The sequence below is a fragment of the Salmo salar genome, chromosome 13 (genome assembly GCF_965601325.2).
Source record: "Salmo salar chromosome 13, fSalSal1, whole genome shotgun sequence".
Taxonomy (NCBI): Eukaryota; Metazoa; Chordata; class Actinopteri; order Salmoniformes; family Salmonidae; genus Salmo; species Salmo salar.
The window spans coordinates 92,490,745-92,612,822 of record NC_138303.1 but is presented as its reverse complement, the minus strand read 5'-3'; the positions used below and the strand labels follow the sequence as shown (position 1 = coordinate 92,612,822).

The window sequence follows — 122,078 nt, the reverse complement described above, 5'->3', positions numbered from 1 at the left end:
TTTATCCTGACCATCAGTGCAAGCCTCTGGCCCCAGAGAACTTCACCACACCTACCACCTCCAATACTTCACCCTCATTCACACCATTTCTCCTCCTGTCTTCAGCTCACTGGTTACGCTTTTTTACCATTCTTCTTTAACAAACCATCTCCCTTTTTCCAGCCATTTTTAGCCGAGTCAAGTTCACCGTCTTCCTCCCTCTCGCTTCGACCTCTTCTGCCTCTCTTTTTCCCTCCAAAATCATAATAAAACACTGACAACTAAAATATGTTATTATTATTATTATTAGGGAGGATGGGTTTAAAAAACGAACCCCCAAAAGTAATTCAAAAGGTTATTCGAGGAACCATTAAAAGGGGTTCTCAGAAGAACTTATATGGGTTCCCCCCACAGTTTCAATTTGAAGAACCCCTAAAGGATACTCGAGGAACCTTTTTCTTTTTAGAGTGTATGATAATACTGAACTTCTCCTGACACAAATTGTTATTACTTTCTCAAGGGACGCTATTTAACCGGCTGTCAATCTCCGTATAATCAGCACGAACCCTTCGGGATGTAGCGTTCAACAGTGCATCCAACTTATAATGCAGCCGCTTCATCTTCATATAATTTCTTCATCAAAAGCTACCGCCACGCTTTTCAATTTCAAGCAAGAGCGCTCTTCCAACCACCATCCCCATGTCGTTCGCTCACCACATGTGATTCAGCTTGCCTTCTCTGTGAAAATGAATCCTGCTGATGAACCAACATCTTCTCGGGCTATACTCGGCCTTGTCTTAGGACGGTAAGTTGGTGGTTGGAGACATCCCTCTAGTGGTGTGGGGGCTGTGCTTTGGCAAAGTGGGTGGGGTTATATCCTGCCTGTTTGGCCCTGTCCGGGGGTATCATCGGATGGGGCCACAATGTCTTCTGATCCCTCCTGTCTCAGCCTCCAGTATTTATGCTGCAGTAGTTTATGTGTCGGGGGGCTAGGGTCAGTCTGTTACATCTGGAGTATTTCTCTTGTCTTATCCGGTGTCCTGTGTGAATTTAAATATGCTCTCTCTAATTCTCTCTTTCTCTCGGAGGACCTGAGCCCTAGGACCATGCCTCAGGACTACCTGGTATGATGACTCCTTGCTGTCCCCAGTCCACCTGGCCGTGCTGCTGCTCCAGTTTCAACTGTTCTGCCTGCGGCTATGGAACCCTGACCTGTTCACCAGACGTGCTTGTTGCACCCTCGACAACTACTATGATTATTATTATTTGACCATGCTGGTCATTTATGAACATTTTAACATTTTAACATCTTGACCATGTTCTGTTATAATATCCACCCTGCACAGCCAGAAGAGGTCTGGCCACCCCTCATAGCCTGGTTCCTCTCTAGGTTTCTTCCTAGGTTTTTGGCCTTTCTAGGGAGTTTTTCCTAGGGAGTTTTTCCTAGCCACCGTGCATCTTTCACATGCTTTGCTTGCTGTTTGGGGTTTTAGGCTGGGTTTCTGTACTTTGAGATATCAGCTGATGTACGAAGGGCTATATAAAAATAAATTTGATTTGATTTTCTGAACCACATCCACATTCCTCTGAGATACACTGTCAATTGTGGGACCTTACTGTTTATAGACAGGTGTGTGCCTTTCCAAATCATGTCCAATCAATTGAATTTACCCCAGGTGGACTCCAATCAAGTTGTAGAAACATCTCAGGGATGATCAATGGAAACAGGATGCACCTGAGCTCAATTTCGTGTTTCATAGCAAAGGGTCTGAATACCTATGTAAATAAGGTATTTCTGTTTTTTATTTTTAATACATTTGCAAACATTTCTGAAAACCTGTTTTCCTTTTGTCATAATGGGGTAGTGTTTAGATTGCTAAGGATTTTTATTTATTTAATTAATCAATTTTAGAATAAGGCTGTAAGGTAACAACATGTGGAAAAAGTCCAGGGGTCTGAGTACTTTCCGAAGGCACTGATGTCTTTTTTTGTTATATGTCGGACCCCAGCAGGGGTGGAAATCCCGGGGGGGGGGGGGGGACACGACCCCCCCATCCTGGGAAAAATATGATTTGTCCCCCCCAATATATCACTGAAACATAACTATGTAATTTAAATAATATTAATAATACGCAATGAAAGCAATTGTGCTGATTATAGACACTTAATAGCGCGTTTTTAAGTTTCAAAAGATTGCGACCCCCTTGCCCTTTGACTCACAATGGTTTGATCCACTGCCAGTTCCTTAGCTTGCTACGTAACTTCCGTGAGGTTCATCCAGTCAATCGCGCACACACACTAGCTGAATATGCAGAGCTAGTGCGCAAATATTAACTATTAAGCTAGCTAGTGCCTATTCCATTTATGTGGCGTCGTCAAAGATGGAATCAGCATGCAGATGATGTAAGTTAGTGCTTCAAAGTCCCAGTGATAAGGTTAGCGATAAACTGAAGTCCAAACTGAACAGAACTACTCTCTCTTCTACCATTGTCTTAAATATATTTAATGGTCTCGTTGCAAAAGCTAAATTGTCGCAAGGGAGCTTTTATTTATTTTATTTCACCTTTATTTAACCCGGGTAGCAAAGATTATAGCAAACACCACTGAAACTGAATTGGTGCTCGCTAGCTTTGCAAATTCAGCTATTGTTGGAAGCCAGCCAATATGAAACAAACTATTAAAATTACAAAAGGTTGCAGCATATGTTGTGTAAATGGTGAACTCATACAGCTGTCAACTCGTCATTTTAATCCGTTTCACATTTGCTAGCTACCTTTTAGATTGAAGCCCAAATAGAATGATTGAAGATGATAGAAGCCCATCACCTACTGTAAATAACCTACACACTGTGTGTGTAGCCAGCCAGCCAGCCAGGTAGAAAAATGGCAGAAAAATAAAAGACGGACATCAGAGTATTTTTCAATACACCAAAACGCATAGTAAGAACCCTAGTAGCCTAATATCTCAAAGACTAGTTGATAAAATGTTCATAGGAAAGAAATGAAATTCTAATGGAAATGTTTCACAATGATGTCATTAGGCAGAGCAGGCAACAGATGGCACACAGACAGCAGAGTTGGGGACAGATATGCAGGGACAGACTGGCAGAGACAGGGAGTCTCAGGTAAGTTTGTTGAGTCTTTGTTTGGCAACATTATGAAAGGTTCTCAATTTTTTTTTACTTGTAAAATAGGAACATAATTGGAAAATGCCATGGATATCCCCACTCTCAACTTAAACTGGTGACTGAACTAAGATTTGTTAAAGGCAATGGTATTCCTGTTGTGATTAGTTGTGTAGTTTTGGGTACCGGTAGTTAGGAGTACAGCAAACACCTTATTTCTTTGGTTCCTCAATATACATTTACCATATTACAATGTAGGCTATGTGTTACAGCACTACTTTTGGTGTCCCCCTCAGGAATTGCTCTTGAGAAAATGTCATGTAATTGTCCCCTCCAAAGTGGATATCAGATTTTCGCCCCTGGACCCCAGTAAGCCTAGCTTTCGCCATTGGCGTCGTCTAATGGAGATCCTAATGAATCCAATCAAAAACAGGGTGGTGAATGTGCAAGCTTGATGATTTCTTCCCAATAAATATCGAGGGTCTTATTCTAGTGACATGATGAAGCTTGGCTGCTGTTTGAAAAATATAAATAATATCGCTCTTAACCATTATAAATTCATAATGGGGTAGCCTACGCACTTTATCTGCGAGCTGTTGGCTAGAGCACATGTGCCAAGAAAGATTGGGCATTTTCTATAAAACAGTTTTATGACAAAACCATCAGTAGAGTTGAACATGCGATGGAAACCCATTTAACCTGTATTTTTCATTCGGTAGCCTACATGGGAATGTAACGGTAAAAGTTTTATGTGCACTAAGTCATCCAGCACTGCCATTCATCTGTAAAAAGTCAGTTTGATAGAAACATATCTCTGATGGGAAAATTTGAAATGTTTTTATGCATTTGAGAATGAGAATATTTGCATTAAAATCTGTCGCAAATTGGATGGAAACCTAGCTATGGATGCTCCCCACCAGTGCTCCCCCAATCGTAGAAATACAGATATCATGACTCCACTGCTGTAACGCCTTAGCAGGCAGCTGCTGCTTTGTTGATGTAGTAGCCGAAGCTTGTATTAGCCTAGCTTGCGTACATAACATGAACTACTAACTAGCTGACTATTATTTATCTATATTTTCTAACGGAGCTATCAAAACAAACTGAGATCGGAATGACCATTTCCTGTCAGTTTGATATGCATTTCCTGTTGCGAAATAGCTAGCTAGCGGTTCGTGTGCAGCCTGCTAGCCGTTAGCTAATTGTAGCTAGCTAGATGATGTGTTGTAGTAGGCTTGGAAATAATCATATTTGCCGAAAGACATTGAATATGGAAGGATCGTGTAACATTTGCACGTTGCACCGGGGATATATTGCAACGGACATCATTTTTGGAGGATAACCTGGATAACCTTAGCTACATGAAATGTAATAAACTAGCCGCGGAGTTGGAGGGACCCACAACCCCCTGAACAGCTGTATTGATGGAGAAATGTCCTCCAAGACGATAGCAAATATAATACTGTACAAGGTTTAGCGGAATTATTTTAGTTTGCTATCTTGTCTCTATATCTAGTCTGACAAGCAAATAGTAGACGGGTCATTCCGAGATTGCTAGCTACTTAGTCAATGATGAGGTAGCTAACTGCTGCCAGTGCTGGTGAAGAAATCACAGCTGTTTTGGCATCTGCAAACAAGACTGGCTGTGTCAGACAAACCTTCGGCCTTGTCCAGAAATACAAGATTTGTGAAACTGGCACAATACATACATTTGTGAAACTGGCACAACTGTAAACAAGGACATTTGAGCAGTCTGTATTGAAGTGAGGATAATTTATCCTGATCATCGAGATCTGACATAACTATAATGAGGAAGTTTTTTGATTCATCTCGTCGGGAGTTGGTCAGTTCTGGACCTGGGTCTGGAGGGGGTAGCAGTGGATCCAGCCATGCAGGTGGCAATTTAATTGGACGTTCATGTACTATTGGGCGGCACCAAGTCACTATTGAAGAAACAGTGACCGAAGGTGAGATGTAGGAATTGATGCGTGTCTTTTGGAAACAATGTTTTGATGTTCATGTTGACTAAGAACATGTCATGTGACATTTCAGTCAGACAGCAAACTGCAACAATGGTCAACATCAATCAGTCATTACCAATCAGGTAGCTGCTGCATGAAATATGGAATGATGGAATTAATTTATGCTCAAGCCAGAGGCAGGTCTAGGTTTTAGTTTGATATGGCTACAGTATGCCATTGGTAAAGACATACTGTTGTGTCAACTTTCCACATGATGTACTCCTATTCCTGACACTCCTACATCTGACACACCCAGCCCAATGACCATTTCACTGTAGATGGATAAGCCATCGTGCCATGTTGTTTGTAGTGTGGCTTTCATGGCATCAGTTTTGAGGATCAAGTGTGTGGCTGCTGCAAGATGTGACTTATGTCATATCAGTCAAATGACTGACAGCTCTGTCATTGTTGGAGCAGCAGCTTCATTTGGCAAATTTGTTGGCAGGAAATCCCCTTACATATTAGGCACTTAAATGGACTCAGGAACAGTCTGTTTTCGGTGTTCTATGAATTATTAAAATGAGTGACCATGGACACGAGAAGAGGCTCACTAGGAATGATAGCTACTTTTCAGGTACTGAAGAGCACTGAGAGAGATGTTTGGGGTGTCAAAGAATTTTTACTCTTAAACAAAAGTCCATTGGGCACATTAAACCTGGTATTTTTGTACTTTTGACAACCCAATACCATGCAGATCAAGTTGCTGATCGTTTGATATCACTCAGGTACTTGGTAGTGAAGTCCAAAGAATCTGAAGATAATTGTACATTTACATTTTAGTAATTTAGCAGACACTCTTATCCAGAGCGACTTACAGTAGTGAGTGCCTACATTTTCTTACTTGTCCTCCGCAAGCGCCATGCTATACCAACTGAGCCACACAGGACCATAATGCCTTGATGTGAGGAAGTGATGTGACATTAATCCCTGACTCCCTGTACAAATTGTGCAGTGGTGTAAAATCACCTCTCAAAACAGTATATTTTTCTCATTAAGCATCTGGCTTGGATTCAATTCCATGTAAACTCAGTCAAGCCTTTAAATGAATGAATTAAAGAATAGAAAAATAAATGGGCTTAGTCTTTGAAAATGGCAAATGCATAACCTAGCCTAAAGAAACACAATCATATACATACAAATAAATGCCCGACCCCAGTTCTCACATAACACTACCATTTTGTATCATACTCCTGAGTGAAAGGTAATACACCTGCCACTCTATCCCCAGGTGAGTATGTGTGTATGTTAACGTGAGCGTGTGAGAGAGTAGAATGCTGCATGCTTGGAAATTGCAGCGTACGCATTATCCTGCACTGTGGAGTAATTTGTGTGGATTGTGTTCACTGATAGGGTAATAATGTAGCCCTGACATCTTGTAAAATGAATTTACTTTGCACAACCTTAAAGACTGCACCTTTGCTCTAACAACCTCAGTTCATGATGACAATGTTTCTATCACTTTCTCACATCCAACGCTTTTGTTGACGAGTAAGGCAAATTGCATCTCATGATTTCTGCCTATTCTGTCCATCCTTTTAGAGTGCCGCTTTGCAGTGTAAACAGAGTCTGAAACATGCTGAATGGAGACAGTCTAGCCTATCCCTGCCCCGGTTTTACCTCAGAAACTCCCACTGCAATATAGTATAGATCTACACAGTACACTGCAGTTTCAACACATTGACATTCAACACCATTATGGTATAACATGTAGGCTATCAACATTGAGTTACTGTAAATCCTATGCTAAGATAGTTAGGCTAGATATACTGTAAGCTTACAGCCTACAGTTGCACTGAAAATGACTAATTAAACATGATGCCACAAAGACAGTTGGCAAAAGATGACAAATAATGCTCTTATGGATTGGTGTGTATGGAATGGTTAGGCCTATTTGATTTCTTTACTTCAATATCTTGTCTTCTAGTCATATACAGTTGAAGTCGGAAGTTTACATACACCTTAGCCAAATACATTTAAACTCAGTATTTCACAATTCCTGACATTTAATCCGAGAAAAGATTCCCTGTCTTAGGTCAGTTAGTATCACCACTTTATTTTAAGAATGTGAAATGTCAAAATAATAGTAGAGTGAATAATTTATTTCAGCTTTTATTGCTTTTATCACATTCCCAGTGGGTCAGAAGTTTACGTACACTCAATCAGTATTTGGTAGCATTGCCTTTAAATTGTTTAACTTGGGTCAAACGTTTCGGGTAGCCTTTCACAAGCTTCCCACAATAAGTTGGGTGAATTTTGGCCCATTCCTCCTGACAGAGCTGGTGTAACTGAGTCAGGTTTGTAGGCCTCCTTGCTCGCACACTCTTTTTCAGTTCTGCTCACAAATTTTTAATGGGATTGAGGTCAGGGCTTTGTGATGGCCATTCCAATACCTTGACTTTATTGTCCTTAGCCATTTTGCCACAACTTTGGAAGTATGCTTGGGGTCATTGTCCATTTGGAAGACCCATTTGTGACCAAGCTTTAACTTCCTGACTGATGTCTTGAGATGTTGCTTCAATATCTTCACATCATTTTCTCCCCTAATGATGCCATCTATTTTGTGAAGTGCACCAGTCCCTTCTGCAGCAAAGTACCCCCACAACATGATGCTGCCACCCCCGTGCTTCACGGTTGGGATTTTGTTCTTCGGCTAGCAAGCCTCCCCCTTTTTCCTCCAAACATAATGATGGTCATTATGGCCAAACAGTCCTATTTTTGTTTCATCAGACCACAGGATATTTCTCCAAAAAGTACGATCTTTGTCCCCATGTGCAGTTGCAAACCGTAGTCAGGCTTTTTTATGGCAGTTTTGAGCGGCCTTTCAGGTTATGTCGATATAGGACTCGTTTTACTGTGGATATAGATTTTTTTGTACATGTTTCCTCCAGCATCTTCACAAGGTCTTTTGCTGCTGTTCTGGGATTGATTTTAACTTCTCGCACCAAAGTACCTTCATCTCTAGGAGACAGAACGCAGGTACACCTCCGATTGGTACACCATCCACAGGTACACCTCCAATTGACTCAAATGATGTAAATTAGCCTATCAGAAGCTTCTAAAGCCATGACATAATTTTCTGGAATTTGCCAAGCTGTTTAAAGGCACAGTCAACTTAGTGTATGTAAACTTCTGACCCACTGGAATTGTGATACAGTGAATTATAAGTTAAATAATCTGTCTGTAAACAATTGTTGGAAAAATGACTTGTGTCATGCACAAAGTAGATGTCCTAACCGACTTGCCAAAACTATAGTTTGTTAACAAGAAATTTGTGGAGTGGTTGAAAAACTTGTTTTAATGACTCCAACCTAAGTGTATGTAAACTTCTGACTTCAACTGTAGTTTCATAATGAGACGGGAATCAAATCAAATGTTATTTGTTACATGCGCCGAATACAATAGGTGTAGACTTTTACAGTGAAATGCTTACTTACAAGCCCTTAACCAAATATGCAGTATCAAGAAAAATACATGTTAATTAAAAAATAAGAAATAAAAGTAATAAATAATTAAAGCGCAGCAGTAAAAGTCACCATTATAAGAGTATTTATTCAATCTTCCGCTCTTCTATCCCCATTAATTTCAATGGCGGAATGCAAGCTACAACATTCTAAACTGAAATCATCGCCACAAAAGAAAAAATCGGAATGTTCAAACTAAAGCATTTTGAGAGCTTAAAAACAAATTCTATGGATTATTGAAGCAAAAGGCAAGGTTTAGACAAACCCAAACTGCTGCAAACCAAATGGTAGCCTTGTAGCATGAGGAAATATTCTCTAGATGCTTTTTTCTAGGGGAGATTAAGTTTATAAATTGACTGTCTGGCCTGTGGGACAGTGGATGCACATTTTATAACATGTTACAGTACTGACTCTAGCCTACTATTCATTGATTGCACTTCCGTCACTCGGTTGCGTCATGCCATTGTTATGAAAGTTCTCAAAATGCCTCCGCCATATTGCTGCTCAGACATTCTGAATAGGGGCTAATAACTGTTTTGTCAAAATTAAACTATATTGGTCTGTAAATACGATGATATAGGAGTTGGCAAATAATTAGTAGGAAACAACTTTGCCATCATTATGATGTCATCAAATTTACTTTGGAGTGATGGCAAGGTTTAGAGCGATGGCAGTGTAGCCATTAGCTAGCAGTTAGTCAAAAATAGATACCAATGCTAACGTTAGCGTTCTAAAATTTCGTGCTGTCCCTTTAATCTTAGCTAGCTAGCTAACGTTATAGGCTACGACATCTAAAGTCAATCTGGCGACATCACAATAGCTAAGTTTCCAAATTTTCATGCAAATATTCAAGAATCCACATAAAACAATGCACATTTTCCCACCAGACGTGCGTGGTGACGTACACTAAGTGTACAAAACATTAAGGACACCTTCCTAATATTGAGTTGCATCCCGCCCCCCTTTTTTCCCTCCCTTTTGCCCTCATTTCTTTGGGGCATGGACTCTACAAGGTGTCGAAGCGTTCCACAGGGATGCTGGCCCATGTTGACTCCAATGCTCGCCATAGCTTTATGAAGCTTACTGGATGTCCTTTGGGTGGTGGACCATTATTGATACACACGGGAAACTGTTGAGCGTGAAAAACCCAGCAGCGTTGCACTTCTCGACACAAACCGGTGCACCGGGCACATACTACAATATCCCGTTCAAAGGCACTTAAATCTTTTGTCTTGCTCATTCACCCTCTGACAATCCATGTCTGAGTTTTCTCAAGACTTAAAAATCATTTATTAACCTGTCTCCTCCCCTTCATCTACACTGATTTGAAGTGGATTTAACAAGTGACATCAATAAGGAGGGATCATAGCTTGACACTCATTCACCTGGAAAGAGCAGGTGTCCTTAATTTTTTGTACATTCTGTGTAGTGCACAAAAAAATACCTATTGCCATTAAATTCCCATGTACCGAATAAAAAATACAAGTTAAATGGGTTTCCATCACATTTTCAAATCAACTGATGGTTTTCTCATAAATACATGTTGTGTTATATAGCGAGTGTACCCACTCTGGTGCCCACTACGCTATTTGTGCGCTGTTGGCTAGAGCGCACATATAGCCTACATCAGGGATGTGCAACAGAACTCATCATGAGGGGCTGCAGTGGCTCCTGGGTCTACATACCCACATCCATACACCTCAGCTTGCGAGCAAAACATTTTACTTTTTCTGTGCATTTTGCCATTGGGCATAGAGAAACTAGCTATTTTCTAACTAATTTCATGCAATTCTTCTCATTTTGCCATGGTCCGGAAAGAGAAATGTGCTGTTTTAAAGATCATTTCCTGCAATTCTACACATTTTGCCATAGGGTGGAGGCAAATGTTTGAAGTTTTTAATATGATAATTAATGATCAAATAGGCCCTACCCCGGTCAGTAGTTCGACCATGCTTACTAGTTTAGATAGCTGGCCGTTAGACTAACTTACCATTCTAAAAACATTTAACTGACGTGGGCTAATTGAGTGACTGCTAATTCACAACCAAATTTCAAAATTGTGTATTCGATTATTCTAACTCTCAACGGTAAGTTGAGATCCCGACTGAGTCCATTTGAATGGATTTTTATTTGGATTTCATGTAATGGACATACACAAAATAGTCCAAATTGGTGAAGTGAAATTAAAAAATTACTTTTTTCCCCAAATTAAAAAAAAAAAAAAACGGAAAAGTGGGGCGGGCGTATGTATTCAATCCCTTTGCTATGAAGCCCCTAAATAAGATCTGGTGCAAACAATTAACTTCAGAAGTCACATAATTAGTTAAATGAAGTCCACCTGTGTGCAATCTAAGTGTCACCACTCTTCCACAGGATCTTAGTATATATACACCTGTTCCAAAAGGCCCCAGACTCTGGAACACCGCTAAACAAGGGGCACCACCAAGGAAAGCGGCACCATGAAGACCAAGAAGCTCTCCAAACAGGTCAGGGACAAAGTTGTGAAGTACAGATCAGGGTTGGATTATAAAAAAAGATCCAAAACTTTGAACATCCCACGGAGCACCATTAAATCCATTATAAAAAATGGAAAGAATATGGCACCACAACAAACCTGCCAAGAGAGGGCCGCCCACCAAAACTCACGGACCAGGCAAGGAGGGTATTAATCAGAGGCAACAAAGAGACCAAAGATAACCCTGAAGGGGCTGCAAAGCTCCACAGCGGAGATTGGAGTATCTGTCCATAGGACCACTTTAAGCCAAACACTCCACAGCGCTGGGCTTTATGGAAGAGTGGCCAGAAAAAAGCCATTGCTTAAAGAAAAAAAGAAGTAAACACATTTGGTGTTCGCCAAAAGGCATGTGGGAGACTCCCAAAACATATGGAAGAAGGTACTCTGGTCAGACGAGACTAAATACAGGGAAATTCTTGAGGGAAACCTGTTTCAGTCTTCCAGAGATTTGAGACTGGGATGGAGGTTCACCTTCCAGCAGGACATTGACCCTAAGCATACTGCTAAAGCAACACTTGAGTGGTTTAAGGGGAAACATTTAAATATCTTGGAATGGCCTAGTCAAAGCCCAGACCTCAAGAATCTGTGGTATGACTTAAAGATTGCTGTACACCAGCGGAACCCATCCAACTTGAAGGAGCTGGAGCAGTTTTGCCTTGAGGAATGGGCAAAAATCACAGTGGCTACATGTGCCAAGCTTATAGAGACATACCCCAAGAGACTTGCAGCTGTAATTGCTGCAAAAAGTATTGCCTTTTGGGGCGTTATGCACGCACAAATAGTTATGCACGCTGAAGTTTTCAGTTTTTTGTCTTGTTTGTTTGTTTCACAATTAAAAATATATTGCATCTTCAAATTGGTAAGCACGTTGTGTAAATCAAATGATACAAACCCCCCCCCCCCCCCCCCCCCCACAAAATAGGAAAAATGCCAAGGGAGTGAATACTTTTGCAAGCCACTGTATATACAAGTATTCAGACCCCTTGCCTTTTTCCACATTTTGTTACGTTAAAGCCTTATTCTTGAATTTATTAAATTATCATTTTCCTCATCAATCTACACACAATAGCCCATAATGACAAACTGAAAACAGATTTATAGAAATTTGGAAAATGTATTAATAATAAAGAACAGAAATACCTGTCATTACTCTCCTGTGAGGATCCAAGGATCATGTTACAGTGGATGAGCTTTCAATAGAGCCCCCTCACCCGTGGGGGGGGGGGGGGTATGATAGCTCACGTCAATTGTAAATTGTAGGCAGCAGGCGATTCCTTTTGGTTTCTAGTTTGGGTGAATGAAATGTTTCTTTGTTACAGAAGAGTTTGCCTCCCAAAACTTCAACATCAAACAATTAACACTGGGACAATATATTTCAACATCCGAATGTTGGGAATGATAATAAGTGGAATATGGAAAATTATTGTCTATTTTGTGATGTCATTAAAATTGTCATAATGACATAACGAAACATTACAATTACATTACTTGAAGAGTTTTTACACTGTGTATATCTGGTTTACATCCTTAACGTTGTATAGAAAATATCAAGGATAAAGAGAATGTGTTTGTGACGATAAGATTGTGATTTTAGTTCTCTAACAAGATCATAGTAAATTATCATAACTTACCTCGTAACTAGCCATCCCCAGGGAGCCCAGAGAGCGTGTCAGCATGACGTAAACTCCCCTTTTTACCCGAGGGTATAAAGGGTTGTGTTAAAAATTAACATATCAGACTAAAACAGACCACAGCTGCAGCGAGGTCTACGATCGTCACGACCCCGGAACGCAACACGAGTTTGAAGAAGACAAAAGAACCTCTAACAATCCAATGCTATGGTTGAGTAGCTGTTCTAAGTACTGTATCTAAGAAGGTGAATTTAAGTAGGACCATCCGGTTATTCTCTTCAAATCATCGTTGCCTACACTCCTTTCATCACCACTCTGGGATCATCAACACGGGTGATTAGCCGTCCTCAGGAGACCACTCTTCCAGAACGAGTGTAAGTAAACAGACAACTGAGAAGAAGGACATTGTGACCTCTTGTGGACAATCAGAGAAGAAGGCCATCCGAAATAAGAAGGCCCAATCGAACCCTTCTCAATGCACGTAAATAATGCACATAAATACATGCATTACTTCTTACTCAAAAGAGCGGCCGTTCGGGGCAAGGTATTAGGGCTACTCTAAGTGTAGTTTGCAAATGTATCCAAGTGTTGCTTCTCTTACTCGCTTTCTCTCTCCAAATCTCCATCTTGTAACAAGTGTCATATTGTGTTAGTCCACTAGGGACCTGTTGTCATCGCATTAAGTTTCTAATCGATAACCTATACCGTGTGTATATCCTATGTTATAATTTCATTTCTTAATAAATAAATAATCAAATCAATTTGTGTGGTATAGAATGATCAGTAAGACTCGGGTTTCTGCAGATTCACGAAGTCTGCGATGTTCGAAATGAGACTCGTATGAGGAAATTATTAATTAGTGACTTTTGATTTATATTGTATTTTTTATTTTATTTTTTTAATTCCAGTCCCCCGTCCCCGCAGGAGAGCTTTTGCCTCTTGGTAGGCCGTCATTGTAAATAAGAATTTGTTCTTAACTGACTTGTCTAGTTAAATAAAAAAATGTTTAAAAAAATGATATCTATATATTGTTGAGTTCATTCAGGAGACGGTAACTCGTTAAACAACTTCTCCCGTGGTGCGTGTTCCTAATGAGTTAATTGTTACGTGATTCATTTAATCTAATAACAACTAAACATAGTAGGTAATTATTCGATGTATAACAGTCATCACATTAATGATAGTCATATCATGACATACCTTATTTACATAAGTATTCAGACAAGTGGTGTAGCTTCAGCCGGGGCAGCCAGTGCAGTCACACCAGGGTGAAAATCAGTAATGTATCAACATAAAAGTGGAAGGCCAAAAATGAGAAAGCAAAGGAGGTATCAAAATGCAGTTCAAGTGCAGCCATTGCTAGCACAAGCAATGTAGCGGGACCAGAAGAGGATGTAGGTTTATCGTTGCCAGCAGCAGCTTTTAGCTGGTCAAGTGAGCCAAGGCCAAGCTGTTCCATTGTGCCAGAAGAAGCAACTTTGACAGAGGAGGATACAGGTTGTCAGGTATCGGTGGATACGACCCTGAGCACAAGCCAGGCCGGACAAGCTATCCCGGGCCAGGCGGGGAGGAAGAGGAGCAGGGCGAGGCTAGAATCGTGGCGGCTGAGGAAACAGGTGGAAGTGGGACAGACAGCCTTTTTACCTATCCAACTGATGGGGCATTATGCAACAAATGTGGATGCAAAAGTTAAACGGCACGTTATTGCATTAGGCTCGTGTAAGCCTACTGGCCCATTCCCAAGAGTTGACGAAAGGCGGTATTTTTCCGAGTCGTATTACACCACTACAACCAAGGCTGGAATCAAATTACCATGTACAATGCTATGTTATTTGGTCAAGCTAGATTGCGCGTATTGTTAGCCTTGCTGCCTGATCGGAGTGCCCTTTTCTTCTCTGATGCGTGGGTGAATGGGGTGAGAGATTGGCGCCATCTTACATCCAAAATAGCATGTCATGAGACATCCCAGATTCACATGGGTGCCTGTTTGGTATATGAGTAATGAAGCTCAATGGCACTATTGACGCAGAAATGGAGAGAGGCGTGCATAATACAGCACATTTCTGGTGACAGGTGTTGGAGCTCGTAGTTAATGTAACTCTCACACTTGCATCATGTAATTTGGCGTTCAGAGGGCACCATCGAAAGCTGGGGCAGGCCAACAGTGGGAATTTTATCAGTGTAATTGAACTGCTGTCATTTTACGACCCAGTTCTGAAATAACTTTTAGAACGCCCCGCAGGATCCGTTAACTATCTCAGTCTTCAAATCCAAAAGCCGAGCGAGTGAAGTGTGACATTCAGGGAGAGATGCAGGAAGCCCCATTTTTAAAATATTATTATGGACACCACATGTATCCAAAGTAGACCAGTTAAACCAAGTTTATCGCTATGTGAGAGTGATGAGGGATGCAAATAATGTCGCCACAGATCTGACCATCACAGAGTCGTTTTGGGGATTTCTGGAGACTGCTGACACATCAGCAGCTGAGCTTCAACATAAAATCCTGGGCAGCTTTGAGGATAATGGGCCGGATATTTCAAAATGTCGTGGGCAGGGGTATGATGGAGCTGCTAACATGAGTGGAGTTTATTCGGGTGTGCCGGCCAGAATATCCGAAAAAGAGCCGCTTGCTGTTTATGTGCATTGCGCAGCGCACCATCTTAACCTGGCTCTCAACGACTCTGTCAAAAATGTGCCAGAGATTAAACAGTTTTATGATACTGTTAAACTGTTATACACCTTCGGGCGTAGAATAAGGAGGGGGTCAATGTTGAGTGGTATACTTGATTTTGCATCAGAAAAATAAAATGTAACTCTAAAACGACTGTGTCCCACCCGCTGGTCATCTAGATATGAGTCCCTTGCAGCCCTGAGATACAGATATGTGGACGTAATGAAGGCCCTCACTAAGATTGCGCCTTTAAGCGACAAGAAGGACGAGAGGGATGATGCAGCAGCACTGAAAATGTGATTTTTTTTTTGTCGTTCTGCAGACTAAGGTTTTAGAAAATCTGAACGTTGTCTACAAAATGCTACAGGCCAAAGACGCAGACCTGCACAGGGCAGTCAGCCTACTCGAGGACATGATAGAGGTCCTGTCCGGACTTTTTGAGAAGGCCAAAGTCACTGCAAGGACCCTTGCCACAAATGGGGAGCTCAGAACGCATTTGAAGACACTCGAAGAAGGAAGGCGAGGCGTCATTTTGATGAGCTATGCAAGGACAAGCGACTGTCTGATGGGAGAGTAGTTTTAGAGTCAACGTCTTTAATGCAAACCTTGACATCGTTATCCACCAGCTGTCAACCAGATTTAAAAGTCTGCGGGCAACATCGAGTCTGTTTGACTCCATCCATCCCACTACCCTGGCCAACGCAGATGATGATGCGCTCTACGAGACAGCCAGCCGGCAGACTGAACATTACAGCAAAGATAAATCAGCAAGCTTCCCTGGCCAATTACTCTCTTTCAGGGCCTGTTTTAAGAAGGAAATAACAAAGCACACTGCAGTGAGAGACCTGGCCAAGATGCTCATTGTGGATTACAATTCAGTCACTGCTACATTTGGGGAAGTAGTTACAGCGATGCTCCTTTTTATGACTCTGCCTGTAACTGTAGCCAGTGCCGATCGCTCCTTTTCCAAACTGAAAATAATTAAATCATACCTGAGGAGCAGCATGGGATAGGGGAGACTGAGGGGGTTGGCCATTCTGTCCATTGAAAACACCAGAGCCAGGACCATGGATTTGAATGCCATAGTCAACGAATTCGCAGAGCGCAAGGCCCGTCGAATGCCAATCAAATGAGTGAGTAAGCTTATATTTTTACAGGGCAGGCTACCCAGACAGCCTATATAAATCAAGCTTTATTGAGATTAATTGACATCGCTTGTCAATCTACGACTATGCTCGATCTGTCTTTGGAAACCATGTTCTGGTGCACGGCCGCTGAGCCATTTCATTGTCATCATAGCCTATATGTTTAACTAGGCTATCAGAATAATAGTAAGCACATACGTATCATATACTGTTAAAAGGCATGCTGCCATTTAAGCAATCTGTTTGAATGCTCCACTTGATTGATTTGCTGGTGTTTTTGCTATAGGCCTCTGCGGGAGGCAGATCATTTGAAATACCTACATGTCAGTTTTGCCGCCGTGCGTAACTTCAGCGAGCGTGTACTGGGTCATTAGCTGCGTTTTGGTGTTTCTGTCAAGAGATTGAGCTAAATATTTATGTTTTATAATATAGGCTATTGCCTATTATTTGCAGATAAAATAGGGTGTTTTTTGACCGCTTTGTGCTTTCCGTGGTGCTGATCGATTTATACTGGTTAATTTCTGACCGCCGTCCATGGTGCTGAATGTATTGGCTATATTGCGGCTTCTCTGGTAACAGCTTCAAATGTGCCCTCAGATTAGGTTCTGCTCTGCTGTTACAATGCTTAGTAATATTAACACACAGCCTTACCAACAAAATGATTACAATTTTAAGGGAAATATGGGTAGTTTGAAATCTGATCGTCTGGCTTCATTGCACAGACGGGTTAAAAGAGCTTAGCGGGGAAAAACAAAAGGCGGAAGAGTATGTTTCATGATCAATAACTCATGGTGTGATTGTATTGCATGGACAAAACCCTTCAGAGTTTCTGTGTTCCCCTGACCTGGAATCACAATCAAATGCAGACCTCATTATCTCCTGAAAGAATCCACAGCTGTTTGCATCACGGCTGTGTACATCCCCCTCACAGGTCGACACTACGCTGGCCCTCGGGGGGGAAATACACAGGGGACTTTGAACAAATTGGAAACAGCATATCCCAAAGCTTCGTTCGTTGTAGCCGTGGAATGTAACACGGTTATGTTATATTTCAGTCTTCTATGATGTACAGTGCCTTGCGAAAGTATTCGGCCCCCTTGAACTTTTCGACCTTTTGCCACCTTTCAGGCTTCAAACATAAAGATATAAAACTGTACTTTTTTGTGAAGAATCAACAACAAGTGGGACACAATCATGAAGTGGAACGAAATTTATTGGATATTTCAAACTTTTTTAACAAATAAAAAACTGAAAAATTGGGCGTGCAAGTGTAAAATGGTCTTCCCTGTGGCTCAGTTGGTAGAGCATGGTGTTTGCAACGCCAGGGTTGTGGGTTTGATTCCCACGGGGGGCCAGCACAAGAAATAAAATGCATGAAATGAAAATGAAATGTATGCATTCACTACTGTAAGTCGCTCTGGATAAGAGCGTCTGCTAAATGACTAAAATGTAAATGTAATGTAAATGTAATGGGTGGTGATAGGGGCCTGTAATTTATTTGGGCACCTGGGCCCGTCATGATTAAGCTACGCTACTGATTCAGACCCTTTGCTATAATAATTGAAATTGAGCTCAGGTGCATCCTGTTTCCATTGATCATCCTTGAGATGTTTTTACAACTTGATTGGAGTCCACCTGTGGTAAATTACATTGATTGTGCATGATTTGGAAAGGCACACACCTGTCTATATATAAGGCCCCACAGTTGACAGTGCATGTCAGAGCAAAAACCAAGCCATGAGGTCGAAGGAATTATCTGTAGAGCTCAGAGACAGGATTGTGTCGAGGCACAGGTCTGGGAAAGGGTACCAAAAGAATTATGCAGCGTTGAAGGTCCCCAAGAACACAGTGGCCTCCATCATTCTTAAATGGAAGAAGTTTGGAACCACAAAGACTCTTCCTCGAGCTGGCTTCCCGGCCAAACTGAGCAATCGGAGGAGAAGGTCTTTAGTCAGGGAGGTGACCAAGAACCCGATGGTCACTCCGGCAGAGCTCTGGAGTTCCTTCGTGGAGATGGGAGAACCTTCCAGAAGGACAACCATTTCTGCAGCACTCCACCAATCAGGCCTTTATGGTAGAGTGGCCAGACGGAAGCCACTCCTTAGTACAATGCACATGACAGCCCGCTTGAAGTTTTCCAAAAGGCACCTAAAGGACTTCCAGACCACGAGAAATACGATTCTCTGGTCTGATGAAACCAAGACTGAACTCTTTCGCCTGATTGTCAAGCGTCACGTCTGGAGGAAACCTGGCACCATCCCTACGGTGAAGCATGGTGGTGCCAACATCATGCTGTGGGGATGTTTTTCAGCAGCAGGGACTGGGAGACTAGTCAGGATTGAGGGAAAGATGAATGGAGCAAAGTACAGAGAGATCCTTGATGAAAACCTGCTCCAGAGCACTCAGGACCTCAGACTGGGGCGAAGGTTCACCTTCCAACAGGACAACGGCCCTAAGCACACAGCCAAGGAGTGGCTTTGGGACAAGTCTCTGAATGTCCTTGAGTGGCCTAGCCAGAACCCAATCGAACATCTCTGGAGAGACCTGAAAATGGCTGTGCAGCGATGCTCCCCATCCAATGTGACAGAGCTTGAGAGGATCTGCAGAGAAGAAGGGGAGAAACTCCCCAAACACAGGTGTTCCAATCTTGTAGCGTCATACCCGAGGATGTAATCGCTGCCAAAGGTGCTTCAACAAAGTACTGAGTAAAGGGTCTTAATACTTATGTAAATGTGATTATTTATTTTTTATAGATTTGATAAAATTTCTAAACCTGTTTTGCTTTGTCATTTTTGGGTATTGTGTGTAGATTGACTAGGGGGAAAAAACGATTTAATCTATTTTATAATAAGGCTGTAACGTAACAAAATGTGGAAAAATTAAAGCGGTCTGAATACGGTCTTATTTTGGTCATATTGGTCCGCAGGCCTATAAAATGGGGGCCACATTTTGCCCATCCTGATTTACATGATGAGATTAGTATTTTATAGACAAAGGAGCGAGATTCGTTTTATTTGTCATATGCCAGCCAAGCATCGGTTTTCATGTCACCAGAATAAGACACCTCAATATTTATTGGAAATGAGCATCAAGCTCATCACCTTGCACTTTCACCACCCTGTGAACCTCATCATAATTTGTCATCTATAGCTTAATAAACTGCATCCTTTCCTGTCATCGCATGACTCCATGTTTACTTTGATATGATGGTTATTATATCAATATTTGCACATTAGTGCTTTCACCGACAATTATCGCATAATTCATTTTACTGACACAAAAAGATCCCAACTTGTCTAGCATATTTTGTTCTGTCTACATTTTGAAAGTTTACTGAAAAATGTTCTGTTTCCATCAGGCCTGTCATGACATTTTGTATCTGATGTACTTTACTCACATAAAAAGGTTGGATTTAAACATGCTTAATGCCCCAAAAAAATCCTACAAATGATTTGCCTCCTTTTAAAGATCATCGGGTTTCCAAGCCCAAAACATTATCATGGTGTCTTTTTGTTCTAGTTTCATGAGGAATCATCAGTAAAGCCTTTTATCCCACTACTATAATTTGGTCGGCAGGTAGCCTAGTGGTTAGAGCGTTGGGCCAGTAACCGAAAGGTTGCAAGATTGAATCCCTGAGCTGACAAGGTACATATCTGTCATTCTTCCCCTGAACAAGGCAGTTAACCCACTGTTCCTAGGCCGTCATTGTAAATAAGAATTTGTTCTTAACTGACTTCCCTAGTTAAGTAAAGGTAAATAACTAGCCTCAATTGTTCAACACTAGCCTCTTACAATGTACATGTATAAACTTACAATGTACATGTCTAACATAATTATTCTACAGGAAAAATTAGCCTATCTGATATAATTTTTTTTAGCACAGAGATTTTGCCAACATTCCTAACCTCTTTTTTTAAATTTTATTGAACCTATATTTTATCAGGGAGTCATACTGAGACCAAGGTCTCTTTTACAGATGAGCCCTGAATTACATAAATTACAGTAAATACACACATCCACATAAATACAAAATGCAAGCAGATCTTGATACCTGAATACACTTGAAAGTGATTTGTTCATGACGTAGAATATCTCGTATATTCAGTTTTCTCTATTACTTCAGACTTCCAATGGTTGCTTGCCTCCAAACACTGAACATTTAATTAGGTCTCATTCACTCTATATCACAGGGGGGTTTGCCATTGTGTTCCTGGTACGAACCAGCCAGGGGCTCCGCTGTGCCCTCAAGAGGATGTATGTCAACAATGAGCACGACCTGCAGGTGTGCAAGCGAGAGATCCAGATTATGGTGAGTTGCTGTGGGATTACCCCACGGCATGCTTGAAAAGGGAGCTATTATGTCTAGTTCTCTCCTTTGCTCACATGAAAACACATGCATGACACGCATACAGGCAGCTCTACAAACTCTGCAGCACCTTATGTATCAGCAATGATGATTTGCAACCATATTTTCCTCAGGAGACAAAGTTTGAATTTGAGTGGCATGATAATGTTCACTCTGACTTTTTAATGTAATGTGGTTGTCCTTGTGCTCTCGCAGAAGGACCTGGTCGGCCATAAGAACATTGTTGGCTATCTGGACTCTAGTATCACCACTTGTGGAGGAGGAGATGTGTGGGAAGTGCTCATCCTCATGGACTACTGTAAAGGTGAGTGCTTACTGAAGGATCTGTGTTCAATCAAGTGTAGTTCAGTCCTCAAAAGTGACTATGAAAGATAGAAATAAAGGCGGGCCACTGTCACTCCACTTGTAGTCCACATGAGGGCGCTTTCTGTCTATATTCTGTCCTCCATATAGGCCTACCGCTATTGTGGTGACTTTCTTTAAATGTTGTGTTTAACCGTTCAGTTTTTCCACAAAAAATGTGAAGGTGTAGATAATGTGATTGTTTAAGTGTATCTCTAGGAAATACTGGTTTTAAATCAAAGCCCTGTTTTTTCAGGACTGTTCAGATCAAACCATTTTTTTACTTCTGTCTTTGTATCTTTGCAACTCATTTGACTTCTGTGCTGCACCAGGTTATTATCCATTGTGACATTGGGCTTTCTAGCACTCTTTCACTCCAAGGCTAACTTTACTTATCACGCTAACAGCTAGTCAAGCACGGCCAATCTGGGGTCATATATTTCATTCTTCCTTTCGTTCGCAGAATAATTTAATCTTAATAATGGAATGATAGAGCAGCCTAACCTTTTCCGCTCTATGGGAGAACTGTCACAATGAAGAGGACACTTAAGTGTTCATTGAAAGACAACACATGTCTGAAATAATTAAAAGGTTGTGAGGTTATTAATTGGCTCTTTAAGTTTTGTGTATTGGACAATTTTTTATTTAATTTTATCTCTGTGGCTCAACCTTGAAGACCATACATACTGTAGAGACAGTTTTATAAATCTATCAACATGTTGATAATACAATGTTTGATATACTGTACAGTAGATCCTACTTCTCAGACTGCATTTCCTTCAGTGAGCTTTATCCCGATTTTTATACCGTCATCCCGTTTCTGTACCATACCGGGGTGTACGATTTTACCAATTGTGCACACAAGGGGCGCTATTTCAACAAAAAACAAATAAATATATATATTTTAACTCAGCAAAAAAAGAAACGCCCCTTTTTCAGGACCCTGTTTTTCAAAGATAATTCATAAAAATCCAAATACCTTCACAGATCTTCATTGTAAAGGGTTTAAACACTGTTTCCCATGCTTGTTCAATGAACAATAAACAATTAATGAACATGCACCTGTGGAACGGTCATTAAGAAACTAACAGCTTACAGACGGTAGGTAATTAAGGTCACAGTTATGAAAACTTAGGACACTAAAGAGGCCTTTCTACTGACTCTGAAAAAGACCAAAAGAAAGATGCCCAGGGTCCCTGCTCATCTGCGTGAATGTGCCTTAGGCATGCTGCAAGGAGGCATGAGGACTACAGATGTGGCCAGGGCAATAGATTGCAATGTCCGTACTGTGAGACGCCTAAGACAGCGCTACAGGGAGACAGGACAGACAGCTAATCGTCCTCGCAGTGTAACAATACATGCACAGGATCGGTACATCCGAACATCACACCTGCGGGACAGGTACAGGATGGCAACAACAACTGCCCAAGTTACACCAGGAACGCACAATCCCTCCATCAGTGCTCAGACTGTCCGTAATGGGCTGAGAGAGGCTGGACTGATGGCTTGTAGGCCTGTTGTAAGGCAGGTCCTCACCAGACATCACCGGCAACAACGTCGCCTATGGGCACAAACCCATCGTCGCTGGACCAGACAGGACTGGCAAAAAGTGCTCTTCACTGACGAGTCGCAGTTTTGTCACATCAGGGGTGATGGTTCAGATTCACATTTATCTTTGAAGTAATGAGCGTTACACTTTTAGCCACTTAGCCAGCAAGTTAGCAAACCAAATGCATAGCTGGAGCCCCTGAGCTGGATGTAATTTATTTGACACATCTTAGATTTTTTATAGTTCTACTTAACTTATAGTTAGTTATAAGCAGTGGCGCAGCACGCACCCCAGCAGCCCACTGCGATATTGAAAATCATATTGTCGGTATTTTGAAACACCCTGGTATACGGTATATTGCCCAAGCCTAGTGAGCTTCCACATCACAGCTATATAACACCATGTGCAACCTCTGAGTAAAGGCCCCTATTGTGAAGTGGTCATTTTAGATTATCAAGAGACTGAGTGTCTGAGTGCAAGATAGGTTTGACAGAGTGTGGCTGTAAGCTCCATTCCCAGTGTGTGTTCAGTAATGAAATTGTGTGGTGTATCTTTGTAGGAGGCCAGGTGGTGAACCTGATGAACCAGCGTCTGCAGACAGGCTTCACCGAGGCAGAGGTACTGCAGATCTTCTGTGATACGTGTGAAGCCGTGTCTCGACTGCACCAGGGCAAGACACCCATCATCCACAGGGACCTTAAGGTATGGGGAGAACAGATGTCGGATCTTAAATTGATCACCCGGTTGCAGGAGAACTTTCCTGCATTGCGGGAAATGTAAAACTTATAGTGTATTTGAGGTTTAAAAAAGCTTCTGAAGTTTGTAATTTCCACTTTGATATTTCAGACATGATTTTCCCTTATGAAAAATGTATCAACCCTCCCCCAAAATTCCATTAATTATAATTCACATGAAAATTCACTGTTGCTGCAGGGTTATTTTCCTACTGTAGCAAACTGGCTCAAATTAAGATCCTACATCTGTAGGACCCCTCTCCTGTGTTTTCTCCCACCTCCCTTCTCTGCTCTTGCTCCCTCTCTCCTCATCTTCTTCTTGGCTTAGTCTTGCTGTTATATAGGCAAGCTGTTACCGGAATTTAAATATGCCATTCAGCAGACACCTTTTTTTTATCCAATTCACGTTATATATTTTTTAAATAGCAGCCATTACGTGACTCATTCTGTAGTTCTCTGGCTCTGTTTGACTCTTCTTCTCCTTTGTGTTTCTGCAGGTGGAAAACATCCTGTTACATGATAAGGGTCACTACGTGCTGTGTGACTTCGGAAGCGCCACCAATAAGTTCCAGAACCCACAGACCGAAGGAGTGCCAGTAGTCGATGAGGAAATAAAAAAGTTTGTGAACCTAGTCAGAAGTTTACATACAACTTAGCCAAATACATTTAAACTCAGTTTTTCACAATTCCTGAAATTTAATCTTAGTAAAAATTCCCTGTCTTGGGTCAGTTAGGATCACCACTTTATTTTAAGAATGTGAAATGTCAGAATAATAGTGGAGAGAATGATTTATTTCAGCTTTTATTTCTTTCATCACATTCCCAGTGGGTCAGAAGTTTACATACACTCAATTAGTATTTGGTAGAATTGCCTTTAAATTGTTTAATTTGGGTCAAGCGTTTCGGGTAGCTTTCCACAAGCTTCCCACAATAACTTGGGTGAATTTTGGCCCATTCCTCCTGACAGAGCTGGTGTAACTGAGTCAGGGTTGTAGGCCTCCTTGCTCGCACATGCTTTTTCAGTTCTGCACACAAATTTTCTATAGGATTGAGGTCAGGGCTTTGGGATGGCCACTCCAATACCTTGACTTTGTTGTCCTTAAGTCATTTTGCCACAACTTTGGAAGTATGCTCGGGGTCATTGCCCATTTGGAAGACCCATTTGCGAACTAAGCTTTAACTTCCTGACTGATGTCTTGAGATGTTGCTTCAATGTATCCACATAATTTCACTACCTCATGATGCCATCTATTTTGTGAAGTGCACCAGTCCCTCCTGCAGCAAAGCACTCCCACAACATGATGCTGCCACCCCCGTGCTTCACGGTTGGGATGGTGTTCTTCGGCTTGCAAGCCTCCCCTTTTTCCTCCAAACATAACGATGGTCATTATGGCCAAACAGTTCTATTTTTGTTTCATCAGACCAGAGGACATTTCTCTAAAAAGTACAATCTTTGTCCCCATGTGCAGTTGCAAACCATAGTCTGGCTTTTTTATGACGGTTTTGGAGCAGTGGCTTCTTCCTTGCTGAGCGAACTTTCAGGTTATGACGATATAGGACTCGTTTTACTGTGGATATAGATACTTTTGTACCTGTTTCCTCCAGCATCTTCACAAGGTCCTTTGCTGTTGTTCTTGGATTGATTTGCACTTTTCGCACCAAAGTACGTTCATCTCTAGGAGACAGAATGTGTCTCCTTTCTGAGCGGTATGACGGCTGCGTGGTCCCATGGTATTTATACTTGCGTACTATTGTTTGTACAGATGAACGTGGTACCTTCAGGCGTTTGGAAATTGCTCCCAAGGATGAACCACACTTGTGGAGGTCTACAAAATGTTTTCTGAGGTCTTGGCTCATTTCTTTTGATTTTCCCATGATGTCTAGCAACGAGGCACTGAGTTTGAAGGTAGGCCTTGAAATACATCCACAGGTACACCTCCAATTGACTCAAATGATGTCAATTAACCTATCAGAAGTTTCTAAAGCCATGGCATAATTTTCTGGAATTTTCCAAGCTGGTTAAAGGCACAGTCAACTGTGATACAGTGAATTATAAGTGAAAAAATCTGTCTGTAACTGTAGGAAAAATTACTTGTGTCATGCACAAAGTAGATGTCTTAACCGACTTGCCAAAACTATAGTTTGTTAACAAGAAATTTGTGAAGTGGTTGAAAAACGAGTTTTAGTGACTCCAACCTAAGTGTATGTAAACTTCTGACTTCAACTGTATATGCGTACCATTTCCTGCCATTTCATTACTTTTGAAAAAAACTTTTTTACAGCCATAGAAAAGTCCTTTCAAAGTCCACCTGAGCTGAGCCTTTTCGAATTTAGTGTTAGTTAGATAAAGCTTATGATGTTCTTAATCTTCCTGTTTGTGACCTTGTGCTGTTCTCTCTCAGGTACACCACTTTGTCATATCGCGCTCCTGAGATGGTAAACCTCTACAACAGCAAGATTATCACTACTAAAGCTGACATATGGGTGAGTGGACGTGGTATTTTAGATCTAGGCTTTAGTCATGGTTTCAGTGCCAGCTTCTGATTTCTATGGGGCTTTTTTACAATCAACTTTTCAGCAATTTGTCACAGAATACCCAAGAAAATGTTCTAAAATATAGATAAACTAAATGAAAACTTATAGCAAGTCTTTGGCAAGTGGCAGTGGCAAGAGGAATCTCAGGTAGTTCGTACAGTAGGACATTTGAAAAGACATAATTGTGTGGAGAAGCCTTTTCCCATGTTGTTTCTCAAGGCATTTGGATGTTTGTTCTAAATGTTATGTAACTTAATTAGTGTGTGTTGTGTGTGTGTGTGTGTGTGTGTGGAGGCAGGTAGCCTAGAGGTTAAGAGCATTGGGCCAGTAACCAAAATGTTGCTGGTTCGAATCCCAGAGCTGACTAGGTGAAAAATCTGTCGATGTGCCTTTGAGCAAGGCACTTAACCCTAATTGCTCCTGTAAGTTGCTCTGGATAACAGGGTCTGCTAAATGGTGTGTGTGTGTGTGTGTGTGTGTGTGTGCTCCCTCCAGGCAATGGGCTGTTTGCTGTATAAGCTGTGCTACTTCACTCTACCCTTCGGGGAGAGCCAGGTGGCCATCTGTGATGGCAGTTTCACCATTCCTGACAATTCCCGCTACTCCTACGACCTGCACTGCCTCATCCGTCAGTGTTCCACCACTCACTGTATCTGCTATGAAAATTAGTGTAGTTTCTATAGTGCCATTACATATTTTAGAAGTACACTATATATACAAAAGTATGTGGACACCCCTTCAAATTAGTGGATTCGGCTGTTTTAGCCACATTGGCTGACGGGTATAAAATCGAGCACACAGCCATGCAATCTCCATAGACAAACACTGGCAGTAGAATGGCCTGACTGAAGAGCTCAGTGACTTTCAACGTGGCACCGTCATAGGATGCCACCTTTCCAACAAGTCAGTTAAATGTTTGCCCTGTAAGAGCTGCCCCGGTCAACTGTAAGCGGTGTTATTGTGAAGTAGAAACGTCTAAGAGCAACAATAGCTCAGCCTTGAAGCGCTAGGCAACACAAGCTCACAGAATGGGACTGCCGACTGCTGAAGCGAGTCGTGTTTAAAAATCGTCTGTCCTCCGTTGCAACACTCACTACCGAGTTCCAAACTGTCTCTGAATGTAACATCAGCACAAAGCTGTTCGTCGGGGGCTTCAGGAAATGAGTTTCCATGGCCGAGCAGCCGCACACAAGCCTAAGATCACCATGCCCAATGCCAAGCGTCGGCTGGAGTATTGTAAAGCTCGCCGCCATTGGAGCAGTGGATGCGCATTCTCTGGAGTGATGAATTATGCTCCACCATCTGGTAGTCCAACGGACAAATCTGGGTTTGGCGATGCCAGGAGAACGCTACCTGCCCCAATGCATAGTGCCAACTGTAAAGTTTGGTGGAGGAGGAATAATGGTCTGGGGCTGTTTTTCATGGTTCGGGCTAGGCCCCTTAGTTCTAGTGAAGGGAAATCTTAACGCTACAGCATAAAATCAAATCAAATTGTATTAGTCACATGCGCCGAATACAATAGGTGTAGACCTTACAGTGAAATGCTTACTTACGAGGCCCTATCCAACAATGCAGTTTAAAAAAATACAGATAAATATAAGAAATAAAAGTAAGAAGTAATTAAAGAGCAGCAGTAAAATAACAATGGCGAGATGGGGGGGTACCGGTAGAGTCAATGTGCGGGGTCACCGGTTAGTTGAGGTAATATGTACATGTAGGTAGAGTTATTAAAGTGACTATGCATAGATGATAACAACAGAGAGTAGCAGCGGTGTAAAAGAGGGGGGGGGGGGGGGGGGCAATGCAAATAGTCTGGGTAGCCATTTAATTAACTATTTACCGGTCTTGTTAAGAATTCTCATGGCTTGGGGGTAGAAGCTGTTTAGAAGCCTCTTGGACCTAGACTTGGCGCTCCGGTACCGCTTGCTGTGCAGTAGCAGAGAGAACAGTCTCTGACTAGGGTGGCTGGAGTCTTTGACAATTTTTAGGGCCTTCCTCTGACACTGCCTGGTGTAGAGGTCCTGGGTGGCAGGGAGCTTGGCCCCGGTGATATTCTGGCCCGTTCGCACTACCCTCTGTAGTGCCTTGAGTTTGGAGGCCGAGCAGTTGCCATACCAGGAAGTGATGCAACCAGTCAGGATGCTCTCGATGGTGCAGCTGTAGAACCTTTTGAGGATCTGAGGACCCATGCCAAATCTTTTCAGTCTCCTGAGGGGGAATAGGTTTCGTCTTACCCTCTTCACGACTGTCTTGACCTTCTAGACATTTCTGGATTATTTTAGACGATTGTGTAGTTCCAACTTGGTGGCAACAGTTTGGGGAAGGCCCTTTCCTGTTTCAGCATGACAATGCCCCCGTGCACAAAGCAAGGTCTATACAGAAATGTTTTGTCGAGATTGGTGTGGAAGAACTTGACTGGCCTACACAGAGCCCTGACCTCAATCCCATTGAACACCTTTGGGATGAATTGGAACGCCGACTGCGAGTCAGGCCTAATCGCCCAACATTAGTGCACGACCTCACTAATGATCTTGTGGCTGAATGGAAGCAAGTACCCCCAGCAATGTTCCAACATCTAGTGGAAAGCCTTCCCAGAAGAGTGGAGGCTGTTATAGCACCAAAGGGGGACCATCTCCATATTAATGCCCATGTCCACATACTTTTACATTTACATTTTTGTATATAGTATCAGTCCTGTACAACATGTTACCTCTTCATCTAACTATGCTTAATCTACCCGTTGTGGGATAGTCAGTGTGTTGCTTTTGTCTCTTCTGGTGTGGTTTGATTGGTGTCTCACCTTTTCTCTCACATTTCCACCTCCTCCACCTCTCCTTCTCATTCTGTTGGTGTTTGTCAGGGTACATGCTGGAGCCCGACCCTGACAAAAGACCTGACATCTACCAGGTGTCCTACTTTGCTTTTAAACACGCTCGTCAGGACTGCCCTGTTCAGAATGTTAAGGTCAGTCTTTCTCTGCTCTGGGGACAGTCTACACTGAGTGCACAAAACATTAGGAACACCTTCCTGTTATTGAGTTGCACTGCCTTTTGGCCTCAGAACAGCCTCAGTTCATTGGGACATGGACTCTACAACGTGTCAAACGCATTCCACAGGGATGCTGGCCCATGTTGACTCCAATGCTTCCCACAGTTGTGTGAAGTTGGCTGGGTGTCCTTTGGTTGGTGGACCATTCTTGAGACACACAGGAAACTGTTTAATGTGAAAAACCCAGCAGTGTTGCAGTTCTTGACGCATTCAAACCGGTGCGCCTGGCACCTACTACCATACCCCGCTCAAAGGCGCTTAAATCTTTTGTTTTGCCGATTCACTTTCTGATTTACACATCTCAATTGTCTCAAGGCTTACAAATCATTCTTTAACCTGTCTCCTCCCCTTCATCTACACTGATTTTGAAGTGGATTTAACAAGTGACATCAATAAGGGATTCTAGCTTTCACCTGAATTCACCTGGTCAGTCTATGTCATGGAAAGAACAGGTGTCCTTAATGTTTTGTACACTCAGTGTATGTGGGTCAGTCTATCTCTGTGCTAGGGTGTCTCTCTTTAGTGTTTCCTGTATGTTTATGTCTCTCTCTGCTCTGACATTGGCCCCAGGGCCAGATCTATCAATGTTCTATTCAATCCATGCCTGAATCTACTGAATGTGCTTGTCATATGGATCCATTCCCTCCCAAATATGAATTTACAATACTTTTACCTCTAATCATATAGAACTCTCCAATTCCTGCTCAACTCCCTGAGCCAATCAAAGCCAGCGAGGCTGCTGCAGCGAAGAAGAGCCAGAGCCAGACACAGAGTAAGGCCAGGTAAGTCTGTGGTGTTTGTCATACAGGGGGCTGCCTGAGTAATCTTGTAGTTGTTGTTACTGCAGCAGTATCGATGTTTTTTCATTTGTGTGTTCTCTGTTCTGCTTTAACATCATTCATAAGGTCATTTCAAACCATTGACAAGATGATCACCAACTCTCACCTTTTTTCCCCCAGACTGACAGACCCCATCCCCACCACTGAGACCTCCATCACGCCCCGGCAGAGGCCCAAGGCGGGCCATGCCCAGCCCAGCGCTGGAATCATACCCATCCAGCCGGCTGCCCTCACCCCTCGCAAACGTGCCAACCTCCCTGCCGGGGGGGCCCTTCCTCTTGGTATGTACCCACCCTCACTCTGCCACTCTGTCACTCTGCCTATTTACTGCAACTAGGCTAAGTGGTTTTATTTAGAGGCATGTTAAAAGGGAATTCAGAAAGTATTCACACCCCTTGACTTTTTCCACATTTTGTTGTATTACAAAGTAGGATTTAATTGTCTTTTTTTGGGGGTCAACGATTGTCGGGGATTTTCAGTACTGAGAGAGACTTGGTCATTTCTTCAAACAATCATCTTTATTAAATATTGATTTAATTATTGCAATAATGAGACCGTCAGCCCAACAGTCTTGACTAACTGTTAGACTGAGAGTCTGAATCATATAGACAATGCACAGTTCATATAGCTAATACCCAGAATGCTTGGTTCCACCCCTCCCATATAGATTTTTATTTTTTATTTATTTCACCTTTATTTAACCAGGTAGGCCAGTTGAGAACAAGTTCTCATTTACAACTGCGACCTGGCGAAGATAAAGCAAAGCAGTGCGACAAAAACAACAACACGAAGTTACACATGGGATAAACAAACGTACAGTCAATAACACAATAGAAAAACCTGTAAACAGTGTGTGCAAATGAAGTAAGGAGGTAAGGCAATAAATAGGCCAATAGTGGTGAAGTAATAACAATTTAGCAATTTACACTGGAGTGATATATGTGCAGATGAGGATGTGCAAGTAGAAATACTGGTGTGCAAAAGAGCAGAAAAACAAATATGGGGATGAGGTAGGTAGTTGGTTGGATCGGCTATTTACAGATGGGCTGTGTACAGCTGCAGCGATCAGTAAGCTGCTCTGACAGCTGACGCTTAAAGTTAGAGCGGGAGATATGTCTCCAACTTCAGTGATTTTTGCAATTCGTTCCAGTCATTGGCAGCAGAGAACTGGAAGGAAAGGCGGCCAAAGGGGGTGTTGGCTTTGGAGATGACCAGTGAAATATACCTGCTGGAGCGCGTGCTACGGGTGGGTGTTGCTATGGTGACCAGTGAGCTGAGATAAGGCGGAGCTTTACCTAGCAAAGACTTATAGATGACCTGGAGCCAGTGGGTTTGGCGACAAATATGTAGCGAGGACCAGCCAACAAGAGCATACAGGTCACAGTGGTGGGTGATATATGGGGCTATGGTGATAAAACGGATGGCACTGTGATAGACTGCATCCAATTTGCTGAGTAGAGTGTTGGAGGCTATTTTGTAAATTACATCGTCAAAGTCAAGGATCGGTAGGATAGTCAGTTTTACGTGGGTATGTTTGGCAGCATGAGTGAAGGATGCTTTGTTGCGAAATAGGATGCCGATTCTAGATTTAACTTTGGATTGGAGATGCTTAATGTGAGTCTGGATGGAGAGTTTACAGTCTAGCTTGGGGGGCACCATAAGCCACTTTGGGCTTTCCTGTCTTTATCTGCCCCTGGTGTCATCTTAACCTCCGACCCTGGCCTAATTTCCCAGGCCAGGATGTCTAAGTACCATTGAGGCCTTTGTTCTACTCCTCTCTATCCCAGTCACAACCACCCCACATCCTGTCCTTAGAAGGCCAGCTGTAGGTTTTATCACCAGGAAGCTAGAGTGGACACCATAAAACTCAGCATTAGCAGGACAGACATTTCTCACTGTTTAAGTAAATAATTGTTACATTTCCAACAAATAAGATGAATACATAATTTTTCCATCATACGATCTACGCAAAATACTGTGTAATGTCAAAGTTGAAGAAAAATTCTAACATTTGTAAAAAATGAAACACTAATATACAGTATCTTGATTAGATGTTCAACCCCCTGAGTCAATATATGTTAGAATCATCTTTTGGCAGCGATTACAGCTGTGAGTCTTTCTGGGTAACTCTCTAAGAGCTTTCCACACTTGGATTGTGCAACATTTGCCCATTATTTTTTTCAAAATGTTTCAAGCTCTGTCAAATTGGTTGTTGATCATTGCTAGACAACCATTTTCAGGTCTTGCCATAGATTTTAAAGTAGATTTAAGTCAACTGTAACTCAGCCACTCAGGAACATTCACTGTGTTCTTGGTATGCAACTCCAGTGTAGCTTTGGCCTTGTGTTTTAGGTTATTGTCCTGCTGAACGGTGAATTCATCTCTCAGTGTCTGGTGGAAAGCAGACTGAACCAGATTTACCTCTAGGATTTTGCCTGTGCTTAGCGCCAATCCGTTTATTTTTTATCCTGAAAAATTCCCCAGTTCTTAATGGTTACAAGCATACCCATAACTTGATGCAGCACCACTATGCTTGAAAATATGGAGAGTGGTACTCAGTAATGTGTTGTATTGGATTTGTCCCAAACATAACACTTTGTACTCCTGGACTTATTTAGGCTTGCCTTAACAAAGAGGTTGAATACTTATTGACTCAAGACATTTCAGCTTTTCATTTTTTATTAATAAAAAATAAATAAATAATGTATTTCCACTGACATTATGGCGTATTGTGTAGGTCAGTGAAAAGGTATTTGTAAATAAATCAATTTTAAATTCAGGCTGTAACACAGTAACATTTGGAAAAAATCAAAGGGTGTGAATACTTTCTGAAGGCACTGTAGCTACTCAAGAGATAAACAGAAGTGACTGAGGTAGATTCTCTACCCTAATGACACTAGCTAAGTTGGAGAAAATGGAAGTAAATAAAGATGGCGTACAGTGGGTACTAGCCGTGATAAATAAATGTCTGCCTAAGTGGGAATGTACCCAAATAAGCTAGCTAGTTAACATCGAGCTGGACCTGCACTGACCTAAAACAGTTGTTTTCCCCTCTTTTTCGGTAACTTAAAGAAATGCCTCTTTGGGCGCAAACTGTTCAGAACATTCTGCCACATTTGGTCGAATTATTTCACAACTTAGATCTTAGTTATATTTAGTCAAACATTTATATGGCTCTCTTTAGAAACAAATGGCCGGTATGCTTAGATTGTCTCAACAGTTTCATCTAATGAGGTCTTGCCAGTGATGTATATAGCATGCAATATATTTTCTTAGTTTCATGGCTTGTATAGTAAACATATTCTGTACTCCTTGCAGGAGTGAACTTAAACCTTGCCCAGCAAGTGGCAGCCCTCCAATCACAGAAGGCACAGACCTCAGCTCCGCTTCAGCCAGCGACCGGCCAATCACATAACCCTCCCAGTGAGGCCACACCCCAGCTGGGTGGAAAGCCCCAGACTGGTGCTCAGCAGAAGCAGGTAAACTCAGGCAGCCAGCTAACACCCAAACCCACAGCAATACTAACCTGCATCCCACTGCTGGCTTCTCTCTGAAGCTAAGCAGGGTTGGGTCTGGTCGATCCTTGGATGGGAGACCAGGGGCTGTTTGTGTCATGCGTCTGAGAATACGAGTGCTGATCTAGGTTTCTGCTGCAAAAATAACTGCTATCACCAGGTGGGGGTGGATGACGTGTCTTCTGAGCATCTGGAAGCGTTTAATGAATCTAATCAATTACAGTACAAAACCCTGCAAGTTTAAAAAAAAGATTTAAGTGGGTTAATATAATTATGGTTATTTGCAGCAACAACAAAAAAATTATGAAGAAAATGTTCCTCTTTACCCTCTAACGGGCCTGGTAAAATTAATTTCAAAGAAATATAGCTAATTTATTTCATAGGATTTTGTTGCTTAGTGACAAATCCACTTATGCCAGCTGTAAAGTGCCATCTGTATGACAAGCTGCTGCCTCAGGGTTGGGTTATTGTTCAGCCAACCTTTGTATAGACTGTCATCATGGAACAAGCTTAGATAAGTAGGTCATTGAAGTGCAGGAAACTCTTGACCAAACAGAGAAGTGTGCATTAGGGAGGAAATTGGATGAAAAAAAATCATTATCATACAATTGCAGCCCATTATATTTTCCTGGGATTACATTTTTTAGTCTCCTCCTATTGCAACAACGGGTCCTTAGTTTTTAGGTAGGTAAGACAGTTTTACGCTATACCGGTATATAATTCTGTGTGAAAAAGTGAAGTGTTATGCAGGTGAACCCATGATAACAGCCACATGCATTCTTAGTGGCACACTGTGTTGTCTGTGTGTGAAGCAGCTTTGTCTTCGTTGTCTCGGTTTTTTGACGCTGTGTGCTGTCGTACGTCTTTGTGTGGTAGCCAGGGAAGTTGCAGCCTATCGCAGCAGTGGGAGGAGTCCCACCTGTTCAGACCAAGGCGGAGGCACCGAGCACCCCTCAACAGGCCATGCCTCCCCCGGTGGCCAGTCCTTCCCCTCAGAAGGCCCAGGCTCCGTCCAGCCCAGCCCCACCCAAAGCTCCAGCACGTCGTAAGCAGGCCAGCCAGGCCCAGCAGCAACCATCCGCTCAGCCTACTCCAGCCCAACCTCTGGCTGCACAGCAGCCTACAGCTCGGCAGCAACCAGTTCCTCAACAACCAGTTGCCCAGCAACCAGTAGCTCAGACAGAAGCGGCCCAGAAGCCACCTGTCAAGACCCAGTCCACCCCTGCCGAGACCAGTCACAACACAGCTGAGACTGAGACGGTAACATACCTGCAGCCTGCACCGCGTCTGCTCACTGAGCTGTCAGACACACTCAAAGCCTGCTTGAAAGTGACATCAGGCCATCTATTGTTCCACCCAGCCATCTATCATCATGCCAATGCCATCAGCCTTCATCATTTTGCTGTCTTTTCAGTTTTGTTCGTTAGTGTTGTTCTCTCAGTAACTTGAAAAACCCTGCAACATTGTGAATGTGTGAATGACCCTCATTTCTGTGTGATACTTTTTTTTTCTCTCCGTTTTTCACTTCATTTTACTTTGTTTGCCTCATTTGCTTTAGTGTTGTATGTATTTGTATTTGGCATTGAAAGTTAATAATTAGTGAGTGTTATTGTTTTTTTTTTTTTTTTCATGAGTCGTCCTCTGTTTAATTCTTCTCCCTTCAGTTAGAATGTGACATTTGTATTGTTTATATTATAATATTTTTTCTTATACTTCCTCTCTCTTTCTCCGTCCCTCTGTCCAAGACTCCGCACCACTCTCCACAGGCAGCTGAGCGCACCCCGAGTAACGTTACCCAGAATGCAGTCGGTGGGCTACCTGGAAGTGACTCCAGCCTACTACTGCAAGAGGCCACAGCAGAGGATGACCTCAACCAGTTAATGTAAGATATGCATGACATCATCACCAGAAATATCAGCCTTAGTTAAATATGTCTAGTTTTCAATTTGTAATAAAAAGCATGAGCTGCCGCACACCCAGAGAAAATTATTTTGTGTAGCGGTGCTGACTAACGGCGAATAAACTGTAAACTATAAAAAATAAATAAAGAGAGTCACACACTCTATATATAAACTCCTAGTATTTAATTGGGTAAACCATCAATGTTTTAGCATCACTTCTTCAGTGTTTAACAACAAGTTGACCTGTTCCGGCATTTGTGTGTTTTTCCAGATCTGTCGGTACAACTCCACCCAATTCCACCCGGTCCCTTCAGCAGAGTGTGTGTGAACCAGCACAAGACGGCAACTTCGCTGCCTTTGCCCATTCCCCTACCCCTGGCCCTGCCACCGGTTCCCCCACGCAGCCCGCCTGGAACCCTTTTGGTGATGATGACTTCTCCAATCTCAGTGCGGAGCATCTGATTAACAAAGACCTGGTTGATGAACAGGCTGATGGTGAGGCTGTTTGTGTGTGTGCACATGTGTGCGTGTTGCACGCACAACGGAATACCGTGTGTTTTCACTTCTAAGAGATAGGTGCTAAAAATACATCCTTAGACCTCATTTCTAACATATCCTCTGCTGTAATCGTATTTCCAATCAGATAAAACTGTATCATTCACTTTGACCTTATCGCTATTAGACGTGGCTGCAGAAGCAGAGGTGGAGACGGCCCCCACAGAGGAACTGATACCTGGCCTGCTGGAGGTCTCCTCTCCTGGGGAAACAACCCCCCAACCTGCTGGTGAGACCCTTCTCATCTCCATCACTCATAGTGGTTCAGTCCTCTCTGGCTCAGTCGGTAGAGCGTGGTGCTTGCAACGGCAAAGGTTCTGGGTTCAGTTCCCACTGCGGCCACCCATACATAAAATGTATGCATGCATGACTAAGTCATTTTGGATTGAGGCGTCTGCAAAATGGCATATATTAATATTATATTAAACTCCCTATTGTATACAGTGCATTCGGAAAGTATTCAGACCCCTTGACTTTTTCCACATTTTGTTATGTTACAGCCTTATTCTAAAAATGTATTAAAGTCGATGGCTTGATAGTTTTTGCAGACCACACAGCGTCATACCGCTCAGGAAGGAGACGCGTTCTGTCTCCTAGAGATGAACGTACTTTGGTGCGAAAAGTGCAAATCAATCCCAGAACAACAGCAAAGGGCCTTGTGAAGATGCTGGAGGAAACAGGTACAAATGTATCTATATCCACAGTAAAAACGAGTCCTATATCGACATAACCGGAAAGTCCGCTCAGCAAGAAAGAAGCCACTGCTCCAAAATCCCCACAAAAAAGCCAGACTATGGTTTGCAACTGCACATGGAGACAAAGATCGTACTTTTTGGAGATATGTCCTCTGGTCTGATGAACGAAAATAGAACTGTTTGACCATAATGACCATCGTTATGTTTGGAGGAAAAAGGGGTATGCTTGCAAGCCGAAGAACACCATCCCAATCGTGAAGTACGGGGGTGGCAGCATCATGTTGTGGGGGGTGCTTTGCGGCAGGAGGGACTGGTGCACTTCACAAAATAGATGGCATCATGAGGCAGGACAATTATGTGGATATATTGAAGCAACATCTCAAGACATCAGTCAGGAAGTTAAAGCTTGGTCGCAAATGGGTCTTCCAAATGGACAATGACTCCAAGCATACTTCCAAGGTTGTGGCAAAATGGCTTAAGGACAACAAAGTCAAAGTATTGGAGTGGCCATCACAAAGCCCTGACCTCAATCCTATAGAACATTTGTGGGCAGAACAGAAAAGGCGTGTGTGAGCAAGGAGGCCTACAACCCTGACTCAGTTATACCAGCTCTGTCAGGAGGAATGGGCCAAAATTCACTCAACTTATTGTGGGAAGCTTGTGGAAGGCTACCCGAAACGTTTGACAGAAGTTAAACAATTTAAAGGCAATGCTAACAAATACTAATTGAGTGTATGTAATGAAAGAAATATAAACTGAAGTAAAATCATTCTCTCTACTATTATTCTGACACTTCACATTATTAAAATAAAGTGGTGATCCTAACTGACCTAAGACAGGTAATTTTTACTAGGATTAAATGTCAGGAATTGTGAAAAACTGAGTTTAACTGTATTTGGCTAAGGTGTATGTAAACTTCTGACTGTAGGTTCACAAACCTTCTTATTTCCTCATCGACTACTGGCACTCCAGGTGCGTGCCTTTCCAAATCATGTCCAATCAATTGAATTGTCTCCAGGTAAACTCCAAAGAAGTTGTGGAAACATCTCAAGGATGATCAATAGAAACAGAATGCCCCTAAGATTAATTTTAGAGTCTCATAGCAAAGGCTCTGAATACTTATTGTTGTAAATAAGGTATTTCTTATTTTTTTTTTGTTTTTGTATACCATTTTTTTTTAAATGTTGCTTTGTCATTATGGGCTATTGTGTGTAGTTTAATGAGGGGAAAAAAAATATTGAATCAATTGTAGAGTAAGACTGCCACGTAACAAAAAGTCAAGGTGAATACTTTCTGAATGCGCTGTATCGCTCGGATATTCCCATAGCTTCCCTTCCTTTGTTCTTCCTTTAGCAATCAGATCCTCCATTCTCCATTACAATCATCTCCAGTGACACACCCATAGAAATCCTATAATTCACTATTCTATATGTCATACTATGGACAATAAAGGAAGGGAACTCTGCTACTCCTCCACTCTCCACCCAAGGTGCATGAACTGAGGAGCTACTGAAATGAAGAGAAAGTTCAGCAACTCTTGGAGGACAGTTGAAGTTCATAAAAGTGCTTATTTATTCCTGCTGAGTGAATGGTCCTCTGTGACCTCATCAGTGGCAGTCTGAACTCTAAGCTCAGCAGAAATCCCTTTCTGAAAGCTTTCATTAACTCTGCGTGCTCAAAATCCCTAGCTAGCCATTTAATGGGATGTCTTCACTGAATAACTGACCAAGAAAACACTGTGTCTTTGCCTTGAACTATCCATGCCCAATCATCTCTACTTATCAGACTCAGATGGACAACATGCCATGCTTTGTGTATCTCTGCAGTGTTCATTAGTGTATGTCTGTTTTGTTGTCTTTTCTCTGCTGCACCAGTAGAGCAATCTGAAGACATCCTTGGACTGGATATAGGAGAGTCTTTGTTGACTGTTCCGGTCCCTTTCAGCACCCTAGCACTCTCAGACACTCCAGGTAAGGTTGTGTCCCTTTCTATTTCTAAAAGCACACTCCAAATCACTTACCCCACATAGAGCATCAACACGACATTCTGAGATGCTGCATTCGTAATTCCACTCTGGCAATCTACTCCGAGTTCAGAGCACTCTGGTTTGAGAGTGCCAGAGTGCAGAATAGCTGATGCATTTACGAAGACATGTCATGCATGTTGTTTTGACAGGTGCCAGTAAACATCAGGCTGAACAACAAACGCACCCTTGGAATCATCACACAATTAGTGTTCCTTAGTGGTCATGGCAATGTTTGGCTGTTTTAGTAAGTGGTTGTCAAAAACCAGTCCAAGCCTAATCTTTTAATTAAGTCACAAATGGAGCTCAGAATAATGCAGTACTTCATGTTGTAACGTGTGGGATATTGCTCTAAGAAAGCCAAAGTACTGGTAGTCATGTTGCTAGGAGTGATGTACAGTGCTCTCTTTCCCAAGTTTAAGGGGCTAGAGTGGACTTGTGCTGTGCCTTGGTCCATGACTTAACTGTAAGTACAGAGTGGAGAGGCAGGAAGAGAGCAGATGTGTGCATGTGTTGTGTTGGGAGATGACCTGGTGTGTAGTGGTCTTTAGGGGGAACCCCAGATAGTGGATGTAGCTACTAGCCAGCTCTCTCTGTGTGACTGTGTTATGCATCTGGTGTGAAAAGAACATTTAGGGTTTGGTGGCTGTGTGAACAAACGTCTCGATGTATGCAAGATATTCTAATCGCTTGTTAACTGGCTTGTTGGAATGTGATGGAAAGTTGACCTTGTTGGTTTTTTAGAACTTTCCTTCAAAGTGAACTGCAAGTGAAACGCTGCAAACCGTTTCTCTGCTTGAGATGAACCTTTCATTCATCTGTAGGGTGATATTCTTTTCTCTATTTATCTATATTCTAATGTGTCTGTCTCAGATTCTTTGTCTTCATATGTCATTCTTCAGCCATTCTGTTATCATCTTTGTCTTATTCATCTGTAATTCATGAATTTATCCCCAACCTCTTTCATTTCCCAATTTTCTCATTCCCTCCATCTCTATTTTGTTTAAACTACTGGTACGTAAAAATAAAAAAAATCTATGTTTTTAGTTGCATTTCTTTAGCAATATCATTGATTACAAAACCCTTGAAAGCTGATGTAAAAGTCAATAGCTTCATTAAACAATTGAAAACCGTTCCAGTTCTTTAAGGCTCCTATTGATGAAAATAATATCAATGGTGATAATGTAACTACCATGGCAGGTTGTCTCCATGGGGGCTGTCAATCACTTCTGACTGGAAAGCTGCACTTGATAAACAAACATCACGTCTCATCCGTATCAGGTTATTTGAAACTAGGATACACTATTGGCCAGTAAATATTAATTAATCAACAATGTTTCATGTTGGCTCCCCATGAACTAGGAAACGGGCCTTAACGACATGAGTGGGTTGAGTGGTTATAGTTGTAGTACAATAGCTTATCTGTATAGGCCTATATGTAAGCGATAAATAAGGACTGTCTGTACATTCTCTGAAAGTAATAGATGACACAGGCTTGGAGGACGTGCAGCTGAGTCCATCCACGGAGTGCATATTAGTTCCAGAAAATGTACATTAGCTTATCTATATAGGCCTATATTTATGAAAATGTATACGATATTGTGGTCTCTGTCCTTGCATCACATTATGTGCTGGAGGCTCAGCTGTACCATCATTTCCCCGCATTGAACACCCATCCTCTCACATTCCCTATAGCCTAGTTCCCTTTGCCCTCATTCCTATTTATTATTTGTCCTTCACCTTCTCCTCTTCTCTCTCTTCCTTTCTTCACCCCTTTTCTCCATCCTCATAAACTCCTTACTTGCTGTTCTGGCATGACCATGTCAAATGCAGTATTTGCTAGCTAGAGTGTTGCTGCCACTCACTTTTTCTTACTGATCTCTCCCTTTCCATTTACTCTTCCTCACTCTTCATTTCTCTCTGGGCCTTTAGAGAAGCTTATTGAGGGACTGAAGTCCCCAGATACACACCACCTGCTCCCTGACCTCCTGTCCATGGCTGATCCCTTTGGCAGAACGGTGGTGGAGGCTGTTAATGGTAAAATACTTTCACTCCTGGAGACACTTTGTTACATTTGTTTTTCCCAATGTAAATTTTACCGTTGAATGCTCCATGGCAATATCCTCTGTCTGCCCTCAGTGCACCCTTTCTTCCTCTCTCCCTCTCTCTGCTTCCATTTCTCGTTCTCTTCCTCTCTCTTCCTATCCATCTCCCTCTCTCTGCTTCCCTCTCTCCTTGTCTTTGTCTCTTCCTCCCTCTCTCTACATGTACAGTAGTGGGTCCAGCAGAGAACTCTCTTGTGAGTCTGGACTCTCTGATCCCTGGTCTGGAGGCTCCTGTGTCCCAGTCTGAGACGGACTCTACGCTGCTTCATGGTTAGTTTCTATCTCACAGGCAATGCGACACACAATCTAGATGCTCCCAGAATTGAATGCAACATTGGAAGAAGATTATTTAGATCTGACAAAACCAAAAGGTTTTGGTTTCTGTTATTACTGATAATACCACCTGCCTCGACACTGGTCTTTGATCATTGCATAAGGTTTTCAGAGGACGGAGTGGAGCCAGCCCATTTAGTACAATGAGGCTGTCTGATTGATATTTTGAGTGTCTGTCTACCCAGCTAACAGCTCTAGGGAGATAGAACATTTTTGTAATGTTACCCATAATGTTCCCCTAATGTGTGTCCAGTTTTCTGTTAGGGGAACGTTCTATCTATGTTAGCAAAAATCTTCTGACAACCTTTTTAACATATTTGGTGTGAAAGTTAGGAGAACATTCCCTTAATGTCTAGAATGTGGTTACAATGTTCTCAGAATATTCTACAACGTTCTAGATGCATTTTATGGGACGTTGCAAGAACATTTGTGTCCAGTGTTCTAAGGGTTAGGAGAATATTCCATCAACATCACATCAAACATACACAGAACGTGGTTGCCATGTTTTCAGAATATACAATATTCATGTTCTAAACACGTTTCATGAGAACGTTGCAAGAACATTCCTGTGTATCAGTTGTCAGGACATTGCTTGATGATCCCAAAGAAACATTCTCCCCCAAAAAATGTTTTTGTTACACATCACACCTTGTTACTGTTGCCAAGCCCATTGAGGCCCATTGCGTGCAGCTCAACCTCCACTTAGGCTACTGCTAGTAGATTGAGCACTGTGCTCAACAATGCCTGCGAAAGTGGTTTAAAATGGCTAATAATCCACAAAACAATGTTAAACAATAAGACATGATCACTGAAAGTAACTAATCAAACGTTCAAGTAGATCTACCGAATAATAACAGTTTTGGAGTTGATAAAAGGAAGTTGAAACGAAGTCATTTTTACATGCTGGACTTCATATATTAGTGTTTGTGAAACACCAAAAGTGAAGTATATTATACATAAGAATACCTCATGTTGGAAGTACTGAAAAAGCTGATGCAGATAGTTACCCTATTTTTTTTTATGGTTTCAAAGGAAACCTCCCCATACCCCGACTTACGGTTGGATACTTTGATGTTTAGTGCCTCTATTACCATACATTCTATACTATATGTGACATTGAGAGTTATTAGGAACACGTGGATTATTTTTCATCCTTTGTCCTTGGCGCTTACAATCTAATTATTATACATGATACAGTAATATATTTTGGCCATATCCTGGAGATATCCTGAACTAAACATTCCAGTATAACCCTTGACCCCCCCCCCCCCCCCCCTCGCTCCTCTGCCCTCCCTCCCACAGATCCCCTGCTTGGGGAGGACTCTCTGCTGTGTTGCTCTCTCATCTCTCCCCCTTCTGGAGCCTCCTCTCTCTCCTCTGCTCCCGCTTCTGCTGGCGTTAGGTCTGTTCTGGAAGAGTTTGACCTGGCATCTGGGGGTTCCACCCAGTTTCTGTCAGGTAAGGCTCTGTTTCCAAAATCACATGCCCACAACAAGCCCAAACTGGACTTAGTCCTACAATTGGAGAGGCAGGAGTGCTGCCACTTATACTTGATGTGTACTGTAGGAACAAATGGTTTGGTTCTCCCTGTTAGGAAGCTAGCTGTTCTCCCTGTTCGGAAGCTAGCTGTTCTCCCTGTTAAGAGAGACAACTACACTAGCAGGCTACTGACTTGCAGTCTAACTCTAACCCTCTGTGGTTGTGTGGCACACTGCTCTCTAACTCGCCTTATCTGCTTCCTCCTTTATCTCTCTCCCTTTCTGACATTTCTTATTCTTCCTTTATACTCTTGGTTGTGCTGCCTTCTTTACTCAATGCTTCTCCCAAACACCTTAACTTCCCCTTCTTCCTTTCTCGGCTCCATCTTCTGCAGACTCCTCAGATCTCCTGATCCCAGGCTTTGAGCCTCCGCCCAGTGCAGAGACAGGCATCGAGGATGAGTTTGACCCCATCCCTGTCATGGCCTCCTCCCAAGGTAAGCCCAGTGGGCTTCCAGCCTTCACACCGAGGCAGGGACAGGCAGGGAGTCTCTGTCCTGTCCCACTGAGATTGCCATTCATACCTCAACCAGGGTCAGAGGAACTCTGGGATTTGATTCCGGTCAATGTCCTCAGTAGTGTATTAAACCCTGCTCCCCCTTCCCCTTGTAGATTCATCTGAGTAGCCATCCTCGCTCTGTGTAGTTATTCCTTAACACTCTTAGATTGTATCTGGAGAGAAATTCCTCTTCCTGTCTTTCTCTGTCTTCTGTAACCTTATCTTCTCTCCGTTTTTTCCCTGGCATCTGTTCTTTCTTACTTACGTCCCTTACTTCCCCCCTGTCCCCCTGCTTCGCCTTGGCCCACCTCCCTACCTCCCTCCTCTCTGTCTGGACAGTTTCAGGAGGCCACTCTCGAAGTAACAGTGGCAGCTCTGAGTCCAGCCTTCCCAGCCTGGCCCGCTCCCTGCTCATGGTGGACCAGCTCATCGACCTGTAGAGGGCGGTGGGGAGCCGGGACACTAAAGAGAGGGGGAGTGGGGGGATGGAGAGACGAGGTAGAAGTATTGATGCTGGAGAGGAAAATAGACCCCACCATTAGTCGTTACACCCCTTCACCATTCATCACCAACGCTTGTTCCATGGGAACTCCTGCTGTCATTCCGAACGCACTGGGCCATAGAGTTCTAGAACCATAATCATTGTCCTGTCTGTGTTTGTCCCATCATGCCTCTGATATTGATTCCCATCATGTCCACCACTTTTCTTCTTCCCCCCCTCTGCCCTCTCATTTCATGCTCTCACAGCATTTAGGCCTATGTTCTGTTGCCTTCTGCGGTCATCATGGAAAACAAGTTCATGGCACACCGCTTCTAACTTTTGCGTTCATGGCACCCTAACAATATAACTTTTGCTTTCACGACACACTAACTTTTTCTAGCTTTTGTATTTGTCACTCTAACTTGATCCAAGAGTTCTTCTTTCTGTAGACCAGGGTCAAATGTTTCACCCTGTTTCACTCCTATCTCTCTGGTCAGTCTTGTCCTGTAAGCAACCAGATAATTTGACTCTTGTTGTTAGTAGATGTTGTTATGGTGGACAAGTAGATGTTTTGTCTCCTGCCTTTCTCCAGGGTTATATTTCACTAGGATTAATATTTGCGCACATTCGGTAACAACAATATCACAACATTGATTTCTTCTAAACATTTTGAGGTGTACTGTAGAACGTTGAAAAAATGGTTGTCTGTCTGCCAATTTAGTTTTCCACATTCCAGTGGCTGAGTTGTCAGGGATTGTGCTTTAACCCTTAGCGTGAGGTATCATAGCCGGCGTGATGGGATAGATGTCATATCTAAAATGACTGATTACTCCACCAGCTGGTCCAGAGGTTGAGCCTCTCTGTGGACACATCCTCCCAGCTGCCATTAGCAGAGCACTGTAAGAACCACCAGGCAGGTTACCTGTCTATGGTCAAAATGAGCTAGGAAGTTATTCAAAAAAGTTATAAGTTAGCACTAACATATTTTAAGATTTTTTTTAATGCCTACATTAACATAAATATGGAGCTAACATTCCCAAAGGAAGAAGCTAAGCTTTGAAAACACCAGCTTGGCTCGGGACTCAGCTGCACATTGACAAGCATTTGCTTGTTTTCCTCTCGTCAATATCATCCCCTTCATTTCAGCCTGTTTGTGCCCACGCACTCCTTTCATTCTATTCAAACATGCATTCCTACAGAAAGTCCATTCCTACTTGTACATAGATCCTATATTCCAGTAATTTATCGGCCCTACATAATGTAAATGTATGTATATCTGCAATACCCACAGACTCTGATCCAGTGATCATACGTGTGGTTTCTCTCGTGTAAAAAGTTAATGTTACAAAACATGTATGTCCTCTGTTACTCATCGGTCATCATAGCTTACATTGTGAAAAAAAGATATAGAAAGGTTTATTTCATATATAGCTTATAATAAATGTGAATATGAATAGAGTGTTAGAGAATGAATGTATGAAATTAATATCAGTATAAATAAAGATTCATATATTTAAATATAATTCTTAAGATGACTATTATCGACAAATACTTTGTTTTTCCTGTGCAGCTGTGTTTTTCCCGCCATATTTCTCCCCAGATTCCTATTGTGACATTATCAAAACATACAGTTATGACAATCTTAGCTTTGATCTGTTGTTGAGGGTTGGGTAGGATTTCTCCTTCAAGTATTGTCTATTAACTTGCCTTGACCTAAGGAGGGTTTTACTAGTTTGTTGTACATTGGGACCACAACCCAGGGAGCTTTACCATGTCTTATACTGTACCATACTTACTCACGCTGTACAAAGGCTGAGAACTACAGTCTTCGCTGAAATAGTGCTCTACAAAGCCATGCTTTCTCCACGCAGATTTTACATGATCAAAAAGATGCATATCGAAGCATGACCGTGTTGTTGAATGTTCTGTTCTGGTGTGTTGGTGTGTGAATGTGTGGACATACAGTAATGGAACTCCTAGCCAGTCTGACTCGTTGGATGTGATGCGGTTGTGTTGTTGTCTGACCTCGCTGCAATAAGTCACATCAACAGTGATGTTTGTGTTGACTTCGTCACATTTGAAAAGCACAGGCCCTCTTAAATAAGCGCTGAGTCACTCTGTTGCCAATAGAGGAAGCCACTGTTTTTGAGAGTAGAGCACATCTTTGTCTCTCTGAGTGGACCACTAGACTCAGTGATCTGACTGAATTAGAGGAAAGGAATATATTGGTTATCAGACAGAGGGGCAAGCCCTACACAGGACTCAACACTATGACCACATACACGTCAGATCCTATGAAGACAGGAATGCTCACTATACATTTCAAGGAATTACAGGTAATTGCTCTACTACAGTTTTCCAAACAATGCATGTCAAGCAACAACACTTATTGGCAGTATTCTGAAATCCAATGTTGTGCCACATCTATCTCAGGCTGAAGTTCACATCTTATCCCCTCCACTACTGTACAGTCTAGTCATCTGCAGATACTCATGAGGCTATTGACCTATGCAATCTTTGCTTCTTCCTGTTGATACCACTGTGCTGTTGTTCTTGGTAAAGGTCTTGCCCTCCAGGTAGTTCAACTTGTGTTGTTGTGAAAAAGAGAGCCTTCATGTTGCCCAGTTGTTTTTGCCAAAAGTGGAAAAAGCTGTTTCTGATGACCATTGTTCTCCTGAATGTTCTGGATCTCTGTCCGTCTATATGACACCTAATCCTGCGTCAGCGCTGTCATTTCTGTGTGCACCTTCTATTTTTGTGAGACAAAGAAAGGGATGTTGAATAAACATATACATGTGAATGTACTTTTGTGTTGAGTATTGATTGAGTGACTGAAGGGAGTTGATTGCTGAGAATTTGACCCTGTCATGGTAGTCATGTGGTTAATGTGATTTATTGGCAGATAGATTGATTCAGAGGGAGAGGGGCGACACATTTAGCTAGCTGTTATCTTTTAGACACTTCTACTAATGGGGATCCTTAATAAATAGAAATAAATACAAATACTCAAGTACAATCAATTAAATCATGTACTGTGAATTAATCACTACTTATTATCATCTTATTTACATATGCGCAGAGGTTTAATTACATTTGGGAGATGACATTGAGTAGATTTCATACTCATTATGCAAAATGATGTTGAAAAAAAGTGTTTTCCAAACGTTGAAGTTAGGTTCATTTTAGGTTCTGAATGAAAGATGAAATGATGTAATTTACAGAGGGTGAAAATATGTATTTTTTGGTCATTCATTCTTTGGCCAAATTTCAGCTGCAAATTTCATCTCAATAAAGTAAGAAATCTATCACATACTTTTTAAAGTCCATTTAATATAGGAAAGGTGAGCCAACTGCAACATAGAATATTTATTATTGCTCCCATCTGTCACATGCACTTACAGTACCAGTCAAAAGTTTGGACACACCTACTCATTCAAGGGTTTTTCTTTTTTTTTTTTAAACTATTTTCTACATTGTATAATAATATTGAAGACATCAAAACTATGAAACAACACATATGGAATCATGTAGTAACCAAAAAAGTGTTAAACAGCTCCAAATATCTTTTATATTTGAGTTTCTTCAAAGTAGCCATCCTTTGCCTTGATGACAGCTTTGCACACAAAAAAATAAAAAAGATTGAATTGAGATCATTTTTGTCATTGGCCTGCACACAATACCCCATAATGTCAAAGTGGAATTATATATTTTTATAATAAAATTGAAAAGCTGAAATGTCTTGAGTCAATAAGTATTCAACCCCATTGTTATGGCAAGCCTAAATAAGTTCAGGAGTAAAAATGTGCTTAACAAGTCACATAATAAGTTCCATGTACTCACTCAGTGACTAATAATAGAGTTTAACATGATTTTTGAATACCACCTACAATTATCTGTAAATTCCCTCAGTCGAGCAGTGAATTTCGAAGACCGATTCAACCATAAAGACCAGGGAGGTTTTCCAATGCCTTGCAAAGAAGGGCACCTATTGGTAACAGACCTTGAATATCCCTTTGAGCGTGGGGAAGTTATTCATTACACTTTGGATGGTGTATCAATACACACAGTCACTACAAAGATACAGGCATCCTTCCTAACTCAGTTGCTGGAGAGGAAGGAGGCCAATGGTGACTTTAAAACAGTTAGAGTTTAATGGCTGTCATGGGATAAAACTGAGGATGGCTCAACATTGTAGTTACTCCACAATACTAACCTAAATGGCAAAGTGAAAATAAGGAAGCTCGTACAGAATAACAATATTCCAAAACATGCATCCTGTTTGCAATAAGGCACTAAAGTAAAACTGAAAAAAATGTGGCAAAGAAATGAACTATGTCCTGAATACAAAGTGTTAAGTTTGGGGCAAATCCAGCAGCCTGTCGCAGCCCACTGCGTGGTCTCCAGTGTGGGGCAGCAGGCTGCTGTGGGCTCGGTGGCTGTGGGGCCCCCGCATTCCTGTACCATTGGAGGCAGAGCTATAGTGGACCCATACCTCAGGGCCCCCTTCTACCCCAGATGCCCACAGGGAAAGCCTTGATATATGGACCCCCACCCCTTACCAAAAACCAAAGCTGTTCTCCCAGGGAGGGAGCTGATCTGCTGAAGCCTGGCCCAGGCCAGCCCTGCTCTATATCCCCCTTTAGAGGGCATATCCCAGTACCAGTGTGCAATCTAGATTGCTCTGGCTCCCTCTGTTGAGGATGTGATACTATAGGTAGACTGACTGTATTTCTGTACAATTGCAGTATTAACAATGACTTGCTCTATCTTGCCCATATTCTACCTGTTTTGCTACACCCTTGTTCTACCTCAGCTTTCTGATTCACCTTCAGATGAAGCATTGCGGCACTTTATTTGCAATACAGTAGGATTTTCAGGACACATCGAACTGATAAAACTATTTTGAAACCGAAGATTGTCCAGGATTGTTTCACTCTAAAAGTACTAATAGTAATCTACATTTTCTGAATTGGAGAAGACTCCCATGTAAAGGGGAAAGTAGAACTAATTTTGTCACATATTGTTTTTAACACCATGTTAATAATATACTAATGTTGTGTAAATTACATTGCTTTTATATGGTTAGACTTGATATACTGTTGAAGTACTAAATTACATCAGTTGAGTATTTGCCTGATTAGCATGTGACATTTGACCTCTGTGAGAAACGTATAAAATCTACATATACTATTCCTTACATTGTAATCGTTGTTTTATGCCGTTTTCTTCTTCAAAGGTCAACATAGTAGATCTTGAACGGTTTTATAAAAAGTAGGGCTAATCAGTTTACTCAAGTTAACTTTTTGTAATTTGAGTTCACATTTTTTAAAATCGTGATTAATCGCATTGTCTTAGTGTTCAAAATACACTAAAAACATCCCAATACGTCTATACAGCTAAAAACAACGTAAAAACAAGTTTACATTAAGGTTAAAGAAAGTGTGCTTTCTCAATTCACCAAATTTTGCAAACCATTACTTTAGACAAAATCAAGATGTCAATATTCGTGAAATGTTTAAAAAAAAATGAAAATTCTTAATTTGAGCAAATTTCTAATGTGCAATGAATCACGAATAATCACAGCAAATCCTGTGATTTAATCAGTTAAATATTAAAGTAAATGAAAGTTTACTTGTTGAGCCCAGTGGTGTAAAAAGTACCCAATGGTCATACTTGAGTAAAAGTAAAGATACCTTAATAGAAAATGACTCAAGTAAAAGTGAAAGTCCCCCAGTAAAATTCTACTTGAGTAAAAGTATTTGGTTTTAAATCCTAGATCTGAATGAAAGAAATAATCTTATTAAATACTTTTTTATTTACATAGTTGAATGTGCTGACAACAAAATCACACAAAAATAATCATTGGAAATCCAATTTATGAACCCATGGAGGTCTGGATTTGGAGTCACACTCAAAATTAAAGTGGAAAACCACACTACAGGCTGATCCAACTTTGATGTAATGTCCTTAAAACAAGTCAAAATGAGGCTCAGTAGTGTGTGTGGCCTCCACGTGCCTGTATGACCTCCCTACAACGCCTGGGCATACTCCTGATGAGGTGGCGGATGGTCTCCTGAGGGATCTTCTCCCAGACCTGGACTAAAGCATCCACCAACTCCTGGACAGTCTGTGGTGCAACGTGGCGTTGGTGGATGGAGCGAGACATGATGTCCCAGATGTGCTCAATTGGATTCAGGTCTGGGGAACGGGCAGGCCAGTCCATAGCATCAATGCCTTCCTCTTGCAGGAACTGCTGACACACTCCAGCCACATGAGGTCTAGCATTGTCTTGCATTAGGAGGAACCTAGGGCCAACCGCACCAGCATATGGTCTCACAAGGGGTCTGAGGATCTCATCTCGGTACCTAATGGCAGTCAGGCTACCTCTGGCGAGCACATGGAGGGCTGTGCGGCCCCCCGAAGAAATGCCACCCTACACCATGACTGACCCACCGCCAAACCGGTCATGCTGGAGGATGTTGCAGGCAGCAGAACGTTCTCCACGGCATCTCCAGACTCTGTCACCTCTGTCACGTGCTTAGTGTGAACCTGCTTTCATCTGTGAAGAGCACAGGGCGCCAGTGGCGAATTTGCCAATCTTGGTGTTCTCTGGCAAATGCCAAACGTCCTGCACGGTGTTGGGCTGTAAGCACAACCCCCACCTGTGGACGTCGGGCCCTCATACCACCCTCATGGAGTCTGTTTCTGACCGTTTGAGCAGACACATGCACATTTGTGGCCTGCTGGAGGTCATTTTGCAGGGCTCTGGCAGTGCTTCTCCTGCTCCTCCTTGCACAAAGGCGGAGGTAGCGGTCCTGCTGCTGGGTTGTTGCCCTCCTACGGACTCCTCCACGTCTCCTGATGTACTGGCCTGTCTCCTGGTAGCGCCTCCATGCTCTGGACACTACGCTGACAGACACAGCAAACCTTCTTGCCACAGCTCGCATTGATGTGCCATCCTGGATGAGCTGCATTACCTGAGCCACTTGTGTGGGATGTAGACTCCGTCTCATGCTACCACTAGAGTGAAAGCACCGCCAGCATTCAAAAGTGACCAAAACATCAGCCAGGAAGCATAGGAACTGAGAAGTGGTCTGTGGTCCCCACCTGCAGAACCACTCCTTTATTGGGGGTGTCTTGCTAATTGCCTATAATTTCCACCTGTTGTCTATTCCATTTGCACAACAGCATGTGAAAATTATTGTCAATCAGTGTTGCTTCCTAAGTGGACAGTTTGATTTCACAGAAGTGTGATTGACTTGGAGTTACATTGTGTTGTTTAAGTGTTCCCTTTATTTTTTTGAGCAGTGTATATATATATATATATATAAAAAGTACATGTAATTGCTAAAATATACTTAAGTATCAAAAGTAATTGATAAATACTTTCAAATTCCTTATTAAGCAAACCAGACAGCACCATTTTCTTGTTTTTAGTTATTTACGGGTAGCCAGGGGCACGCTCCAACACTCAGATATAATTTACAATCAAAGCATGTGTTTAGTGATTCCGCCAGATCAGAAGCAGTAGGGATGATTAGGGATGTTCTCTTGATACAGTAATTAGACAATTTTCCTGTATGGAGTAAAAAGTACATACTTTTCTTAAGGAATGTGGTTGAGTAAAAGTAGTCAAAAATATGAATAGTAAAGTACAGATACCCCAAAAAACTACTTAAGTAATACTTTCAAGTTTAGGTTGAGCCTTGTGACAAAACAGATTAGGAACCTCTCTGACCTATCATTTTCCAAAGGATCCACCTCGGATGAGTGCTGTATGGATGTGACGTCCTGTCATATATGTTTTTTTTTCTCACTCAGTATATGTCATGTTGTAGGAATGCTGTATAGATTTCATTTGCTTTCATGTTATCCCTCCCTCTATATATCCCTAATCCTGGTATTGATCTATGAATCCATTCATTGAGGAAAGCACAGCAGTCTGGTGCTCTAATCTAGGATTACTGTTCCCTACAACAACCTTGCTGTTCAATGTTTTCTTAACAACCACACTGCTGTTAACTAAAATGATTTTTCATGCAATGCTGTAGTAGGCCTATTACGGATAATGTATTCAGTCACTTGACATGTCTACCAATCTGATTTGGACATTCATTTTAACAATATGCGTATTTAGACATCATTTGTGTATGTGTACTCACTGTCAAGTGGCTTTCTTATCTCTAATGAATCAGTTGATTGGATTATTGTTTGGATCTAGGCTTAATACAAAATGGAATTGAAGAGTCTTATATGGTTGATTAATCCAATGCGAGCAAGCGTGTTCTCAGCATCCCCCTCATCATTTTGAAATTGCAACAGAAGTAGCTGTAGTGGAGTGATCTACTTGTCTATCACACTGAAGGAGTTGATCGAGGGGCAGCTCACAGAGCCTCAGCTCTCCCTTGAGTATGTGTGCCTGGTTCTTAACCTCCTCTGCCAGGGCTATGTCATCATGGTTGGGCCTTTTCTTTTACTGCCTCCAATCCCTCTGCCTCCAAGCTCAGCTAGTAGTTACAGTTGGCTCTGTGATCGGCCACATGGCATGCTTCAGTTCTCTCTCCACAGGATTGTGGCTGTGTCTGCTTCTCAAAGTGTCATTATATAACAGCGTTATACTTTTGGCTCTATACTCCAGCATTTTCAATTTGAGATAGAATGTTTCGTATTAGGCGACAGTACAGAATGTCAGCTTTTATTTGAGGGTGTTTTCATACCAACAGTATCTGTTTTACCATTTAGAAATGAAAGCACTTCATGTATGGGGCAGCAGCTAGCCTAGTGGTTAGAGTGTTGGGCCAGTAACCGAAAGGTTGCTGGATTGAATCCTCAAGCTGACAAGGTAAAAATCTATTGTTCTGCCCCTGAACAAGGCAGTTAACCCACTGTTCCCTGGTAGGCCGTCATTGTAAATAAGAATTTGTTCTTAACTGACTTGCCTAGTTAAATAATTTACTATTTTCTACATTGTAGAATAATAGTGAAGCCTCAAAACTATAAAATAACACATATGGAATCATGTAGTAACCAAAACATTGTTAAACAAATCAAAATATATTTAATATTTTAGACTCTTCAAAGTAGCCACCCTTTGATGACCGCTTTGCACACTCTTGGCATTCTCTCAACCAGATTCACCTGGAATTATTTTCCAACATTCTTGAAGGAGCACTTATTGTCTGCTTTTTCTTCACTCTGCGGTCCAAATCATCCCAAACCATCTCAATTGGGTTGAGGTTGGGTGATTGTGGATGCACTCCACAATTACTCTACTTATTGGTCAAATAGCCCTTACACAGCCTGGAGGTGTGTTGGTTCATTGTCCTGTTGAAAAACAAATGATAGTTCCACTAAGCGCTTCACCAGATGGTGATGGTGAATTAAAAATAAATCACCAACATCGTCACCAGCAAAGCACCCCCACACCATCACACCTCCTCCATGCTTCATGGTGGGAACCACACATGCAGAGATCATCCGTTCACCTACTCGGCGTCTCACAAAGACATGGCGGTTGGAACCAAAAATCTAAAATTTAGACTCATCAGACCAAAGGACATATTTCCACCAGTCTAATGTCCATTGCTTGTGTATCTTGGCCCAAGCAAGTCTCTTCTTATTATTTGTGTCCTTTAGTAGTGGTTTCTTTGCAGCAATTTAACCATGAAGGTCTGATTCACGCAGTCTCCTCTGAACAGTTGATGTTGAAATGTGTCTGTTACTTGAACTCTCTGAAGCATTTGTTTGGGCTGCATTTTCTGAGGCTGGTAACTCTAATGAACTTGTCCTCTGCAGCAGAGCTAACTCTGGGTCTTCCTTTCCTGTGTCGGTCCTCATGAGAGCCAGTTTCATCATAGTGCTTGATGATTTTTGTGACTGCACTTGAAGAAACTTCTTGAAATGTTCCGTATTGAATGACCATGTCTTAAATCAATGATGGACTGTCATTTCACTTTGCTTATTTGATCTGTTCTTGCCATAATATGGACTTGGTCTTTTGCCAAATAGGGCTATCGTCTGTATACTACCCCTAACTTGTCGCAACACAACTGATTGGCTCAAACGCATTATGAAGGAAAGAAATTCCACAAATTAACTTAACAAGTTACACCTTTAATTGAAATGCATTCCAGGTAACTACCTCATGAAGCTGGCTGAGAGTATGCAAAGCTGTCATCAAGACAAAGAATCTAATTTCTCCTTTGCCAAGATAATCCACCTGACAGGTGTGGCATATCAAGAAGCTGATCATTACACCTTGTGTTGGGGACAATAAAAGGCTACTCTAATATCAAATCAAAGTTTATTTTTCACGTGCGCTGAATACAACCTTACAGTGAAATGCCTACTTACAGGCTCTAACCAATAGTGCAAAAAAGGTATTAGGTGAACAATTGGTAGGTAAAGAAATAAAACAACAGTAAAAAGACAGGCTATATACAGTAGCGAGGCTACATACAGACAGCGGTTAGTCAGGCTGATTGAGGTAGTATGTACATGTAGATATGGTTGAAGTGACTATGCATATATGATGAACAGAGAGTAGCAGTAGCGTAAAAGAGGGGTTGGCTGGTGGTGGGTGGGACACAATGCAGATAGCCCGGTTAGCCAATGTGCGGGAGCACTGGTTGGTCGGCCCAATTGAGGTATTATGTACATGAATGTATAGTTAAGGTGACTATGCATATATGATAAACAGAGTAGCAGCAGCCTAAAAAGAGGGGTTGGGGGGGTTGGAGGGGCACACAATGCAAATAGTCCGGGTAGCCATTTGATTACCTGTTCAGGAGTCTTATGGCTTGGGGGTAAAAACTGTTGAGAAGCCTTTTTGTCCTCGACTTGGCACTCCGGTACTGCTTGCCATGTGGTAGTAGAGAGAACAGTCTATGACTGGGGTGGCTGGGGTCTTTGACAATTTTTAGGGCCTTTCTCTGACACCGCCTGGTGTAGAGCTCCTGGATGGCAGGCTGTTTAGCCCCAGTGATGTACTGGGCCGTACGCACTACCCTCTGTAGTGCCTTGCGGTCAGAGGCTGAGCAATTGCCGTACCAGGCAGTGATGCAACCAGTCAGGATGCTCTCGATGTTGCAGCTGTAGAGCCTTTTGAGGACCTCAGGACCGATGCCAAATCTTTTCAGTTTCCTGAGGAGGAATAGGCTTTGTCGTGCCCTCTTCACGACTGTCTTGGTGTGTTTGGACCATTCTAGTTTGTTGTTGATGTGGACACCAAGGAACTTGAAGCTCTCAACCTGCTCCACTACAGCCCCGTCAATGAGAATGAGGGTGTGCTCGGTCCTCCTTTTCCTGTAGTCCACAATAATCTCCTTAGTCTTGGTTACGTTGAGGGATAGGTTGTTATTCTGGCACCACCCGGCCAGGTCTCTGACTTCCTCCCTATAGGCTGTCTCGTCGTTGTCGGTGATCAGGTCTACCACTGTTGTGTCGTCTGCAAACTTAATGATGGTGTTGGAGTCATGCCTGGCCATGCAGGCTTGGGTGAACAGGGAGGACAGGAGGGGACTGAGCACGCACCCCTGGGGAGCTCCAGTGTTGAGGATCAGCGTGGCAGATGTGTTGCTACCTACCCTCACCACCTGGGGGTGGCCTGTCAGGAAGTCCAGGATCCAGTTGCAGAGGGAGGTGTTTAGTCCCAGGATCCTTAGCTTAGTGATGAGCTTTGAGGGTACTATGGTGTTGAATGCTGAGCTGTAGTCAATGAATAGCATTCTCACATAAGTGTTCCTTTTGTCCACGTGGAAAAGGGCAGTGTGGAGTGCAATAGAGATTGCATCATTTGTGGATCTGTTTGGGCGGTATGCACATTGGAGTGGGTCTAGGGTTTCTGGGATAATGGTGTTGATGTGAGCCATTACCAACCTTTCAAAGCACTTCATGGCTACGGACATGAGTGCTACGGGTCTGTAGTCATTTAGGCAGGTTTCCTTTGTGTTCTTGGGCACAGGGACTATGGTGGTCTGCTTGAAACATGTTGGTATTACAGACTTAATCAGGGAGAGGTTGAAAATGTCAGTGAAGACACCTGCCAGTTGATCAGCACATGCCCAGAGCACACGTCCTGGTAATCCGTCTGGCCCCACAGCCTTGTGTATGTTGACCTGTTTAAAGGTCTTACTCACGTTGGCTACGGAGAGTGTGATCACACAGTCGTCCGGAACAGCTGATGCTCTCATGCATGCCTCAGTGTTGCTTGCCTCGAAGCGAGCATAGAAGTGATTTAGCTTGTCTGGTAGGCTCGTGTCACTGGGCAGCTCGCGGCTGTGCTTCCCTTTGTAGTCTGTAATAGTTTGCAAGCCCTGCCACATAAGACGAGATTCGGAGCCGGTGTAGTATGATTCATTCTTAGCCCTGTATTGACGCTTGACCTGTTTGATGGTTCATCGCAGGGCATAGCAAGATTTCTTGTAAGCTTCCGGGTTAGAGTCCCGCACCTTGAAAGCGGCAGCTCTACCCTTTAGCTCGGTGCAAATGTTGTCTGTAATCCATGGCTTCTGGTTGGGGTATGTACGTACAGTCACTGTGGGGACGACGTCCTCGATGCACTTATTGATGAAGCCAGTGACTGATGTGGTCTACTCCTCAATTATTGTCCAATGATTGCACGTTGGTTGAGTAGTATTGGCGGTAACGGCAGCTTTCCCAGTCGCCTTCTCTGGGTCCTGACCAGGCATCCGGCTCTTTGTCCTCTGTACCTGCGTCGCTTCCTCTTGCAAATAACGGGGATGTCGGCCCTGTGGGGTGTTTGGAGAATGTCTTGTGCGTCTTGTTTGTTGAATAAAAAATCTTTGTCTAATCCGAGGTGAGTGATCGCTGTCCTGATATCCGGAAGCTCGTTTTTGCCGTAAGATACGGTTGCAGAAACATTATGTATAAAATAAGTTACAAATAACGTGAAAAACCCCACATAATAGCACAATTGGTTGGGCTCCTGTAAAACTGCTGCCATTTCTTCCGGCGCCATTTTGCAGTTTTGTCACACAACACAATGCCGCAGATGTCTCAAATTTTGAGGGTGCGTGTAATTGGCATGCTGACTGCAGGAATGTCCATCAGAGCTGTTGCCAGAAAATGTCATGTTAATTTCTCTACCATAAGCTGCCATCAATGTCATGTTTGAGAATTTGGCATTACGTCCAACTGGCCTCACAACCGTAGACCACGTGTTAGGTGGGCGAGTGGTTTGCTGATGTCAGCGTTGTGAACAGAGTGCCCCATGGTAGCTGTGGCGTTATGGTATGGGCAGGAATAAGCTACGGACAACAAACACAATTGCATTTTGAATGCACAGAGATACTGTGACGAGTTCCTGAGGCCCATTGTCGTGCCATTGATCCACCGCCATCACCTCATGTTTCAGCATGATAATGCATGGCTCCAAGTCCTGCAAGGTGAAAATGTCCCAGTTCTTCCATGGCCTGCATATCCACCAGACATGTCAGCAATGTCTGGCGAAAAAAACAAAAAACAGATACCATATTTACGTAAGTATTCAGACTCTTTGTTATAAGACAAAAAATTGAGCTCAGGTGCATCCTGTTTCTATTGAGCATCCTTGAGATGTTTCTACAACTTGATTGGAGTCCACCTGTGGTAAATTCAATTGATTGGACATGATTTGGAAAGGCACACACCTCTCTGTATAAGGATCCACAGTTGACAGTGCATGTCAGAGCAAAAAAGAAGCCATGAGGTCGAAGGAATTGTCCGTAAGAGCTCGGAGACAGGATTGTGTCGGGGAACAGATCTGGGGAAAGGTACCAAAATTATTCTGCAGCGTTGAAGGTTCCCAAGAATATAGTGGCCTCCATCCTTAAATGGAAGAAGTTTGGAGCCACCAAGATTCTTCCTAGAGCTGGCTGCCTGGCTAAACTGAGCAACTGGAGGAGAATGGACTTTGTCAGGGACGTGACCAAGAACCCGATGGTCACTCTGACAGGGCTGCAGAGTTTCTCTGTGGGGATGGGAGAACCTTCCAGAAGAGGATCTGCAGAGAAGAATGGGAGAAACTCCCCAAAAAGACTTGAGGCTGTAATCGTTGCCAAAAGTGCTTGAAAAAAGTAGTGAGTAAAGGGTCTGAATACTTATATAAATGTGATATAAAAAAGAAAAAATGTTTTATAATAATTTGCAAGTCATTATGAGGTATTGTGTGTTGTAAAAAAACAAACAATTAAAACCATTTTAGAATAAAGCTTTAACATAACTATATGTGGAAAAAGTCAAGGGGTCTGAATACTTTCCGAATGCACTGTTACTATTTGTTCAGCACTTTTGAAATGTACAGCGATAGCATTCAGAACATGGGCCGTTATTACAGTATTCGTCCTGTACACCAAGTCAGTACCGTAGGATAAATAAAGGGGCATATAAGCAGACAATGAAAGCTCTTACAATATTCAATGATTACATTTCTCCAAAACAGGCTATAGGCTACATGTGCACCATAAAGTCAGAACAGTAGGCGAAGTTATGAGGGGAAAAGGGACCAAATTATTACGGTGAGGCACAGGGCCTACAAACAGCTTACTACACAACATACACTCAGTATTACTTTCTTGGCTACAGTATTCATATCTCCCTGGCATATTACATTATTTATGCAGCAGCATAGAAGACATTTCTGGACTCACCTTCTTGTGGACACTAGAAAAAGTCCCATTTTTATTTTTATTGGCCAGTCTGAGATAAGGTTTTTTCTTTCCAACTCTGCCTGGAAGGCCAGCATCCCGGAGTCGCCTCTTCACTGTTGACGTTGAGACTGGTGTTTTGCGGGTACTATTTAATGCAGCTGCCAGTTGAGGACTTGTGAGGCATCAGTTTCTCAAACTAGACATTCTAATATACTTGTCCTCATGCTCAGTTGTGTACCGGGGCCTCCCACTCCTCTTTCTATTCTGGTTAGAGCCAGTTTGCGCTGTTCTGTGATGGGAGTAGTACACATCGTTGTACAAGATCTTCGGTTTCTTGTCAATTTCTCGCATGGAATAGCCTTCATTTCTCAGAACAAGAATAGACTGATAAGTTTCAGAAGAAAGTGCTTTGTTTCTGGCCATTTTGAGCCTGTAATCAAACCCACTAATGCTGATGCTCCAGATACTCAACTAGTCTAAAGAAGGCCAGTTTTATTGCTTCTTTAATAAGCATAACAGTTTTCAGCTGTGCCAACATAATTGCAAAAGGGTTTTCTAATGATCAATTAGCCTTTTAAAATGATAAACTTGGCTTAGCCAACACAACGTGCCATTGGAACACAGGAGTGATGGTTGCTGATAATGGGCCTCTGTATGCCTATGTTTCCAGCTACAATGTTTCCAGCTACAATAGTCATTTACAACATTTACAATGTCTACACTGTCTTTCTGATCAATTTGATGTTATTTCAATTTCTTTCAAAAACTAGGTCATTTCTAAGTGACCCCAAACTTTTGAACGGTAGTGTACGTGTTCTCACCTTTCCACAGAGGGGTCATAGTTTGTAGGCCAAACCGTTCGGACACTACAAACGATTTTGTGAGAAGACCAGTTTTCGGGTTGTCTCATGGTCTGACAAATACTGCTCTAGCTCTGTCACCTTTCCCCGCAGATGCAGAAGTGAGACATCACAGATGGGGCGGGTTGAGACGCATCCCATGAAAAAAAAACTGATATCTGTAGCTTCAACTGACTGATTTTTAAAAATTGTAATATGCTAATTAGATTTCCGTCGCAGCGTGGACATTGACTCTAGGGAGTTAAACAGAGATTAAAGAAATATACTCAAATACTGTAAAACTATTTGGTGCAATTTGCTTTGTGGCTGCCCAAACGGGCAAGTGCAATGTTGTTTTAAAGACAACGTTAATTGCTTTGACTCCATTGTTTCATTTGTGCATGTGCATTTGTATGCACAAAAACAAAAACCAAGCCAAGCATTACACAATTCTTCTCTCTAAATTCCCTTTCCCCTCTGTGTCTCATTCACTTAATAAAAATTTAAAAAATCCAAGATGGCGTAGCAGTCGGACGTGTGTTTTTGTCTTGTCCCTTCCTGTCCCTTGTAAAAATCGTTTTTCCTTTTTTTTTGTATATATATTTAATATTTTAATATCACTTTCTATCTATGGACTGAATATATTCTCCTGCAACCCGCCTCACCCAATGTGGTACGGATCTGCTATTTTTATACTTAAGAACTCATCAAAAGCTAGCCGTGGCTAACTAGCTAACTGGCTACTAGTTAGCCACGGCCCGCTAGCTGTCTAAAGTACATCAGACTCTTAGCTTAAGAGGCCCATCGGACAAATTCTTTGGCCACTATACCCACCATACGGAGCCTTGCTGATCCGTCGTCTGAACCAGAACCAAAACAGATGCTAGCCAGCTAACTAGCTACTAGTCAGCTAGTGGTCATCAGCCACCTCTAGCACGGATAACTCTCGCCAGTCTGCACAGCGCGGCTCAAACCAGAGCAATTCGGACGTATTTTTCTCCATATCTCCGGATTCCTACCGCAAGCTCTGAACCTTTTATTTTAATTTAATTTTTTTCACCTATTTCTTCACCTATTTTTCACCTATTTACCTATTCGAGTGGCCACTCCTGGCTAGCATCACTGTCCCGAAGCAATAACCAATTAGCCTGGAGCTAGCCTTGCTAGGCCCATCTCCCGGCTAGCCAAAGAGGTCCATCAGCCACTACTTGGGCTACAATACCTCTTTTTGCCAACTGGCTTGGACCCCCGCCGACTCATCACAACTGGACCACCGACGTGATCCGCCCGGTGGGGTTTTTCTCAACTGGCTCTGTCGTCGCTTCGTCCCCTGAAATCCCATCCACTAGCATGCTAGCTGTCCAGAGCACATCGGACTGTTAGCTTAAGAGGCCCACCGAACAAATTCTTTGGCCATTAACCTATTCTGACCTGGTTCACCACACGGACCCCTGCTGATCCGTCTGCCGATGTAATAGCACGAGGGGGCCACAACAGACTTTCTTCCGTCGCGACGTCCCTCCAAGGCCCTTCTGTTAGCTTGTTAGCCCCGGCCCGCAAGCTGCCTGAAGCCACTCACTGGACTCCTATGATCACTCGCCTACGCATGCCTCTCGCTAACGTCAATATGCCTTGTCCATTGCTGTTTTGGTAAGTATTTATTGCCTTATTTCACTGTAGAGCCTCTAGCCCTGCTCAATATGCCTTATTTAACACTTTAGTTCCACCTACCACACATGCGGTGACATCACCTGGTTTAAATGAAATTTCTAGGGACAATATCTCTCATCATCACTCTAGGCACAGGTTTACCCTCACTGTATCCACATCCTACCATACCTTTGTCTGTACATTATGCCTTGAATCTATTCTACCGTGCCCAGAAATCTGCTCCGTTTACTCTCTGTTCTGAACGTACTAGAGGACCAGTTATTTTAGTCTTTAGCCGTACCCTTATCCTATTCCTCTTCTATTCCTCTGGTGATGTGGAGGTTAATCCAGGCCCTGCAGTGCCTAGCTCCACTCCCATTCCCCAGGTGCTATCATTTGCTGACTTCTGTAACCGTAAAAGCCTTGGTTTCATGCATGTTAACATTAGAAGCCTCCTCATTAAGTTTGTTTTATTCACTGCCCTAGCACACTCTGCCAACCCGGATGTCCTAGCCGTGTTTGAATCCTGGCTCAGGAAGACCACCAAAAACACAACAATTTCCATCCCTAACTATAACATTTTCCGACAAGATAGAACTGCCAAAGGGGGCGGTGTTGCAATCTACTGCAGAGATAGCCTGCAGAGTTCTGTCTTACTATCCAGGTCTGTACCCAAACAATTGGAACTTCTACTTTTAAAAATCCACCTTTCCAGAAACAAGTCTCTCACCATTGCTGCTTGCTATAGACCACCCTCTGCCCCCAGCTGTGCCCTGGACACCATATGTGAACTGATTGCCCCCCATCTATCTTCAGAGCTAGTGCTGCTAGGTGACCTAAACTGGGACATGCTTAACACCCGGCCATCCTACAACCTAAGCTTGATGCCCTCAATCTCTCACAAATTGTCAATGTACCCACCAGGTACAACCCCAAATCCATAAACACGGGCATCCTAACCAACTTGCCCTCCAAATACACCTCTGCTGTTTTCAACCAAGATCTCAGCGATCACTGCCTTCTGCATTAGCATCGAATAGCCCCCGTGATATGCAACTTTTCAGGGAAGTCAGGAACAAATATACACAGGCAGTTAGGAAAGCTAATGTTAGCTTTTTCAAGCAGAAATTTGCATCCTGTTGCACAAACTCAAAAAAGTTCTGGGACGCTGTAAAGTCCATGGAGAATAAGAGCACCTCCTCCCAGCTACCCACTGCACTGAGGCTAGGAAACACTGTCACCACCGATAAATCCACTATAAGCATTTTTCTATGGCTGGCCATAGCTACCCCTACCCCGGTCAACAGCCCTGCACTCCCCACAATAACTCGCCCAACCCTCCCCTATTTCTCCTTCACCCAAATCCAGATAGCTGATGTTCTTAAAGAACTGCAAAACCTGGACACCTACAAATCAGCCAGGCTAGACAATCTGGACCCTCTCTTTTAAAAATGATCTGCTGAAATTGTTGCAACCCCTATTACTAGCCTGTGCAACCTCTCTTTTGTATCGTCTGAGATTCCCAAAGATTGGAAAGCTGCCGCGGTCATCCCCCTCTTCAAAGGGGGAGACACTCTAGACCCAAATTGCTACAGAGCTATATCTATCCTACCCTGCCTTTCTAAGGTCTTCGAAAGCCAAGTCAACAAACAGATTACCGACCACTTCGAATCCCACCGTACCTTTTCCGCTATGCAATCTGGTTTCAGAGCTGGTCATGGGTGCACCTCAGCCACGCTCAAGGTCCTAAACGATATCATAACCGCCATCGATAAGAGACATTACTGTGCAGCCGTATTCATCGACCTGGCCAAGGCTTTTGACTCTGTCAATCACCACATTCTTATTGGCAGACTTAACAGCCTTGGTTTTTCAAATGATTGCTTCACCTGGTTCACCAACTACTCTGATAGAGTTCAGTGTGTCAAATCGGAGGGCCTGTTGCCCGGACCTCTGGCAGTCTCTATGGGGGTGCCACAGGGTTCAATTCTCGGGCCGACTCTCTTCTCTGTATACATCAATGATGTCACTCTCGCTGCTGGTGATTCTCTGATCCACCTCTACACAGATGACACCATTCTGTATACTTCTGGCCCTTCCTTGGACACTGTGCTAACTACCCTCCAGATGAGCTTCAATGCCATACAACTCTTCTTCCGTGGCCTCCAACTGCTCTTAAATGCAAGTAAAACTAAGTGCATGCTCTTCAACCGATCACTGCCCGCACCTGCCCGCCCGTCCAGCATCACTACTCTGGACGGTTCTGACTTAGAATATGTTGACAACTACAAATACCTAGGTGTCTGGTTAGACTGTAAACTCTCCATCCAGACTCACATTAAGCATCTCCAATCCAAAATTAAATCTAGAACCGGCTTCCTATTTAGCAACAAAGCATCCTTCACTCATGCTGCCAAACATATCCTCGTAAAACTGACCATCCTACCATTCCTCGACTTCGGCGATGTCGTCTATAAAATAGCCTCCAACACTCTACTCAACAAATTGGATGCAGTTTATCACAGTGCCATCCGTTTTGTCACCAAAGCCCCATATGTTACCCACCACTGCGACCTGTACACTCTCGTTGGCTGGCCATTGCTTCATACTCATCGCCAAACCCACTGGCTCCAGGTCATCTACAAGTCTCTGCTAGGTAAAGCCCCGCCTTATCTCAGCTCATTGGTCACCATAGCAGCACCCACCTGTAGCACGCGCACCAGCAGGTATACCTCACTGGTCACCCCCAAAGCCAATTCCTCTTTTGGCTGCCTCTCCTTCCAGTTCTCTGCTGCCAATGGCTGGAACGAACTGCAAAAATCTCTGAAACCGGAGACTCTTACCTCCCTCACTAGCTTTAAGCACCAGCTGTCAGAGCAGCTCACAGATCACTGCACTTGTACATAGCTCTGCACCTGTACATAGCTCATCTGTAATTTGCCCATCCAATCTACCTCACCCCCATACTGTATTTATTTATCTTGCTCCTTTGCACCCCAGTATCTCTACTTGCACATTCATCTTCTGTACATCCTACCATTCCGGTGTTTAATTGCTATATTGTAATTACTTCGCCAACATGACCTATTTATTGCCTTACCTCTCTTATCCTACCTCATTTGCACATGCTGTATATAGATTTTTCTACTGTATTTTTGATTGTATGTTCCATGTGTAACTGTATTGTTGTGTGTCGAACTGCTTTGCTTTATCTTGGCCAGGTCGCAGTTGCAAATGAGAACTTGTTCTCAACTAGCCTACCTGGTTAAATAAAGGTGAAATAAAATAAAAATTAAATTGCATTCCAATTTAAAAATGTCACTCCTTGACAAGAGTCACTAGAGACTCAAAGCCACCAGCGGGTAGAACAAAATTAGTTGCAGAAACTATGGAATATGTTTCAATAATGAGCTGTAGTTTTTGAATAATTGCGTTCAGTCTATTTTCCGCTTAGGCTCCTTTACGAACTGCTAGTGCCATTCACAGTTGGTTAGTCTAAACTATAACCCCCCTAAACATAGACAGGTTTCACTGAAAATACACATTTTCTTATTACTTTACTTGCTACTATGGGTTATGTTACTTTTCTCTGTTCATCTGATTTGACTGCCCCTAAACCCTGTCATGACAACTGATGGTGATTAGCTGTGTCCATGTTGATCTGGCTTGTCAGGGGAAATCTGTCTGGTCCAGAGGTTAGAACATCTACAGGTATATGGTGGTGTATATGGTCTCCAGTGCTCAACATTACATCTGCTGTGTTCAAGGCTGCTCCACATGAATCTTTAATGAAACTGTACAAGTGCACCTTAAAGTCCAGGGACTTGACAATATGTACTCTCTTACAGAATCCATATGCCGATGCTGCTCACAATTAAGACGTGTGTACATGCATTCTGTATATAATGGGAAGTGGGTGGACAGAGATCTAAGCATGTGTGAATACAGTGATTGGTGTCAGTTGTCATGTGAAATTCAAAGCTAATGTTCCTCAGAACTTCTGACTACTGCATCCCCTAAAGCCCTGTCCTCATGACAGCCTGTTCTGTCTGCAGGGGCCAGGACAGATGAACTGAGAGAGAGAGCAGCAGGAGATGATGCTGGCATTACATTCAATCTCCGAAAATGATTTTATATTATTGACTAATTTGTCAGTCTGCCATTGGAAGGCCCACCTCAACCCTATTCAGACTTCTCAATGCATTATTCAAATTGAGCCATTTCTTCTGAGAGGAATTCTGTTTGAAGTTATTTCAGCATCCTAACTTTTCAATCTCATCTGTGAAACTCCGGACCATTACCAGTCTACTCTGCTCTATAGATGGAGTGAGTTACATAGCTTTAGGACATCATGTGGGATAGTTGTAGAATATAGAAGATGCTTTTAAGCAAAATGATCATGAATTACATAACAGGAAATCATTGTTCTGAAATTCAATATTTTATTACACAGAAAAAAATGGCCTCACTGGTTTTGAATACATTCTATACATTAGTTGAAGATACTCAGCAAGAACATACTTAATAAACACATATCTGGATTGGAAATTGAATTAAACCCTGGTGGATTCACAGAGATGCTCATTCCTAGTACCTCTGTAGGAATGGCGACACCACAATAGTGACACCATCAAAAAGACCCATATAACAACAGCCAAAGGTCAATGTTCGTTGCTGGTTCCTGGTTGCCCAGTGGTAGGTCAGCCATGCTGAGTTTAAAGGCCCAATCTGTCAGATTTGCTGATTTCCAATGGTCATTCATTTCAATTAATTACATAAATTATAATAATGACTTATGAGCTTAGTACAACTGCCTTACCCTATCATACCCCAATGTCTGAGGTTGTTACTCTTTTTTTGTAAACAATGTAAAGCTTAAAAAATATCCATCAGCTCAAGTAGCAGGGTCCGACTGTTGAAATTCCATATTGTGCCTTTAAGAGTCCACAGGACTCTGCCACAGTCCACAGTCCATTATTTTTGCTTTAAAAACCCTTTGCATGATCTCTGTGTAAGCAAGTAAACCAAGTCATCTGTTCTTCCCCAGTCAGAGGTTTTCCTCTTTGCCAATGTGTTTTGCCAATGTGTCTAATTAATTAATCCAAAATACACATCTATTTTTATCAATCAGCATGTAATATTTACCTAATATAACACATAAGACACATTTCAGTTCAAATCTGAGCCATTGATCTTTTAACTTATGAAATATGTACAGTTGAAGTCGGAAGTTTACATACACCTTAGCCAAATACATTTAAACTCAGTTTTTCACAATTCCTGACATTTAATCCTAGTAATAATTCCCTGTTTTAGGTCAGTTAGGATCACAACTTTATTTTAAGAATGTGAAATGTCAGAATAATAGTAGAGAGAATAATTTATTTCAGATTTGATTTCTTTCATCACATTCCGAATGGGTCAGACGTTTACATACACTCAATTAGTATTTGGTAGCATTGCCTTTAAATTGTTTAACTTGGGTCAAACGTTTTGGGTAGCCTACCACAAGCTTCCCACAATAAGTTGGGTGAATTTTGGCCCATTCCTCCCGACAGAGCTGGTGTAACTGAGTCAGGTTTGTAGGCCTCCTTGCTTGGAACACACACTTTTTCAGTTCTGCCAACACATTTTCTATATAGGTTTGAGGGCAGGGCTTTGTGATGGCCACTCCAAGACCTTGACTTTGTTGTCCTTAAGCCATTTTGCCACAACTTTGGAAGCATGCTTGGGGTCATTGTCCATTTGCGACCAAGCTTTAACTTCCTGACTGATGTCTTGAGATGTTGCTTCAATATATCCACAAAATTTTCCATCCTCATAATGCCATCTATTTTGTGAAGTGCACCAGTCCCTCCTGCAGCCAAGCACCCCCACAACATGATGCTGCCACCCCCGTGCTTCACGGTTGGGATGGTGTTCTTCGGCTTGCAAGCCTCCCCTTTTCCCTCCAAACATAACGATGGTCATTATGCCCAAACAGTTCTATTTCATCAGACCAGAGAACATTTCTCCAAAAAGTACGATATTTTTCCCCATGTGCAGTTGCAAACTGTAGTCTGGATTTTTTATGGCGGTTTTGGAGATGTGGTTTCTTCCTTGCTGTGAGCGGCCTTTAAGGTTATGTCGATATAGGACTCGTTTTACTGTGGATATAGATACTTTTGTACCTGTTTCCTCCAGCATCTTCACAAGGCCCTTTGCTGTTGTTCTGGGATTGATTTGCACCTTTCGCACCAAAGTATGTTAATCTCTAGGAGACAGAACGCGTCTCCTTCCTGAACGGTATGACGGCTGCGTGGTCCCATGGTGTTTATACTTGCGTATTATTGTTTGTACAGATGAACGTGGTACCTTCAGGCGTTTGAAAATTTCTCCCAAGGATGAACCAGACTTGTGGAGGTCTACAATTATTTTTCTGACGTCTTGACTGATTTCTTTAGATTTTCCCATGATGTCAAGCAAAGAGGCACTGAGTTTGAAGGTAGGCCTTAAAATACATCCACAGGTAGACATCCAATTGACTCAAATTATGTCAATTAGCCTATCAGAAGTTTCTAAAGCCATGACACCATTTTCTGGAATTTTCCAAGCTGTTTAAAGGCACAGTCAACTTAGTGTATGTAAACTTTTGACCCACTGGAATTGTGGTACAGTGAAATAATCTGTCTGTAAACAATTGTTGGAAAAATTACTTGTGTCATGCACAAAGTAGATTTCCTAACTGACTTGTCAAAACTATAGTTTGTTAAAGAAATTTGTGGAGTGGTTGAAAAACGAGTTTTAATGACTCCAACCTAAGTGTATGTAAACTTCCGACTTCAACTGTAAGTGTATCCCTTCTGCTAAAGATTGCATTTTTCTGCAATGCAGTAAAGTGTTGATATTATCTTCACTGTAGTCTCGTGAGCCATACTCAAAGTCTTGCACTACCTGTAGCTAGATACACTATATGAAATTATGCCCAAGGTCCTGGTCAGTTGGAATAGAGCACATGAAAAATCGAATGGAACTTTGTTTCACAGATCAATTGCTCAGCTTCTCTACAATACTCTGAGTAAAGTAGAAAGCATTTCTGATGACTAGAGCTGAGCTTGCTGTCCTGCCTGTCCATCTGTTGATAGTGGTTTCGATTGGTGAAGGAGAGAAAGGCACAGTATTCAGGGGCCTTCAGGGTCCATGCTGCTCAGTTCTTTGACGGTCCTTGCTATCTGGGTCCTTGGGATGTCCAACTCTGACTTCACCCCATTGAAGTTGAAATTTAAAATGGTAAGGGTTATGGTTAAGGGTAGGGTTTAGGGTAGGGACGTCCCATGGACCCCGGATAGCACTAACCGTTCTTTGACAGATGTTTTTGCCCTTCTCTTCTCTTTCCTCACAGGCATTGGTCAGACGGGTGTGGGGGAGGGCGAGAAGGGGGGGGAGCTCTGCATGGGGGTGGGGCCTGAGGGGGTGGGGGCAGAGAGCCAGTTGGGGAAGGGGGTGTGGCAGAGCTAAAGGGTGGAGGGGTGGCAGGGCAAAAGAGGGGAGGGGTGGGAGGGCAAAAGAGGGGAGGGGTGGGAGGGCAAAAGGGTGGAGGGGTGGGTGGAGAAACAGGTGGTGGAGGACTTAGAGAAGTGGGGGGCAGAGCTCGGTTTGGAGGGGGGGTGTAAGGGGGAGGGGTGATGCAGGAGGGAGGGGGGGGAGTGGATGGCAGAGGTGGTAGAGTGGAGGTGGGAGAGGGGGGCATGTGGGAGAGGGTGCTGTGTGAGGAAGGGTGACTGTAGGTGTGAGGCAGACTGTAGATGGCTGTGGAGGGCTGGTTGTAGACTGGATAACGAGGAGCAGGGTAGGATTTCACCCGGGTGAAGCTAATGCACCTGCCCTGTAAGTTAGGAGAGAGGGATACAACAGGGAAGAGTGCAATCAGAGGCAGTCATCAGAGTTTTACTGATGCATTGGTGTTATTGCACATCTCTGGATTGTTTTATAACGTTTCCATGCAAAGCGGATTTATAGATCTTAGCGTCTCCATTCCAATAGGATCGGAAGGGAATACGACCACTCTCTCATTTTATTTGTTTTCCTTTTGGAATAATGTGCTGACTCCATCTTGTCTTTGCTTAGCTATAAATGTCAAATTCAATCAAAACAACAAGGAGATTTACTAAGGTAGCAAGAGCTTCGGAAAGATGGGAAGAGGGGGAATTGTGTGGATGGTTTGCCCCATCCTTCTATCCACATCTGTCATTGAGACCATATGAAAATAAAACTCCTAGCTAGGCTAGAGTTACAGGAAGGTGGGGATGTGGGTAGTCATCTAACCTTAATGGCTTCAGCAGATTAGAACACATTCCTTCAGGTTGGAGCAATACAGTATTAGCACCTCAGCCTGTATATGCCAGGTTACTTTGTGCCTTCTTCGCAGCCACTCTGTCTGTGCACTGTTATAATGACTAACAGCTGCAACTTTTCTGCTCTATGATTTACTGCCTGGCTTGAAATGGTTTAAAATATTAGGTTTTAAGATTATTTAATGAAGAAATGGGCAGTGAGGGCATTGAAAAGCAGTTAACGAATTTAGGGACTTAATTGGCGTTCAAAACATCCAACGTGATGAGTGTGTAGGGAGGTAATGAAAATGCCCACTCTCCTCAACTGCCTGGTGGAATAGTTTAGATGAAGAAAAAAAAGATTTAAGGTTCTGGAAGAATCGTCGCAAAAAAAACTAAGTGCAAAAAGAGAATAAAAAAGGAAGAGGGTAGACTGAAGCCGAGCCCCTCTCTATTTTCCATGCTGTCTGCTTTGCTCCTCAGGATGTGGTCTTGGCTCCAGACCTTCCTATTTCCCTCACTTTTCCAGGAGTTTGAGTTGTTCGGAGTGGGCCTAGGCATTACGTAGTGTGGTCTCTGCGTCCTTAAAGGAGCAGTCTGTTGTTGCTACATCCATTTGTCTCAAATGTTTTATATGTACCCATTGATTCTTGAAGAAAATAAATGCCTCATGAGCTTAGTTCTGTCGTACCCCATCAGAACCCAAAATATAAGCTTGTTTTACTCCAATGTTTGTAAACAAAGTAAACACACACTATTTAGCCTCAGAACACGGTTAAAACTATAATTTTGATATCATGGATAGTTCATTGCTCTGAATTTGAGAGTGGTTACACTTCTCCATAACCATTCCTCAGTTTTTCACCAAAGCAGGGGCGGGGAAACACCTTTACATTTTTTCACCTGCTGATTTCAACCACTTTAACTGTTTCCTCTGATTGTATTTTGTTCTGCTTCTCTTGCATAACAGCATATCTAAGTGCTGGGCCAGGGGCCTTATGATCCCTTAGAAGAGCTTTGAAAGAAAATCCCCTGTAAGCTATCCTTCTCTGCCCTATAGGTAAGCATCAGTCACACACTGGCTTTCTTATTGAGTTGCTAAAAGGGCTTTCCCTGACTCTGCATATCCTTGCGTCAACCCATACAGTGCAGTGACAGCAGGTAGCATGTGTTGAATGTCTCTTTCTCTATGCTGTTTGTCTTCGTGTCTTACCTTGTCTCCAGGATGGGGTCTCATCACAGACACCCTATCATAGCCTTTCCTCAGAAACACCCACAGAGCATCCAGCTTGCCCTGAACAAAGACAGGCACAGTAAAGGGAAGAGAAGAACATTACATAAGACAAACATAATAATACCAATAATATTGACTGCGTGGTTGCATGTCAGTTGCTTTACTCTGCTGTGCTTTATTTCTATACTGTATATGGTATAGTATACAGGTCTGTTGATCAGTCGGACTGTCTGGTGTTCTTTGTCCATGGAAGGCTGTGTCTCTCGACATCATAATAGTCAAGGAGAAGGGTAGGTGTCTGTGTCAGTCTGTCTGGTGCTCTTTGTCCATGGAAAGCTGTGTCCCTCCACGTCATACCAGTCAGGGAGGAGGGTAGGTAGAGATAAAGGGGAAGGAATGTATTGGGTTGGGACTAGCACCAGCTCCCCTCTTCCCTGCAGATTTCGTCTTCCCGAGGTCTGCTCAGTTCATGCCTGGTTCATATTACGGCTCATCCAGCTGACTGAGACGTTATCAAACAAACTTACTGTTTGTTGACAGGAACACTGCAACTAAGAATTGTTTTGATCATAGAATTTTTTTTGGGGGGGGGTAATGGAATTTAGAGTGCATATGATTGCGTGTGTATGTGAGTGGAAGGTACTGCAATTTTGTTCTTGTTATTGCCCCACTCAATTACAAGAAATTTGAACTTGTATGGTATACCATACATGTTTTTGATCTTTTCCATGGAGTGTAGAGTGCATATGATTGCACTTGTATTTCGATAGGAAGGTACTGCAATTTTGTTCTTGTTATTCCACTACTCAACTAGAAATTGTACCTTTTATGGTATCGACCTCATGCAGCCTGGCAACAAGGGTGTATCCAATTTGTTGCTATTGTTTTTCAACTTCCTGCGCATTGACACCGCTGGTGATGGTAAATGTAAATGACATTTATCAAAAATATTTAATGCACACAGAATTGGAAAGATGTTAATTATCTGGTGAGGAAAATGATTGAAAATGTTTTACTTTTGTTTTTACGTAGTAATAGCACTCAGAAGCTGATGAAGCGTTAGGAAAAGGCTATCCAGACATTCCTGACCTGCAAACCAATTGTTAAAATTAGGTCAGGGTTTTGGTTAAGGTAAGAGTCAGTTTTGGATTTTGGTTAGTCTTTTTGGAGGTCAGCAGTGTCCTTATAAATGCTCTTAGCATAATTAGCATTCCCCATAGTCACGGCAGGTTAACGTTAGCTTTGTGGCACAACAGATTGTCTTCAAGTATCGCTCTTTGATTGAAAATGGAAATAGCCTTTGTGGATAATGACTATTAGATAGTGTAATTACGCTAGCTAGATAACCATCTATATTGAGTCTATGGGAATGCTAATGTCAGCATCCTACATTAGAATAAATGTTTTTATTTTTTCAACACAAAAAATTCAACTTAGAATTAACATATCGTTTAGATTCTCTGCACTTTTAATAATTTTGGCAAATATTATTTATACACTACATGACAAAAAGTATGTGTACACCTGCTTGTTGAACATCTAATTTCAAAATCATAGGCATTAGTATGGAGTTGGTTCCCCCTTTGCAGCTATAACAGCCTCCACTCTTATGGGAAGGCTAGATGTTAGAACAATGCTACGGGGACTTGCTTCCATTCAGCCACAAGATCATTAGTGAGGTTGGGCACTGACGTTGGCCTGGGTCTCAGTCGGCGTTCCAATTCATCTCAAAGGTGTTCGATGGGGTTGAGTTCAGGGCTCTGTGCAGGCCAGTCAAGTTCTTCCACACAGATCTCGACAAACCATTTCTGAATAGACCTCACTTTGTGCACGAGGGCATAGTCATGCTGAAACAGGAAAGGGCCTTCCTCAGACTGTTGCCACAAAGTTGGAAGCACAGAATTGTCTAGATGCTGTATGCTGTAGCGTTAAGATTTCCCTTCACTGGAACTAAGGGGCCTAGCCCAAACCATGAAAAACAGCCCCAGACTATTATTCATCCTCCACCAAACTTTACAGTTGGCACTATGCATTGGGGCAGGTAGCGTTCTCCTGGCATCTGCCAAACCCAGATTCGTCTGTCAGACTGCCAGATGGGAAAGCGCGATTCAACATTCCAGAGAATGCGTTTCCACTGCTCCAGAGTCCAATGGCGGCGAGCTTTACACCACTCCAGCCGACGCTTGGCATTGCGCATGGTGATCTTAGGCTTGTGTGCGGCTATTCGGCCATGGAAACACATTTTATGAAGCTCCCAACAAACAGTAATTGTGCTGACGTTGCTTCCAGAGGCAGTTTGAAACTCAGTAGTGAGTGTTGCAACCGAGGACAGACGCTTCAGCACTCAGCGGTCCCATTCTGTGAGCTTGTGTGGCCTATCATTTCGCGGCTGAGCCGTTGTTGCTCCTAGACGTTTCCAGTTCACAATAACAGCACTTTCACTTGACCGGGGAAGCTCTAGCAGGGCAGACATTTGACTGACTTGTTGGAAAGGTGGCGTCCGAGGACGGTGCCACGTTGAAAGTCACTGAGCTCTACTGAATTCTACTGCCAATGTTTGTCTATGAAGATTGCATGGCTGTGTGCGCGGTTTTATACACCTGTCAGAAACGCGTGTGGCTGAAATAGCCAAATCCATTAATTTGAAGGGGTGTTCACATACTTTTGTATATATAGTGTATTTACCAACATCTCTTCCCTGGGTTTGCTGTGTGACAACAGGCCGGAATGGGTCTTAAGTTGGAAAACAACCACATTTGATCAGGAACTGGGCGTGGCTACGTAACATAAAGTGAACAGTACCTTTATAGGGGAGTACCATTTCTGGGGACTGATGGGTTTGTGCATGCCATTGTTGAGAGTGCGTGTTGGTGCCATGTCAAACTCCTGCTCTGGCATCTTGACACGGGCATTCTTGGCTTTCTCTAGTTTGGCCCCCTCCTCAGTGGAACCCTTGTCGCCCCAGCGGACCTGAACAGGGACAGGCAACAACAGTCAGTGGCAGGGGAATGGTAATATAATGAGCAGAGCTGAGCCGTAATTGGATGAAGGGCACAGCAGTCCGGGCACAACAGTCAGTGCATGTCTTTCTCACCTCCATTCTCTTGATGCCACCCACACCTCGGCCACCGTAGTATGAGGCATCCACAGTGGGCCACCTCTTCTTGGGATACCCGTCCTCGTCCTCATCCTTACAATAGAAGACAAAGAGATCCCTCTTATGGTACCCTTGCCCTATAATGTTCACGATATCAGATGCCTTCAACTCAACCAGTGATATTGTTGCAAACAAGTAGAGGTCATGCTAAACTTCATGTCCTGGTCAAGTTCAACCAAGTCACACAAATATATACAGTACCAGTCAAACGTTTGGACACACCGAAGGGTTTTTCTTTATTTTTACTATTTTCTACATTGTAGAATAATAGTGAAGACATCAAAACTATGAAATAACACAAATGGAATCATGTAGTAACCAAAAAAAGTGTTAAACAAATCAAAAAATGTTTTTTATTTGAGATTCTTCAAAGTAGCCACCCTTTGTCTTGATGACAGCTTTGCACACACTTGGCATTCTCTCAACCAGCTTCATGAGGTATTCACCCGGAATGCATTTCAATTAACAGGTGTGCCTTGTTAATAAAAGTTCATTTCTGGAATTTATTTCTTTCTTAATGCGTTTGAGCCAATCAGTTGGGCTGTAACAAGGTAGGGTTGGTTTACAGAAGATAGCCCTATTTGGTAAAAGACCAAGTCCATATTATGGCAAGAACAGCTCAAATAATTAAAGACAAACGACAGCCCATCATTATTTTAAGACATGAAGGTCAGTCAATCTGGAAAATGTCAAGAACTTTGAAAGTTTCTTCAAATGCAGTCGCAAAAACCATCAAGCGCTATGATGAAACTGGCTCTCATGAGGACCGCCACAGGAAAGGAAGACCCAGAGTTACCTCTGCTGCAGAGGATAAATTCATTAGAATAACTGCACCTCAGATTGCAGCCCAAATAACTGCTTCACAGAGTTCAAGTAACAGACACATCTCAACATCAATTGTTCAGAGGAGACTGCGTGAATCAGGCCTTCAAGGTCGAATTGCTGCAAATAAACCACTACTAAAGGACACCAATAAAAAGAAGAGACTTGTTTGGGCCAAGAAACACAAGCAATGGACATTAGACCGGTAGAAATCTGTCCATTGGTCTGGTGAATCCAAATTTGAGTGATTGAGTGCTGCATCTGGCCTCCACAATCACCCGACCTCAACCCAACTGCGATGGTTTGGGATGAGTTGGACCGCAGAGTGAAGGAAAAGCAGCCAACAAGTGCTCAGCATATGTGGGAACTCCTTCAAGACTGTTGGAAAAGCATTCCAGGTGAAGCTGGTTGAGAGAATGCCAAGAGTGTGCAAAAGTATCATCAAGGCAAAATATGGCTACTTTGAAGAATCAAATAAATGTTTTTTTTTTGTTTAACACTTTTTTGGTTACTGCTTTATTCCATAGGTGTTATTTCATAGTTTTGATGCCTTCACTATTATTCTACAATGTAGAAAATAGTAAAAATAAAGAAAACCCTTAAATGAGTAGGTGTGTCCAAACTATTGATTGGTACTGTAAGTAGCATGGCATCCCTGTGGTGTGTGACCATAGAGTCTCCCTGTTATAAACTGCATCCGCATCTAAGAGCCTGAAAACAGTTACAGTATACAGTAACTAAACTTGTGGCATGACCAAACTCCTCTCTCTACCTAAAGAGCTGGGCTGCTATTCAGTTTACTGGACAGAGAGTCAAAAACAACTCCATCCATCTGGAATAAGGTCAGACAATCTGCCCTGTCAGGTCCTGGCTGCATTGCCCCTCTCACCTACACTGCAGTCCAGTCACTCTCTTGGTTGGCGGTCCACATGCAGACAGAGTGTCCTTTGGCAGGAGAGCCAGGAGGCCAACCTCCCCTCACAAAAAATATGTTTATATATAATAAAAACACACATACATACATACATACATACATGATATTTGCCATTTAGCAGAATTTTTTTCCAAAGTGACTTACGGGTGGTTCTGGAAATCGAACCCACTATCCTGACGTTGCAAGCGCCATTCTCTACAAACTGCGCTACAGAGGACTGAAATGGTGCTGTACAGATCAGGACCTTGGGTGATTGACTGACCTTGTGCTTTTTTTACCAGTGTGATTTCTTTAGGTAAAGAAGGGAGTTTAGTTTGTGTGTGTGAGCGAGAGAGAAACCTAATTTAGCCTGACCATGGCTTTTTGTGTTGCCTCTATATTATCTTCCATAACTACCCACTGGGCACACACGTCAATTCAACGTCTATTCCACGTTGGTTCAATGCAACTTCATTGTAATGACATGGAAACAACGTTGATTCAACCAGTGTGTGCCGAGTGGGTACCCTCCTCGGGTACCAGTCCCTATGCCCTGCTACATTTTGAAACCAACTCATGTTGTTCTGATTGATGACATCGATGCCTCAATGCTGAACGTCTGCCTCTGTCGGGTTAAAATGGAAAATGACAGCTGTGAGTCAATAACTATCTAATCCCTATTATGCTCCTGCAGGTTCAGAGCTCTTTGAGGCAGAGACAGCTGGCTGTTTCAGAGCAGACAACAGGAGACAGAGAGAGACACAGAGAGCCTTACAACAGGGTATGATAGTGATGTTTAAACTCTACAAGGTCTAGAAACAAAGTATATTAGACTACAAGATTTACTCACTGAGCTGTCCTCCAGTACCGGAGGTGGAGGCTCATGGATGATCTGCAAAGATGGAAAAAGAAACTGAATCATAATCATGAAAAATTGTGTTTTCCATTGGCATACTGTACATGGCAGCGTCTCTGCTGGGGTACAGGAAATGAGTTTGAATTTGAGAGTGTGATAATGAGAGAATGGTTTGATGACAGAGTGTTACCTACAGTGCCTAGTGAAAGTCTACAGTACACACCCCTTGCACGGTCTTTACAGAAGGTTTATTTGCTGTATTGTCATGCAGAATTATTTAACAGCCTTACTGCAAACAAAATGGATGATTTGGAATGGATTTTTTAACATAGGCGTTCTTCTTTTCACTTTTTCATACAGGCCAGTAATGTGGAGTGAATGCAATGTTGTTGATCCTCTTTATTTTCAAGTATTGTGGCGGCAACATCATGTTATGGGTACACTTGTCACCGGCAGGGACTGGGGAGTTTCTCAGGATAAAAAAAAACATGAAAGGAGCAAAGAGCAACATCAAATCAAATTGTATTGGTCACATACACATGGTTAGCAGATGTTAACTTCTCTGGGCTAGGTGGGACGTGACCGTCCCACACTATTCAACAGCCAGTGAAATAGCATGGCGCGAAATACAAAACAGCAAAAATCTCAATTTAATTTTCTGAAACAATCAACTATTTTACACCATTTTAAAGATAAGACTCTCGTTAATCTAACCCCATTGTCCGATTTCAAAAAGGCTTTATGGTGAAAGCATAAAATTAGATTATGTTAGGACATAAACTTCACAAGAAAATCCACACAGCCATTTTCCAAGCAAGGACATGCATCACAAAAACCAAAAGTACAGCTAAAATATTCACTAACCTTTGATGATCTTCATCAGATGGCACTCATAGGACTTCATGTTATACAATACATGTATGTTTTGCTCTATAAAGTTCATATTTATATCCAAAAACAACATTTTACATTGGCGCGTGATGTTCAGAAAATGTATTCCCACCAAAACTGCCGGTGAATGTGCACATCAATTTACAAAAATACTCATCATAAACGTTGATAAAATTTACAACAGTTATTGAAAGAATTATAGATACAGTACTCCTTGACGCAACCGCTTTGTCAGATTTCAAAATAACTTTACGGAGAAAGCACATTGTTCAATATTCTGAGTACAAAGCTCAGCCATCGAAGCAAGCTACACAGCTACCCGCCAAGTTCTGGCATCAACAAAACTGAATTAGTATTATAAATATTCTCTTACCTTTGCTGATCTTCGTCAGAATGCACTCCGAGGACTCCTACTTCCACAAGAAATGTTTGTTTTGTTCGAAATACTCCTTATTTATGTCCAAATACCTCCGTTTTGTCTGTGCGTTCAGATCACTATCCAAAGGCAAAGGCGAGCGCAGTACCAGAGACGAAAAGTCAAAATGTTCCATTTCCGGTCGTAGAAACATGTCAAACGTTGTTTACAATCAATCCTTAGGGTACTTTTAACATAAAATGTCAATAATATTCCAACCGGACAATAGCGTATTCATTCCAGGAGAAAAAGAAGGAACGGCGTGCTCGCGGGATCGCACATCACCAAGCCCTTTGTCCTCAGGCAGTCCACTCATTGACTGAGCTACTATTCTCTGCCCAGTAACAGGAGAATCATGAAAAAAACTTTCTAAAGGCTGTTGATAGCCAATGGAAGCCTTAGGAAGTGCAACGTGACCCCACAGACACTGTAGTTTCGATAGGGATTCAAAAGAACTACAATTATCAGATTTCCACACTTCCTGGTTTGATTTTTCTCAGGTTTTTGCCTGCCATATGAGTTCTGTTATACTCACAGACATCAAACAGTTTTAGAAACTTCAGAGTGTTTTCTATACAAATCTACTAATAATATGCAAATATTTGACTCTGGGCCCGAGTATTAGGCAGTTTGCTCTGGGCACGCTTTTCATCCGAAATCGAAAATACTGCCCCCTATAGCCTAAAAAGTTAATGTGAGTGTAGAAAAATGCATGTGCTTCTAGTTCTGACCATGCAGTAATATCTAACAAGTAATCTAACTATTTCACAACAACTACCTTTAACACACAAGTGTAAAGGAATGAATAAGAATATGTACATATAAATATATGGATGAGCGATGGCCGAACGGCATAGGCAAGATGCAGTAGATGGTATAGAGTACAGTATATACATATGAGATGAGTAATGTAGGATATGTAAACATTATATAAAGTGGCATTGTTTAAAGTGACTAGTGATACATTTATTACATCCATTTTGTAATTATTAAAGTGGCTAGAGATTTGAGTCAGTATGTTGGCAGCAGCCACTCAATGTTAGTGATGGCTGTTTAACAGTCTGATGGCCTTGAGATAGAAGCTGTTTTTCAGGCTCTCGGTCCCTGCTTTGATGCACCTGTACTGACCTCACCTTCTGGATGATAGCGGGGTGAACACCAGTGGCTCGGGTGGTTGTTGTCCTTGATGATCTTTTTGGCCTTCCTGTGACATCGGGTGGTGTAGGTGTCCTGGAGGGCAGGTAGTTTGCTCCCGGTGATGAGTTGTGCAGACCTCACTACCCTCTGGAGAGCCTTGCGGTTGTGGGCGGAGCAGTTGCCGTACCAGGCGGTGATACAGCCTGACAGGATGCTCTCGATTGTGCATCTGTAAAAGTTTGTGAGTGTTTTTGGTGACAGGCCAAATTTCTTCAGCCTCCTGAGGTTGAAGAGGCGCTGTTGCGCCTTCTTCACCACACTGTCTATGTGGGTGGACCATTTCAGTTTCTCCGTGATTTGTACGCCAAGGAACTTAAAACTTTCCACCTTCTCCACTACTGTCCTGTCGATGTGGATAGGGTGCTCCCTCTGCTGTTTCCTGAAGTCCACGATCATCTCCTTTGTTTTGTTGACGTTGAGTGCGAGGTTGTTTTCCTGACACCACACTCCGAGGGCCCTCACCTCCTCCCTGTAGGCCGTCTCGTCGTTATTGGTAATCAAGCCTACCACTGTAGTGTCGTCTGCAAACTTGATGATTGAGTTGGAGGCGTACGTTGCCACGCAGTCATGGGTGAACAGGGAGTACAGGAGAGGGCTTAGAACGCACCCTTGTGGGGCCCCAGTGTTGAGGATCAGCGGGGTGGAGATGTTTCCTACCCTCACCACCTGGGGGCGGGCCCGTCAGAAAGTCCAGGACCCAGTTGCACAGGGCGGGGTCGAGACCCAGCGTCTCGAGCTTAATGACGAGTTTGGAAGGTACTATGGTGTTAAATGCTGAACAGCATTCTTACATAGGTATTACTCTTGTCCAGATGGGTTAGGGCAGTGTGATTGCGACTGTGTCGTCTGTGGACCTATTGGGGCGGTAAGCAAATTGGAGTGGGTCTAGGGTGTCAGGTAGGGTGGAGGTGATATGATCCTTGACTATTCTCTCAAAGCACTTCATGATGACGGAAGTGAGTCGTTTAGCTCAGTTACCTTAGCTTTCTTGGGAACCGGAACAATGGTGGCCCTCTTGAAGCATGTGGGAACAGCAGACTGGGATAGGGATTGATTGAATATGTCCGTAAACACACCAGCCAGCTGGTCTGCCCATGCTCTGAGGACGTGGCTAGGAATGCCGTCTGGGCCAGCAGCCTTGCGAGGGTTAACACGTTTAAATGTTTTACTCACGTTGGCTGCGGTGAAGGAGAGTCCGCAGGTTTTGGTAGCGGGCAGTGTCGGTGGCACTGTATTGTCCTCAAAGCGAGCAAAGTTGTTTAGTTTGTCTGGGAGCGAGACATCTAGGTCCGCAACGGGGCTGGTTTTCTTTTTGTAGTCCGAGATTGACTGTAAACCCTGCCACATTCCTCTCGTGTCTGAGCCGTTGAATTGCGACTCTACTTTGTATCTATACTGACGCTTAGCTTGTTTGATTGCCTTGCAGAGGGAATAGCTACACTGTTTGTATTCAGTCATGTTTCCGGTCGCCTTGCCCTGATTAAAAGCAGTGGTTCGTGCTTTCAGTTTTGCGCAAATGCTGCCATCAATCCATGGTCTCTGGTTGGGGAAGGTTTTAATAATCGCTGTTGGTACAACATCACCGATGCACTTGCTAATAAACTCGCTCACCGAATCAGTGTATACATCAATGTTGTTGTTCGACGTTATCCCAGTCCACGTGATTGAAGCAATCTTGAAGCGTGGAATCAGTGTTGAACAGACCTGAGCATGGGTGTTTCCTGTTTTAGTGTCTGTCTATAGGCTGGGAGCAACAAAATGGAGTCGTGGTCAGATTTGCCGAAAGGAGGGCGAGGGATGGCTTTGTATGCGTCGCAGAAGTTAGAGTAACAATGATCCAGGTTAAATGTTAGAGGAAAACCCGCTGTAGTCTTCTGACCGAGACCTATTTTTCAGCGAGACAATTATACGCATTTTAATGCCAAAGACACACCAGACTGGCTTTCCAAGGTGGTGAGTGTTCCTGAATGGTCCAGCCTCAGTCCTGACTTAAATCTGCTTGAAAATCAGAGACGTGGTTTGAATATTGCTGTCCTACAATTATTCCCAACCAAATTTACTGAACTTGAGCAATTCTTACAAAAACAATAGATATACAATGAGTATACAAAACATTAAGAACTGCTCTCTCCATGACATAGATTGACCAGGTGAAAGCTATGATCCCTTATTGATGTCACTTGTTAAATCCACTTCAGTCAGTGTAGATGAAGGGGAAGAGACCGGTTAAATAAGGATTAAGCCTTGAAGCAATTGATACATGGCTTGTGTATGTGTGCCATTCAGATGGTGAATGGGCAGGACAAAATATTTAAGTGCCTTTTGAACAGGATATGGTAGTAGTTGCCAGGCGCACCGGTTTGTGTCAAGAACTGTAACGTTTGAGTTTTTCCACGCTCAACAGTTTCCCATGCGTATCAAAAGTGGTCCACCACCCAAAGGACATCCAGCCAACTTGAAACAATTGTGAGAAGCATTGGAGTCAACATGGGCCAGCATCCCTGTGGAACGCTTTCGAGACCTTGTAGAGTCTATGCCCCGATGAATTGAGGCTTTTCTGAGGGCGAAAGGGGGGTTGCAACTCAATATTAGGAAGGTGGTCCTAACGTTTGGTATGCTCGGTGTATGTTGTCCTAAGAGATGTGCAAAGTTGGTAGAATTGTATTCAAAATGATACACAGTTGTAATGGATGCTAGTATTAACTCTGGGGTGTGAAAAAATATCAAATTGAATCCCTTTTTAGATGTCATTTTTAAGCTGCTGTGCAAGGGGTGTGTAGACTTTCACTAGCGACTATATTCATTTTTTGTATGTTTGTTTTTAGAGGTACTGTAGATGAAACACAATCTCATAAACAAGTACTGCAATATCGTAATGCACACACACACTTCACAAAATGATTACAAAAAGTATCTCCTCATGGACTTTCATTGGGACAAGATGGCTGACGTACCACTGTGCAGCAGAGAGGCCAGAACCACCAGAGCAGAGCCAGCGTCAGGAGGAGCAGCAGGATGAGCAGAGCTATGGCCAAGAATGTCCCGTCAGACTGGGGGAGGCCGAGAGAGGAAATGAGGTCAGAACCTGGTGTAGGTAAACTAAAATCTGTGCTTGAACACAAGCTATATTACCCCCCAGGAATAGACATGGAAGAGTACAGTACTAAAATTTGTCAAACAATTAGAAGCACAACACTGTGTAGAGAAGTGGCGAGGGGTTGATACTTACACAGCTGACAGAGGTGATGGTGACAGAACTAGATATGAAACTCAGGCCATTGTTCATACTGACGTGGAGGGTAGCTGCCCTGAGGGAGGTGAGAAGAAGGTGAGATGACTGCACTGTTTGTATATTTTGCTCTAATATCCTTCAACACATCTGTTTTAATTTCAGAGACTGAGTGCTTTTCTGAGAAAAGTCGGAAGTTTACATACACCTTAGCCAAATACATTTAAACTCAGTTTCACAATTCCTGAAATTTAATCCTAGTAAAAATTCCCTGTTTTAGGTCAGTTAGGATCACCACTTTATTTTAAGAATGTGAAATGTCAGAATAATAGTACAGACAATGATTTATTTCACCTTATATTTCTTTCATCACATTCCCAGTGGGTCAGACGTTTACATACACTCAATTAGTATTTGGTAGCATTGCCTTTAAATTGTTTAAATTGGATCAAACGTTTTGGGTAGACTTCCACAAGCTTCCCACAATAAGTTGGGTGAATTTTGGCCCATTCCTTCTGACAGAGCTGGTGTAACTGAGTCAGGTTTGAAGGCCTCCTTGCTCGTACACACTTTTTCAGTTCTGCCCACAGATTTTCTATTGGATTGCGGTCAGGGCTTTGTGATGGCCACTCCAATACCTTGACCATGTTGTCCTTAAGCCATTTTGCCACAATTTTGGAAGTATGCTTGGGGTCATTGTCCATTTGGAAGAACCATTTGCGATCAACCTTTAACTTCCTGACTGATGTCTTGAGATGTTGCTTCAATATATCCACATAATTTTTCTTCCTCATGGTGCCATGTATTTTGTGAAGTGCACCAGTCCCTCCTGCAGCAAAGCACCCCCACAACATGATGCTGCCACCCCCGTGCTTCACGATTGGGATGGTGTTCTTCGGCTTGCAAGCCCCCCCCCCCTTTTTCCTCCAAACATAACGATGGTCATTATGGCCAAACAGTTCTATTTTTGTGTCATCAGACTAGAGGACATTTCTCCCAAAAATATAATCTTTGTCCCCATGTGCAGTTGCAAACCGTAGTCTGGCTTTTTTTGGGGTTTTGGAGCAGTGGCTTCTTTCTTGCTGAGCGGACTTTCAGGTTATGTCGATATAGGACTCGTTTTACTGTGGATATAGATACTTTTGTACCTGTTTCCTCCAGCATCTTCACAAGGTCCTTTGCTGTTGTTCTGGGATTGATTTGCACTTTTCGCACCAAAGTACATTAATCTCTAAGAGATAGAATGTGTCTCCTTCCTGAGCGGTATGACGGCTGCATGGTCCCATGGTGTTTATACTTGCGTACTATTGTTTGTACAGATGAACGTGGTACCTTCAGGTGTTTGGAAATTGCTCCCAAGGATGAACCAGACTTGGAGGTCTACAATTTTTTTTTCTGAGGTCTTGGATGATTTCTTTTGATTTTCCCATGATGTCAAGCAAAGAGGCACTGAGTTTGAAGGTAGGCCTTGAAATACATCGACAGGTACACATCCAATTGACTCAAATGATGTAAATTAGCCTATCAGAAGCTTCTAAAGCCATGACATCATTTTCTGGAATTTTCCAATCTGTTTAAAGGCACAGTCAACTTACTGCATGTAAACTTCTGACCCATTGGAATTGTGATACAGTGACTTATAAGTGAAATAATCTGTCTGTAAACAATTGTTGGAAAACTTACTTGCGTCATGCACAAAGTAGATGTCCTAACCGACTTGCCAAAACTATAGTTTGTTAACAAGAAATTTGTGGATTGGTTTAAAAACGAGTTTTAGTGACTCCAACCTAACACGGAACACAAACCGGCTGCGCACTTGCATACATTTTATTTTGTCCCCCCACACCAAACGCGATCACGACACGCAGGTTAAAATATAAAAACAAAATCTGAACCAATTACATTAATTTGGGGACAGGTCGAAAAGCATTAAACATTTATGGCAATTTAGCTAGTTAGCTTGAACTTGCTAGCTAATTTGTCCTATTTAACTAGCTTGCTGTTGCTAGCTAATTTGTGCTGGGAAATAAACATTGAGTTGTTATTTTACCTGAAATGCACAAGGTCCTCTACTCCGACAATTAATCCACACTTAAAACTGTCAACCAAATAGTTTCTGGTCATCTCTCATCCTTCCAGGCTTTTTCATCTTTGAACTTATATGGTGATTGGCATCTAAACTTTCATAGTATTACACCGACCGGCAACACAGTTCGCCTTTCAATCACCCACGTGGGTATAACCAATGAGGAGATGGCATGTGGGGTACCTGCTTCTATAAACTAATGAGGAGATGGGAGAGGCAGGACTTGCTGCGCGATCTGCGTCAGAAATACGCGCGCGAGCAGTGTGTGTGCAATAATTTAAAAACATAGATTTCCAATTTATTTAGCAACGTTCGCGCACGCGACTGAGCGGTGTGGTCAGCCTATAAGTGTATGTAAACTTCCGACTTCAACTGTATGTCTTGAAAGCAAAGGAGATGTAATGGGTATGTAAAATAATATATATGTTTATCTTAGCGTTTCATGAGTTGGTTTGGCATGCATCAATTTAAGCAGTGAGGATATGAGAGTTAAACAGTCACTAACGTCCCCTCCTCCTCCAATACTGGAGCTGGACACAGCAGGTAGGTGTCTCTCACGACCAATGGTCTTTTCACTATGGGATTATAGAAGAGAATGCATTGTATTATGTGTGTATATGAATACCTAATACTGTGGATCATGTGCCTCATTATAAATCCTATACAGTAGCTATGCATCCAGCTAGAGGTGCATGGAAATCAAATCTAAAATAAAATCAACAAAATACAGTACAGTAGCTAATTCATTACCAAACGGTGCTATTAATTTAACTATTTATCTTAGTTAAAATATCATAATTTCAAAGAGTTGTAGATCAAAGAGGACTTCAAAGACTATAGTTGAAATTGAAATACTTTGAGACAAATTGTGAAAATTCCTTTCTTTGTTATTGTCTTTGTGGCCCTTTACTTGTGGAAAATGAAGCAACTGAAATCCTTCAGAGTGAGTGTGGTTTATTTACCCTGGCCGAGAGAACATTCAGTGTGTGCAAATGAACTTAAGATCCACATTCCTTCTGTACATCTGAGAAGCCTTAAGTATTCAACCAGATTAAGTAAAGTGAGGCTGCGTGTGTGTGTAGGGGAGTGAGGAAGGACAGACCAGAAATCATTAGGATTTGTAATAACAGTGGGCATGCTATAACCCCCTCTTGCTTGTGGCTAAATCAAACGTAGCCCCATTTCGCATAATGCCTCAGGGAAGAATGCAGAAATGTTTCTTCAGTGTAAAGAATTGGACTACTCTCTACGGAATATTGCTTGTCAAAGGATATTATTGCGGGTCCCTTATCCATGGAACTTTTGGAGATTCTAGATGAAATAAACCCTTGCCCTTAAAGCTTCAGAGAGCCTTCTACCTAGCTTATCAGAGACACTGAGGCTACAGCAGATGTGCTAGATCAGTTTTGGATGAGTGAAAGGAACAAAGAAACCTCATTACATCTCCAACTCAGATCTGTTTGTGCACTGCTGCCGACTCCATTGGTGTGGAATTTGCAACCAGACAGTGGTTTGCAACTTTGGAGCGAGGGTAATCTCTTGCATCAAAATATTTGTGCCACAAGTGCAAAGAAGTTCTTTCTTGGTCCAATGTTCTGTCATGTGTAGGGCACCTTGTGGGATACTGCTGTTCTACATTGGCCCAATGAAATGGTTAGGTAAGGAACATAAAGACTGAGCTACACGTGTGGTCCCGTGACAAAAAAAATCAATAATAATAATTAAGACAGGCAGAAATTGTCTTGAGAACCCAACTGGTGCCTGTTTGATCTAATGATCTTTCTTTCAGGCTCATTCCTTTAGGTTCTTTCGTACAGGATGTTTGAAATCCTTCTCTTTTGTATTTGCCTGTTTCATAGTCACAGTCAATAACAGCCAACTCACTGTGACATTGCTGAAACAAATCTCTTTCTAAGCCTCATTACCCTGCACTCAGAACCTTGTGTGAAAGTTAGAGATTCTTTCCAGATCATTCAAAACAGGGGTGTTACTGATGGGATTCATTAAGGTTAATGTTCGGGAAATTGTAGATACCGTAACTTCCACTTACTCAAAGTGAGAGTGTCGTTGATGCGGAAGCTACAAAGGACCTTCCCCACCTCGCGGGCATGTGAGAAACCATTTCCTTTCACTACCACCTGGAAGGACTCTAAGGCAGGATGAAAGGGAGAGAACAATCATCAATGCCATCTGTTAATCTTGATAATCATAAGTAAAGTGGAATTACAGTTGATAATGATATTTTCAAATCCTTATTTCTTGAGGCCAAAAGCTTCCCAATTATGCATAATGATACATCCCACTGGGCACACCACGTCATTTCAACGTGGATAATTGGGTAATATTTGGTAGATGCACTGATCAATGAGATTCCAAACTATTTTCATCCACTCAAAAAATGTTTTTTGAATTCCCAACGTGTTATCACTATGCCTTCAACCATCTAAAAGCACAATTAAATTCCAATGGAAAATCAATGTCTGATTTCTGGTTTAGTTGTCACCTAAATGTGTTATCAATGCGCTTTCAACCATTTAAAAGCACAACAACATTTAAATGGGAATACAATGTCAGATATTTTGTTTATTTATACAACAACTTAATGTGTTATCAATGTACGTCATCTAATAGCACAACCAAATGACCTGGACTGCAATTGAGATTGCATTAAACTACATGGTGCAAGTGATCAATGCCATATGAGATTCTGTTCAGATAACTGTAGCAATTGTGAAGATTTCCACAGAACTGCGACCCTGAACATGCACGATTTCTATGATTACATAAGAAGACATTTTACAGGAACCTCAAAATGTGCCATGGATGTTACAAATTTTAAGTTTGAATAAATACTGTTACATTCGTTTGTACGATAGCCTTAACATTAAGCTATTTACTGTCTTACAAAAGTAATATTGAATTGTGTTTGGTTGACAATGCAACCAAATATAAACATTTAAAGGAGATGTATCTATTACTTGGATAGTTCAATCTTAGCCACTGGCTTAATCTGCTTTTTTTTAACTTGTATTAGCTGAAACCCTAGGCCTATATGTATTGTAAACAATAGCTGTTGATGACTTCCCAAATGCTATCTACATATCTACATATATCTACATATAATTTGCTCTGTTGAACCTACCCTTTGGAATGACTTAGATAGCAACAGTGAATCTATTAAGTGGAGACTTCTCAACAATCATTCTCATGATAACACATGGTTATAGTCAAATATCAACGCTAAGCAGGGCTGGGTTTGGTTAAAGCCCTGGATGGGAGACTGAAGGGATAGCTGTAGATACAGCACATTTGGAAGGTATTCAGACCACTTGACATTTTGTTACGTTTCAGCCTTATTCTAAAATGGATTAAATAGTTTGTTTTCCTCCTCAATCTGAACACAATACCCCATAATGACAAAGCAAAAACAGTATATCTTTTTTTCTTCTTCAAATTAGTAAAAAAAAAAACTGATATCGCATTTACATAAGTATTCAGACCCTTTACTCAGTACTTTGTTGAAGCACCTTTGGCAGCGATTACAGGCTCAAGTCAAATGTTATTTGTCACATGCACTGAATACAACAGGTGTAGACCTTACAGTGAAATGCTTACATACGAGCCCTTAATTAACCAACAATGCAGTTTTAAGAAAAAAAAGAAATAATTAAGAGCAGCAGTAAAACAATAATAGCGAGGCTATATACAATGGGTACCGGTACAGAGTCAATGTGAGAGGGCACCGGTTAGTCGAGGTAATTGAGGTATTATATACATGTACTGTAGGTAGAGTTATTTAAGTGACTTATGCATAGATAATAACAGAGAGTAGCAGCAGCGTAAAAGAGTGAAGAGGTGGTGGGGGGGGGGGGATCAATGCAAATAGTCTGGGTAGCCATTTGATTAGATGTTCAGGAATCTTATGGCTTGGGAGTAGAAGCTGTTTAGAAGCCTCTTGAAACTAGACTTGGCGCTCCGGTACCGCTTGCCGTGCGGTAGCAGGGAGAACAGTCTATGACTAGGGTGGCTGGAGTCTTTGACATTTTTTAGGGCCTTCCTCTGACACCGCCTGGTATAGAGGTCCTGCATTGCAGGAAGCTTGGCCCCAGTGATGTACTGGGCCGTACGCACTACCCTCTATAGTGCCTTGCGGTCGGAGGCCGAACAGTTGCCATACCAGGAAGTGATGCAACCAGTCAGGATGTTCTCGATGGTGCAGCTGTAGAGCCTTTTGAGGATTTGAGGACCCATGCCAAATCTTTTCAGTCTCCTGAGGGGAAATAGGTTTTGTCGTGCCCTCTTCACGACTGTCTTAGTGTGCTTGGACCATGTTCGTTTGTTGGTGATGTGGACACCAAGGAACTTGGAGCTCTCAACCTGCTCCACTACAGCCCTGTCGATGAGAATGGGGGTCTGCTTGGTCCTCCTTTTCCTGTAGTCCACAATCATCTCCTTAGTCTTGATCACGTTGAGGGAGAGATTATTGTCCTGGCACCACACAGCCAGGTCTCTGATCTCCTCCCTATATGCTGTCTCGTCATTGTTTGTGATCAGGCCTACCACTGTTGTCATCTGCAAACTTAATGATGGTGATGGAGTCATGCCTGGCCTTGCAGTCACGAGTGAACAGAGAGTACAGGAGGGGACTGAGCACACACCCATGAGGGGCCCCCGTGTTGAGGATCAGCGTGGCTGATGTGTTGTTACCTACCCTTACCATCTGGGGGCGGCCCGTCAGGAAGTCCAGGATCCAGTTGCAGAGGGAGGTGTTTAGTCCCAGGGTCCTTAGCTTAGTGATGAGCTTTGAGGGCACTATGGTGTTGAACGCTGAGCTGTAGTCAGTGAATAGCATTCTCACATAGGTGTTCCTTTTGTCCAGGTGTGAAAGGGCAGTGTGGAGTGCAATCGCGATTGCATCATCTGTGGATCTGTTTGGGCGGTATGCTTAAAACATGTTGGGATTACAGTCTCAGACAGGGAGAGGTTGAAAATGTCAGTGAAGACACTTGCCAGTTCGTTAGCGCATGCTCGGAGTACACGTCCTGGTAATCCGTATGGCCCTGCGGCCTTGTGAATGTTGACCTGTTTAAAGGTCTTACTCACATTGGCTGCGGAGGGCGTGATCACACAGTTGTCGGGAACAGATGATGCTCTCATGCATGCTTCAGTGTTACTAGCCTCAAAGCGAGCATAGAAGTAATTTAGCTTGTCTGGTAGGCTTGTCACTGGGCAGCTCTCGGCTGTGCTTCCCTTTGTAGTCTGTAATAGTTTTCAAGCCCTGCCACATCTGACGTGCATGGGAGCCCGTGTAGTACGATTCAATCTTAGTCTTGTATCGAAGCTTTGCTTGTTTGATGGTTCGTCGGAGGGCATAGCGGGATTTCTTATTAGCTTCTGGGTTAGACTCCCGCTCCTTGAAAGCGGCTGCTCTACCCTTTAGCTCAGTGCAGACGTTGCCTGTAATCCATGTCTTCTGGTTGGGGTATGTACGTACAGTCACTGTGGGGACGAAGTAATCGGTGCACTTGATTGATGAAGCCAGTGACTGATGTGGTGTACTCTTCAATGCCATCGGAAGAATCCCAGAACATATTCCAGTCTGTGCTAGCAAAACAGACCTGCATCTTAGCATCTGCTTCATCAGAACACTTTTTTTATTGACCGCGTCACTGGTGCTTCCTGCTTTAATTTTTGCTTGTAAGCAGGAATCAGGAGGATAGAATTATGGTTAGATTTGCCAAATGGAGGGTGAGGGAGAGCTTTGTATGCGTCTCTGTGTGTGGAGTAAAGGTGGTCTAGAGTCTTCCCTCTTGTTGCACATTTAACATGCCGATAGAAATTTGGTAAAACGGATTTAAGATTCCCTGCATTAAAGTCCCAAGCCACTAGGAGCGCCGCCTCTGGATGAGCGTTTTCCTGTTTGCTGATGGCAGTATACAGCTCATTGAGTGCGGTCTTAGTGTCAGTATCGGTCTGTGGTGGTATATAGACAGCTATGAAAAATACAGATAAACTCTCTATGTAGAAAGTGTGGTCTACAGCATATCATGAAAAACTCTACCTCAGGTGAGCAAAACCTTGAGACTTCCTTAGATATCGGGTACCAGCTGTTGTTTACAAATATACATAGACTTTCTCCCCTTGTCTTACCAGAGGCTGCTGTTCTATCCTGCCGATACAGTGTATTACCCGCCAGCTGTATGTTATTCATGTCGTCGTTCAGCCACGACTCGGTGAAACATAAGATATTATGGTTTTTAATGTCCTGTTGGTAGGATATACGTGCTTTTAGTTTGTCCAATTTATTATCCAGCGACTGTACGTTGGCCAATAGTAGGGATGGCAACAGCAGATTAGCCACTCGTCGGCGGATCCTCACAAGGCACCCGATCTCCTTCCGCGATATCTTTTCCGTCTGTTTCTCCTGTGAATGACAGGGATGAGGGCCTGTTCGGGTGTCTGGAGTAAATCCCTCTCGTCCGACTCATTAAAGACAAATTCTTCATCCAGTTCAAGGTGAGTAATCACTGTTCTGATTTCCAGAAGAGACTGTAGCAGCAGCATTATGTACAAAATAAGTGACAAACAATGCGAAAAAACGAACAAAATAGCACTGTTGGTTATCAGCCATTTTCTCCGGCGCCAAAGTCTTATTGGGTATGTAGTTACAAGCTTGGCACACCTGTATTTGGGGAGTTTCTCCCATTCTTCTCTGCAGATCCTCTCAAGCTCTGTCAGGTTGGATGGCGAGTGTCACTGTACAGATATTTTCAGGTCTCTCCAGAGATGTTCGATCGCGTTTGATTGAGTGGCTGGGTCACTCAAGGACATTTAGAGACTTGTCCCGAAGCCATTCCTACATTGTCTTGGCTGTGTGCTTAGGGTTGTTGTCCTGTTGGAGGTGAACCTTTCTCAAACGAGACACTCTAATGTACTTGTCCTCTTGCTCAGTTGTGCACCGGAGCCTCCCACTCTTCTTTCTATTCTGGTTAGAGCCAGTTTGTGCTGTTCAGTGAAGGGAGTAGTAAACAGCGTTGTACGAGAACTTCAGTTTCTTGGCAACTTCTTGCATGGAATAGACTTCATTTCTCAGAACAAGATTAGACTGACGAGTTTTAGAAGAAAGGTCTTTGTTTCTGGCCATTTTGAGCCTGTAATTGAACCAACAAACGGTGATGCTCCTAATACTTACCTAGTATAAAATGTTGAATTTGTACCTTGGAAACAACATCAGATCTTCAACGTAATATTCTTGATAAGAAAAAAACTATAGGCTGGCAGCACCTCCTACTGGAGAGTTGATCAACTGTGCATTTGGAAAGCATTCCGACCCCTTGACTTATTCCACTTTGTTACGTTACAGCATAATTCTAAAATGGATTAAAAATATACACTACCGTTCAAAAGTTTGGGGTCACTTAGAAATGTCCTTGTTGTTGAAAGAAAAGCACACTTTTTGTCCATTAAAATAACATCCAATTGATCAGAAATACAGTGTAGACATTGTTAATGTTGTAAATTACTTTGTAGCTGGAAACGGCTGATTTTTATGGAATATCTACATAGGCGTACAGAGGCCCATTATCAGCAACCATCACTCCTGTGTTCCAATGGCATGTTGTGTTAGCTAATCCAAGTTTATCATTTTAAAAGGCTAATTGATCATTAGAAAACCCTTTTGCAATTATGTTAGCACAGCTGAAAACTTGTTTTGATTAAAGAAGCAATACAACGAGCCTCCTTTATACAAGGTTTGTCTATGTTTAAAATTGGTTATTCTGGAACTACAACAGAGGAGCTAATACACCACTCACCTCCTGCACAGATGCTAGAGGGCTCTGCTGCCAAGATCTCGATGCATGATCTCTTCAGGATCTGAGTGAAGGGAGAAGAGCAAGAGAGAGAGAAACAGGGAGAAGGCGATGGTTAATGGTGAAGGAGGGAAGCAGCACTACTGGAAACGTAAATCTGTTAGAGTTAGAGCTGTTGAGGCCTCCTGAGTGGCACAGCGGTCTAAGGCACTGCATCGCAGTGCTTGAGGCGTCACTACAGACCCGGGTTCGATCCCAGGCTGTGTCACAACCGGCCGTGACCGGGAGTCCCATAGGGCGGCGCACAATTGGCCCAGCGTTGTCCGGGTTAGGGGAGAGTTTGACTTGGGGCCTTTACTTGGCTCATCGCGCTCTAGTGACTCCTTGTGGTGGGCTGGGTGCTTGCAGGCTGACCTCGGTTGTCAGTTGAACAGTGGCTTCCGGGTTATGCGGGGTGGGTGTTAAGGAGCGCGGTTTGGCGGATCATGTTTCGGAGGACGCATGACTCGACCTTCGCCTCTCCCGAGCTCGTAGGGGAGTTGCAGCGATGAGACAAGATCGTAATTGGATATGACAAAGAAAATTAAATTAAAAGACAAACACAAAAAGAGTTAGAGCTGTTGAAAGTATGTAAACCTTAGACCATGGTATACTTTCAACAGTGTTGAAAACATACCTTACAATAGTGAACAGGTGTTTGCATCATTCTACCAACCCCAACAACATTGCCCTTACTGAATCAATGACTCCTTGCAGTGCCTCAAAGCCATCATTCACAGGGAAGACATGGTCCTTACTGTCGGCTATTGTCCAAAGCTAGGGAGTGAGGAGAATTCTAATTCAATAACAGTGTAATAACAATAATAATCCCCTGCTCACAACAGAAACATGTGAACGTGGCTCACCTGGGTTTCGTTGAAGTCTTTTACTCCCACGCAGTAGACTGAGGCGCCCAGTTGACGCGATCGGCTGGCCTAGTTTTCAAAAGGGTCACACAAATAGACATGAAAGTTATTTCATAACTCTATATTGTCCAAAGTAGAGAGAACTTCATGTCTGGTGTTCGATATATAGAAAACCAATACAACACAGTGTATAAAGGTGTCTCCATAAAGGATGAGCCTTGATTCTATGAAGCCTCTATGGAAGGCATGCACGACAGATTTGGGGGTTTTCTCCAGCCATCTCAGGTTGTGCAGGTATTTAGTCTTGAGTCATGACTGACACATGGAGACAAAGATATCCAAGTTTTCTCCAAAGCAGAGTTTGCGGTCTATAATGATGCAGGCATTTTTGTAGCAGTCCACTCAATCGATTGCTTTGGTTAAATCTTGTGCTTTCATGGCCATAACCAGTCTGAGATTTAGTGAGGTCCCCGGACAGGGTGAATTTTAAGAAAGATGGAGCTCATTTACTGAATTTATATACAGTTTATAAACTATACAATGCTATTGGGAGAACAGCAAAAACAAGCAAAAATGACTGCAGCCATTATCACCTTGGCTGCTGTACAGTGAGGGAAAAAAGTATTTGATCCCCTGCTGATTTTGTATGTTTGCCCACTGACAAAGAAATGATCAGTCTATAATTTTAATGGTAGGTTTATTTGAACAGTGAGAGACAGAATAACAACAAAAAAATCCAGAAACGCATGTCAAAAATGTTATAAATTGATTTGCATTTTAACGAGGGAAATAAGTATTTGACCCCTCTGCAAAACATTTGTATTTATTTTATTTATTTCACCTTTATTTAACCAGGTAGGCTAGTTGAGAACAAGCTCTCATTTGCAACTGCGACCTGGCCAAGATAAAGCATAGCAGTTAGACACTTACACATGGAATGAACAAAACATACAGTCAATAATACAGTAGAAAAAAAGAAAACAAAAACTATATATACAGTGAGTGCAAATTAGGTAAAATAAGGGAATTAAGGCAATAAATAGGCCATGGTGGCAAAGTAATTACAATATGGCAATTAAACACTGGAATGGTAGATGTGCAAAAGATGGATGTGCAAGTAGAGATACTGGGGTGCAAAAGGAGCAGAATAAATAAATACAGTAAGTGGGTTTGGCGACGAGTATGAAGTGAAGGCCAGCCAACGAGAGTGTATAGGTCGCAATGGTGGGTAGTGTATGGGGCTTTGGTAACAAAATGGATCGCACTGTGATAGACTAAATCCAGTTTGTTGAGTAAAGTGTTGGAGGCTATTTTATAGATGACATCGCCGAAGTCGAGGATCGGTAGGATGGTCAGTTTTACGAGGGTATGTTTGGCAGCATGAGTGAAGGATGCTTTGTTGTGAAATAGGAAGCCGATTCTAGATTTAATTTTGGATTGGAGATGCTTAATGAGTCTGGAAGGAGAGTTTACAGTCTAGCCAGACACCCAGGTAGTTGTAGTTATCCACGTATTCTAAGTCAGAGCCGTCCAGAGTAGTGATGCTGGATGGGCGGGCAGGTGCGGGCAATGATCGGTTGAATAGCATGCATTTAGTTTTATTTGCGTTTAAGAGCAGTTGGAGGCCACAGAAGGAGAGTTGAATGGCATTGAAGCTCGTCTGGAGGTTAGTTAACACAGTGTCCAAAGAAGGGCCAGAAGTATACAGAATGGTGTCGTCTGTGTAGAGGTGGATCAGAGAATCACCAGCAGCAAGAGCGACATCATTGATGTATACAGAGAAGAGAGTCGGCCCAAGAATTGAACCCTGTGGCATCCCCATAGAGACTGCCAGAGGTCCGGACAATAGGCCCTCCGATTTGACACACTGAACTCTATCAGAGAAGTAGTTGGTGAATCAGGCGAGGCAATCATTTGAGAAAACAAGGCTGTTGAGTCTTCCAATAAGAATGTGGTGATTGACAGAGTCGAAAGCCTTGGCCAGGTCGATGAATACGGCTGCACAGTAATGTCTCTTATCGATGGCGGTTATGATATCGTTAAGGACCTTGAGCGTGGCTGAGGTGCACCCATGACCGGCTCTGAAACCAGATTGCATAGCGGAGAAGGTACGGTGTGATTCAAAATGGTCGGTAATCTGTTTGTTAACTTGGCTTTCGAAGACCTTAGAGATGCAGGGTAGGATAGATATAGGTCTGTAGCAGTTTGGGTCTAGAGTAAAAGGAGCAGATTTCTGGGCACAGTAGAATAGATTCAAGGCATAATGTACAGACAAAGGTATAGTAGGATGTGAATACAGTGGGGGTAAACCTGTGCATATAGTGATAATGAAAGAGATATTGTCTCTAGAAATAGCATTTAAACCAGGTGATGTCACTGCATGTATGGGAGGTGGAACTAAATTGTTAGCCGAGGCATTGTGAGCAGTGCTAGAGGCTCTACAGTGAAATAAAACAATAGTTACAAACCAAAACATCAATGGACAAGGCATGGTGGCGTTAGGGAGAGGCATGCGTAGCCGGGTGATCATAAGAGTCCAGTGCGTGGCTTCAGGCAGCTAGCGGCGGGCTAGCAGGCTAAGAGAAAGGCCTTAGAGGTGCGACGCGACGGAGGAAAGACATGACTTAATACTTGGTGGCAAAACCCTTGTTGGCAATCACAGAGGTTAGACGTTTCTTGTAGTTGGCCACCAGATTTGCACACATCTCAGGAGGGATTTTGTCCCACTCCTCTTTGCAGATCTTCTCCAAGTCATTAAGGTTTCGAGGCTGACATTTGGCAACTCGAACCTTCAGCTCCCTCCACAGATTTTCTATGGGATTAAGGTCTGGAGACTGGCTAGGCCACTCAAGGACCTTAATGTGTTTCTTCTTGAGCCACTCCTTTGTTGCCTTGGCCGTGTGTTTTGTGTCATTGTCATGCTGGAATACCCATCCACGACCCATTTTCAATGCCCTGGCTGAGGGAAGGAGGTTCCCCACCCAAGATTTGACGGTACATGGCCCGTCCATCGTCCCTTTGATGCGGTGAAGTTGCCCTGTCCCCTTAGCAGAAAAACACCCCCAAAGCATAATGTTTCCACCTCCATGTTTGACGGTGGCAATGGTGTTCTTGGGGTCATAGGCAGCATTCCTCCTCCTCCAAACACGGCGAGTTGAGTTGATGCCAAAGAGCTCCATTTCGGTCTCATCATTTAGATGTTCATTGGCAAACTTCAGACGGGCATGTATATGTGCTTTCTTGAGCAGGGGGACCTTGCGGGCGCTGCAGGGTTTCAGTCCTTCACGGCGTAGTGTGTTACCAATTGTTTTCTTGGTGACTATGGTCCCAGCTGCCTTGAGAACATTGACAAGATCCTCCCGTGTAGTTCTGGGCTGATTCCTCACCGTTCTCATGATCATTGCAACTCCACGAGGTGAGATCTTGCATGGAGCCCCAGGCCGAGGGAGATTGACAGTTATTTTGTGTTTCTTCCATTTCTGAATAATCGCACCAACTGTTGTCACCTTCTCACCAAGCTGCTTGGCGATGGTCTTGCAGCCCATTCCAGCCTTGTGTAGGTCTACAATCTTGTCCCTGACATCCTTGGAGAGCTCTTTGGTCTTGGCCATGGTGGAGAGTTTGGAATCTGATTGATTGCTTCTGTGGACAGGTGTCTTTTATACAGGTAACAAACTGAGATTAGGAGCACTCCCTTTAAGAGTGTGCTCCTAATCTCAGCTCGTTACCTGTATAAAAGACACCTGGGAGCCAGAAATCTTTCTGATTGAGAGGGGGTCAAATACTTATTTCCCACATTAAAATGCAAATCAATTTATAACATTTTTGACATGCGTTTTTCTGGATTTTTTTGTTATTCTGTCTCTCACTGTTCAAATAAACTTACCATTAAAATTATAGACTGATTATTTCTTTGTCAGTGGGCAAACGTACAAAATCAGCAGGGGATCAAATACTTTTTTCCCTCACTGTAGGTTCATTCACCTTAGTCGATCTACAAACACATAGCCTATTAGCTATACAATTAGCCGCTACACATTATCTCAGCACCAGGATTAAAAACTGTAGAGATACAGTAGATATTGCCAATAGTCCAAAACCAATATTTATCTCACCTCTCTCTCTGCCAGATCAAACTGATTCTCCCTCAGTTCGCCATCTGTCAAGGCAATGATGACACTGGCCGTACGGAAACCTGATGGACCAGGACAAATGACTTACAAGACAATAGAGCAGAACAAAATACATCTCCTCAGAACACAGACTGTACTGTCTATCTGTCTCTGAAGGTGAAGATAATAATTGGATAATTCATTCTATTACCTCTGATAGCATAAATTGGGTTCAATGGGTTTTATTTGTACTGTTTTGTGTCTGCTTATGACATAAAGAGAGCCAGAGTTCTACCCAAATGATTTATTCCAAGTGCAAAAAAACAAGAATAATCTACTCACTGTCACCAGCATAGTAGATTTGTTCGCTGGCCTGGAGGAGTAGATAGAAGAAGCAGAATGTTTAGAAGGATACTTTATTGATCAATATGAGACAGCAATTTGTCTTCTGCTTTTACCTATAGATAGATAAGGTTATTTGAACATAAAAATATGTTTTTGTAATTTTTGCAGAAGGATGTCTAGCTGTTCCCCAGTTACCTTCAGCTACTGGTCTCCAATCCATTACTCACCCTTTGGAACCCTTTGTGCATAAAAGTGTCTCCCCCAGGATGCACCATGCGGAGCTCTTCCAGGCCTGCCCGAATCTGCTCCCTGCTCACACACAACCACAATATACCATTGGTACCGTCAGTGTATCATGTGGGCAGTACCCCCGTAATAGAAAGATTGACACACAGTACCCTCCACAAAACAATTGACCAATGAGTAAAATGGGCAGATCATTAAAAGTGTTGTATTATGAGGGGTTTATGTCTTGCCTGTCTTCTGTTAGTTTCATCAGGATCCGTCCCTCTGTAGAAAATACAATGAAGGACATCCGCAGCTGAGGGCTAGAGAGAAAGAGATACAGGAAATACTTGAGTAAATAAGGGACACAACGTATATTGAAAGCAGGTGCTTCCACACAGTTGTGGTTCCTGAGTTAATTAAGTAATGAACATCCCATCATGCTTAGGGTCATGTATAATAATGCTGGGCAGGCCATTATTTTGGATACAATGGCTATGCCCCCATCCACAGGGCACGAGGGGTCACTGACTGGTTTGATGAGCTTGAAAATGATGTTAACCATATGCCATGGCCGTCTCAGACACCAGATCACAACCCAATTGAAAGGTTATGGGAGATTCTGGAATGGCGCCTAAGACAGCGTTTTCCACCACCGTCAACAAAACACCAAATGGAGTTTCTCCAATAGAGTTCTAGACACTTGTAGAATCTATGTCAATGTGCAATGAAGCTGTTCTGGCTTGTTAAGCCCTATTAAGACACTTTATGTTGGGGTTTCCTTTATTTTGCCAGTTACATGTAGCTGGGAGGGTATTTCCACAGTTGACAGACATAATCTCTCTTTATGTATGTTGCTGTCTTGTCCAAATACTTTGTGCAAAAACATGTCTGTTTATATCCTTACTGGAATTGATACATCCTTACTGGCCAGTATACATTAATTTAGCTCTCTGGGACTTGTAGTGGTATCTGGGTAACAATCCAGGCAATACTGTACCTTATGAATTTATGAGCCAGGTGATCAACAAAGTAATAGATCTCATTCCAGTGGTGCTGCACACTCCCGGACCTAAAAGAAAGGTTTAAAGATGTCTGTCATTGTGGTGGAGCTGTTAAAAGGGCCCTTACAGATACCACGATTGACCTGTCCACAAACCAATCGCTGCTTCCATGTGTCCTCCAATCAGCTCACCCTACAGGGCGTTAGCTAATGATAATGCGTTATCCTGCTCAGATGTTACATAATGTGTTATCCTGCTCAGATGTTAAATGCATCAACCAATTTTATAAACTGGTGTAACGGTTGTCGTCGGGAATAGAGGACCAAAACGCAGCAGGAATGTGGATGCTCATCTTGTATTTATTTTTAAATAAAGAGAACACCAAAATAAAAAAAACGAAGAACTCACGAACAACAAAACAGTCTTGTCAGGCTCACACATGCAAAACAAGAAACAATCTCCCACAACACTACACCAAACAAACAATTACCCATATATAGGACTCTCAATCAGAGGCAACGAGAAAGCACCTGCCTCCAATTGAGAGTCCAACCCCCCATTAACCTACACATAGAAATACCCCAAATCAGAAAGAACATAGAAATACAAAACATAGAACAGACCAAAAAAAAACAGAACTAATAAATCAAACACCCTACTACATAAATCACCACCCTGAACCACATAAACAAAATACCCTCTGCCACGTCCTGACCAAACTATAATAACAAATAACCCTTATACTGGTCAGGACGTGACAACTGCGTGGTTCGAGCCCTGAATGCTGATTGGTTGAAAGCCGTGGTATATCGCGGGTATAACAAAACATTTATTTGTACTGTTCTAATTACTGTATGTTGCTATCCAGTTTATAAAAGCAATAAGGCACCTCTTGGTTTTGTGGTATACTGTATGGCCAATATACCATGGCTAAGGGCCGTATCCAGGCACTCCTTGTTGCATCGTGCATAAATTATGTACAGTGGGGGGGAAAAGTATTTGATCCCCTGCTGATTTTGTATGTTTGCCCACTGATAAAGAAAGGATCAGTCTATAATTTTAATGGTAGGTTTATTTGAACAGTGAGAGACAGAATAACAACAAAAATATCCAGAAAAACGCATGTCAAAAATGTTATAAATTGATTTGCAGTTTAATGAGGAAAATAAGTATTTGACCCCCTCTCAATCAGAAAGATTTCTGGCTCCCAGGTGTCTTTTATATAGGTAACGAGCTGAGATTAGGAGCACACTCTTAAAGGGAGTGTTCCTAACCGCAGCTTGTAACCTGTAAAAAAGACACAGGTCCACAGAAGCAATCAATAAATCAGATTCCAAACTTTCCACCATGGCCCAAGACCAAAGAGCTCTCCAAGGATGTCAGGGACAAGATTGTAGACCTACACAAGGCTGGAATGGGCTACAAGACCATCACCAAGCAGCTTGGTGAGAAGGTGACAACATTTGGTGTGATTATTCGCTAATGGAAGAAAAACAAAAGAACTGTCAATATCCCTCGGCCTGGGGCTCCATGCAAGATCTCACCTCGTGGGTTTGCAATGATCATGAGAACGGTGAGGAATCAGCCCAGAACTACACGGGAGGATCTTGTCAATGATCTCAAGGCAGCTGGGACCATTGTCACCAAGAAAACAATTGGTAACACACTACGCCGTGAAGGACTGAAATCCTGCAGCGCCCACAAGGTCTGAAGTTTGCCAATGAACATCTGAATGATTCAGAGGACAACTGGTGAAAGTGTTGTGGTCAGATGAGACCAAAATGAAGCTCTTTGGCATCAACTCAACTCGCCGTGTTTGGAGGAGGAGGAATGCTGCCTATGACCCCAAGAACACCATCTCCACCGTCAAACATGGAGGTGGAAACATTATGCTTTGGGGGTGTTTTTCTGTTAAGGGGACAGGACAACTTCATCGCATCATTTGACGGGGCCATGTACTGTCAAATCCTGGGTGAGAACCTCCTTCCCTCAGCCAGGGCATTGAAAATGGGTCGTGGATGGGTATTCCAGCATGACAATGACCCAAAACGCACGGCCAAGGCAACAAAGGAGTGGCTCAAGAAGAAGTACATTAAGGTCCTGGAGTGGCCTAGCCAGTCTCCAGACCTTAATCCCATAGAAAATCTGTGGAGGGAGCTGAAGGTTCGAGTTGCCAAACGTCAGCCTCGAAACCTTAATGACTTGGAGAAGATCTGCAAAGAGGAGTGGGACAAAATCCCTCCTGAGATGTGTGCAAACCTGGTGGCCAACTACAAGAAACGTCTAAACTCTGTGAATGCCAACAAGGGTTTGCCACCAAGTACTAAGTCATGTTTTGCAGAGGGGTCAAATACTTATTTCCCTCATTAAAATGGAAATCATTTTATAACATTTTTGACATGCGTTTTTCTGGATTTTTTTGTTGTTATCCTGTCTCTCAATGTTCATATAAACCTACCATTAAAATTATAGACTGATCATTTCTTTGTAAGTGGGCAAACGTACAAAATCAGCAGGGGATCAAATACTTTTTTCCCCCACTGTAAGTAAAAGTATGAAGAATTTAAAATTCCTTATATTATGCAAACCAGACGGCACAATTTTCTTGTTTTTTTTTATTTACTTACGGATAGCCAGGGTCACACCCCAACATCATTTAAAAACAAAGCATTTGTGTTTAGTAAGTCTGTCAGATCAGAGGCAGTAGGGATGACCAGGGATGTTCTCTTGATAAGTGTGCGAATTGGACCATTTTCTGTCCTGCTAAGCATTCAAAATGTAACGAGTACTTTTGCATGTCAGGGAATATGTATGGAGTAAAAAGTACATAATTTTCTTTACGAGTGTAGTGAAGTAAAAGTTGTCAAAAATATAAATAGTAAAGTACAGATACCCCCCAAAACTACTTAAGTAGTACTTTATAATAGTTTACAACACTGGTAATGACATAGTTACGGATATAAAACAACAGAGCCTGACAATATTGTTTTTTCCCCCACCTTTCACTGACACAGAGGATACTGTGTACTTCCTTTACTTTTTCATTTAGACCGCAGACGTTGTAGAATAAGTATTTTTATCCTCTCTGGGGTTTTACTTTGAATGCATGCCATACACATTCCATTATGATTGACTTCTATCAGGAAATCTTTTCAGAATCACAATCAAAGGCAGTTTGAGTGAAGAGAATGGGCCAGACGCAGTGTACAGCTCCAACACATTATCTTAGCCCTTACTTCTATGTAGAACCAGCAGAAAGAGGATTTTGGCCAGTATGAAAATTTGTGCACTCACTACTGTGCACTCACTAAGTTTGTGCACTAAGTTTGAAATATTTGTGCACTCACTAAGTCACTCTGCGTAAGAGCGTTGCCTAAATGACTAAAATGTTTTAAAAAAGAATAATGCGTGTGCGAGAAATAGGGAAAGTGAGAGCGAGAGAAAGAGTGTGCACTAATGTAATACCTTTTTATAGAAATATGTTTTTTCTCAAGTGGGTCGTTCTTAAATTGAGGTGGCATTTGGGCATGGCATTTTGGAATATTCCCATTCTATATCAACTAATATGGCAGCTTAATGGCTTTAAATGGTCCCGCTTTAAATTACGTGCAGCTTATAAAGGCTACATAAAGCCTTCATAAACACTACATAAATGTGATACAAATCATCCCTAACCATGTGTCAAGCTTTATAACTGTTGGTTAAGGTCATAACTGTGTGACATAACCATCCATGTCAAATGTGACATAACCCACTATGTCAAATATGACATAAACCTGTGCTTTATAAAGGGTGGCATAAGCACCACTTTTAATAAAAGCATCTGCTAAATTGTATACATTATATTTCACTAAAACATTTCTAGGATGGCCCAATCTCTTTCCCTCTTGGGTACATAGTCAATACACACATTCTAAAGTTCAGTCATGCACAGAAAAACATGTTGGTATGACCTTTTAAAATCAGTTTTTTATTTTTTACCTACTTCAGTTTTTTCCCACAATTCCCTTTTTCTTGCTTTTGTTATTTCTTGCTTTTGATATCTACATTTTTTCAGGTTTTCCCCCCATTTTGTTCAATATTTTTTTCTGTGTTCACAACAATGCATAAACCACATCAGGGGATGACTTTTGAGGTCTGGGAAAAATCTAAGAAACACTTTGTTTGGTTAGCAGGTTTTCCGTAGTGCGGCAAGCGCACGTGATGTGATTCGGCTGCAATAGAATGGGTGGAGTAAAAAGCCAGCAACACATTTATTTGACCTTGGAACATGTTTAAAACCCCAAATTGAATGCAAATGTCACTTAAATATGAACAAATATGAATCATTGTTAATGTTTAGACTATTTTTCATTAATGGTTATTGACATCTTTCTGCTATTACGTGGGGGACTTTTATGTTGAAACTTTTAGAAATTCTGTGGCCCGGAAGTACATTTTTAGTGTTGCTGACGAGACACTGATCATGTGATTAGTTTGCAAATCAAATGCCCCACTTGTGCTGCCACAAGTGGGGCAAAACAAGTGAGTTAACCTTTTATTTATTGTCATTTCAATTTGTTTGTAGTAGCCAAGTGTTAAGTTAGATTACATACTGTAGCTACCTTAGCCGCTATTTCAAGTAATTTCCATGACTTCACAACAATTGCTAACTAGCCAAAATTTAGCTAGCTAACAGGCTCAGCTTAAATACAAATCCCCCAGCCATGTCTCATAGTCACATCATGAGATTTGTAAATGAAAGAGGAATATAATAAAATGAATTGAATGGAGTTTCCCATATTCCCATTTAGAGTTTCTGGCGCAGCACAGAAAGGCACTTATCCAGACAGTGTGACAAAGGCAGTTCCTAACAGACTTGTTAACTTTCTTTGTTGTTACTTTTAAGATTGGAATCAACATACAGTACCTCCAGGAGGAAGAGAGAGAAGAACCAACCTATTTGTCCACCAGCTCAGGGACAAGGTACACTATTCACAGTCCTGTGTAATGTTCAATGTAATTGCATTGCCAGACTTTTTGAAACTTCATGTATTTGTATTGTTTAAAAAATGTACAAATAAAAGGAAATGTATGGTTTAAACATGTCTTTAATGTTTATTTGTTTTAGCTGTAATAATAGCTGTAATAAGTGTTTACGCCTTTATGTATGTGTTATAAATGACCAAATGGGTCTAACTTTATAGTATGTATAGCGTCATGATATAAGGCATTTATGTATGTGTTATAAATGACCAAAGGAGTCTGACTTTAAATTAAGTATAGCGTCAGGCAATATAGTCTTTAAATCAAATCAAATTGTATCCGTCACATGCGCCGAATACAACAGGTGTAGACCTTACAGTGAAATGCTTACTTACAAGCCCTTAACCAACAATGCAGTTTTAAGAAAAATAAGTGTTAAGTAAAAATAGATAAGTAAAAAATAAAAAGAACAAATAATTAAAAAGCAGCAGTAAATAACAGTAGCAAGGCTATATACAGGGGGTACCGGTACAGAGTCAATGTGCGGGGTATGTGTTATGAATGACCGAAGGTATCTCACTTCAAACTAAGTATTACAGGGCACTACATAATTTGTCAATAAATAGGTTAACGTTCTGCTGATTTATGAAGGTTCTGTCATGATCCACAGGTTACTGTAGTGTGTGACAGGTATTTAAATGGGTTGATGGACCTGCGAAGCTTGTGTGTGTGTGTGTGTGTGTGTGTGTGTGACAGAACCAAGATGATTTGGAATAGTCCAACCTGAGATATTCCTCTTCTGTTTCCATGCTGGAGAACAGGGCTTGATTACAAGCTGTTACAAGGGTGCCAACATTTTGTGGCTGATCTTTCAGCGGGGTAGTGGGTGAATGTATCAAAGACCTGACTGGGCCCAGCACAGCACGGTATGGCTCGTTTTTGTTGTGCGTTCTGAAGAACATATAACTTGGTTGCAGAAGACACTTTCAATTTCTTTTAGGTTGGGGGCTTTCATCAAGGTAAGTGTTTCTTGGTGTAACGTCATCCCCAGGCTACACAGCTCATATAAGCCTGGGATATCAACCATTCAAAGTTGGTTTTAGTGGGAGTGACCTTAAAATTCTATAGGAGTGACATTACTGAGTAAAGTATTTGTCATTGTCACTACTTAACACAAAGTCATAATTATTGATAAATCCTTCCCATTTCCACAATTTATCTTCTTAAAATGTGATTTTAAACCTAACCCTAATTAATGAAGGCCAAGTTTGATGCGTTGGTCCACCTGACCTTCTGCGCATTTGGGCGGAAGTGTCTGGGAATGACATTAGGTGTAATGTGACTAACATGACATCACTTTAAAGCGTATACCATCCTTCAACACAACGTCACCCTTTATAAAGCACATGTTTATATTATATTCAACATAGTGGGTTATGTCACATTTGACATAGGTGATTGTCACACAATTTGCCACATTTATAGATGATTTAACACATCTATGTAGTGCCTGTGAAGGCTTTATGAAGCCTGTATAAGCGGAATGTCATTTAAAGCCAGACCCTTTAAATAATTTGTACCATTGTGATAACAGTGCACCCCCATTAGGAGTAGTAGCCTAAGACCAATGATGGTAATGGCAATGAGAAGTTGGAGGTTAATGGGATTTTCTTTCTCAACACTTCCTGTTGACCGTGGAACGAGGGAGAGCTCGGTTTGTCGTTTTGAAAGTCTATTGAAAAAGTTTAGTAGCTACCTTGTGAGTTTGGATCTCGCAATGCGGTTGGCATCAGTTGCTGGGACTGCTACTATCTGTCCAATGATCCTGCAGGGCAAAGCCGGGTCTGACGAGCTGTTTGGCGTAGCAGCTAGCCTAGCTGCTAGCTAGTTGCCTATGAAGCTAGCAGGGTTTTCTTGAGGGCTTGAACGCAGCCCGTGATTAGCCATTGTGGCTGGGACCGCGGATTGTCCCAGGTTTGTGGTTGTCTAGATCCCTGCTGTTTGTTGTTGTTTTCAATCTTCCCTGCAACCTGCCCAGTCTGAAACTGGGAGGAGCAGTAACCTACTTTGCTACCATGACAAAGACCAAAGCCGGCAGGAGTACTGTTAGGGACAGTGGTGTCTCTCTATCACAAGTGAAAGATCTTTTAATCAAAAAAAATAGTTCTACAAGCAGTTGTTACAACAACAAGAAAATAGCATCAAGTGTTTGGTCCAAACACTGGAGGAGTCAACTAATAAAATAATGGACAAACTGACCAGAGAGGTCCAGGACCTGAAGAACAGTTTGCAGTTCTCCCGGGGTCAGCTCAATGAGTTTAAACAGGAGAACGGCAAGATGACAGCAAACTGTAATCATTGAGAGAGGACATCAGTTCTGTATATGAATCCATGATAACAATGATGGAGAAATCAGATTATCTCGAGGGACAATCAAGGCAGAATAACATCGTTGTGGACAGAATTGCAGAACCTCCACATGAGACCTGGACGGAAGACAAAGTGAGGGAAATGATCATGGAGAAACTGATGATGGACCACAGGAAGATTGAGTTGGAGTGTGCCCACAGGACTACAAAATCAATCACCAGACTAGGTGACAGGCCCATGCCAATAGTGGTCAAGTTCCTGAGGTTCAAGGACAAGGTAGCGTTTCTGGAAAGAGCAAAGAACTTGAGAGGAATGTATATCTGCCTCAATGAGGACTATCCTGAACCTGTGTGCCAGAAGAGGAAAGAACTTATCCCAGCCATGAAAGCTGCCTGCGCGTGTGGGGACATTGCTTACATCTGCTATGACAGGCTCATTGTCCACCCTCCCTCCCAGAAGCCTGGAAGGGATGAGAGAGCCAAGCCTATGGGTTCGTAGTTTCAAACCCGCAGCACACACACACACACTTACACACACCAACTAATTAATATATATAAACTCAGCAAAAAAAGAAACGTCCTCTCACTGTCAACTGCGATTATTTTCAGCAAACTGAACATACGATTCAACAACTGAGACATAAACTGTACAAGTTCCACAGACATGTGACTAACAGAAATGGATTAATGTGTCTCTGAACAAAGGGGGGGGGGGGGGGTCAAAATCAAAAGTAACAGTCCGTATCTCGCGTGGCCACCAGCTGCATTAAGTACTGCAGTGCATCTGCACCAGATTTTCCAGTTCTTGCTGTGAGAAGTTACCCCACTCTTCCACCAAGGCACCTGCAAGTTCCCGGACATTTCTGGGTTAATGGCCCTAGCCCTGACCCTCCGATCCAACAGGTCCCAGACGTGCTCGATGGGATTGAGATCTGGGCTCTTCGCTGGCCATGGCAGAACACTGACATACCTGTCTTGCAGGAAATCACTCACAGAACGAGCAGTATGGCTGGTGGCATTGTCATGCTGGAGGGTCATGTCAGGATGAGCCTGCAGGAAGGGTACCACATGAGGGAGGAGGATGTCTTCCCTGTTACGCACAGCGTTGAGATTGCCTGCAATGACAACAAGCTCAGTCCGATGATGCTGTGACACACTGTCCCAGACCATGACGGACCCTCCACCTCCAAATCAATCCCGCTCCAGAGTACAGGCCTCGGTGTAACGCTCATTCCTTTGACAATAAAAGCGAATCCGACCATCACCCCTGGTGAGACAAAACCGTGACTCGTCAGAGAAGAGCACTTTTTGCCAGTCCTGTCTGGTCCAGCGACAGTGTGTTTGTGCCCATAGGCAACGTTGTTGCCGGTGATGTCTGGAGAGGACCTGCCTTACAACAGGCCTACAAGCCTTCAGTCCAGCCTCTCTCAACCTATTGCGGACAGTCTGAGCACTTATGGAGGGATTGTGCGTTCCTGGTGTAACTCGGGCAGTTGTTGTTGCCATCCTGTACCTGTCCCGCAGGTGTGATGTTCGGATGTACCGATCCTTTGCAGGTGTTTTTACACATGGTCTGCCACTGCGAGGACGATCAGCTGTCCATCCTGTCTCCCTGTAGCACTGTCTTAGGCGTCTCACAGTACGGACATTGCAATTTATTGCCCTGGCCACATCTGCAGTCCTCATGCCTCCTCGTTCACGCAGATGAGCAGGGACCCTGGGCATCTTTCTTTTGGTGTTTTTCAGAGTCAGTAGAAAGGCCTCTTTAGTGTCTTAAGTTCATAACTGTGACCTTAATTACCTACCGTCTGTAAGCTGTTAGTGTTTTAACGACCATTCCACAGGTGCATGTTCATTCATTGTTTATTGTTCATTGAAGAAGCATGGGAAACAGTGTTTAAACCCTTTACAATGAAGATCTGTGAAGTTATTTGGAAGTTATTATTTCCAGCCTTATTCTAAAATGCATTAAATAAAACAAATTCCTCTACAACTTGATTGGAGTCCACTTGTAAATTCAATTGATTGGACATGATTTGGAAAGGCACACACCTGTTTACATAAGGTCCCACAGTTGACAGTGCATGTCAAAGCAAAGACCAAGCCATGAGGTCAAAGGAATTTTCCATAGACAGGATTGTGTCGAGGCACAGATCTGAGGAAGGGTACCAAAGCATTCCTGCAGCATTGAAGGTCCCCAAGAACACAGTGGCCATCTTCTTTAAATGGAAGAAGTTTGGAACCACCAAGACGCTTCCTAGAGCCGGCCTCACGGCCAAACTGAGCTATCTGGGGTGAAGGGCCTTGGTCAGGGGGGTGACCAAGAACCCAATGGTCACCCTGACAGAGTTCCAGAGTATCTCTGTGGAGATGGGACAACCTTCCAGAAGGACACCCATCTCTCCAGCACTCCATCAATCAGGCCTTTATGGTAGAGTGGCCAGACAGAAGCCACTCTTCAGTAAAAGGCACATCACAGCCCACTTGGAGTTTGCCAAAAGGCACCTAAAGGACTCTCAGACCATGAGAAACATGACTCTCATGTCTGATGAAACCAAGATTGAGCTCTTTGGCCTGAATGTCAAGCTTCACGTCTAGAGGAAACCTGTCATCAGCCCTATGGTGAAGCATGGTGGTGGCCACATCATGCTGTGGGGATGTGTTTCAGCGGCAGGGATTGGGAGACTAGTCAGGATTGAGGGAAAGATGAATGGAGCAAAGTACAGAGAGATCCTTGATGAACATGTGCTCCAGAGCGCTCAGGACCTCAGACTGAGGTGAAGGTTCACCTTCCAACAGGACAACAACCCTAAGCACACAGCCAAGACAATCCAGGACGGGATTCGGGACAAGTCTCTGAACGTCCTTGAGTGGCCCAGCCAGAACCCGGACTTGAAACCGATCAAATATCTCTGGACAGATCTGAAAATAGCTGTGCAGCAATGCTCCCCATCCAACCTGACAGAGCTTGAGAGGATCTGCAGAGAAGAATGGGAGAAACTCCCCAAATACAGGTGTGCCAAGCTTGTAGTGTCATACCCAAGAAGACTCGAGGCTGTAATCGCTGCCAATGGTGCTTCAGCAAAGTACTGAATAAAGGGTCTGAATACTTTATGTAAATGTGATATTTCAGTTTTAATTTCCCCAAAAAAACTAAAAACCTGTTTTGCTTTGTCATTATGGGGTATTGTGTGTAGATTGATGGATCATTGAAAAAAAAATGCTTAGAGAAGATCTTATGTCAAATGTTATTGAAGTGTTGTGGTTGCAGGTTCACCTGGCACATAAAGCCTTTTATTTTGGGGTGTTGCTATAGGCCACCAAGTGCTAACAGTCAGTATCTAAATAATGTGTGAAATGCTTGATAGTGTGTGTGCTCTAAACAGAGAGTTCTACTTTCTTGGGGACATGAATATTGACTGTTTTTCATCAAGCTGTCCGCTCAAGAGGAAGCTTCTCACTGTAACCAGTGCCTGTAATCTGGTTCAGATTATTAATCAACATTTCAGGGTGTTTACAAAACTCTACAGGAACAAGATCATCCAGATGGTCTGATGTTATTAATTAGGAGCATCCAGACGCTGCACTTGATTCATTTATTAAATTGCTTATTCCAATTATTTATAAACATCCACCTGTTAAAAAACTGAATGTTAGAACTGTTAATGCTCTGGATTGATGAGGAATTGAAAAACTGTATTGTTGAAAGTGATGGGGCAAATTGGAGTTGCTAATAAGTCTAGCTGCACATCTAACTTACTGCTAATTGAGAAATGATGTGACGAAACTCAACAAAAAGGAGAAACTGTATTATGAAGCCAAGATCAATGATATAAAGAATGATGGGAAAAATAAACTTTGGTTTACTTTAAATTATATGTTTGGCGGAAAGACAAATTCAACTCCATCTTTCATCGAATCAATGGCTTATTCATTACAAAACCATTTAATATCAGTTATTTTAATGATTACTTTATTGGCAAAGTGGGCAAACTTAAGCAAGAAATGCCAACAACTAACAGTGAGAGCCATTGTACTCTAATGTCAAACATGTAAAGTGTGGTGTACTCTTCTATTTTTACCAATGACCTGCCACTGGCATTGAACAAAGCGTGTGTGTCCATTAACAAAGAGTTGCAGTCAGTTTTGGAATGGGTGGCCAGTAATAAACTGGTCCTGAACATCTCTAAAACTAAGAGCATTGTATTTGGTACAACTCATTCCCTAAATTCTAGACCTCAGCTGAATCTGCTAAATAATGGTGTGGCTGTTGAACAAGTTGAGGAGACTAAATTACTTGGTGTTACCTTAGATTGTAAACTGTCATGGTCAAAACATACAGTTGAAGTCGGAAGTTTACATACACCTTAGCCAAATACATTTAAACTCAGTTTTTCACAATTCCTGACATTTAATCCAAGTAAAAATTCCCTGTTTTAGGTCAGTTAGGATCACCACTTTATTTTAAGAATGTGAAATGTCAGAATAATAAGAGAGAGAACGATTTACTTCAGCTTTTATTTCTTTCATCACATTCCCAGTGGGTCATTAGTTTACATACACTCAATTAGTATTTGGTAGCATTGCCTTTAAATTGTTTAACTTGGGTCAAATGTTTCGGGTAGCCTTCCACAAGCTTCCCACTGTCACGTCCTGACCATAGAAAGCTGTTATTTTCTATGGTAGAGTAGGTCAGGGTGTGACGGGGATTTTCTAGTTTAGTTTTTCTATGTTATGTTCTAGTTTTGTATTTCTATGTTGGGTTTTGTTTGGGATGATCTCCAATTAGAGGCAGCTGGTCATCGTTGTCTCTAATTGGAGATCATACTTAAGTAGGTGTTTTTCCCACCTGGGTTTGTCGGAGATTGTTTTTGAGTTAGTGTATGTTTCACCTCTGCGTCACGGTTTGTTGTTTTTTTGTTCTTTAGTTTATGTGTATGTATTGCATAGTTTCACAGTGAAAATAAAATGTGGAACGACACACACGCTTCACTTTGGTCCGCTCCTTCCTACGACAACTGTGACACCCACAATAAGTTGGGTTAATTTTGTCCCATTCCTCCTGACAGAGCTGGTGTAACTGAGTCAGGTTTGTAGGCCTCCTTGCTCGCACATGCTTTTTCAGTTCTGCCCACAAATTTTCTATAGGTTTGAGGTCAGGGCTTTGTGATGGCCACTCCAATACCTTGACTTTGTTGTCCATAAGTCATTTTGCCACAACTTTGGAAGTTTGCTTGGGGTCATTGTCCATTTGGAAGACCCATTTGCGACCAAGCTTCAACTTCCTGACTGATGTCTTGAGACGTTGCTTCAATATATCCACATAATTTTCCTACCTCATGATGCCATCTATTTTGTGAAGTGCACCAGTCCCTCCTACAGCAAAGCACCCCCACAACATGATGCTGCCACCCCCGTGCTTCACGGTTGGGATGGTGTTCTTCGGCTTGCAAGCATCCCCCTTTTTCCTCCAAACATAACAATGGTCATTATGTTCTAATAATTATATTTTTGTTTAATCAGACCAAAGGACATTTCTCCCAAAAAATTTGATCTTTGTCCCCATGTGCAGTTGCGAACTGTAGTCTGGCTTTTTTTATGGCGGTTTTGGAGCAGTGGCTTCTTCCTTGCTGAGCGGCCTTTCAGGTTATGTCGATATAGGACTCGTTTTACTGTGGACATAGGTACAAAAGTATCTATTTCCTCCAGCATCTTCACAAGGTCCTTTGTTGTTCTGGGATTGATTTGCACATTTCGCACCAAAGTACGTTCATCTCTAGGAGACAACACAATTCCTTCCTGAGTGGTATGACGGCTACGTGGTCCCATGGTGTTTTTAACCACGTGACAATATATATATATATTTTTTATGTAACCTTTATTTAACTAGGCAAGTCAGTTGCAATGACGGACTAGGAACAGTGGGTGAACTGCCTTGTTCAGGGGCAGAACGACAGATTTTTACCTTGTCAGATCTTGTAACCTTTCGGTTATAAGTCCAACGCTCTAACCACTAGGTTACCTGCCACCTAATAAAGAGATGCTCTGCTTTTTTGACACCACACTCCACAAAGCAAGTCCTGCAGGCTCTACTTTTATCTTATCTTGATTATTGTCCAGTCATATGGTCAAGTGCTGAAAAGAAAGACCTAGTTAAGCTGTAGCAGGCCCAGAACAGAGCGGCACGTCTTGCTCTTCATTGTAATCAGAGGGCTGATATAAATACTATGCATGCCAGTCTCTCTTGGCTAAGAGTTGAGGAAAGATTGACTCTTGTTTTTATAAGAAACATTAATGTTGGAAATTCCTATTTGTTTGCATTCTCAACATACACACAGCAATTACATACACACTTACCCCACCAGACATGCCACCAGGGGTCTTTTCACAGTCCCCAGGTCCAGAACAAATTCAAGGAAATACAGTATATATATATATATATATATATATATATATATATATAAGGAAATACGGTGCAGTATTATACAAAGCCTTGAGTGCATGGAACTCCCTTCCATTATATAGCATAAGTTTCAAAACACAAATAAAGCAACACCTCACGGCACAACACCTCTCCCCATGTGACCTACTTGTGTGTATGTACTGACATGTATATGTAACTGATAGATGCACACACACACTACATGTTAATATTTTTAAATGTATGCAAATTGTAAAGTCTTTTGTCTGTAACGTATTTTTTGTTATGTGTCGGACCCCAGTAAGACTAGCTGTCACCATTGGCATCGGATAATGGGGATCCTAATAAATCAAATAAAAAATAAAAGCAGGGACCTCGTGAAATAGGGAGTAGTTTGGACAGCATTAAGGAAAAAGATTTTTCAGATGATTACCAGTATGTGTTTGATGATTACCTTGGACAGCAACACTGGACTCAGGAAATGAGCAGAGCTTTTCCAAAACGCCAGTCAAAATGGATAATGTCAAAGCAACTTTGAGATGTGATCACTTTAGACTTGATAAGTATGGTTCATATAGACAGGTTTTGTTAAGGATGGATCTCAATGTGCTTTTTTATGTAGGCCTAAAGACGTGCCAGAGGTTTTGAGTGATTGGCCAATTCAGACTGACACAATAGCAATACAGAAATTATGAATACTTATAGAATGTCCCACATATTTGATGGATATGTTTAAGTATTTGAAAGATGTTGATGCTTGATTAATAATTTGATTAAGAAAGGATAAATCAAAAGATTTTTCTCTCTCTCCTTTCTTTCTTTGCCTCTCACTTGTTTTTCTGTCCGTTGTAGCGTGATATGAGTCCCAGTCCTGACACAGCTGCCAGACACTCGGGAGCTTTGGAACATCTGGGCCTAATGGTGAAAGGGTTCTGCAGACTAGACAAACATGGAGAGAGGTTTGGGGCATAAAGAAAGACAGGAGCTCTCCCCACTGCACACCACACTGTGGAAGGGAATTAGACGGGGGAGTCATGAAGTAGCTACCATTGCTCTGCATGTTGTATGAAGACAGTCACACATTTCACCCATGCATACTGTATTCTGATTAAAGTGTGTGAAATACTGTATGTGATCTATAGCAGGGTTTCCCAAACTCGATCCTGCCCAACCCCCCAAAACATGCACACAGAGGGGGCCCTAGGACAGAGTTTGGGAAACACTGATCTATAGAACTGTTAATATGAAAGATTTGAATTACTTGTGGGATGAAATGTAAAGCAGCAAAAAATTATCTAAAGTAGAAATGTATTGTTTTCTCACTTCCAAACTGAGCTGATTGCCTTTGCATGTTCAAGAGCAGACTTTTATTTACTTTTATTGTAAACTTGGTTATTTGTATGGTAAGTGTTACCACATGCATCCAAACAACTTGTAAAAAAATACATGAACTAATGGTTTTGTAGGGCTATTTTATTCTAAAATCATCTTATTTGCTAGCTTTCATATATCCTCTAGTGTGACTGCTCACCGTATTGTGGATGAGAATTGAATAAGACAGCACTAACTGCGTGCCACCTCACACTCCAATGTGAAAAAACGTTCCCTATGGAAGCTTGGAATTTCTGTAGTTCTGTATTTTAGTATGGTGCGCCACAGAAATGTCATTGCAGTGGAGCTGCCAATAACTGGGGGAAAAAAATCACCATCTTTAAAAGCATTTGGAGACAGTGGGAGGGGTGAGTCTGGAACGGTAAGGAACACATGACTTGAACACATAACAATAACATACTAGCATTACCCAGCATCCTACATGCCATATGGGCAATGTTTTGTGAAAACAGAGATTCTAAGGCTCGTGATAGGCTTGTTGCGCTATGTTTTTTGTTGGCAGTTTTTTCCAATTTAGTTTTCCAGTAGAAACGAATGAAGCCTCTTGATAGGTGGGGAAAGCTGAGGAAGTAGATATGACCAGTTTTCTGCTGTGCTGCTTTAGTGGAACTGATTGGAACCACTAAGGAGAGGTTAATATGCCACCTCTGGCCCCCTGGGTCTCTTGGACTGCATATCATCCACATACCTGCTCTAATTTCTGCATATGTACCTCAACCCAAGCACCCCCTCCACTCCAACTCTATTCCCCTCTTCAACCACCCCACCCCCATACTCGAACACTGCCAATTAGCCTCTGGAGACATATATGTTCACGTTGTGTTGTCATGCCTCTGGTTCCGATTAGTGGATCACTCCATAAAAAAAATATTTGTATAGTAAATTGTAATTGCTCGGTGTAAGTATTTCTCTGGGAAATAATGATAAGAATGCATAGAAATGTCCAACGTGGTAGGTGACTTGCTGAGACTAAATGGAAGCAGGCTGCTACAGAGCCTCTATGGATGCTCCTGCAGAAAAGTGAGACTTGGAGCAGACAAGAAGACAGAGGAGAACACTCACTTGTCCAAAACGAAGTAAAGGTCAAACCCCCCGTAGCAGGAGGACCCTGCCTTCCTCCCGTCCTGGCTCTGTCCTGCAGTGCCTGCCACCAGAATTGCCATCAGGGTGCAGATCTCTGCTGCAAGCATGGTCTTCCTGCAACTGCCCAGAGACATTATTCCAGCTTCAGAAGGCTGCAAAATCAAAATGAACACCTTCAAAAAGTACAAACCAGTCCAAATGATCTTTCAGATAGTTCCTGTGTTCATTATAGTTCCCCAGCACGCTTCCTCACAGTGCGGTGATCCACCCAGAGTTAAGATTCCAGGCATGAAATATTCCCAGTCTGGATCAGCATGCCATCTCCACAGCAGCAGTCCTGTGCCAGGAGAGGGGGAGTGGAGCTGCTTGGACTGAATCAGGAAGAGCTGTTCCAGGTCAGACACTCTCTCAAATCAACACACACACACACACACACACACACACACACACACACACACACACCACACTGGCAGTGGGGATACATTTTTGTCACGCAGTACTTTTTCCTTTCTTTCTATTGTTTTTCTTTCTTTCTTCCCTCTTTCCTACATCCTCAGCAATAGTGCCACTTAGTGGCAAGTGGGTTATGACTGCAGTGATTATGATTCCCCTGTAGTCTTTTGCCGTATTTTTTCTTTTCTTTTTAGCACACAACTTTGCATAAAGTTTACAATTACAAAAAGTTCAGTATTTACTATGTTTTTTTCTAACAAGTCGGTAGCAGCAGTGTAATTAAAACCTGGCAAAATCAATTGACGTTAGTTAGAAGTCCAGCTATCAACTGTGGGTAAAAGTAATTGTTTTTCAATAGTTTGTATTAGTGATTACAGGGTGGCTTGTTACACACTCAAACACACATCATTCATCAGAACAGAAACAAATATTCCACATTAAAAGGAACAATCACATGCATTGACTTACCTAAGGATGCTAATTATGTTTATTTTACATAATTTATTTGACTGGCACAATGTTCAATAATAAAAGATTCAGGGCTCTATTCAATCCATATCGCAGACGTTCAGCGTTACAGCGTGATTGAAAGAAATGTTACCGCGTTGGCAGAGACTGCATTCACGGTAAACGCTGCATATGTCAGCTCAATCAGAAATCAACTTGTCAGTCATTGAAATAAAAAAACATTTGGCTTGACAATGACAGCAATGGAGTTGGCAAGAGCACAAACAGATCTGAGGCCAGCGTCAATTCTTTTGGGCATGGACTCTACAAGGTGCCAAGTGTTCCACAGGGATGCTGGCCCATGTTGACTCCAGTGCTTCCCAAGGTTTTGTATAGTTGGCTGAATGTCCTTTGAATGGTGGACCAATCTTGAAACACACAGGGAACTGTTAAACGTGAAAAACACAGCAGAGTTGCAGCTCTTGACACAAACCCGGTGCGCCTGACACCTACTACCATATCCCGTTCAAAGTCACTTAAATCTTTTGTCTTGCCCATTCACCCTCTGAATGGCACACATTCACAATCCATGTCTCAAGGCTTAAAAATCCTTCTTCAAACCTGTCTCCTCCCCTTCATCTACATTGATTGAAGTGGATTTAACAAGTAACATCAATAAGGGATCATAGCTTTCACCTGGTCACGTCATGGAAAGCGCAGGTGTTCTTAATTTCCTGCAGTCTAATGAGCACAAGCTCCCCCTAGTGGCCTCATGGGTGGAATGTTATTCATATTTTTCATAATAAAGTCCAAAATAAAAATAATAAACCACCCGAAAACCCGGTGTTTCTATGGCAAATGGTTTTGTTATATTTCAGTCTTCTGTGATGTATATAAAGTGTAATATTGGGATGCAAACACGAAATTGAATATATTTCAACTCTATATCTGACATGTTTCAAAAAACATAACCATGTGTGTGTGAGGTGTATACTTTTGTTTCAAAGTAGATTTGTTCAAGACTACCAAGAAACACTGTGACCCTGATTTAGCTCCCTCTAGTAAAAGGTTAATGCTTTGTATACTCAGTGTATGTAATCGCAAAGTTTGAAATGAATATGTTGTAGTTAAATATTATATCCATTTAAGCTTCCAGCGGTCAGTTTGCAGTCTAAAAATGATTTGTATAATTATGTTCCGGCCCCCTGACCATCCGCTCAAGAAAAAAATCATCTCGCTACTGAATCTAGTTGATGATCCCCGCAATGAATCAGTACACTCCTTCCTTTGCAATGCAATTTTCTTCCTGTCATTGTAAACAAAATTTCTGCTGACTGATTAACAGTGTCAAGGTCCTTTTCAATTTATTCCCGAAACCCTTCTTCTTTGAATTTGTATTGGCAGATCGCAACTAATTGAAAGATGCATACACCGCCACCTACTGTAATGGAGTGTGAATGCACTACACTTTGTGACACGAAAGGGAACCGGAAAAGTGAAGAGAAAATGGACCTACCAACTAACCCTACACCAATTAAAACCTCACCACAATTCCACTACTTGGCCCTGTCTGATCCTTTACCAGGCCGGCACACCTTGTAACTCTTCTGCAGTAACATCTTTTACATACAAATACTTCTATACAGCTGCCACCTATCACATCTATTTTCTGTGATTTATGTTCCATTTCTGCTGGTACAGTTGATAACAATGGTGAATGACAGATCTGTAAATCACATTTCTATGTGAATTTGGTGGGGTCAACCAAAAAGTTACATATCGTCTTTTTAAATAATACCAACATCATCACATGTTTGCGCGACCTTTGCACAGTCAATAGAAGCTATGTGACTGTTTTCAACCCATCAAGTGTTTTAGACTATGTTTTTTTTAAACAAGCAAGATAAATGAAGGTTCAATCAGTACTGAGTGAACGAACAACAACAAAATCTTCCTGTCATCACCAGACTGTGTAGAGTGTACGTTCTTGACAGAGTTCGTAGCGTAACCGTCAACGTCACGGCCATAGGATCTGAAGGTCCTGGTTTTCTGACCATTCTATTTCGTGTATAGTTTTGATACCCGTCTGGTGGTGGATTGTGTTCCCTGAAATGCGCACACCAGCTGATTGAGGGAGCACCGGGACCTCTCTATGCACTTGTTTATCTTCTGGTCCCACTGGAACATCCAGCTCCTCCACTGCGCGATATCAGAAAAGACCATTGTTGTCCCGGCAAACATTCGGATGACCCCCTCTAAATCCACGCATCTGCGGCACCAATACCGTCCCCTCGGTGTATCCCAAGTCTCTGCTGGCGCAGAGTACCATGCAGTTTTTGCCACTCATGCTTTGCTCTCCCAGCCACCTAATGTGACAGTCAATAATGTATTAGTGCTGAGCGACTAACCAAAATGGTGGTTATTTTTCGGTTTTTAAACGACTAATTGACCGACGATGTTTTTTTTCCTGTGAGCTCGATGTGCAGTTTCTGTAGAGATAAATCAGATCAAGCCAATATGCTACATAATTTAGCGCAGAAAACATGGTAATTAACTACAATGACCATAATCCATTGTGCGGACGCTTAAAATTGTCAGGTCTGTGCTGAGTAAAACATTGGGATTGAGAGAAGAGAGAACAGGCAACCGAGAGGGATAGAAAGCAATTGCTTCGCGAGTCTGAAAATACATTATCAAAGTGATTGATTGTTGGAATTCAGCAGTCATAATGTGTGCCTTATTTACATTGAAGAACTACAAAATAGTGATTTTGTCAGACAGCATAGGCAGGAGCTCTATAGAGATGAGATGATAACCTGTAATTAAATAATAAAGTCATCAAATAAAACAAATATTTTATTAAAGCTCACTAAAGTGAATCAATGATGGTTAATAAGTGATAATCAGTAATGGGCAGTCACTTTTATTAATGGTTGTATTCTGTGTTGTTACAGCATTCAACCCACATAATGCAAAGTGCATTTAATGTTAAATAAAATATTCGAAACCGAAATCAAAAACCGACCTCAAAAAGCACTAATCGCTCAGCACTATAATGTATGTACAGTTGAAGTCAGAAGTTTACATACACCTTAGCCAAATACATTTAAACTCAGCTTTCACAATTCCTGCCATTTAATCTTAGTAAAAATTCCCTGTCTTAGGTCAGTTACGATCACCACTTTATTTTAAGAATGTGAAATGTCAGAGAGAATGGTTTATTTAAGCTTTTATTTCTTTCATCACATTCCCAGTGGGTCAGAAGTTTACACACACTCAATTAGTATTTGGTAGCATTGCCTTTAAATTGTTTAACTTGGGTCAAATGTTTTGGGTAGCCTTTCACAAGCTTCCAACAATAAGTTGGGTGAATTTTGGCCCATTCCCCCTGACAGAGCTGGTGTAACTGAGTCAGGTTTGTAGGCCTCCTTGCTTTTCAGTTCTGCCCACAATTTTCTATGGGATTGAGCTCATGGCTTTGTGATGGCCACTCCAATACTTTGACTTTGTTGTCCTTAAGCCATTTTTACACAACTTTGGAAGTATGCTTGGGGTCATTGTCCATTTGAAAGACCCATTTGCGACCAAGCTTTAACTTCCTGACTAATGTCTTGAGATGTTGCTTCAATATATCCACATAATTTTCCAGCCTCATGATGCCATCTATTTTGTGAAGTGCACTAGTCCCTCCTGCAGCCAAGCACCCCCACAACATGATGCTGCCACCCCCGTGCTTTACGGTTGGGATGGTGTTCTTTGGCTTGCAAGCCTCCCCCTTTTTCCTCCAAACATAACGATGGTCATTATGGGCAGACAGTTATATTTTTGTTTCATCAGACCAGAGGACATATCTCCAAAAAGTATGATTTTTGTTCCCATGTGCAGTTGCAAACCGTAGTCTGGCTTTTTTATGGCGGATTTGGAGCAGTGGCTTCTTCTTTGCTGAGCGACCTTTCAGGTTACGTCGATATAGGACTCGTTTTATTGTGGCTATAGATACTTTTGTACCGGTTTCCTCCAGCATCTTCACAAGGTCCTTTGCTGTTGTTCTGGGATTGATTTGCACTTTTTGCACCACAGTACGTTCATCTCTAGGAGACAGAACGCGTCTCTTTCCTGAGCGGTATGATGGCTGTGTGGTCCCATGGTTTTTATACTTGTGTACTATTGTTTGTACAGATGAACGTGGTACCTTCAGGCGTTTGGAAATTGCTCCCAAGGATTAACCAGATTTGTGGAGGTCTAAAAAAAAAATCTTGGCTTGAGTTCTTGGCTGATTTCTTTTGATTTTCCCATGATGTCAAGCAAAGAGGCACTGAGTTTGAAGGTAGGCCTTGAAATACATCCACAGGTACACCTCCAATTGACTCAAATGATGTCAATTAGCCTATCAGAAGCTTATAAAGCCATGACATCTAAAGCCATAACCGACTTGCCAAAACTATAGTTTGTTAAGAAGATATTTGTGGAGTGGTTGAAAAATGAGTTTTTATGACTCCAACCTAAGTGTATGTAAACTTCCGACTTCAACTGTATGAGTAACTGTGTACAACACACCACCACCTGGTGTTATGTTGGGCATCTACTGATCAAACAAAGATTTTATGAAATATACAGTATATTTTATTTATGACATGTACTGTATTGCTAAATAAAAAGGTTTAAGAAAATACAGGCAGGCACCACATTACTACAAGACAAAACAGCTCTCTGAATCAAGCATGATGGTCTAGTAAGTATAAAAGCAAAGCTTGTTTTCATATAATTTAAGACAGCTTGAAAAGGTAATGGAATGGGATTAGTGTGGTGTGTGAAGAATCCAATACTTTAACTTGTAGGCGATACAAATCACATTATTGTGGGAGCACCTCTAAGAATATGAATTAGGCTGTTTGAAAAGGTTTGAATCCTAAGTAACCTGCACATTGTTTGAAGTACAATAGACCAACATAGCTACTGTAGTAGGTCAAAGCTGTGTGCTGGAAAACCTTGGTAGAACATGGGTGAAGTAGGCATTGTGGTGCTCATGTGAATTTCCTTTCTTTTTCGGCTTCATACCAATACCTACTTTCACTTAAAACAGTTTTTTGTTTTTAATATACATAAGGAATACTGTAAGTGCAAGTAGGCTAACAGACAATGAGAAGTGCAAATATGCAAGTTGTTGTGAAAAATACAAGGTCAATGTCATCAGGGTTATATTTACCTCAGCTACTACAGTAGCTATGTTGGTCTATTGTACTTCAAACAATAGACAGGTTACTTAGGATTCAAACCTTTTCAAACAGCCTAACAATGAGGGGATGACTGAGCCATGAGCTCTAGCAGTCTACCGGAGCCCCAAAAAACTGATTTAATAAAGAGAGGTACTTTTCATATTCTTAGTGTACTGTAGCCTATTTACTGTAACAGATATCCACTCATCTAAAGCATTCATCTTTTTGAAGAGCCAACTTGTATTTGTGTTGTGAATGTGTGAATATACACCTCTTAGATGTCCACTCTACTGTACAGTCACTTCTTTTAACTACTAGGTTACTTTCATTTCAATATCTCTTGGGACTCTCCTTGTAACTTGTCAGTAGGTTATATCATCATACAGTAACTTACACTTGGACCATAATTGACATGTTTAGAGACAGATCTGGAAGTGCCCAATTTACTTACTTATTTGTCATCAATCAGGATAAAGAATGAATAGGTCTTATAGTGGTGGGAAAAATAGTCCTACAAATATAAGCCTTTTCAAGGAACTAAAGACTGACCATCGAATTTTGTTTAAATTGTTCTGTAGGCTTACTATAAATCAAATATTGGCTACATGCATTGGTCGCACTATCCATGTGGTACAGTATCCCTAATCGTTATAGAGTATGAGGGACGCTGATGCGTTTCCAGAAGTGGACTAGAAGCATTACGAGACGCAGTAGAGCGCACCTGCACAGACAAGACCAGACAAGGGAACTATAGTGTAGCTCTTCCAAAGGTAAGTCTCTCTTTGAAAATCTCAATAGTTATCCTGCAGATTTCTATGAAATGGCAACTTTGCCTTCTCAATCTTATGAATTTAACTCACCATTTGTTCTCACTGAGCTTTTACTGTATTTTCTTTCTTCGTCAGTTTCATGTACTTGTTTCAGTAAGAACATACGTGTCATTTGATAAAGTTATGGTAAAAAATAAGAACAATAAATGACGATGGAGTGGACTCCTCCAAATGCCAACCTTTCCTTGATGATTTGTATGATGACTAAAGCTTTTTTCAGAGAATCTTGGTGTGTATGGCTTTTTCGTTTTTCTTTCATATTCCTTACGTTTCTTTTAAAAAATATATTTGTATCTGCTAGGTTTCTCTGGCAATATGTAGGCTATAACACGTTTTTCTGATGTGATTCCATTTGGAAGGTGACTTGTGAAAATGGAGATTGCGTCACTGAATGAAACTGCTGTGAACAGCACCATGGACAGCGCCACTATGGACAGAGCTAACCGCACATACATGCCTTATTACCTGCACTCCACCGGCATGTCTGTCATCTATATCCTGTGCTATATGGCGGTTCTCCTGCTCTGCGTCGGGGGGAACGTGCTGGTCTCCCTGGTGGTCCTTCGGAACCGCAACATGCGCTCCGTCACCAACCTCTTCATCCTCAACTTGGCCATCAGTGACCTGCTCATTGGAGTGTTCT

The 122,078-nt window shown here is 42.3% G+C and overlaps 3 protein-coding genes across 10 annotated transcripts in view; 2 read left to right on the top strand and 1 right to left on the bottom strand.

Moving 5' to 3' along the window:
- Window positions 1-4,119: 4,119 nt before the first annotated feature.
- On the top strand, window positions 4,120-114,155 carry LOC106568237 (AP2-associated protein kinase 1). 8 transcript variants are annotated; one of them, XM_014138407.3, is made up of 21 exons: window positions 4,126-5,070; window positions 20,741-20,859; window positions 21,112-21,220; window positions 23,367-23,509; window positions 24,039-24,160; window positions 25,944-26,025; window positions 26,572-26,704; window positions 28,937-29,040; window positions 29,812-29,906; window positions 30,084-30,244; window positions 33,282-33,442; window positions 34,355-34,738; window positions 35,224-35,360; window positions 35,651-35,874; window positions 36,062-36,163; window positions 38,504-38,599; window positions 40,585-40,689; window positions 40,926-41,027; window positions 42,393-42,548; window positions 42,964-43,065; window positions 112,867-114,155. In XM_014138407.3, the coding sequence occupies exons 1-21, from the start codon at window positions 4,911-4,913 to the stop codon at window positions 112,869-112,871; spliced, it is 2,802 nt and encodes a 933-aa protein (XP_013993882.3). In that variant the 5' UTR covers window positions 4,126-4,910; the 3' UTR covers window positions 112,872-114,155. The 8 variants fall into 8 exon arrangements, with proteins under 8 accessions (XP_082816575.1, XP_082816576.1, XP_082816573.1 ...); XM_014138406.3 differs by lacking the exon at window positions 112,867-114,155 and adding an exon at window positions 43,467-46,412; XM_082960449.1 differs by lacking the exon at window positions 112,867-114,155 and having other exon boundaries at window positions 4,120-5,070; window positions 40,929-41,027; window positions 42,964-43,571.
- Window positions 65,165-114,916, bottom strand: LOC106568239 (anthrax toxin receptor 1). The gene is made up of 18 exons (XM_082960453.1): window positions 114,469-114,916; window positions 98,256-98,327; window positions 97,507-97,578; window positions 97,258-97,339; window positions 97,028-97,058; window positions 96,689-96,768; window positions 92,574-92,642; window positions 92,404-92,484; window positions 91,672-91,732; window positions 85,908-86,006; window positions 84,363-84,432; window positions 81,772-81,850; window positions 81,497-81,592; window positions 76,034-76,075; window positions 73,386-73,481; window positions 73,094-73,261; window positions 70,271-70,351; window positions 65,165-68,609 (listed from the first exon to the last, which is right to left on the bottom strand). The coding sequence occupies exons 1-18, from the start codon at window positions 114,621-114,623 to the stop codon at window positions 68,121-68,123; spliced, it is 1,923 nt and encodes a 640-aa protein (XP_082816579.1). The 5' UTR covers window positions 114,624-114,916; the 3' UTR covers window positions 65,165-68,120.
- A 6,897-nt stretch (window positions 114,917-121,813) lies between these two features.
- Window positions 121,814-122,078, top strand: part of LOC106568265 (neuropeptide FF receptor 1-like) — an 11,918-nt gene continuing 11,653 nt past the window's right edge. Inside the window, exon 1 of the mRNA XM_014138436.2 lies at window positions 121,814-122,078. This exon is cut by the window's right edge and continues 36 nt beyond it. Coding sequence (XP_013993911.2) covers window positions 121,850-122,078 — 229 coding nt within the window. The 5' untranslated portion in view covers window positions 121,814-121,849.

Coding starts and splice junctions, on each gene's coding strand:
- LOC106568237 (XM_082960447.1), top strand. CDS start 4,911: ATGAGGAAGTTTTTTGATTCATCTCGTCGGGAGTTGGTCAGTTCTGGA. Junction 23,510..24,038: donor TCATCCACAGGGACCTTAAG/GTATGGGGAGAA, acceptor GTGTTTCTGCAG/GTGGAAAACATCCTGTTACA. Junction 38,600..40,584: donor AGCACTCTCAGACACTCCAG/GTAAGGTTGTGT, acceptor CTGGGCCTTTAG/AGAAGCTTATTGAGGGACTG.
- LOC106568239 (XM_082960453.1), bottom strand. CDS start 114,623: ATGTCTCTGGGCAGTTGCAGGAAGACCATGCTTGCAGCAGAGATCTGC. Junction 92,643..96,688: donor TTGATCTGGCAGAGAGAGAG/GTGAGATAAATA, acceptor TTTGAAAACTAG/GCCAGCCGATCGCGTCAACT. Junction 91,733..92,403: donor TGCAAGGAGTCATTGATTCA/GTAAGGGCAATG, acceptor CCCTTCACTCAG/ATCCTGAAGAGATCATGCAT.